Raw genomic sequence first — 142,240 nt, 5'->3', positions numbered from 1 at the left:
TGATTGCCCCCCCTTTTTTTTTTTTTTTTTTGTAGCATTCTCATAATGAATATAAAAAGATTACAAGATTTGTGAATGTAGTCAGTCCTCTGGAAGCTCTGGCAGCTGGCTCAGCTTTGACTTCATTTTTTTCCCTTAGTAATTAAAAACACTTCCCCAAACTCAGAACACAACTATCGTTAAGGGCACTTCCAGAGCAAGATGTAAGATTCAGAACTCCATCACCTCACTTAGCCTCTTCTAGCCAGAGATGCTGAAGAAAAGTATCCTGCTGAGAATTTGTTTGAAAAATGCATTTCTTGCACAGGTCATTAGAATTGAACAGATTGGCTTGTCTACAAACATATGGATTAAAAATATTGCTACAGCTGAGGTGCAGGACACTTAAATTAATCCCTCCTTTTGGATAAACCCTGCTTTCGTTAGGCTTAACAAAGAGCACACTGCAATGGCTTATAATAAATCTCACTCCCAAATCATTTCGAGAATGATGTACAGGATGGCAGAGAATAGATGCTGGTAATTACATAAAGCTTTGGTTTAAAATATGCAGAATATATTTGAATATTCACAAACTTACTAGCAGAAGATGAGAGGAAGACCCTGTGGCTTTCCAGACAATGGAAGGGTCTTGCACCAGCAGTGCATTTGCGTCATGACAGAGAGGAACTGGGAATAGAGGGAGCGAGGAGAGAGAGAGGAGTAGAAAATCCAAAAGGATTGTCTTGAACTGGATCCCAGAAACAATGGGGTGTAGATAAGATATCGCAGGCAAGACTTGTCTTCAATCAAAGATTTCCTGGTGAAATCAGGGGGCTGTGGGTCCTGCCCTGGATCCCACTAGTGCTGCATTAGTTGCCATCCTATGACGTGTGGGATCTCATATTCCTGATGCAGTTGAAGCTACAAGGCTACGTCTCTGCTCTGATGGGGATGGATCGAGCCCTCGTCTTGCCCTTCTGCATGGGGTGAGAAGGTGGGAAATTACACGCTGCACCTGGTGGAGTCGGTGTCTTGGGCAACTGGGGAGGGTCCATGAGAGAATGGGAGTTTGCAGTTCTCCACGGCCAGCAGTAATTGTGGCCCGAAGGAATGGGGATGCAGTCCAGCCCTTGGCATTTAAAAAAGGAGGTGGTGACAGGAAGATTTGCAGGCAACAGATGTGGAAGGAGAAGGAGAGTTCAGGGACAAGGAGGATGATCCAGTTGATTCAGGTGCAAAAAGAAGGTGACTGGAGATAGGGTGGCCAGCGCTGTGCCATATTTGAAAGTGTGCTTCTCTAATGGCTGTGGCATTTTTTTCCCCATTGTTAACACATGTGGCAGGTTGGCACAGTTCAGAGCTATGTTTCCAGATGAGGGCTCTTAATTTAGGGAAGATTCTCTTCTTGAGCATGTTTCTGCACGGCTTGTGTAAGGAAGCGGAAAAATACGGTTCTTGGGCTAAAGCCAAGGAGTGGAGCAAAGATAGCTGGGGTTTTATTTTTGATCCCACCACAGGTGTAAGGTTTGCAGGAGTCATTTAACCTTCCATTTCCCTTAAGGTAAAACAGAATCATAGCCTTTTCTTATGTAAAAGGATATTTTAAGGCTTAATTCCTTAGTAAAGCACTTTTGAGGTAAAAGCTGCTGGTGAGAGGTAGAAAATGTTGAAAGAAATGTTTACGCATCCCGGAGTTCTGTCTTTTGACTTTTCACTCTACTCCAAAGGACATCCACCTTTTGGCATCTGTACTTCTGTTTTACAATGTTTGTGCAAGTGTTGTGTTTGCTATTTTCCTGGTCAAACTCATGTGACAAGGTCAGATGGCTTCTTCTCTGATGCAGAAATGTCAGACTGAGTTTGACAGCAAACTGCGGTGGGGTCCAACCATAGACATCAGGTGCCCTGTTAGAGGGTGTCCCTGCTTTGTAGCAGAGTGCTCACAGATGACACAGAGAGGTCTGGATTTGGGGCATTTCAGCTGACTGGTAACTGAAAACATTGAGGAAAAGGAAAACAAGAGACACACCTTTACAGCAATTAGGGCAACAATTTACCCATTTTCCCTGTGAATCTCTTATGTCAGAAAAATTCCCTGAGCATATGCTGTGTGATTTTCAGGGACGCTGCGCACTTGTGTTTCCTTTTGTTTCCAACTGCATCAGCCATTAATTTGTTTACTGGTAGACTGACTTCTAGGGAGAAACTACGAGGAAGAGAAATGCAGTGGCACCATGACTTTCAGAGATTGACATGATGCAAGGAAATACGCCTTTTGAAGACTTCTTTTTCTGTTAAAATCAGCATTTTTCATGTTCATTATCGGGGTCCTCTTCATTTTGCAGCATTGAGGGGAGGAAAAAATAAGGTCAACCCAGTTTACGTTATGCACTTTGTTTTGTGTACCTCACAATGTTATGTTCACCACTTACGGGACTCTTACAGACGGCTATTCTCTCCTCTATATGATAATAGCTTCAAGTACCAGCTGGGCGCTGTTGTGCGCTCAGATGTGGTCAGTGTCCTCCTGGGCTGGCAACTTCAATAGGTAAGAGAAGCAAACTGAGCCAGAAGGAAGCACTTTTATTCCTGTTATATAAATGGGAGAGAGAGGCCCCAAAATGATGTGACTTGCTTGGGATTGTGCTGGATGTATGAGGCAGAGCTGCACTATAACCCAGACCACTGGGACCTGGCATTTTAACTCAGCCACCGAACCGTACTTGGTACTTGTTCTCTGAGGCCTCACCAGTGACTGATAGTTTTAAATTATGGCTCAAACAGGTTGATTAAATTCTAGCTATAAGGATCTATTTTGCTATTAGTAGAGCTGGTGAGTGTTTCTCTGGGATTCCTCGCCTCTCTCTGCCCCCTGGGGTTTGCTGTGTGCAGTTATGTATCCCTTAAGTTTTCCTTGAAAACTCAGACTCATTCAGTTCTATGAATGCACGATTCACAGTGGAGCTGACACATTTCATTACGCTCAGCACATTGCGTAGAGGCTTGGCAAAGGGTCCCTGGGCTTTATTCAACCCAGACACACCGTGTGACCAGCTGTCACGAATTGTGTTGTAAAATTAGAGTAAAACCATAAAACACAGTTGAGGGAAGGGGAAAAAGTTTTCCCTCTCTGGGGACAGCACTTTGAGCTGTGACAAAAGATTCACATGGTGCATCAGACACAGACACACACAAAGACTTTGTGCAAAACTCAGCTGGTTTCATTTTTCATGCTTGAACATTATTCCATGAGTAGGTGGCACTGTATAAAGGGTTCACCTTGTTCTAGCTTCAGCATGGCATTCTGCTTTTAACTTAGCTGTCCAGAGCACACACAGTTTTTGGTGGACCGGTCTATCCTTTTAACCAGGCTGCAGGATTAAAAACAACCTGTGAAAACATTGCGTCTTGCTGTTCCACATTAGAGAACAGCATAAGAATGGAGAGTGATGCAGCCATTTTCCATAAAGGACCTAAAATCATTAGATCTGCCTGGGTCTGTGTGAGGTGGACATGCATATTGGTTGTCTCTGTTTTGCAGAGCTCTCCCCTGCCCCGACATTGCATAAGGCAGCATGTTGTGGGATTCTTCACTGTACAGATGCATCTGGGTATGGTTTTTTGGGGCTTCTCTGGCCTTTAGGGCTGTTAAGTGGACTAACCCCAAGCAATGCAAAGCTAGGACCTCTCCTCTTGACTCCACATAAGAAACGTACCTGGGTGGCTATCACAGTGCATTTAACACGTGGGATGCTGGATATATCTGCTTGCTATATCTGATTAAATGGCTAAAGAATCGTTAGAGAGTTTAATTCTAGGACTCTCTACTGCATTTGAGGGCTCACTTGGAGGCACTGAGGAATTGACTTGTTGAGTATCTGTATTTTCTCTTGATGTCAGATGGAGATCTTGATTGTCTGAAACAGGGCTCCCCAGATTAGTGAATATGAGGAAACTGTGGCCTAAATGAATTGGCCACAAACAGCAAGTGAGTAACAGAGCTGGGACAAAGCTCCTGTTTCCCAACTTTCACCATTGCAGTTTAACTACCAGGTGTCATTTTTTTTTTTTGTCACTGTTCGGTAATTCGATGATGTGTAAGTAGGTCATAACTTTGGTATAGGAAATAATTGGAGACCTCAAGGCACTGATAGATGACTACTGTAGATGCTAAGAAAATTAGTTAATCAACAGTCATGAAATTATATCATCATCCAGTAAATGAAGCGTGCAACACCACAACTGGAATCTGTTCAATGCCTGCTGTTTACCTTGATTTGTGCCAGTTTATAGAATGGGTTAAGCTATTTCTGTTCCAGCATTATGTTCTCCACGTGGGAGAAAGCCTGCCTAATTAAATGCTTCCAAGTGAAAAATTCTGATCTGAAGCTCATTAATCTCTTTCTTCTGTGGTAAGGAAGTGCAGTTCTATGCCCACACTGGATCCTGACCCCTCTGGAGCAGACATGGTAGCAAAAACGTATACAATGTGGAAATTAACTATGTGTTAAGTTCTCGTTTGCTTATGTTTAAGAGCCGTACATAACCTCGGATAGAAGAACAGCTCCTTGAGGGTGTTAACAGGCATCTGCAATGACTTTTCCACGTAATGCTATCAGTTGCATTCATCTCTTAAAATTGGATCAGCATGCGGAAAAAGCAGAAAGATGAGGCTGCTGAGATGCATGAGCCCAGTTAACAAAGGTCAGTTCTCTGTTGGACTCAAAGAGTCACATCAGGCCCCTGTTCTGGACACTGACACAACCCTAGTACTGTAGATGGAAAGGCCCCACATGCTTCATTCGTAGCACTGGTTCTGCTCTGGGATGGATGGATGGATGGATTTGGGCCTGGAAAAGGCCAGACAGCTTGGTTTCTGCAGGTATCCTGCATTTCACTCTTCCTAAGCATAGTACAGATGCTTTGAGTCTGATTTACAGCAGAGCTTATTAGGCTAATCCTGCATGATTCACTGCATGGGTACAGATGTGGCTTTTTGCAGTGTATAGACAGAGATCCCACTTGCAGCATTGTTTTGTTCATAAATGGGTAAAAACCCCTCACCTCCAATATTGGGAAGCGGTAGGCTGGTACCTTGATCCAAAGAGAGCATCTTGCATGCAAGTGTGGGGCTTATAAAATGAGGAAAACTAAATTATGACCTTGAGGTCTTAACTGCCTTACTCCTAAGGAGGTGGCAATGTTCAGCATCTTATAGGATTTAACCCAGGAAGGGATATCTGGCATTTCCCCTTAATCCTCCCCAATTCTTCTTTTATAACAGCATGTTTTGGTGGCTTTTATAAGAATAAATATTAGGTGAGGCACAACGACGCACACACACGCACACACTTTTCCCTGAGGAGTTACAGGATTTCACAGCCCTTCCCCCCCGCCCCTCCATCTCGCCTTATCCAACTGGGGATCTGAGGAACAAGGCTGTTTGTCAGGCAGCATTTTTGTCTGAAGTGGAATGTGACTGGCCTTCCCAATGAAAGGCTTTCAAACGGGCTGCCGGGGGGATCTTACAGCAAACTCATCCTCACAGCAATAGTAAAAGTGTGGCTCTGATATAGCTGGCCGGGCAGGGCAGATATGCAGGAGCGAAGGCCTCTCAAGGGAGCGAAGCCAGCTGGAGTGTCCTCTTGACTGAGCAGATCATGAAGAGAGTCCTTATTCTGTTGGGAAGAAGTTGTGGGATTGGCTTTACTCCCAGCCTCTGGCAAGAGGGAGGTGTCTGTGGCAGGGAGAGGGTTTTGTCCCTAAACACCATGTGATATGGCTGTACTCTGTCCTCAGGACAGGGCTTTCTTGGCCCTGCAAGGGGACTAGGGGAGACAGAGTTGAAGTGAGAACACTCCTAAAATTGCTTCAGTGACAACAGGAGCTCAACCTCGACCAGGCCCCAAATCTGAGAAGGATGGATGTGCTACTTTACACTGCTTGTATATGTAGTACATATACATACGTGTAGTATTTTGTACTACTTTTCCTTCTGTTCTTTGCTTGTTCTTTGTTCTCCCAGCATTTGCAGAAAAGCCCTCAGGCTTTGCATATTACTGTCTATCTGCTGCTCTTTATTTTTCCAGGCAGGTGTTTGTATTGATTTTGATAGAATCAAGTGGTTATTGTAATCCTCAGACCTGCTATTATGCATTTTTAAGTGCATAGAAGTGCCTGCCTGATGCGTGCATTATTGCATCGTATGTAGATTCACGCATTTTGTTTGCAGCTTCTGAAGCATCCTCCCCAAGTAGCTAATAGATGTGTTTTTCCCTTTAAACAACTAATACCTTAAAGAAAAAAGGAAATTCCTAATGCTGCCGTTCCCTTCTGGTTTTATATCCTGAAGGGCCCCTCACCAAATAAACTACTATCAGGCTGGTCGGGAGGGTTGTATCTTCAGAAATGCCATGGCTTAGGCCTTTTTAATGCAAATCTGTGTTTCTGGGAGCTCATTTAACAGAAAGAGCTCATGTGAAAGCAAGATCTTTAAGTGCATGCAATTTTTAGAATCTGTTAACTTGAAGGGTAGTTTAGCTTTGGCAATTGGCTGTTGGTATGACAATTATCACATTTTCCATGGTAATGGCTATTTTCTACAGACTGAAAAAAAATAAATCATACTTCTGTTAAGCAGGAATACCACAGACTCATCTAGTATACGTGAACTTATTGATTTCTAGCCAACTTTAGAAATGGACTGCTTTCTGAAGTGAGAATTATCACTAGCATTAAAAAATACTTAAGATGAAATTCTGCTCTCGGTAAGTTCAAGGTTTGAATATAGAGAATGACAGCGTTTGATTTACCAATTGCTGTCTAGGTAATAATCCCACTGGGCAAAAATCATAGGCACAAAAGCATTTGCACAGGCCTGCTGTGGGAGTAAGGTATCCCTAGGAGTGCAAATACCCCTGTAGCCTCCTAAGGCAAGAATACAGAACAAGGCAGGGGCAAATACATGGGAAGCCATGAGCTACATCCATCATTTAGCTTACTGTTTCTGTGCCTCAGTCTTCCCATCTGCAATCTGGGAACAAGTAGCTCTTCACTTCTCAAAACTGTTGTAAAACTTCATGGATGAGAATTTATAGAATCATTTGAGGTCCTCTGGCAGTGGGGCAGCATATTATTAGAGTCAGAACGGGGCCAGTTATTGAGTTCATGCATGGACCCTGGGGACCATAGCTTGACTCAGATGCTGTAGGTAAATTTAAATCCATGCCACAGTCGCTATGTCTGTAGAGAATGGCTGTTTTCCTTTTAATCTGCTGTTCTTCAATGGGTTTCCAGCCTTTGCTAGCCTGTCTTTGTGAAATGAATTTTCCCCATTCAAAAGCAGCAGTGTTTTATTTTTGTTTTAGCTGTGCTTGGGAATGCAGAGCAATTCAATCAAGAGGAAAATAGACCATGAAAAGCTCTGAAAGCCCCGAGGTCAAGGATCTGAAGTTACCCACAATATTAATGACAAACCAGTGGCTGCACCATGGCAACGGACAGAAGAATATGTGGCGTGGAAACCATAAGTAGTGTGAGGCTTTGAAAGAGCACAACCGGGAGAAAAATGGAAATTACATGATGTTCTCTCTGTTCTGTGCTAGGACAGCCATGTACGGTCTAATCCCTAATGCTGGCGAGTCCAAGACTTTCAAGAGGGCCCTGTAAGAAATGGAGAAAGGAGTTGGAGCTGGAATCAGACTGCTGAAAAGTTTTATTTAAAGGAGATAGGGTTTGAGTGGGAGCAAGCTAGATGAAGTTACTTTAAAAAAAAGGATGCTGATGCTATGGGATCTCCATGGCTGGATTTTCAAGTGAGCCACTGAAAGAACCAGACGTTGTTGGTGGACTTGATCAGAAATATGAACCTTCGCTCCTTTGCCAGAGCTGGGAATTAGTGGCTATAGGCTGTGCTGTTGACTTCAGAGGGTGTTGAGTTTCCTAATTAAGAAGTGAAGGGATTGTTTCCAAAAACGCCACCAGGTAGAAGAGCATGTTATTATTTACTTTTACTACAAGGTTATGTTTCTGTGACCATCTCTGCTGGCTTGTGGTACATGAGACAATAAACAGATGAAGATATGGATGGCTGAACTGTCCAGCTCTTGGATCACATGGCAGTGCTGGGGAGCAGGGGATGAGGCAGGGAGAGATGCAGCTTTCTCTTGCTGTGGGTCCCAGTGAAAACTGCAGTTCCTGTGCTTCTTAATGTGGGAAATTGCATCTTGGAAAAAAAAAAAAAAAAGCCAAATAAGCACTCTAATTGTGGTCCTGCAGTAGTCCTGGTCCTACTGTCACCTTCATCCTTACTAGCGGATGATGCCCTGATGGAAGAGTTCTCTTTCCAATATGGGCTGCTGTTTTACCTTGCAGAAGCCTGCTTTTGTTGACTGGGCAGTGTGCACCCTGGTTAGTCCACACCAATTTGTACTGGTTTAGTTCAGGATTCACCGAAAACTTTTCATTTGTCAGCAGTGACTGCAGCAAGTGGTTGGCAGTGGCGGAACTGAGCTCAACAAACCAGTGATGATCCCCATTACCATGGCTTGGCTACCCCAATCTAGAGTATGTTTTTGTCATCATACTACAATGTGTGCTGAACCTCTGCCTAATCCTCAGGTGGCACACGTTAGCATGATGTCTTGAAATCAATGCTGGCAGTTGCAACTCTGCATATTATTTTGCACAAATGTCTTTTTTGCTCTATTCTTTAGCTGTATGAGCACTTCAGCCATGTAATTATGCACAGAGCTTTGTATACATGTGGTCTTTTTCTTTTTTTAAATCAAGCCCCTACTTTTTACAACACCAGTGATACACATAGCGACTCAACTGGGTCATGGTAAACTGGATCACTGAACAACCTGCAGTTCTGTGTTGCTGTAACATCTGTTGCTGTAGCATTTGTTGTGTACACTTGCAATCAGATGACCTAATTCTCTTTGTGTGAACAGGGAGCGCACTTGGGCAGGGAGAGGGCTGAGATATGAGGAGAGCCCCGTGTGGGAATCTCTCCACTGAGTCTCGTTGGCTGGAGGAACTCGATTGCAACACCTGACTAAGAAGAGACAAAAGAAGCATATAAGGCTGGAGGGTAACTTCACTTGGAAAAGGAAACGAGCAACAGAGGAGGGTAGCAGGAGACTTTGTGGGACATTAAACATCAATGAGGGAGTGGGCAGGAGAAGGAAAACCACCTGGCATCAGAGAAGAAGGCTTTTAAAATAAAATCCAAAGTTCCCTGGATGAAGGCGGGAACTGGAGAAGCAGTCAACTTATTGCAGTGAGTGCTGCAAAGGATTGCTTAGCACCTAAAATATGCCCGTAAGACACTTTCAGTGGTATGAAAGGCAGTAGCTCAGGAGGTGTTGAATTTGGAACAGGAGGGCTGTGCAGCTTCTGGGCACTCTGGTGAGCAGTCTCCTTTGAAGCACTCTGATCACTTGGGAAAAGCTGGGATTAAATGACAGAAGGGAACAGAAAGTTCAGCTGGGACATGTGGCTAAGAAATGTGACTGTGTTTTCTTCAGTCGGCTGGCATTTCTTGGATACCTTTTAATTTCTTGTTCAGCATATTGTTCAGTGGCTATTCAGCTGACCTTGAGTGTTTTACTTCTGAACATGTGAGAGTGGAATCTTTCCACACCTTCTAATGCTTGTGGCGCTGTAGCTCCAACTACACAGCAAAAAGAAATGAGATGAAACTGGCTAGTCGTTAATACTATTATTTCCTGAGGGCATTATGCTTTCCAAAATAATCTTAATTGTACCAATTTATTTAATTCTTCACTGTTTCTTTTGCATGTATCCTTTTCTCATGAGTAGTTTAAATGTCAAACGTGGTTGTGAATAGATAGAAAAGAGTGAGTGGAAGAGTGATGGTGAAATGTGCGTGCGTGCAGTGAGGGTGATCCAGACTTCAGTTTCTGGGGAATTGTTTTGTTGACTACTGTCTCCAGGGCAGGGATGTGCTCTGGGTTCCTTCTCCATTTCTATATCTGGCCAAGACTATCTGGCAGCAGAGGGTAGTGCCATGGAAGATCTGCAGGAATTTGGCATCTGCCTTAGAGTGAATGAGCAGGACAAGACTGATGGACAGGTTTGGGGCAGAAAAGAAGTGTTGTCTCTACTGTTTACTGATGGAGGAACCTCTGTGGGTTTGGGGCTTATGTTGCTTCCAAAAACTTTTAACAAAGGGATCTTCTAGGAGAATTTGTTCCTATGCAGGGGAGCTGATGGCAGAGGTAGGTTGGAGAGGAGGACCTGGGTCCGTCCATGCAAGACTGGTCTCTGTACCATTGAACATGGTTAGTGTGATGGATGTCCCTGTCCTTTGGACACCCTTACGATAGTCTTAAACTCTTTGAGAGGTATTTGGACATTCCTGCAAAGCTGGGAGTTTTGCAAGTAGCTGGCTACATTGAGGGCTAAATGCAATGCTGATATGATGGAGGGGGGAAGGTAGCAATAGCGGGTGCCCCATCTTGTGTGACTCTCTGGACAGCTGTAGCAGACGAAGTGTGGAGGAGGTTTGTGTAGCATCCTTGTCCTCTTGTGCTAGTGCTTTCTCCAAGGGCCATTCTGCTTGTAAAACCAGATATTGAAAACCCCAAGCTACTCTCCCCTCAAAAACGTCCCAGATGTTGCACTTGGACTAAGGAACTAGAAATCTGCCTCTCTGGCTTTCTTGGCTGCCCTCAGTAATGCCTTGGTATTTCTCAAGGTGGTTGTGTGGCTCTGGAGCCAGAGCTGCCTCATAAATAGAAGTCTTCACACACTGACGATGTCACATAATCAGCAGCTGAGGGCCTGTGGGACTCTGGAGACTTCTCTGTGACTTCACATTTATCTGGAAGTAAACCAGGAGGGGCCTAAGCCTGCTCTCGCTGCAAGCACAGCCTGGTGCCAACACACACTAGAGCAGTAAGACCCCAGTGGAGCTGCTGTCCTTGCCTGTGTGACGTATTGCCAGGCTTGCAGAATGATATGGTGTGTCTTGTGGGATTTGGCTGCGCAAAACTTTCGGTATGCAAAGGAAGGTTGGCCACTGCTCCTCCAGCTGTTCATAAAGTGATACTTGTCAGTGGTAACCCTGTGTGTAATATCAGAAACAGCAGCTACAGATGGAAAATCAGCAAAGTGCAAGTCGTACTGACATGCTCAACGCCTGACATCAGATTCCTCAGAAAAGATCCCGAGGAATCTGGGAACCATGGCACATGATGGATTATTTCTGGTTTGGCCTGTCTCCTCCGTGCAGCTTATTTCTGTCAGTCTCTGCTGCTCTTGACAGCTGGAGAGTTGTGGAAATGCAGCTCATCTCTCATTGCCTTTACTATTCTTGCTCTGCTAACAGGCTGGTGTAAGTCTTGTGTGACACACGCGAATGTTGATCATATGTCCTAAGGTGACGAAGTCCTGGAGTACAGTCTGCTCTGTTCTCTCCAGCAAGGATGCAAAAAATAATTGCGCATGTTTGCTAGAAGCAAAAGACATGCTAATACTCCAGCTGCTATGTTCCTTCAGAGCTTGTAAGCAATTATGCACCAAGAAAAAATAGCTTACCAGGGGTTATAGGGAAGAGGCTATCTTCTGATCCCTGCCAATAAAACCAGCAAAGACTGCTTCCAGCTCTTGCTAGCTCACTGAGGGGCACATTCCAAGTTCTTCCATCACAATTTTTCCACTGCCCCTGTTGTTGCAGAATCAGATGTTAACAATCTGCCCAGAAGCATTGGGAGCACTTGCAACTCGTGGAGCACGGTGTCCCCTGGACACCAAGCCCTCTGCAAGGCTCTCTGCGCTGTGCAAGTGGGGGTGAGACACACGGAGAGATGTTGTTCTGTGTAATCATGAGCTTAGGGCCCAGCCTGTCAAATGCACAGTGCTCCTACCTCCTCAGGGCGACAGTGGGATTCAGGGTATTCAGGACCCACTGCACAGAGTGGCTTGCGCAGATCTGAGGAGAGGCTTTTACTCCAGGCTTGGGTGATCCTACTTTACTGTGAGAGGGAAGGCATAAGCATCTTCTCGTTCAGCCTGTTTCCAAAAGGTCCAGGGACAATACTGCCAACTCCATGAAGTTCTCGATATTTCGGCCTTCTCCCTTTAAGGATGTCTAACAGTGGAAATAACCTGGCCAAGCCTCAACCTGAAGCACAGATTCAAAAAAAAAAGCAGAGCCCAAGCAAAGGTGCTGGATGATTCCACATCTGTAATGGGTCAAAAACTAAGGCTGAAGCCAAGTTTGTAGTGGCATTTCCACTCTGGATCCAAGTTTTCTTTTAGACTCTCATGTTTATATAACCTGAGTATGCTGAGGGATGGACTCACACAGGCCATGCAGCAATATCTTACTGAGTAGCTATTTTGTATAGTTAATGCTGGTGTCAGTATTAACTGGTCAGTCCTCTTAATAACACTGAACTCTCATTTTTCTCTGCCTAGTAATTTATTTCAGGTTCTAGGGCTTGTTGAAGGAGTCAAGCCCTCTTTGGACCCATTCTGTACAGGATGGGTTTTTTCTAGTAGAGATTCCAGGGAAATAATGGCACTTGTGGGAAGGGTGATCTCACTGTGAGGATTGTTTGAATCTCACTCTTACAGGTAGAAGGAGCAAAGAAAAAGCTTTGGTGGCCTCCCGCTTTGGAAAAGGAGGAGAACTCACTGCAGAGACCGCCATTTTCTGGGCACCAGAGCCAAATTTGTTGTTAGTGAATCTGCTCTCATAACATGAGACCTTCTAGGTATGCAAAGGGGGCAAGATGAGCCATTAATGCTCTTGCAACAGTTCCAAAAAAAGAGTGCAAGTCCTGTACTTCTTGTTCACGGCCTGGTGTTTGCAACAGGGGAAGTGTAATGCCATTCCCCTGCCATATTGTTTCCCATGAATGTCTGCCAAAGAATGCCTGATGCAAAAAATAAACCGTGGCAAGTGCCGTCTGTTTCCATTACTGTATGGGGAATGACTGGCTTATGTAATGTGCAGCGTGAAACCACTGCAGAGATCAAATATAAATATTGCTCTATTGTGGAATGTACTGGAAGCATAGTTGACATTTTTGTGGCTGATGAAAAATCAAAACTCATTATCACTCCCGAGGTTTACCCTCTCTGTGCATGTTTGTGTGTGGGTCTTTCTATTTCTGTATATTAAAAGTTCTGGGTCGAATCCTGATATTCTGAGTCTATTTTTACTCGGTTGCTACTCAGGCAAAACTTTCATTGACACTAATTGGAAAACTGCCTAAGTAAAGGGTGCTAAGGGAATTGAGAAGCTGGCTGTAATTCAGCTTGATTTTTTTTTTTCTTAAATACCCTTTTTTGAGATTTTTCTTTATATTATATATACTTACTACTGAAAGTTTAAAGCTCGTGCAAATTTACATTGCCCTGTGAAGATGAACATTGATTTTACGTGGCTGGGATTTTTTTTTTCTCTTCATTTTGGATAGGTGTTCTGTGGGTCTGTACTTTGTAGGACTTTCCCCATGGAAGGGACAGGGCTCTGTGGGTGACACCAGCCAAATGGCAACGGTGCGGTGCTGACTTGCACTGGCTGTAGATTTGGCATGCAGAATGTTAATCTTTTTTTATTTTCCCCCCTCATCACTGGAAGCATTTGGAGTTTCTTGGCATGGATTCAAATGAGTTCCCTCTAATCTCGAAGCTCTCCCTGCTTTTTTCTTTCTAACCTGCTGCTTCCAAGCTTGTTCGCTCTGAACTTCTGCCGCTATCTTGCACAAAGGCGGCAGGTTGTCATTTGGCATGGAAGGACCTGCATGAAAGACACCTGGGGAAGAAGTGGTTTGTGGGGTGAAACACGTATCCAATAGATGAAACAATCCTCTGGCAGTGTGTTGAAAATGTCTGCCAGGTGGGAACTCAGAACTGGGGGCAGTCAAAAAGGAAGATACATTTCCTTTTATCAGTAGCTTGTTTTTTTATTTTAGACTCGCTAAAATCATGCGCTTGCTTCTCAGGAAGGATTTGGTTTGAGGGAAAACACAAAGTCCATCCTGGACAGATGGTGCCGCAAAAAGAGGTGGCAGAGAGGAGTCATGAAAGGAGATGGAGGGGTGGGTGTGAAGCGAGGGCAGAGAGAGGGAGTAGGTCTGATACAGGCTCAAGCAAGTCTGGGAGGAATGATGTAAAACAGCCCCTGAAGTGAGCAGGGGAGCTTGCGGTACGTGAAAATCGTGTCAACAAGAAGAAACTTGCGTGAGTGCACAGGGACTTTCTGTTTCCTTCATTGGCACTAATGAGAGTTGTCAAGCTGCAGCTACTTGCGCAGTCAAAGGCTTTGTTCTCGTCTTTCCTCTTCCTGAGCTCTGCTTTCCTGGTGCTACCACTCAAACTAGTTTGGACTTTGGGAACTTGGGACCAACCCACCCAAGTCCCTTCCTACTTCCTTCCCTATGATCCAGCATGTGTTTTAACTAATTTGGCCATTTTCTAGCTATTCCTGGAGAGTGTGGGTGAGACCATTTTCTGGGCCACAGTGCTGGTCCTGGAAAATAAACTGTGTTCTGATTAATACTGTGTTTTGCTATTAAGAAAGCAGTGGTGGGAGAGTTGCCAAGGGCTTATTGGTCTCTCTCTGCAGAGAAGGGATTCCCAGATTGCACTGTGACACTCAGTGGAACCCACAGTCCCATTTGCTGCCTCTGAATCTCTCCAGAAAGGGGATGTATCCACATTATGCTCCCAGACCCGTTCATCATGGGTACAGAGAGGTGACATCCTGCCAGTACAACCTTTGAGAGGAGATGGTGAATAGGTTAGGAGGCAAACAGGTTGGTGGTTCTTAGTGGTATATGGAGCTCTACAGGGATAGCAGAAGAAGGACTGCTATACTGAGAGATGCTCCTGATGAACATTAATCAGCACGAACTTAATATTCTGCAAACTTAATACGTTTTCACTGAGTTTTTTATAGTGCTCATTATCTAGCCAGACAGTTTACCCCAAGAAATATATCGTGTCAACTGCTGTTTATTTTGATTCTAACCAAGTTTAATATAAGCTTAAAATACACACCCTGTTTAAACCCTGGCTTGCATTGATGATGTAAATAGAACAAGAGATTTCCTCTTTGTCAGTGAGATTTAAGGTCGGACTTCAGGTTTCTTACCCTCTGATATGATAAGTTACGCCAACTCTTGGCCCAGACAGCTAACGCAGCTGCAAAAGATGACCTGTGCTTCAAATGCACCCCTGAACTTCTGGGCAACACATGCTGCCTTTCTTGAGATATCTGCAGAATCAGTAAAATGCAGAAATCCCTTGTATTACAAGCCTTTTTTATGAGCTTGCTGGTTGATTATTTAGCAAACCAAGAGGACTGAGTAATTTGGTTAATTTTGGATACGAAACCTCTCATGTTTCTTGGCTTCATTCATTACTGTACTTAATATGTAATTACGTTTAGGTAAAATACCATTGGCCATTAATTCCCTGTTACTGATGAAGGTGGAATTGAGTTACCACTATAAGTGCCTTATTTCATGCTTCTTAGTGCCTGAGCCTCCAGAGGAGCATCTCTGAAGTATTTCTGTAGAGCGGCGAAGCATGATTTTCCTAGAGCTGGGCTGTAGTCGTGACCCAATCTCAACAATCGCTATTTAGGATTTTTCATATTTCGCAACATTTGAAAATGTTTAGTAGGCCTCCAGAAGGCTCCCAGGATTTAATGAACTCCCCAGCCAGGTGGTTTTCCTGATATGGGGATGGTCAGCATGACTTTATATGTCGCTGAGAAGCTCTAGGGGCTTTCAGTGGTACATATTTCTGCTCCCTAGTTCAGGAAGGGGAAGATGGGCACTCCATATGGCAGACAGCTAAAGCATTTCACATGGGATGATGAGCACAGCACAGGGTCTCAGTTGTAATCCTTGGCCTCCTCCCTTATCTTTCCAGGGCCTATCTGTGCAGATGGGAACAGAGAGAGCTAAGCTCTGCTTCCTGATCTCCCAGCTGGCCAGACGCAAGCTGGTCCTGGTCCAGGTGCCATGTAGGTACAGCAGCAGAGTGCAGTGCCAGGACTAATACTCCCTGCCCTGTGGCACAAGGACGGGCAAAGAGAGAATGCACTTATCTCTGTCCACAGACTTATCTCTGTCCATTCTAGATCATTATGACCTACCTTACAGTAGTATCATGAAGCTTCATTCCTTAATATTTGTTGGTTGGGGCAAGATCCCAAAAGGAGGGTGTTAGACAGGAACGCCTGTGTGTGACTCCAGCTTCAAATCCAGATTTTCATGTCCCTGAGGAAACATAAGAGAAGACGTGCTTTGCATTGTGGGGCGATGACCAGATTAATCACCTCCAAGGAATGACTTTGGTTTTTTAAATTACCCTGTTAAAAGGGTTTCGTGATAGACTGCCAGGGAGAATCTTACTGACTGGGGCTATGGTAAGAGACTCAATATATATGCATACATCCGTGATGTACTTCACGTGTGCAGGTATAAGAAGCCCCATAGAGCTTCAGTATCCAGCAAGTCTGAGTGCCTCTGAGCTCCCGTTCCTTGTGATTTGTCAACAGAACTCATGACTGTGTCCACAGAGAGTTAATTATGATACATTTGACATGCCTTTTTATAAAACACAGCTGCAGGCCTCGATGTATACAGCAGGCTTCCTCCAAGTCTATCATTTAGGCAGATCAACCCAACGCTGCTGCAGGGTCACCGCTATTCAGGAAGCTATATTAACTACAAACTGGCACTTGAGCTGAATAAATTCACTTCATCCAGCACTGGAAAAAAAATCACCAGTTGTCTTTGGATAATGAGTTGTACTTGATAACAGGCTTGTGACTGCCTGTTTCATGGTCGTCTTGTCTTGATTTTCTGTTCCTTCCATTCTGCAAGAGATGGGCCCCTTGCGTTGTTTTGAAAAGAGCTAGTGACATAATGGAGACCAGATCACAAGACTAAATAAAATCTAGTTAAGGCCAGAAGGGACCGTTACGATCAAGTCCTCTGACCTGCATAATATAGGCCAGAGAATCACATCCAAAAATTCCTGGAGCAAGTCCTGTATTTGTATAGGCGCTATGAGGATATCTTTTAGAAGAAAGGTCTTAATTTAAATTGCCATGAGTGATGGGAAGTCTCTCTGATTATAGTAATTGCCATGAAGCCGTGACGTCCCTCTGCCCCCAGGCCAAAAAGTGCTCAGGGTTCAACTATAACATGATCATTTTACACTGCACACCCTTTCAGGAGGAGGAGTTTAAAGCAGAAAATAACAGCAGTTTCAGAGAGGAGATGGCTATGAATTGACTGTAGCTCAAGAAATCAACGCAAACTGCCTGTTGAAAGGAAGGAAAGGAGATGGATTAAGCTAGATTTTATTGAGATTCAGGAGGCTATTTCAAGTCTCCTAAACCAGGCTGTGGCGTAAGTAGAATAGCCTCCTGTTGGTCTTAAGCTGCAGACAGTGCAAGGGGCGCTTTGAGATTGCTCCAGTCCAGCCCACAGTCTAGTAGGTGATCCACAGGCGTGCACTGAAGAGTAAATGCAAAGCATAGCAGAAAAAGGCCTGAGGGTGTTTTGCCCTGGAGAGAGCTCGGTCCTTTTTCAGACAGATGCGTGACATGTTTAAAAGCAAAGGGTGGACAGGACATCAAATGCTTCAGAGGCCGACCCTGCCAGGGGATCTGTTCCTGCAAAATACTGAATGTCCTCAAGTCACTGATGTGTAGGAAAGCCAAAGCTCTTCAGCACATAGCAAGATCAGCTCCTTAATAAGAGTAGTGGTGTGTGTCAGGCAAACTTCCCCTTCCTGAGCCAAGAAGGAGAGCAGGCATCTTCTCTAGGCATTTCTTGTACTCTGAGACGTTCATTCTGTATTTCTCTGTGCAGCTGGTTTGATCCTCTGGACAAGAAGCGTCAGACTTAAAAGAACTAGAGCATAAGCTCCCACAGTGCCTCTTTCACAGCCCGGTTGGTTTGCAAAGAGCTCATTCCTCTCTCGGGCTGCTCAGAAGCGTGGCTTTTCTGATAGCTCATTTACTGGGAGTGTGCCTGACCTTTAATGGGTTCATGTTCAATTACCCCTCTGTGCCACTTTCTGGTCACCAAGCAAATATCTCAAACAGCTAAGAAGGCAGCGCAGCTGATGAGGATGTCTCCAGCCAAATCCCTTAGCAGGAGAGGAAAAGAGAGACACAGGAGTTGCTCAGAAAACCACGTGCAAAGAAAGCAGTGATCTCTTTAGGAGTATCCATTCACACCTCCCCTCCAGCTTGCCTTTAGGTCATAACAACACCCCTTTTAAAAAACTTTTTATTACCACCACTATTGTGGTTTGGGGATCTAGCAATAATGGAGTCTTTAGGGCAAAATAAATATAAATATACCTGTCAACCCTGTTGACTATCTTCATGTGTAGCTTGCAAAGATATTGCATGAATAATTGATGGCATGGTTGATATTGTGCCATTGATTAGCTAGCCGCTGACTGAACCATCTACCCAGCCCTTTGAAGATGAAGTGCTGAATATTTATTGTCATCATCACAATTCTGGCTTTCAGTTCCATGGAGGAGGGCCAGCACTGAAACTTCAGCTCCAGCCACCCCAAACATGGGTGGTGTTTGGAAGCTGATCCATGATCGGGTTCCAAGTTTAGCAAATCTTTATCATGGAATGAATAAAACCCCAGGTGTGACCATCTTGGGGTCAATCTCTGCCCTCACTGGAATCAGTGGGACTTTTTCCAGTGCCTAGAGTTGGAGCCAGGAGTGCAGACTTGTGAGGTTCAACATAGGATTGTATTTACAACTTGAGCTTACCTCCTTACTTAAGCTTGGAGGGAAGGAGAAAGTGTTCCTCGGTTTGTACCCTTTCCTAAGGACCTAAGTAGAAGCAGATAATTAAAAATGTTGTCTTCAGAATGTCTTAGCCTGTGTCTTGTTCTCAGGCAATGGGGAAAACTTCATGATCTCCCGCCCCATCTTCTACCCCTGTGGTGTACACATCCCCTTTATTGGATGTTCTCACTGCAAGTGGTTTAGCGTGTTAGCTCAGCATTTCCTGAAACTTGTAATGAATTTTATTCTCTGAAGGACATTTGTCCCTGTATCCAAAAAATGTCCCTCGGACAGCAGAGTTTCACTCTTTTCAGAAATGCGTGAGATCAGATGAGCGTGGGAGTCCTTCATGGGGCTGTCTGAGGACCTCAGCCAGAACCAGTCTCTTCTTGTGCTGGCTGTCGTCAGCTGCATCTAACAGCATTCTCCTGCCTAAGGACAAGTGAGGTTTCTCTGCCTGAAGAAGAGTCTTGTATTAAGGTGATGCTTTTGTTCTTCATGTCGATACACAGAGGTTGGAGGTGGAAAGAGAAAGGGCTGCTTCTTGCAACCACCCCCTATTTCTTTTGCACCTGCACGGTGGCCAGACTTCGTGTGCCTGTGTAGCCATGCACACTGCCAAAACACACTCAGCAGCTGTGTACTTGGGAACGCAGGGGGCTGAGCGCCAGCCCTGCCCCAGCTGCAGAGCAGCTGCTGCCCAGAGGCACTTTGCGCTCTGGCTGCCGAGGACCACATCCCATTGTGGTGTGGCGACGCTCGCTGTGACCGCAGCTCTGGGTTCTGACATCCAGCTTGCTCTCCGCAGCACTGAACCACATTAATCTGCTCCGTTCCAACTTTTTACAGCATTTCCAATGTTTTTTAACTTCTGATTAATTTTGAGCTTGAGAATTGGTTTCTCTGGGCGTAGGTAAAGAAGAAGTAATACACTGAAAAACGAGTGTCTTAAGAAAGTGTCTGTACTACTTCTGGAGAGAATGGACTGCTAGTATGCAGAGGTAGACAGAGAACTTCTGCCTGGGACAGGGCAGGATGTTGGGCAGATACTGGCAAGCAAAACAGCTAGGGGACAAGGAAGAGTAAGTGATCTATATTTTACTTCGGCAAACTCTACCAAGCTGTATTGTTATATCTCATTGTGTGCTTTACTTTTTCCTTGCTTTAATAGGATCTTTGAATTTAACATTGTGAAACGAATGCTTAACACTCAGATTTCGATGTCTCCTTGCACGGAATCCATTGGCATGTGTGATAGACACAGTGAGCCGAGGCACTTAGCGTGTGAACTTCCGGGATTAAGGTTTTAATGTGGGCAAATGCTGGACGGATTTCCCTTGAGCGGCTCTCCCAGTGTTGCTGTGAAATGCAAACTTCCCTGCATAGCTGCAGTGCTGAGATAAGTAGTTATGCCAAAGTAGTTAACCAGATGAGAAGAAACCCAGCTCGGTCCACAAACATAAGCCCTGCTGAATCCAGAAGCCACTTGGCTGGTGTGGTCAGTGTAGTCTGCGGTAAAAGCCTTCCTCATGTACGAGCAGAGAGGTATGCAGTGATGCGAGCCTTTGTTTAGTGCTGAAGATTTTTTCTGAGATTCATATTGTCTGCTTACTGCCCTTTACAATGCAGCGTTTGAGGCAGATTCCTTCTGTGGTCAGCAGAGAAAGTTAAGCACTTTAACCGGGTCCCACCTGAAGAGAAGTGTTTAAGATGGATTGGATTAATTGCCCCCTGACTCTCTTACCTGCCTAATGTTTAGTGGGTTTGATTCAGCCTGTTGCAGTTTTGACATACACAGTCAGGGGCTTTAGACATTAGTCAAGTTACGCTGGGTTAGCAGCACTCACAGCCCACGTTTTCCCTCTTATCTGTGAAAGGCAGAGATTTATGTAGTTCGGCTGACATGCAGTAGCTCAGTAAATCAGAGCAACTCACTTGTGTGACTGAGAATGAGAAATGCATTTAACGGTGGTTTATAAAATATCCAAAGATGTATTTCCAAGTGTTGATAGTTTGTTATTTTCAGGAGGTAACTAGTCGATACTAATCATAGCTAGTTAGCAAATTGTGGAGTGGGAAGGGAACTCTGAAAACCATCTCATCCATCCGCTGCTTAAAGATCCCCATTATTGGAGGCATGCTGGCCTAATGCTTCATTATGCCTGTAGTTGGGAATGTTTTCCTACGCTGAAGTGCAATTTTCCATGTCTTTCTGGATGCTGGTTAGCTTTTCGGCATAATTAAACTAGTGTATTAATCGACAACAAAATAAAAGAAAAATTCCCAAAAGATGTTTAAGTGGGCAAGAAAGGAGAAGACAGGCTTATAGTTGTTGTAGCGTTGGCTGGGATGGAGTTGACTTTCTTACTGTAATACTATTGATACAGCATATCATCTGCAGCCATAGCTAGATTTTGGCAGTGATGTGATAGGGATTGTCTGCAGTATTAAAAAAAATGTTTTAGGAGGTGTTCTGCTTGTGGAAGTAAGGTTGAAACATTTACTTTTTTTTTTAAGCTAGTTTGCTTGAAAAAAACTGCAAAGGACTTTTGAGGGGCCCTCCCAGCTCAAGTTAATGAAAAATATTTGATTATATAGTGATTTGAAAACTAAACTTCATCAAGATCTTTTTTGTACCTGTACAAGACTCTCTCTGGTACTTTATTTTAGCTTTGTGACCTGTTATTTGTTCAGTTAGAGAGATAGTCTAGTGTTATAGATGGGAAGGAAGTTGTTTTAATGCTCATTCACAGCCAGAGTTTTCTGGAAGGGTGCAAATTCTCCAAAAGCTCATTAGGTTATTACCTTCCTCCCCGACTGCATGCTGCAAAACATTCCCTCGTGGTCTTAATGTCACCGTCTGTTACAGAGCAGATCACAAGATGTAATGCACTACTAACATTGCTGCCGCAGGCTCCAAACAGACTGGCGCAAATATGGAAAGCTCAGGGCCCGCATACCTATTATGGTTCTCATTACTCTGAGCTGCTTTGCTGCCAGCTCAGTTTCCAGGCAGTGCAGGGCAGGGTCCATTCACCAGTGTCTCTCTCTTGTGGCACAGGGGAGTATTAAACACACGATGCTCAGATGATTGGTTCTCATTATTAGCCAGGATCTCCAAACAGAGAAACCTCTTTGTCTGTCGTTTCAAGGACTCTTGTTGGTTTTTTGCTTAGCACACAGACACATAAATAGATCTTGCCTTAAGATACCAAAGCTGGTTTGGGTCCTATTTGTGGCAGAAGCTAGCTACTAATGGAATAAAAATCCATAAATGCGATTGCATGTGTCTGCAGCTTTTTTTACCCAAGTGTTTAAGAAAGCTTTACCACAGAACATGCTCAGTTGTTAATTGTAATTATCCTGGTAGCATAAATGAGAAGACTGAGACACAGGAGACTAAAATGCAGCTCAAACTAGCAGCACATGTAAATGTTAGCTTTGCTTTGCCTCCTCCAAGCTTTCTTTTTCAACAGCTGGACCATGCTGCCTCTGGAGTGTGCAGCAGGGCCAATATCCTTCAGGGTCAATCAAAGCTTTTGGTAAACAGTTTAAATAGCTCTTTAGCATGTATCATGTGCTATGCTTCTCATTGTTTCTGAATCAGAAAGGCTTTGAATCTAATACAAACTGTTCAGTGCTAATAGAGGGAAGCAACGGTTCTGATTATGGCCAGAGGCACAGAGAGGTTTGGGTAATACTGAGGGTACGGATTCCTGAAAAGCCAGGGCACGTGGTGGCTGCTCTCAGTACGTTGGTATGAGACTTAGAGGCAGCGCGTGGGCTGCATACCCATGGGCAGGCTCTTGACCCACACTCGCAAAACTGGCACATGCTCTTCTTGCGTTCGGGAACCGAGCATTTCCATGCACAAAATGAGTGGTGGCATGCAAGCAAGAACATACTGTCTTTTCCCCTTTTCCAGGCTGCAAATGAAGAAACAGGATTTCCTAGAATGATACTTGTCTCTGGGGTTGTAATGCTACGTATATACTTGCATGTAGTCAGATTTCTGAGCTAGTTTGATGGCGTATCTGGGCTTGTTATGTCAGGATGAGATCTCCTTGCGTGGCGGTGTATATGAACCTTCCAAGTTAGAGTCTGAGCCTGGAAAGATGTTCCTCATTATTAGGGAGAAGGGACTGGACAAGAAGAGATCAGGGAATAATGGAAGGTGATACAATCTAGGGGTTACAGAATTTAAACAAGGTAAATGTTTTTTCTGCTAGTAGGCTTCTGCTGATATGTCTGTAGCTTTGCTTAAGTTAGACAGAACTCCTTGTGTCCCAGTTTCCTTAAATGTACCCCAAGGGGAATGCAACCCAAGTTGTACAGGGAGATCTGTATATATTTTTTAGTCAAGTAGCCCCAAAGTCTTTCACAAATAGAAAGTCAAGTTCAAAACAAGCTCAGCTGGTCTGGGTAGAAGGAAATACACAGAAATAGCGTCCCTGGCTCCTGGAATGTACCCGTGTCTGGGACTGAATGTTACAGCAGCGCTTTTTGACAGCCTGGCACAGCACTTCACAACAGGGCAGAGAGATCAGGCACTGCATACCTTTGAAGAAGCAATGGAAATCCAAATATGATGAATGTAACTTACCCAGGCTGGAGCTGGGACATCATCTGCATAACGAGCTTTGTTCCTTCAGTCTACACCCGTGTTTGACAGCCCTCCTCTCACACGGTTTTGTGCCTTTGTGCTATGGTGGTGGAAGACTGATTCCAGAGACGCTGCATTGCATTGGCAAGGCAGCTCCAGAAGCAGCTGTGAGTGAAGTGTCTGCCTGCATCCAGCTGTTTTCTGCACATGGGGCATTGCAGCTTCTGTATCGCCTGGCTGGATGCATCTAGTGACTCTCCAGCCATGGGAAATACTTGGGCGAACATATTTTGAAGTGTGCATCCCTCAAAAGATCTGATGCCGTGTTTCTAAGCCTGCTGTTTAGATGGGAACATGCCCTTGAATTTGGCCTCAAAAGGCAGAACTGGTCTTGCTATAGTATCATAGGACAGGGGTTCGTGTGGTACCTATGGCTGCAGCATACAGCATCAGGGGTGCGTTCAAACACTAATTTTCAAAAATTAAAGTAATGCTTATCAAAACCTTGGAAGTTCTTCTGTCCTTTCCTCCAGACTGTACAATTCTAAGTCTGGATCTTCTGAGGGGTTGAGAATAAATTAGCCTCTCTCTAAAAAGTAAATAGTTACGCTATCAGACCCTAGATCTGTGGAGGATTAGACCTAGAAATATGATAAATGTAGTAGCTAATACTCAAAAAAGAATCCAGCGAGTCCCCAGGCTCACTACTGCCAGGGTTAATCTGCTGGGTGCACTTTCTATTAAATATAGAAACCAGTTTTCCATCTCACAAGCCGGTTATAAATAAATACCTTTTTTTTTTTTTTTTTTTTTTCAGGCGGGCCTGGCATGGCCCCAAGTGAACCTGATCAGCCTCAGTTGCAGAGCTGTAACAGGCAGCTGCAAACCTACTTAACACGTCAAAAGACCAACAAAGCTGCACCTCAGCTGCAGAGCAGGGACACAAGTTTTTCCCCTCCTTTCTCTCTTCCTGTAGGTGAGGTGCTCCGAGCAGGGCTGCAGAGGCTAAGGGTGAGCTCTGGCCAGGACTTCAGTGTTTGTCCCCACCTCCTGCCTGTGGGGGAGAATACGCTGGTGGAGAAAAGAAACTAGAGGGAACTTGGTGCTTTGCTTGGTGTCTGGGAGAAAAAGGAGAAAAGTCATGGCTGAAATAGAACTAAAAGTGCTGGAAAAAGTTGTTGCTGGTGGTTTTCAGTGAGGAGAGTTTGTCAGATTTGGGCTTGCACAAATGATACTGTGAGCAAGAGTTTGCAGGTGTGCAGGCCTGCAGCTGGCTGTGCAACCCAAGGAAGGAGCATGTGAGAGATGGTAATTGATGGGGAGAAATAAAAACTCGGTATTTGAACTGTCCTGCATTTTGAAGGAGACTTGAGTCGGGATTCATAACCTGCCTTTTTGGGCCTAATAACAGCAGAATTAGGACATTTATGTAACATTTATCTTCTTTTCATAATGCTACTTAACAAATAATCTGCTTGAGGAAGCCTGTAAATTGCTCGAGGATTCTTGGATAGAAGGCATTACTGAGGGAGAAAATATGTCTCTATTATTCTTATGCTACTAATACGTCTTCTCTGCTACACAACTCTCAAACAGATTTGGCTCTTAAAAGGTAATCTATAACAATTCTGTTGTCTGTTCTGCAGCAATGGGAATATGGTTCTCCCCCAGGTGACCGAGGGTTGGCTGAGTGAAGTAGGTAATATTTGAGGGTGTTGTCAGAGATGTGCTGGTGTGTGCCTTGATCTGGTTCAGACATGGGAGTGGAGAGGAGAAAGGCCACAGGCACAAGAGTAGAAACGGGACAGTGGCTTGTGGCACCAGTTGTGTGGACGTAGGCAAATGGCAAAATCCTCCTCGCTCCGTTTCCCTCGTTGCGGCATTCTTGCAATACACTAGCAAGGAGAGCGTGCCTCCTGGCATAGAGGCGTACTGGGGACAAGTGGCCCTCATGCGAGCCACAGCAGGAGGCATCCTCTGGTTAGGGAGGCGATAACTACTTTCTTGAAGAAGGCTTCTGCTTGAGGTTTTTCTTTGATCACCTCTATCTCAGAAGTACAAATCATGCTATTAAGTTAACTTAAAAATCCATGGACTTGGGTTGGGCTTGGTGCCTCACAAGGTTTCCAAGAAGTCTAAATGCTATCTTACGGGAGTTTTGCGTTGGGATGTTTGGGGATTAACATGCATTTGCAGAATAACTATGTGCAGTTCGCATACAAAATTGGCAAGTCTTGAGACAGGGTACACAAACTACACCTGTCTTCTTAGACAGTGACTTTGAAGAGGTGCCCCTGAAAGTCTATGGCTGTAACCAACCTTTTTAAAAGCCTCTTTTTGCTCATGAGTGTGTCCGTGCTCAGTCTTCATAGACCTCTTTAAGCCCTGCGTTTTCTGCTAAGACTTGCAGGCTTGGGCCAAGCTTGAGGCCATTTCTTATGGTGATGTCTGGGACACCTGTCAAGCCGGAGCTGGGCTGAGACCAACAACTCATTCCAGATGCCAGCAGGCAATCCTTAGCTTCTAAAGACTCCTAGCCATTACTGTTCTGGATACAACTATAATCGGTAACTTGGGAGTGAAGGGATTTCTTCTTCCCTTAGATGAATTCCCTCTGCTATTTAGATCTGCCCAAATCACTTTGCGTACCTTGTTTTGCTAAACAATATTGCTTGGACTTCCCAAATCCTTTCTCCAGAAAGATTCAGCTTTTCTGGAAAGAGTTCAGACAGGAATGTTTGCTGCTATTTGCAGCAGCCAGCAGCTAAGGAATCAAATGCAAAAATTCCTAATACAGATGGGCAAAAGGCAAGAATGAAATGGTTGCCTGAGGAAATATTGTAACAAACCAGAAAGATATTTCAAAATTATCATTTATGAGTCACTTAATAAAATCACTTCAGCACAGCTGTGCCCTAAGGAATAACCATCTAAATTTAATTCCCCTTAAGTAAGAGGCATTTATCTGTGGGGACAGGATGCTGGATGATAGCTTTGTTCCTCTTCCTTGGGGGCGATGATGCGGCTTCAGATATATTCAGTGGTGCCCAAAATTCTGCGAAACTGAGTGTTTTTCAAAGATTTTAACAGCTACAAAAAACAGGCAGTAAAAGGTTCGCTGCCTTACTTTAAGATATCATTCCCAGGCAGAACTGAATGGCAGAAATGATGCTCCTGTTCCCTACTTTTGGAGCTGCTTCATCCCGGCAGAAATATTTCCTACTGCCATCTCCATCATACTCAAAGCACCTAAAAAAACAGAGAGGAGAGTTACCAGTCATAAGGCTGTGTCCTGTATCAAGACACTTCAGGTGTAAGATATTCACGAATGGCTCTGCAAGTTAGCTTGAAGTGGTCGCTACAAACTGGGAACCATGGAAAGACTGAGTGCTGCCAGCTTTTACCTCATGTTCTGATGTGCACTACAAGGAACTAATTTCAATACTTAGCATAAATACAGCCATCTTGTTTCTTGGCATAGGTGCAGTTATGCTAAATAAAACATGCTGAGATGACTAAGAATCACGACATCTTACTGAATTTTCAGGGGTCAAGAAGATGACTCCCTTTTTAATACTAAAAATTACATTATCTGAATAGAGCATATCTGGTGTTGCCATTAGTAAATTTGGGAGATGAAGCAGACTGGGTAGCTACTTCTTGGTAGCTAGGAAAACTCTGATTTTTTTATTTTATTTTTTTTTCCTATTCCTCTTACTCAGCAGCCTTAGTGTCGGTGATGGTAAGAAACGGACCCTGCAGGGGCAGCAAAGAACAGGGGTGTTCAAGCAGAAGGGAGAAAGGCCACACTACATGTCTCCATTTAAGAGAGCTGCTAAAGTGTTATTAGTCAAAATAAAGGAAGAGCTTAGAGGTGACTCATGAATGAAAATACCTGGGTAATTAGCAGCGGTGAACATTTATTTAAGAAAAAGAGGTCCCTTCAAATTAACTTAGTATCTAGCTGGGCTAACAGCTTACAGGCTTGACTGATGGACAGTGACACTGTAATACACTGACGATCTCCTGTTGTACATGCAGTCACCTAGCATTTTAGTTAGAAAACCCTTTAGAGGTCTAGAAGGGCTAAAAATGGTCACTGGATTGACAAACAAAGCCTTCTGCTGGTGTAGATAGGTTCAGTTCTCTTCGGATTCTGCACTACTGCCCAATATTGGGCCCCATTCAGTAGCACACTGTTTGGAAAGATGTTAGTTAATTGGGGTGACTTTTGAGGAGAGCCACATGGGTAAGTGGAAGCTTATCTGCTTGCCTAAAGGTGACGGACTTGAGGAGAACCACAAGTAAGGAAAGGGCAGTTTGGAAATGAGCTTATATAGTCATAAAGATGTTAACTGCATTCAGGGGCTGGAAGCTGAAACAGGTCAAATTCATTCTCATAAAAGAAGTGCAGACTGGATGCGTTCTTAACCCTTGTGGCTGATTCTGCTCCATCACTGACTGCTTTTTTGCAGGTCAGGTACTTTTCTAACAGAAATACTGCAGTTTAACCAGGAGTTAATTGAAAGGCATACTGTGTCCTCTGAGTCACACGGGACGATGGTCCTTTCTGGCCTTGCAAGGTATCAACCACAGATGGGCTAAAACCACAGGGTTCCAGTCTGGGATCTGAGCCTTGTACTCAGGCGGGTGAGGTTTGGAGTTTGGGTTAAATATAATACAAAATGATTGCATTATCATGTGTTTATTCCTCTCTTTTTGCCTCAGGACACTAACTGTGGGAAAACCACAAAGTGTTTGGCTTCTTCCTGGGCTCAGGCAGTAGCCCACGTCTCAGAGACGAGACAGCACATGAAAAATTTCCTGCTTTCAAGCATTCGCTGTTGGGTTACCAGATACGTCTTTCCTGTGGTGTCATGTAGAGCTACACCACTAGTTCAGTGCAGGTAGCAGTCTAGCAGCACAGGGCTTGGTGAGGAAGGACAGATTCCTTAATGCGTGTCTGAGTTTCCCTTACTATATTGCTCATGATACCTGAGAAAACCCAGCGATATAAACCTGCCCAGAGGTGGAAAGCATGCTTTTGGTCTCATCTGCCATCCTGCTCTGCTGGTGTTGTGAAGCGCTCCCATTCTGTGTTATCAGTTTCCAGGGAAAGGGGGCTGTTTGTGAGAATAATAACCACGTATGCAGAGCGCCTGGGTACGCGTCCTTGGAATGAAGCAGCTGGATCCCATCCCTGGCTCACACTGGCATTTTCTGTTGTGTAGAGGCATTGGCACCGTGAAATGTCAGGTCTCAAAATGGAAATGGCCCGGCATTGTTTAGGACCGATTCCAGGAAATGCCTCTTGGATAGAAGCACTCTCTCTCGCTGCCCCTTCTCCATGACCTCGTGAGGAGAAGTAGCTAAAATAGGTCATTGTTATGCATGGAGAGAACCCTGTTCCCTAAGCTCCCTTGGTTTCCAAGTAAACGAGCTTTGGAGGTAAGTTAGCAAAAGAGGCTGATTCATTAGCAGCAAGGGAAATCTGTGCGTTGGAGGGGTGCCCAGCTGCCCAAAGGGATTTACGTAGTGACATGCTCCTCAGATCTTAGCAGATCAAGCTGAGTGATACACACACAGGCTTGAACTATATCACAGTCACATGCTCGCTAGGCTCATTTCTTATCTCATGGGTTTCTCTGGAGAGTTTCAGTTGCTCCAGTCCCTCATAGGGCTTTAAATTTGTAAGGGAAGGAGTCACAGTGAGGTATCTTCTAATGTGAGAAAATTTAGCATCTATTTTCTTTTCCAAATTAGGTCACCTTGTAAGGCAGTTCTGGATGGAGTTCGTCCCTGCAATTATAAGAGGCTGTAAATAACATATGTGTTACAACATGTTTGACAGGATTTCATTGCGCCATCACTAGTCTAACTGAATATCATATCCCAAATTAATTTTATCTGCTGAAAGACCCCAACTGTCACCCTCCTGTCCGGAATGAGATCATTTTGGGCAGTTTTTTGCTTACAGGAGGAACGGAGCCAACACATTCTTCTGGCTTCATGACTGAGGGCAGGCTTGTGCACAGAGATGAGTGCTCCCCTTTGTCAAATCATCTGGAGTGCAGGGAGGAGAAATCAGTCTTTTTGGAGCATCTTCCGCCTCTTTGTTGGTGTGTCAAGCAGGGGTCCCAATTAGTGCCAGTGATGAGGTGGAACTCGTCCACAAGATCAGAAACGGAAACCTGCAAACTGCTTTCGCACAGGACACCACGCAGTTGTCGGATTATAAGGATCTCTGGCCCCTCCTGACCTGCGCCAGATTTGAACCATTGACCTAGAAGTGAAAAGCTTGAAATCCCTGCACAAGCCACAGGATAAGTAGGATTTACAGAGCTGCATGCCCTCATTCGATGTTTAGTTGCTGCCATCTAATGGCAGATGGGGAGTGGAAAGGCCTCATGCAATTAAATAACCTTGTCTTTGGGAGTCTAGTGTGTGAGATAACCTGTGCAAATGGCATAAGAGTGCCGGGGATACATGGTGATTTAGGCTGGCTTTATTCCTCAACAGAGCAGCTTGACAAAGGCCTGTTGTGCTGCAAGTCAAATAAGATGTGTCCCAGTACAAAAATCTGCCTTTGCTGTTCTGTGCTGGGTTATTTCCATATATGAAACCTGAGTGAAAGTCTACGATTGTAACCTGGCTTAACAACTGTCCCAAGGGAAACAGTAGCTTGAGTGGTGAGTGCCTGTGGCAAGAGGAGGTGACGAGAGAAAGCAGGCAGGAGATGGCACTTTTAATTTCTGGGAGTACCACTGGTGCACACAAACATCTGTACTTCAAAGAACTTTGGTACAGAAAGAGAAGGAGGTGCAGACTAGCACAAAATTAACTATATGGAAATTATTGGGTCCGAAGGCTAACAGGCAGTAAAACTAAATTTCCTTCAAATAATACATAAAGGAAAAAAGCAAAGGAGAAGGAGAGATGTCATCTTCTCCCCCTTGCCCAGCTCTAGGAAGTTCCTGCTGTATTTTCTGTCTCTAAAACCCCAGATTTATAAGGCAGTAAGTATTCATCATGTGTCAGTCTTGCACTGCCTGTTTCCGTCTACACAGAGACCTCCAAATAATACTTCTAAGCCACGCTAGCTAACGCTGTCTCACAGAGGAGAAAAGTTAGAGATGGCATATTTCTTTATGCACCCCTGCGTTGCAGCCGTTGAGTGTCGAGAGACGTGTCCTGTGGTGGGATTGCAGCCCAGTGAGCCAGGGAGCAGCCCCCAGCAGCCTTAATACAGCCCCAGTGGTGACATGGGAGCTCGCATGGCCCAGCAGTCAAAATAAGTCTCTCACTTGATTATGAACTCATAAATCGAGCTTTATATTTGAGAAATATCTTCAGTACTCCCTATTCATCAAAGAAATGCCATTTAACAGGAAACTGTGGGAAGAAAAAAAAGTTGTATCTCTGGACAGAATACTGGAAAAAGCTGTAACATTCCTCTCTGCTTGGCTGAAGGAATAGTTGTTGGAGAGAAAGTCCAGGAGCAAAGTAACATGGAGGAGAGGAAGGAAATAACAGACTTATTCTTATTTTCCTACTGGAGGAAACAATCTTTAAAAGCACTGTGGAGAGAAGCAGGAACGAGTGCAGCGAGCCCTCAAATGCCCTTGTAACTGCAGGTACTACCTGCACGTCTGTGGGAGAGCAGAGAAAAGCAGCACACGTGCATTCTGGCTCGGTGCGGGAATAAAACATTTTAGCATGAAGTTGCTCAGCTTCGTGCCGACAAGCACTTCCCAGGCTGCAGCGAGCAGCTGAGCTGTCCTATCTAAAGAGTCGCAGGAGCTCTGTTTGCAATCAAGGTCCAGCCACCCTTCCTTTACGTCAAAGCCAGAATCTATCGAAACACTGCTCCTGCACTTCCGAGAAAGTGCAGCTTTGTGTGCTGCTGAAAGTCAGCCTTCTCAAATATGTACCCACTGGTGACACACCAGGGGTTTTAGACTGGGACATGAGATCACGGTACACAAACCAGACAGTTATGTCTCCTCCTGCACGCAGAATGAGATCTGGCAGGGTGCTGGAGCTCCTGTTGTAGCTGATGGTTGGACCCAGTGGGAGATCCCTTGTAGAACAGTTCCTGGGCTGGAACCATTATCAGAATGCCCTTGTCAGTCAAGTTCCCCAGGAGACTTTCCGCTTGCTCTGTAGATGTTTTTCTTTGAAGCTCAGTGGTAAAGTGATACTAGAATACATTTAACAGGTCTAAAAATGTCTTGGCAGGGTTGCTATTTTTTTAATCCACATCCCTTCCCCTCTTATTTCTCACAGGAAAACCTGTCTTCTGACCGCTCTGAGGGAAGCATCAGTTGCAAAGCGAAGACGTAAAATTACGCCAAGTGAGCTGAAATTTAAGCCTTGCCGTTACAGCAGTGACATTCAACAGTTAACACGCACCCTTGACACGCAGCAGCTGCAGGGTTTCGTTACTGTCACTTACAAAAACCTTCAACTCCCTTTGGTGTGCCCTGCTTTGAGCCAGAGCCCGCAGGCCCAGAGACACCATTTTATCAGTAAGAGCCCTTTAGCGTAGCATGACATCTGAGAGACTTCAGCAGGATATAAGAGTGCTCTGGTACTGAGGTATGATTTAATATCCTCAATTGTTCTGGAAATTTGAGCTGCATGATTCAGGAGACTTGCATGACTACGGTTACTTCGATGCTTAGTGGGGTTTATGTGCTTAGATGTGGTGGATGCTGTAATCGCATTTCTAACGTGGTGATTCAATATGGGAGGGGGAAAAAAACCAGATCAAGAGTTTTGCAGTGATTGTGGTGGAGGCAGGCTTTTGCACAGGAAGCTTGCAACAAGAGCTCTTGCAAATGCCAAAGTAAGAAAAAAAACAAACCACCCAACCCCGACGTGGAGGAAACGTCTTTCCTCAGCTCTTAATTGCAGCCTCCTGTTCTCTCTGCCTGCGCTGAAAGTTGTCACCGTTTCCGACAGCATCCCCCACGGGCTCTCGGGGTGGCAGGAGCCACAGAGGATTGGGCACGTCCTGGGGGGCAACAGGATGGCGCTCCTGGCACCCGGCTACCCCGAGCGCATCCTTCCAGGGGGGCTGCTGCCCGAGCAGGAGCCGTCCTTAGTGACAGCCCTCCCCCCCACCTTCCGAGAGATCCCCTCTGGCTGCTCTGGGTTAGGAAGGGACATAATAATAGTAATGATGATGATAGCGGGGTTGCAGCAGCTGCCGGGCTGCAGAGAGCGGCCGGGCCGTGCTCCCCGCTGCCTGCACGGCGCCGGGGCCGGCCCGGCGGCTGCCACTCACGGCGCCGCGCCGCCTCCGCCGCCGCGCTGCGGCCGGGGGCCGGGCTCGAACCCGCGGCCGCCGCGCAGGGCGGGCTCCCAGCCGCGCCGCCGCGCCCCAGATGTGGCGGGCGCCTTCCCGCCTTCGCATCGTCCCGGCCGCGCCCGAGGCCCTGCGGGCAGAGCCCCGCGCAGGGCAGAGCCACGGGCAGGGCAAGGAGCCGGTAAGCGCTGGGGAGGATCGGGGGCTGGGTTTCCTTTCCCCGCAGAGGGGGACTTTGTTTTGTCTATCCCTCCTCCCTCCCCCCTCCAAGCTGCGACTGGGGCCTCCTAGCTGTTTCCTCTGCTCCCCAGATGTTGGTCAAGAAGAGGATTGATGCTGCCTGGGGTAGTGCAGGGGTTTAGGGCGTTAGGGGCCCATCCTGAAAATGAGAGCATCAGAGAACATCCGCCAGCGGTTACGCCGGATGAGTGCAGGCAGGAGGTGATGGGTAAAGATCTGGGGCACTGCCTGGGCCAGCAGTGGGGCAGGCAGGATGAATGACAGTTATATCGAGAAATGAGACGTGATGGCAGGAAAACGGTGACTAGTAACAATTTTGCATGTTTGTTTTTTCTTATAAGATGCTGTGGGGTCATGGCAGCTTCTCTGTAGACGGATGAGTCATATAGTGCATGCGTGTCAACTAAGGCGTAAAGGGAAGAAAAAGTATTGAGATTAGAAAGAAGATTAAAGAGTTATCTTGTTAATGAGGAGCGGCGGACAGTTAGCTGTACCGTGCCAGGTATTATACATAGTACATACCTGTGCTATGCCAGTCCTTTGCTGGACTGTAGGATGCTAGGATGTGAACTGCTCCCATTTAACAGCTAAGGGTTAGACCATAGAAAGGGTTGGATTCTGCTGGGCTCCTCAGTTCTCATGACTCCCAGAATGAGAGCTGGAGGGTCCAGAATTCAGGCTGTGTGCAGCATCTTCTGCATCCTTCTAGATGTTCTCAGGGTGAGAGCCAGGATACATAGCAAGCACTCCAGCACGAACACAGACCTAGAAAGAGATGGAATTACAGAAAGGGAGATTGATTTTAGACTATACAAAGTTGAAAGTAAACTAAATGCTAGTATTTGGGTTAGCAGAGCATCTAGGGTTTTGGGAGTAGGTGCCAGTTTGCCTTCAGGTTAGTGGAGTGGACAAAATACCAAAGGGTTTGCTGTCTCTGACCCATCTGATGCCTTTTTTTCTTATCTCATTGTTTCTGACTTTGTTTTTCAGAAAAACTCTGCGATTCAAGAAAGCCACCATGAAAGGTGAGGAAGTTCGTCAGAGGAGAAAAGAGGGCAGGACTAGGAATGGAGAGCGATCCAGGCACAAAGCAAAGAGCAAGGGTAAACACAGAGAGAGCCGACTTGGCAGCCAGGAGGCAGAGGATGTCTCTCTGCATGCACAGCAGAAGCTGTTGGCTGAGGAGAAAGTGGCCATGGCAAAGTCGCAGGAAGAGTCAGCCATCGCAATTTGCCTGCAAGTGCTCTTGCCGTACCTCCTAGCTGGGCTTGGCATGGTCTTGGCAGGCATGGTTTTGGATTATGTTCAGGTAAGGGAAAGAAACTGATACGATGTACCTGGCATGGGATAGGTGGGGAACTTTTCTTCAGGGGCAGGGGATTTGCTCTGCAGATGGCAAAGTAAAGGAGGATTTGCAGCAGTTTCACATGCCAACATGTCCTTCAAAGTCGGCTATTACGTATAGCTCTCAGGAGACAGTATGTGGTGTTTTTCTGCCCCTTTTTCTCCTTTGGAGGTAAAAGACAAGAGGGTACTAGAGAGCATGTGAAGAATCTGAGGCATCTCTGTAGGAAGATTCAGTCCTGCGCAAAGATCTCAGCTTGGTCCTGGAAAGAGGGTGGCTGAGCTGTGGTGGGCTGGCACTTTCCTGCACTAGGTACAGCTGTATCACTCCTGGATGTAGCTCTGGGTAGTCCTGCATCCCCCACTTCACTGTGCAAGGAGCCAGCCAGCCCAGCACTGTTAATGCTTCATACAGCAGCCCAGCCCAGCCCGTGCGCCTCGTCCTTTTCTAAGGCCTTGTAGCAGATGACTCAAACCCTTGAGTCTTCTTCCAGTCCGATTTCTGATTCTGAGACAAACCAGACCTTTCCTCCTATGGTGTAGCAATACAGAGCTTTAAGGTAGGGGTGAGCTCCTAATTTTAGTCAGTTTAAAGCTGCAGTGAATTTCCAGATTATAGATTGCTATGCCTTTGCATTCTAGGTGACTCTCACTGCTGCGTGCCTTTTTGTTAACCCTTGTTATTTAACTAGCTAGCTGTTGTGTCAGACTGCCCTGACCTATCTGATACAGTGACACTGAAACTACTGTGTCTGCATTGACAGCTTTCACAAATCTGGAGCTGTGTTCTTTTGCTATTAGTCCTGGGCTGATCTCCCTAAGCTTTAAGAGCTATAAAGGCGTAAGAGTGACACAGTATCCTTAATTGACCTTAGCAGGTACTCAATACCCAGCAGAATATCTAGTCAGATTAGAAAATACCAAGGCAAGTCCGGAACCCAGTGGCAAGCTACTTTTTGTCTCCTAAGACATCATTCTGAGAGTCTTGAGCCTTGAGCAGCCACTTTCATTTTTATTTTTCAGACTGTTCAGATCTGCCCCTTCCTCTGGATCTCTGATATTAAACGCACATTACCTCCTGTTGTGAGGTATTAAAGCATGAAATAGGTTGCAGATGGCTTTATGATGGTGAAGAAGTGTTTTTCTTTCAATGTTCTTCCCTTAGAGTACTCTTTTTTTTTTTTGTTTTTTTTTTTTTTCCTTTTAGGAACAGAATGTGAAGTCTCATAGTCCTCTGAAACCGCAAAAGTCTGGTTTCTGTTTTATGCAGAAAAAGCTTTCAGAAAGAGCTTTCATGTTAGTGCTTAGAGCCTGGGAAATCAACCCATGCAACATCTCATAGGACAAGCAGGCCTTTGGCAGTTAGCGCAGTGGCTTTTTGTGCATGATCACAGACTACTTGTGGACTCTCATCATGGACTCACTGCTGCTAGGAACTGCCTGCCCTTTCTAAGGCAGTCCTGGCCTCTGCTGCTGCTGTTTCTGTGGGGCAGCAGGAGATGCTGTGAGGCTCTGGGTCCCAGGCACTCTCCATCTGCTTGCTCTCAGTCTCTCCACATAAGCTCTCTTCTCTGCCCTTTCCTAAAGCGGGGAAGAGAGGAGCAAGGTAAGAAACAAAAATACACAGCCTGATCTGACACAAAGTGTGGCAGAGGCAGGAGTGATAGTACTCCAACAACTGGGATGTATGGTCCCTGGAAAGCATTGTCCCCCTGTGAGTCTGAGGTGTCAGAATAGCACTGTCTGTTGCTAACACTGCCATGTTGTACGCGCACTCACTGGTATCCCTGTCCCTTCTTTGCAGGGATGATAAGGTACGTCTGAAACTGTGCTCTTTGGCACTTGTCATTTTTCTGTTCTTTTTTTGTACCGTGGCAGTGGATGGAGGCCCTAGATGAGAGTCCACCAAAGAGGCTGTTTCTGCTTTGGCTCCTCCAGGGCAATGCTACCTGTTGGCTAGTTTGCAAGTGTAGGGATACAGCGTATTTGTGTAGCAGTGTCCCTCCCTGACTTTTGCCATGATGAGTGATGGCAGCCATGAGATGTTCGGTTTTTTTCCTCAACTAGTTATAATCTCTTTCCTCTTGTTCAGGAGCTCGCTCTCTCTTCTCAAACCTGATGCATCTCTTTGTAGACAAATATGGTATATCTCTCTGCCAGGAAAATACGATACATCTCTTTGCTGACAAATCTCTGGTGCGCATCTTTATCAGAGGCTCCTTAAGTGCTTAATAAAATGACCCAGTGTACACATGCAGGTCACCTGAACCAATTACCTTCTCTACATACTGATTCATCGGTTGAAGGCTTTTTATGGTGCTTGCTTAGAAACAGAGCGAGCCGAAGCGTGATAAACTCAGAAACCCTGCCAGGCTGACGCTTTAGTACAGGATGTGTTGCTGCTGTGTTTTTTAATGGCATTTGAGTCATTCGGGCTCATTAATATTTCCTTTACATTAATGTTTCTGCCTGTCAGCAATCCAGTTGGCAGATACAGTGGCTTATGGGACTAGGTATGCACATTATCAGACCTTTGAAAACCTGTGGTAGTTGTCCAGAAATTGTCCTTTATTTCCTCTAAGCTGCTGTGAGTTTCTAACCAGAACTGGGCCTTCATGCTGTCGCTTCTCGGTTCCTGGCTGGTATAAAGAGATTGGGTCGTGTATGGTTATTACAGGATTTTTATTAACCTCCTTCTTCCAGCTATTGTGGGCCTTTTTTCCAGTTAGATTAGCTGAAACGTACTCCCTTGTTAGCTTTCAGCTAACCAGGCCATCGTTAGGTGGAAGAGACACACGTACACACTGAGCCAGCTGGGAGTGGAGAAGGCTTCGGAGGCTATACCAAAATACCAACCTAGAAAGCAGCGAAGGCCAGAATCTCCCATCTGTAGCTAGGGCTTGTTTCCTACCCTGCCATGCTTGCGGAGAGATCTGCCGTGCCATCTCAGCCCAGCCCATTAGGCTCTGTGCTTTGGTTTGTGTGAGTTCAGACCAAAAGAAACACACCGTCCAAATGGCTGAGAGCTTCCTCTCTTCCCTATTTATCTGCAAGGCAAAAGCATGTCTTGTTCTGTCCAACCCTGCCAATGCATGTAGCTCCAAGCTGGGGACCCTGTCACAAGGACAGAGTCCACAAGCCATTAATCTTTACGTCTCTCTGCAGAGTGTCAGAGAAAGGGCTGATTAGTACAAAAAGTAAGGCAATGCAATTTAAACATTTAATTTGAACTGCACTCAGAAACTTCTGTCTTTCGTGCCTACTTGAATACTTGCTTTCACTTGTTTGCCTTCACAGGGGCATGGCTGGATTTGAACCTGTGGTTGAATATTGAAAAAGCTCCCTTGCCCATGTACTAAATCAATCCTATAGCCTTCCATCCTAAATCGTGCTTTTAAAGCTTTTGGACCCTCTGATCCAATTGGCTTGCCTAAATTAATTATTAGAAAGAAGCCCCATCAAAATAACCCTGACTCCCTTTTCCGCATGCATGACTTTGAGCTGAAGTCTTTACTGAGCAGGATAGAAATTCTTTGGCCGTTTGTGGCCATAATGCAGCTCTGGTTCTTGACCTTGTGTCAGCTGTTTGACCATGGAGACTCTGGGGGTAGGATCCCCCTCTCTCAAAGACAGTATCTTCCTGGGAGCGTGCGGCAGCAGTGTGTTTCACTTTAGGACAGGAAGGGAGACGAGCTCACAGCATGCCATGGAAACGTTTCAGCCTTTCTCTCCCTTGCCTGCGGTGTAGTGAGATTACGGAGCTACCTTAAATAAGCCCTGGCTATGCCTCTTATCTTGGCCTTTGCAAACTAGCAGAAAGTTGAAGTGATGACAGCAGATAAGGTTGTTCGCTTTTGAAGCTTATTGGCTGGTTCTCTGTATTTTTTTTTTTTCCCCTGAAAGCCAGTCATTCAGAGGTATAGCTGGCATAGACCGATCGTTACATCCCGCGGAGACCATGGAGGGGACAAGAGGGGCTGGGGTCTAGAAGGGCAGATCTTCTCTCACCAGCCGGCTTAGCTGTGTGGCTTGCCCGGGGATGAGACCTGCGTAATATCATCAGCTGTGACAAATGCGGACTCATGTTTTCCTTGACCTTTCTTCAGCTTGAAGAAGAGCAAAACGGATCCCGGTTGTTAACTCCCCACCTCCTCAGCTTTGGGACAGTGAGAAAAGTTCAACGTTGCTTATGGTGGGAGTGAGGGAAGTGGGGCCGGTTCACAGCAGGCTTACATATTAAACCATCGTATCAAAGGCGAGCTGCAGTCTGACAAGAAATGTAACCTGAGGAGAAAGGACACTAGTGCGTTTGAGCACGCTAAGGGATTCTTGCATGACCTGTCACTCTTTCAGTGCTGTAGCCTGAGCAGGTCTTACTGGTTTTTACCGAGGTGGTGGGAGCTGAATGGGGTGTGGGCTCATTTCTATTCGTCCACAGACATCTCCGCAATCTTCTTTTCTCTTTTTTAATTCCCCTCTGGATATAAATTGGAGAAATAGTGTCTGTCAAGTTGGCTGCCACCTGGGCTCAACCCGGCTGAATCGATTTTGGAGGATTCCCTTGCTGCAACCCTCTGGACGTGCTCCTACGAGGAGAAGAAGAAGCTAAAGCAATTTGGCATCGTTGCTGTTGTTTGAGGAAAAACATTTCTTTCGACTTCAGAAAGAGCTACCAAGAGGATCTCTGTGATGTCCTGATCTCCCCCCATTTGCCTTGCTGAGCATGGGGTAACGGTGTTTGACCATGGTGGTCACCCAGTTACAACTGGAACTGTGCTTCCATGGCAAGAAGCTGAGAGGTTTCACCTGCAAGTTGACCAGGTCAGCCAGTGGATTTCTCCCAGAGACTTCATTCTCCATTGCCTCCCAGATTTTCGTGCCGTTCCTTCTGGCTGGCTTGGGCATGGTAGCTGCCGGACTCTTGATGGATGTTGTTCAAGTAGGTACATGTGGTCAGGCAACTGTGTAGTGAGAGGGTGGGCTAATTCGCTGACCTTGAGTATTTGTGCGTTTTTGTATTTAATGTGTGTAGTCCTGGCAGCTAGTCAGCAGGATGGCTGTAGGCTTTTCCTGTGCTAGAGAGACGCTATCCATCTTCTTTAGATCAGTACATGGGCTCCTTGCAAAGTCGGGTAGAGGCTTGCAGACAGGCTGCCTGACGCTGCCCTCGGTGCGTTAGACTGGGTGCTCCCTTTACTGGATCTAGCTAAACACTTCAGTGATGACTGCTATGAAGCAACTGGGATAAAACTGCGGCATATTTCCCTATTGCATGGTATTATTTCTTTCCTTCAAAAATTGCTGATAAGGAGATCTAGGTCGGGGTTGTTACTAGCTACCTGTCTCACTCACTTAGAGGCAAGTTTATGCTTTCAGTTCTTTGCAAACAACCTAATGTAATCTTTGGTCTAGAAGGCATTTAGATACTGTGATGAGAGGCATGCCAGCACAAAAAGATTAGCATCGCCTACAAATGGAGCGCTTCTTGGCCAGATTCTGAGGTGGGTGTAAATTTAGGGTAACTTACATTGACTTCCAAGGAGTGCTGCTGGATTTACACTGTTGTGCCCATAACCAGAATTTATCCCATCTGTCTTTCCTTTGTACCAGTGGCACAAATAGAAATGCAAAATTTGATCTAGTTTGGGCATCGCATGCCAGTGGATTTACAAATCAAAAGGCTGGCAGAGTTTCCCAAGGATATATCCTACACTCTGAGCACACTGGAGTACATTGGATTCTCTGGCATTAGTACCACAGCAGGAGCTAAATATGGATACTTGAGTGTTTGGGAAGACAATACGTTGCTGTTTTTTCTTGCGTTGGAAGAAACAAAGAAGTCAGAGAAGTTGAACTAAAGGGAATGTGAGGAATATCAAAGAAGGGTTAACTGGAGTGGCACACACTGTTGCTATGCTGTGTTTGTCGTCTCCACCTTGTGCTGTGCTTAGGCACAGACCTGTCTTGCAGCATTACAGAAGTTCTCAAACTACCCAAGATGTTATGTTAACAGTTAGCAGTTATCTCATAGAAGGATAAAGACATAGTACATACCCACTTCATACCCTTGGCAGGTGAATAGGTCTTTGTCTAAAAGAAATCGAACACACTTGCTAAGAATTGGGTTCTGTTCAAAAATGTAACTGTATCCAAATTAATAGAAAATATAAGCCATGTATACCTACATTGCGCTTGTCCTTTAAACACCAGAGTGCAGTCTACTTTGTGTATTTGTTCACTAGACTCTTAGAAGTGGGGTCATGCATGAAGCACAATAATAGGAAGCGTATTTTTTTGGTGAAGGTGTTTCCAACTATGTTGAAATGGAAGCCTTCAGTCAGTGGGTTTGGCTCCCAGAGGAGGGAGCTAGTGCATTGAGAGTCACAACTGGCATAGGAGAGATGTCAGTGAGGTAAGCTGCCATGGTATCAACAACCCCATATTTAAAAACAAAACCAGTAGCTGGGAAAATCCAGAGATCTTAGCCTTTAAAGGTTTGGATTATTCTTCGGTGCCTTTTTTGTCTTTGAGCTGCTTATTTTCAGCTTTTCTTCCTGCAAGTGTGAGAGAGAGAAACTCGCTGTGCTGTCCAGCTAAAACCTGAGACTAAGTTTGTTTGCTTGAGGCCAGGTACCATAAGACTCAAATTGGTAATCATGAGGGCTCACACTACTGAAAGTACAGGTTTTGCTCGTCCAGGAGTCTGTGATTTGACCATTTTTCAGGGGATGGTCTGGCTGAGGAATGCTTTGCCCTATTTGCAAAACATTCTTGGGAAACTCCATGTCTGCCTTTGACAGGCAGATATATGGGCAAGCTCATGGATGGTATCTAGAGCATACGTATGAGTTTAATGGCGCTGCCCCTGGTTTTTTACATAAGAAGTTTCTTGAAATAATGTGGTTCTGTGCTGCAAGTCCAGCTGGCTCTCTTGTTTGTAGGGCTGATGTTTTTGTAAAGAGGAGAACAAAGTGGAAATTGCTTGTTTGTCTCATACCAAACTTTTCAGGATTTTAGCAGTTTCTGATCTGTCCTGGGATGAAACCAAGAACTGTTCACGTTACTGGTAAAAAAAAAAAAATCAACAAGAGAAATTTGTTAAGCCCAGTTGACTCCAAGGCTCAAACCTGGCACTCTCATACTGTAATACAAAGATGCCCAAAGAAATAGCCATTTGCCATCTCTCTTCTTGGTTGTGCAGATGATGCAGTCTCTGTGCAGGGTCAGTAGCATGGTATGGGTCTTTTCTTGCTGGACGCTTCCGCCTCTGCTCCAGTGATCCTGGGCCAGCTGGTCGATCCAGATGCCAGGCTGGCTGGCATTGCTGGAGACCTTGCAGGGCCCTGCCAGTGTTTGGCCCACTCTTTTACAGGAAGGTGAAGAATCAGATTGAAGCTGGACAATCACATTTCAAACTAGAGAATTCAGTAGGAAAACTTCCCTTTCATTCTCCCTTTCCACACCACCACAGTGGGACACAGTCCAAATGAAAGTCACAGACATAAGATATCCCTGTCCTTTGTTGATAAAAGCCCATGAGATGATTAGCATTGAAAAGGATTTTGAATTGGCTGGCATTTTATAGTGTGGGAGCTTTTGATCTTTCTGTTGACTTGCTCAGGGCAGTAGAAGACCTCTGAGGTTTCTTAGCTGCTGCCATGGGAGGATGCGTGCCCTGGAGAGGTAACAGGACGTGGTTGGGACTGTGAAGACAGTATAAGGAGGGACAGGAGGGCTAGACTGCAGCTGGGGAGACTGTCTCAGTACATCATAGCCTCTCTTCCTCTATGGGACCCCATGAGCAGGTCCCGCTGGCGTGGGGACCGGCTGCAGTGGATCATGGGGTAACCAAGTTTCTTCAGAGCTGAGCTTTAGGGCTGTAACTCAGTTATGGGGATGTGGAGTGGGAAAGAGTCTCTTTCTGGCTCAGTGTCCCTGTGTGGGTCCTGGCTCAGTGTCCCTGCAGTGCTGCAGGGAATGTTTCTGTTCCTTCTAGGCCAGTTTTCATCTTGGACAGAGATGCTTCCTAGACTTAATCCATCTGTCTTCATTCAGGCAGCTCCTTTGCCTGCACAGCCCTAACCTGCCACATTCACCTGCTCCTCCAGCTGACAGTCCTGCAAGGCGATGCACAGGGATCATCTGTTTATTCTCTATTTCTGCAGTCTCTAACACAATGGAGTCCTGGCTACTGTAGTATAAATCATTATGTCCTCAGGCTCTTGGTGAGTCACTAATGAGACTCAAATGGAGGCAATTAAGTCGTTTTTTTATTAGTACAGTTGTGTGATTCTTTATTAATTGCTCAAAGCCTTTCAGTGTAATTATGTGTAAGGCAGAGTCCCAAAAAATCATACTTTGCATCCTGAAACTTCTGTTATGATGGCTTGAGACCTGAAAAATTCATCATAAATACAAAGATTGGAGCTTACGTTGATGTGACCAAGTCATCTTTCCCAAAGGTGACTGAACAGAAAAATACACATAGTTAAGTTTTTCTGTTGCTTTTTATTTATATGTCTTTTTATGTGCAAAATATGCAAGGTCTTAAATATGAATGTCTGCACGCCTGTGTGTTTTAAATGACTGGGGTTTTTTACATTGTGACTATGAAGTCTGTTTTTTCTCCTCTTTCTTTTGAAGGTGTCAAAGATGTGTTTGGATCTTTATTCTTAATTAAAGAGAGAGGAGGATTTGAATCTTTAAGAGAGATGTCCGCCCCTAGCTTTTCTCAGGTTTTTAAGTTCCGTGTTAACAAATTCAAACAAAATTATAGTGTGTCAAATAAGGTGACTATTCTCGTGTCGTCTATTATTTACTTAAGAGTAACTTACTTCTAACATTTTGAAACGTGCCCGTTTCCAGGTCACCACTGCCAGGAAATGTGCCTTTTTATTTTGATAATAATGTTTTGCCTGTTATCTGCTCCTCTAAGGAGTGTCTTGTACCATGTGCTCAGGGCTGGCTCAGCCCCACTTTCATTCATCCTGACTCAGGAGGAAGCTGTGGGCTCTCCCCAGCAGACAGCCACACCACTGACTTCCCACAGCTTCCCATGGCACAACCAGAGCAAAACACCAAGCTGTTACACCCTGTACATATTTCCCAACAGGCTGACAGCTGAACATGTTGACGTTTACCGAGTCTGTCCAACCTCCTGGATTTACAGGTTTATAGAGTCCCAATGGATGTGAAGAAGGTGGGCGAAGATCTGTTACTCGTTTTGTCCTCTAGTGGCAGAATTGGGGACAATTATATGATACTAGCCAGTGACAAATTAGAATTAATGAACAGATTGATCCTTTACATGATGTGTAGCTAAACTATGGAAAATTTTGCCACAGGATGGTACGTGGGTTGGAGGGGGGAGATTGGATGAGTACCTGAAAGAGAAATCCTTTGAACACTGGTAAGTGTGCAGAAACACCTCCCTACCCCAGTTCACTACCCTGTAGCAGGTACTCGTAGGCTGGAAAATACACCGGAGAATTACTCTGTCTACTTGTCATATTTGTAGGTTCTTGTTTTATAGATCTGAATTTGACTGCTGGTGGAGATAAGGACAGGTTAGATGGACCTTTGGTCTGACTCATTGAAGCTGCTGGTTTTTTCATGTATTCTGCTCTTAGATGTCAGACTAGTTGGTTTTACTTCAGGGGGAGCCGCTCCGTTCTGTGATTTCATCCCGATGGGAGCCTCCCTGGCTACTGTGGGACTTTGCCAACATCCTTGAATGCACAGGGGGTGAATGAATTATGTTCCAAGGCACTGTATGGTAGATAAATTAGAGAAGACATGTTGATCGACAACATTTCTTAAGGTTTCGGATCATTTCTAGTGTTGCAGCTGATTCAGTAGCTTTGTACAGCTCAGCTTCAGAGGAGCAACAATAATCAAGATATTGGCCCAGCAGTTCGGGCTTATTAGATATCTTAATTCAAAATCCTTTTTCCAGCTCTGCTGGGACTGTGCTTGGTAACAGGAAGATTTAGGAACCGCCTGTGGAGAAGAGAGACAAAAATCTCCTTCCCGCCCACCACCAGTCTTAGATGCCTAGTTAGAAGTTCGGTAAAAAAAGACAGACAAAACTTTTTGTTGTTAGATCGTTTCCAGATCTTTGTGTTTGTTCTTATGAGTCTGGATAGCAATAGGCATTCCTGTATCTAGTGTCAGTACAAAGGATGGAGAGCACACTGTATTTCATTTGGCTTGTGAACCCTAATTATTTTTCATGTTGTTCTTGGCTAATGCTACAGGCACATTTTAATTTGTGGCTTTCCAAAATCTTCTGCTGCCCTCAGGAAGAAAGTTCCTTCCCTGTGCTTTGCTGTCCATGAGATCAGAAAGAATATTGCAAGCTAAAAATTCCTTTCTTTGCTCCCAAAAGGCAACCAGCCCAGGGCACCATCTGCCTCCATGTGCATAGCAGATACCTGTAGAGCAGGTGGCGAGATGGGAACCCACTCCCCTTTGAAGCAACAGCGTTGGACTAGTCAGCATCACAAACTAAGGTTGTTGCCTTTGTTTTCTTCCAGCACTGGGATGTGTTTCGGACAATCACGGAAGTTTTTATCCTGGTTCCTGCCTTGGTTGGCCTGAAGGGTAATCTTGAGATGACGCTGGCGTCCAGGCTCTCTACTGCTGTGAGTGTTAACAAGGTGGTGGTGGTGGTGTGTGTGTGGGGATGGGGGGATGGAAATAGCAGGAGACAGCAGGAGATTCTGCTTTTATATAACCGCGTTGTGTGTGTATGAGATGTGCCCTTTTCTGCTAAGTAGAAACTAGTGGTGTGTGAGTGTTAAAATAGCGTGTTTGCCCTCATTTTGTAACTGGAACAGAGAATTTCCATCTGTACTTTGAAGGTGAATTAATCCCTGGGTGGCCAGTTGCTGATATTTGGGGCCCTATGATACATGAAGGAGACAAAGCCAGGGCTCCACAGCTGTCAGCTTCAGTATTGGATTGCATTTCTATGGGTATTGACCCTTGAGAGACCCAGGGCTTCCCAGAAATCCTGCCTTGTGGGGAGCAGGCTGAGGCCTTTTGGGACCTGCAGTAGCTTTTCCTACTCTGGATTTGCTCTCTCCTATCTCACTAAGCAGTTCTGTATACTTTGGTCTGTTTGTATTGTATGTCTTGAGAGAAATTGGTGCTTAACAGAGCAGTTTAGGGGGAACCAAAGAGGAAAAATGGTCTAGTTTGTTCAGCTTTTGATGTGTGTGGAATGTGGTGGATGTGCCCACTCCACCTTTAGCTGGGTGTTCTGTAATGCCTCTGTATCTCCGTGTGAGCTTCTCATACCCCTGGGACACTGGGCTGGAGCATGATGGAGATGTGTCAAGAAGTGCAGGGAAGGCTAGGAGATGCCGACCTGCGCGTGCCTCTCTCTGGCTTTAGCAGCCCCTTTCCAACAGGAACCAGGTGAAACTGCCTTCAGCAGCCACCTGTGCCACAGAAACAGGTTTTCAGGATGTCTCTCTTGGCTCCTAGGCTAACACTGGACAGATGGATGATGCCCAGAAGCAATGGAAAATGGCCACCTGCAATTTAGCCCTTATCCAGGTGAGTCACTTCAGCTGGGAGAGGAAAAAGGCCCTTTTCTCTTGGTGTGCTGCAGCCCAGCAGCATCTGTTCCCAGCAGTGCTGGGTCTGGTGCTGTTGATTTGGGGCAGGTATTCTCAACAGAGCTAAGCAGCGCCCAGGACTTGACCTCCAGTAAAGCTCTGTGTGGCCCCAGAGCTTGTAGTTTAGCTGCAAAACACATCCAGACATTCATTGCCTTTGTGGACAAACGGAAATAATGAAAAAAAACCCCTCCTTTTGCAGGGGGAGCTGCGGCACAATCCCTGTTTCACAACAGGCCCTAGATAAAGCCTGTCATTTACTGGCAGTGTTTGGGAATCAGCCTTGGGCAGTAGGGGAGGGATGGGAGAAATGTGACTCTTGTAGCTCTTTCTGCTTGCTAAAATCCAGCAACCAGCCTAGAGGTTGCACATGGCAAGGCCACAGGGCTTGCAACATGTGTCTGTGTGCTTTCCCTTATCTCCTTCCACAGCTTTTCAGCTTGCTAGGAGAGCTGTGTTGATGGGGAGCCCATTTTTGTGTTGACCAAGGCTATTCCTTTGCTGATGGACTCATTGCCCTTTGCTGAAATGTTATCTGCCCTTTGCAGGCATCCAGAGTTTTTCTCCAAACTTTGTCAGGATTTTTTTTTTAATGTAGTGGAGCCTTACGGGGATGCTGCGTAAATACATAAGCAATCAGCATCTCTGCAAGGCTTAGCTGCATGGAAATGCTGTGGTCGTGTGGAGCCAGGACTGCCCGGGAGCAGATGCGGATGATTTGTCACCAGCTGTCTTTTGGCCTCCAGGTCCAGGCCACCGTGGTGGGACTTCTGGCTGCTGTTGCTGCTGTGATCCTGGGAGCCATCTCCAAGGGCTCTGTGGAGCTGAGCCAGGCTGCCGTGCTGTGTGCCAGCAGCGTGACCACGGCCTTCATAGCTGCACTTTCTCTCGGTGAGTCTTTTTGGTTCCTTGGATCAAATATGCAGCACTCAGGTGTGGGGGAAAAAACTGTCCCTTCTGCCAGGGAGGCCCAGCTGACATCCCTTTGGTCTGGCACAGGGGGGAGGATGCAGGGAGCATTAGTCCTATGTCTGCTGCTTTCACCCCCTCTGCATCCTGCCTTTGCTTCTCTTCTCCCACGATCTGTTGTTTGCTCGGCTCTTGGCACCCAGAGCAGCAGTAAAAACGTCCCACTTCACCTGACACACAAAAAATGCCACATGCTATGTGTGGGTGGACACACAGGTGCACACACTTTCTCCATATGTCTGGGGTGACGTGTTAGCCATCTACACTGGCCCTTTCCTAGGGGAGAAGGAACTTATGCTTTGCACAAAGCAGGGTACTGAGAGTCTGTTAGCAGTCAACTCCAGACGACACTCGAGATGGACTTGAGTCACCCAATACCGTGCAGGGGATTGTGGCCAGCCCTGTGGCTTTTCCGCTTTGAGCTCCAAGCCAGACAGTCCACTCTCCTGGCTATTCCCCTTGCAAGGGAAACGTGACGGGGTGGACAGGCAGGAGCTGCTCTGTGTCGCCTGAAGATGATCAGTTTGTAGGTCTGCCATACGAGGGCAGCATGATACCCTGAATAGCAGGAGCTGGCAGAGTTGGATACAGCAAGTTTTCTAAATGAAAGGGACAAGTTAGAGCAAGTGCATATCCTGAAGCTGGAGTCAAAGGGTGATTGTAGATGCCTTTGATGAAAAACTTGGGATGAGGCAGTTGTTAAAAGAGAAAAACAGCAGCCCAGCTTTCATTAAACTCTTCCCCTCAATCTCCCTGCTTGGTGTGATACAGAGAGGCTTTGCTGCTGTACCATCGCAGGCTTTCAGCTAGCATTAGTTTCTTCCCTGGACATGGTCACAGGCGGCCTGCGCGTGGCTGCGCACAACGGGAAGCTGCTATTTTTATGACCAGGGAGGCAAGCAGCATGAACTGTGCTGTGGGGAGGGGAGTGTGGGTGTCTGGGAGGGCTTTTGTGGAGAATGCCATGTTGTGTGAGGATGTTTTTTCTGTATAAGGCATGTTGTATCAGAGAAGGTGGACATGTGGCATTTCCTAAGGGAGAGCCGATGCTCCTGTATACATTCAGCTTTGGTGGGCTTGTGCAAACACGCACAGAGAGGCTGTGAGCTGGAGGGAACCACCATTTCTCAGGCTTCCTTTGGCGCGTCCTGTCAGCCACAGAAGGACTTTGCAGAGATGAAATGTGTCTTGTCTCAAGGCTGCTCTTGCTAGTCATACAGCAGTGGAGGCTGGCCAGGCAGGGTTTATTCCAGGTGGCTTTCCCACAGGCCTGTGAGAGATCTGATGGCTGAGGGATTCCCACAAGTTCATCAGGGTTTGTGGTTTGTGCTCATTAATTTACCCGGGGAAGCAAAACTTCCGTCCTCTCCAACAATGCTGAAAAGCAGCTGAATTTTCCAGGTGCAGCTGAGAGGACAGGGGAAGAGAAGTGATGTGGGCCTCTTGACTTGGGAGCTGCTCACAGCATCAGCATCCACCCAGTTCAAATTAAAGGAGCCCCAAAGATTCTGGGACACAAGGGGTCAATCTGATGACTGGGCTGAAAGGCTCATTCAGGCTACTGTAAGGAAGCTCTTCGCTCCTTGGTGGTTCAAACTCAGAGAAATTTTGGTCTAATATGGAAAATATCTTTGTGCTGTGGAATCCAGAGCAGGGGACGGCACCAGGAGGCTGCCGCATGCCTGCTGTGTGCTTATCTATCAGTGTGCTTCGTGCATGGTCCTGCTTCAAGGCAGCAAAGATTAAGCTGCTCAGGAGGGAAGCTTCTGCATTTGGGCTGCCTGCTGGTATCTCCTTTGATCCCTGGAATTCGCTTGTGTGCCTGTGGGCCTTTGGGCAGAGTCATGCCCTTTGGGTTGGTGAAAGCAAGAGGACAAATTCCTGGGGATGTCCAATCTCCAGCTGTGCGGTACCGCTACAGGCAATCTGCTTCTTGCTTTTCCTAGACCCCGCGTCCCTCTGGGAACCAGAACAGCAGCTCTGGGGTGAAACGCAGCAGGATACGTTCTCTGATGCCTGTTCTGTGTCTTCTCTAGGTCTGGTGATGATTGGTGTGATCATCGGAGCAAGGAAAGTTGGGATCAATCCAGACAATGTCGCCACACCCATAGCAGCAAGCCTTGGAGACTTGATAACCCTTTCCCTGCTGGCGGGAATCAGCAGTACACTCTTCAAATATATAGGTACAGTGTTTAGCAGGGATTTGCAGCTCAGCAAGGGAGGGATAAATCCTTGCGAAATTATTGCAGGGCGCTTACCCATTTCTGGGATTTCAGAATGGAGGCTGTCGTGCCACTGTGGTAGAAAAATGACCAAAGAGGTGTTTTCCAGCTTCTCTTTTAGTAGCAAACTGGAAGGCAGAGCCTAAGAAACAACTGGGATTTGTCAAAGAAATGACCAACGTATATTGCATAGTCTTGGAACAGAAGGTTAACATATGTGACACTGACTCCGTTCCTGCATCTGTCGTTAGCCAAGCAAAACTACTTTCTGTGCGTGGGTAACAGCAGGTTCTTCCTCACAAAGCTATTTCAGGGTTTTGGCATTTGTAAAATATTCTTGTGTCTTCTCATGTGGAGAGTCGTGGATGAACAAGATATTATCATCTGGGAGGGAGGGAGGCAGCGCAGCATTGTTTCATGCTCATGGGACTCTGAGTAGGAGTTGTGGCTGTGGGGTTAGCTGTGCTGCTGGTTGGCAAAGACGGGCACCTGTTGACACTGAAAAGCTCAAAACATGTTGTGACTTGGTGATATATGCCTGACTGTTGCTAGTAAAATGCTAGCCTATTTACCGTGACCCTAACCTAGAACAGAAACAGGAAAATAAAAAGATCCAGTAAACTCAATACCATTTGAAACCCAAACTGTTGCTTCAGACGGCGAGCAAAAGCAGCAAGGCAGCTGTTCTCAGTTTGCATAACTCGTTCCATATGCCAGCAAGTGAGGAGCGAAGGAACACACGTTGCAGGGAGAGGCCCATGAATTGCTTCCATCCAGTCCTCCTTGAGCTTCAGAGGTGCATTTTTTTTGAATAGGCTTTTTCCGTGACGCCATCACACCTGCTGCTGTAAAGCTAGTTTGTCTTTCAGTTGCCACACCTCTGATAATATCTCCCAGGGAGCAGATGGCAGAACAAAATGATAACCCCTATGACCAGAGCGCATTTGTGATGTTTTCAGAGTTGTTTAAATAGCCTCTTGAGATGGAAAATACTCAGCACGCAGACACCTAGTTATTGGGAGCATGAAGTGAAGCAGGGAGGAGGAAGGCACTGTTGATGGTGGTTGAATAAATTCATTTCCCTCCCCAGTGTGTAGTAAGGGACAGGTCGTGCTGTGATGACAACTGCGTCCTACCAAAATGTATCCTTCAAAAATACCAGTGAGTCTGTAAAGTTTGGAGTACTATGTGCCATTTGATGCAGCACCATCCCCTTCTGCAGAACACTGTTTTGACAATTAAGATTTTCAATTTTTTAGAAATCAACCCTGGTCTTTCCCAGTCCTTCGTTATGGAGGTACTTTATGCCAAAGGATTGCAGCTTGCTTATGGTCTGTATGTGAGAGAATGTTGCAGAACCGGAACGTGGAGGCTGAAGTCCATTCATCCTACCAGGATTCTTTCTGTGGGCTTTGATAAAGTTTGATAGACTCCAGTGCTCTATGTCTGCATTATTTAAGAAGGAACTAATTGCCTGAAACCATGAGGACTTGGAGGAAGGAGATCCAGGAGAGCAGCTAAGTCTGCCGTACAACCCATCTGTCCTAAGTGACTCCAGGTGGTAAAGTGGACTGACAAAACTGCAGCTCTTTACACCCCAGAAGCGATTGCATTTCAGTGCCGACTAAAGCCCCACATAAAGGGTGCACCTCTTTGTGCAAGAGCCCTTGATTCATGGAAGATATCATCACATCAGTGCTATCTCATCCAGGTAGCCCAAGGCCCTGGCAATGTCATTTTGAAAAATGCACACTTTGAGCCTGCTTTGTCTCCCAGATTACCTGCAAAATCTGCATTATAACCCGCTGGCTTTGGCCCCAACACAGAGACCAGATGGAGGGCTTTGTTGAAGAAGCATTTTTATATCAAAAGGATTGGCATCGTCCCCATTGCTTGAAGGTGTTTCTCATGCTTCTGAGTCATGTTTATTTTCTCTTAGTGCTGCACATCTACTTATTTTTTAATTCCTTTGCTTCTAAAGGTCACTTCAAGGTTATACCCCTACCGAATGGAAAAAGCACCTAATGGAAACACATGTAAGCTTGCAAAAAAGAAACCCTGGGTCTTAACTGGCTTATACATGCAGGAGAGCATTTCTTCCTGTAGAGCAGACCAGCTGCTCAGCAGTTCTGCTGGCTTGTCACTAAAGTACCTATTACCTCTTGTTTTAGGTGAAGGTGTGAAGTGTCTGTCATACAGCTTGCACACAGGAGTTTCCCCCTTGCCCTGCTGTTTGATTTGTACCCTGAAGCCAGAAATTTTGTAACTTTTTGTCTTGCTTAGTTGGAGATGGAATTGGAGACTTGCTCATCTTCAAATATAACTTGCTTTGAATCCTGCTGATTTTCAAATAACATCCTCTAGCAGTGAGTTTCAGGGGTTAATTAAGGATTTCTATGGTAGAGTGAGGTGGTTGTGTGGGGAATATCATGGTTCATGTGATTTTTCGGCTAACATAACTGAGTCTGACCGAGAGGCCTGCTGCCTTTCTTCCAGACTTTGTGCAATATCATTTTGGAAACCTGTGAAGCCAGGGGCATTTAATTCAAGATTTCTTTTCCTTGCCAGATATGAAGTACCTTTCTCCTCTGATTTGTGCTGTCTTCATTGTTATGATTCCTCTTTGGGTTGCTATTGCCAAGCAAAGTCCTTCCCTTGCCGAAGTCCTGAAGTCTGGATGGCAGCCGGTCATTGTTGCAATGAGCATCAGCAGGTAAACTGAGGAACTGCTCCAAGCCCACACACACACACATATGCACGCTGCAGAGAGACCCCATGCTCATTTAGAAAGCCATCAGAAGTGAAACTGGAAGGGACAGGAGAAAGGTATTTTTCCAGGGCTTCACCATCGGTGGCCCTCCAACAGGCTGTGAGATAGCAGGTAAGGAGCCCCCAAATTACTCGAAAAAGCAAGTCATCATTTGAAGTCTCACTCGTGCATCCATGCACCAGGTGGGTGCAAGCCAGGAAACCGAAAAGTGAGATGATGACCATCACAAATAGTCAGACTTCACCTGGGACAGAACTTAAAAAAACTGGTAAGACAAGTATAGAAGTGTAGCAAAACTTCTGGAAAGCAAAAGCTTTCCTGGCTACTATGAGTTTTGCTCTACAGGGGGTAGGGAGGTCTTCCTGATCTCATTATGCTGTTAACAAAAACCGTCAGGCTGTCTGTTCATGAAAACTGAGCTGTAAAGGGAGTAAATAGGGAATAGTCCAGCCCTGGCAATGGGGAAGAAGCAGTAACTCATCTCAGTGTGCTATTTTCACAGCATAGGAATTGCCCTGGGAAGAGAGATTGTTCCACCCTCACTGCCTGTCCTTTTTTAACAGCATTGGTGGGCTCATCTTGGACAAAACTGTAACTGACCCAAACTTTGAAGGCATGGCAGTTTTCACACCTGTGATTAATGGTAGGTTGGTCAGGGGGGGTTATATGCATGCTTTTCTTTATACCTCCCCCTCCTCCCCAAGGATTATGATATCCACTGTTTACACAGAGGTCTGTGTTCAAGTCCCTGCCCCTCTCATGAGTGGAAGTGAAACTACTGGTCCCCGTTACATCCCTGCTTACTCATATCTTGAAGCACCTCTGGAGCAAAATAGCAGGCAGGGCTGAAAAATACTGGCAGAGCTGTGGGAAAGGTTAACAGCATGTGATAGTTGTCTACGAGAGCTACGTTGACACCTTTACTTTGATAACATCCTACTGAGGATGTCACAATAAATCCATTTTCCCTGTCTTTCTCCACTCAGCAATTTGAGCTGTGCAATCATCCTCTATACAGATTGTTGCTAAAGATTAATATGTTAAGATTACATATGTGTGCGTATATGTATAAAAAGATTATATATATGGATTATATGTAGGGATTTTTATATATCTCCCCAGACATCTTTTGTGCATATAGTTATATTTGTTCGAAGCCTCACAGTACTTTCATACACACACAGACCAGTACAAACTTCTGGGGATCCTGGCATCGCTGAAGATCTGCTGGGTTATTTTTCTGCTATTGTGATGTTCTTGCAGACCAGACCCATTCCAGGGGAAACCCACGTTCCTAGGGCAGGCTTGGCCTCATGCCACCCTCAAAGATGGTTTCCTCTTGCAGTGTCAGAGGGTGTCACCCAGCTGTCATCTTAATGGATCTGCGTAAAGGCAGCCACCTTGCTGACAAACTCTTTCCAGCATGGTTAGCCGAAGAGCCTGATTAGGAAAGTACGTCAACAGCAATTTAGTTGAACAATGATTGACCCAGACGTTGCTCCGTGGGGGCGGGCAACCTGTTTGGCAGAGCTGGTGGCAGAGTTACACAGTGCTCCCTGTCTTTATGCAGGTAGCTCTTTATGGCGTGTGCGGGGGAGTCCTGTAAAGTGTAGCAGCGCACGATTCAGAAAGCTCCCATCTTGAGCTGTGTTGAGCTAGTCTTAGTATTTTCACTTTGATTTTGCTCTGGCAAATCTCATATTTAATGATGGAGCGTTTCCTTCTTCAAGGAAGGGAAAACATGAGAAGCCTATAGGATCTGGCTCACCGTTATCTTTTCTGTGGCATTTCTACCCTGCAGATACTCAGGGTGGTGGAGGTTTGCTCCATAGATCATCATCCCTCTGTTTTCTGCTGGCTGCTTTCTCATGTTTGCTAGAATTAATCAGTCTGGAAGGAATTAATTGCCTTTTAATTACCTAACATATTTGGGCTCTGATTCATTCTCGTAAGATTCTTTCTCATTTAACAAGTGTGTTAGATGCCTTCAGACAGACATATAATCACTCTCTGTGATGTTTGTTGTTTTTTAAACGATAATGGCTCTGTGGATGAGTAAATCCAAGAAGTGTCCGTGAGCAGCATCTGCCGTTGCCTGCGCTGCTTTCCCCAGCAAACCTGCGTCAAACCAGGTGCAATTACATCATCTTCAGAGGCCACATGGCATTTACAGCCGGTGCTGGGAAGCAAGGGAAAATGTTTCCCATAAAGCAGTCAGAAGGAGATGATCACTGGAACCTTCCTGATTTTTAAGAGCCGTTCCTGCCAAGTGAAAAACAGCATCAACATGACATGTGGGATCAGGTTTTCTTTTGCTCTCAGTGGGCTTGTAAGTGAATGTGGATCTACTCACCTTGGGCCGGGTTTTAGACTGATGTTTCCTGCTGCAGTGAGGGTGGTTTACAGGTTTATTGTGTTTTGTCCTTGTAGGTGTCGGAGGGAATCTGGTTGCCATCCAGGCCAGCCGTATTTCCACATTCCTGCACTTCTGGAGCATGCCTGGAGTTTTGCCATACAAGATGAGGCAGAATTGGCCCAACCCATGTACCACATTCTTCTCATCAGGTAGACCTTGAACCCTAGGTGTCCATGTCTCAAGGCCTGTGATCACAGATAGCTTGTTTATCAAGCCTGGTTGGCGAAGGACTAGGTGGGTTTCAAAGGCAGAAGCCCCTTTCTCCCTTACAGGGAAGATACTCAGATTGCAAAGGAAGCATCTTTGCGGTGGGCAGCTTGAAAAAAAGCTTGTATACTTGCTCACTGGCATGCAAAGAAACTGGCCTTCAGGGAGCACTAAAGAAAGTAATTGAAAAAGAATCTCAGATTTGATCTAATGGAAAGTCATTTTAACCATAGCCAGCCTAGAGCCATCACCTGTGGACAGAGGGGTGAATAGAGCATAACCTTGCTGAAAATCAGCAATTCCTCCATCTTCAGCAATGGATAAACCTAAGCATCAGCAAAACTCGATTTGGGTCTGTTGCCTTTTTAGATTGCAGGTTCTTCTTAATTTTCCCTACTAGGTTGGGAGTTACTGCTAAAGCAAACTAAAAACTGGGAAAGTGGATGCAGCAAGGCAGAGCAGAAGCAGTGGGAGGCAGAGAGCAGCTGAGAGGAGTGTTCAGAAGAAGTGGAGTGGATCAGCATGGAGCACATCTTTGGCACGCAGTTTCAGTGCCAGACAAAGCTGCCGGGCTGATACTGCAGATGCTCCGGATTGCTGTGTGATCTAGAAAAGGCATTAGCAATGTGGTTGGTGGGAGGAGACAGCCCCAAGTCTATGTACCAGTATTTAAATACGCCGCTGCGTCCTGTCCTTCCCCCACTGTCTGCAGCACCGTCATCACTGTTTTTGTCTCTGTCCTCTGCAGAGGTGAATTCCAAGTCAGCCCGAGTCCTGTTCCTCCTGGTTATCCCGGGGCACCTTGTGTTCCTGTACACAATCCATCTGCTGCAGGGAGGCCACACGTCTCTGTCCTTCACCTTTGTGATGTTCTATCTGACTGCTGCTTTGCTGCAGGTAAACCCCAACCTCTCATCCAAAAGGAACCTCTCAGATACTGTGAAAACAAAACAGTCTCCAGGCTAAACAGGAGTCACAGTAAAACTTGCGGCAGCAGCCCACATTTCCAATCATTTCAGGTGTGCTCCCTACTGAGCGTCATGTATCTTATGTGGATCCAGTAATACTTCACCCAAATTGCCAGGTCTGGTTTCCCACATGAGCACAACTGCCCTTAAGGCTGAGTGAGGGGTCAGACATGAGATGAGGAACAAGTTATCATCATCTGCTGAGCTGCAGTAAGTGTGCAGAGACATGCTTAGCAAGGAGGTGCCTCTTGCTGTAGGTGGTACCTTATTTTATCACGTTCACTCCTTGAGTCTCTAAGCCCCGAGTATTTCTAGACTGCCACTGGTCAGCCCAGTAAGGGGCAAGTGAGAGGCTGTGAACCCCAGCCAGCAGGTTTCCCCACTCCTTTTGGAAACTAGTTTCACATATCCTGGTGAAGACCTAGGGATCCTTCTGAGCAGGGCCATATGGATCAAAAGCAAAGGGAAAACCCAGGCCTGAGAAGTTAGTCTTTAAAAGTAAAAATTCTGGGTAGGCGATGGGCAGTTCATCCAATGTGTTCTGCCTGTTCACTTTCGCTGTTTTGCCTGCGCTGTAAACTTTGTCATCTCACTCAGAAATGCACGCGGCTGTTGCTTAAACTCACAGAGGCTCTGACTTCACTTGCCCTTTTAAATCAGTGATTCATTAATTTGCAGGGTGAGGTAGCTGACTTCTTGCTTTGCCTTACAAGCAGCCTCGTGTCTGTGGGTTAATTCCTTGCGTGTGTAAACAATCAGTTTTTCTTGACCTTTGCACAACCCTAAGCCCAGCCACACACCCATAGTTGTAAAGCAAAATATTTATTCTTCTCTTTATGCATCGAGGTAGCTCCTCAACCAGAGCCAAGCGTGAAAATGAGCAGAATAAATGACAGCGTAAGGACCAGAATCCCAGCAACGCCACTGACCCTGAAAGATTCCCATGGAGGCCAGTGGAGGAGAATACGCTCAGCCTGGTTCTCTCTTCCCCTCCATTATACTTTATAAAGAAAGTCAGAAAGAAAGAGAGGGGGAAGTTTGGGTCAGCTGGAGGAAGCCCAAAGAGAAAGATCAGAGGCCTAGAAAATATGACCTCAGAGGAACGACTGAATGGACTGGGGTTAGCTAGTCCAAAGAAGAGAGGCTTGAGAAAAATCTGCTAACAGCCTTTAAACTACCAAGTTTCTGTAGGGAGGGACAGAAGAACATTTTCTCGGTGGTCACTAGGAATGAAACATGAAATCATGGGTGTCAGATGGAAAAAGGCAGATTTATGTTAGACCTTGGGAAAAACAAGAACAGAAAAAAAAAAAAAAAGCCATGGGACTGATTGCTTAGTGTGTGGCATCTCCATCTTTGAGGGTCGTTTAGCATAGGTTAAACAAACGACCGTCAGGAAAAATGTGGGCATTTTTGATCTTATATTGAGGCAGAGGAATGGTCTATGTAAAACTCTTGAGTTTCCATGGTCCTGTTATTTAATTTGCTTCCCCCATCTCTCCTCCTCCCTCTCCCCCCACCCAGCTTGCAGTTTTCACCTTTAGAAAGGCCGCCTCTGGCTTTGGTTCCTGTTGTGCGGCGGTCTCCCATGGAGGGACCACAGATGTGGGGTGCAAACTCTCTCTCCCTTCTTAATTCAATTAACTAGGCAGTCTTTAATCTTTAACCGAAGTATTTTTTTCCTCCATCTGCTTATCAGAATCAGGAATGAAATAGGAATTAAAAGCAATCACAACAAAGATTTTAAAACTGTTGAGATGAAAAAAAGAAATTATTTTCTTTTTTTAACATGTCAGTGCTGCTTGGGATAACTTTGATGTAAAAACTGCCTCAAACTCCAGTTGTCCACTGAGACTTTTAGGAAAAACAAAGTAGAACGCGATCTGAATTTCTAATGGGAAAAAGAAGGATGAAGAGAAAAAATCTGACTACGACTGTATCCTTTGGGGCTGCCTGCATATTTGCAGCAGTGCTGTTTCTGGTGGAGTGGATGGGAGCACTCCCATTCATGGCATGGGAAGTGGGAACTGTCCCTTTAGGAGACGCTTTTGGTGTGGCCAGACTCCCTTTTGGGGCACGCGATGCTGGTGAGCCGTTCAGGCGTGGTCCCCACACTTGTGGCTGGCAGCATGGGGCTGTGGCACCAGGGCGATGCCAAGCAATGCAGTGCCCAAGGATATGAGCCAAGTACACCCATCCCAGCACAGCTCCATCCCGGAGAGAAGTGGCAGTTCTCTGGGGAAGGCGTTAACTCTCCGCCGTCCCTGTTAGCTCTGGTACTGAGGGAGGCTGTGCATTACCTTTTTTCTGCCTCACAGCGGGGCCTGTCTTGCCTCTCCCCAGGTGGGAATCCTGCTCTATGTGGCTGACCTAATTGTGCGCCTGATGTGGAGGAAGGCGCTGGATCCGGATAATTTCTCCATCCCCTACCTCACTGCCCTGGGGGATCTCCTGGGCACTGGATTCCTGGCCATCTGTTTCCGCCTGGTTTGGCTTGTCCACGGCACAGACATGAACTTGGGGAACTGAGAGATCATGAGCTGCTCTGCATCACTCGTGCGACACGGTGCTTTCCTCTGGGACAACAGGGTACTTGGCGATGAGCGCCGGGTCACCCGGCTGGATTGGACCTCCCCTGCCACCCCCGACGCCCCATCTGTCCTCCCCATCGTGCCTTACAGCTGGGCTCGCCCGCCCCGAGGAATCAGCACCCACAGACTTGTGCCCTCACCAGTGAGCAAGCTGGTTTCAAGCAGCACCCGCTGCTCATGCCTGCACATGGCAAACAAGGTGTTAAGGAGCATTTGGGCCATGAATGAGCATTTTGATCGGTTTCTGGCCCTAGCACAACGTAGCCCATGAGGCCGCTCCAAAGCCTGCCGAGGTCACCACATCCAATCCTGTAAGTGGATGTCACAACCTCTCTGTCGGACTATAACTTTCCATCAAGGGAAATTCTTTATTTGCCCCACTTTTCTCTCCTGTTGCATTGCTGGAGGAGGAGAGCAACCAGGTCTTTAAACTTGTCTCCTCCCCATCGCTCAGATGCTCAGGATCTGACGCAGTCAGGTCCTTGCTGGCTCGCGCCCAGCGGGAGGTTATCTAGGGATACCACCTACCTGCCCTGGCAGTGTCACTGTTGTCTGACCAACAAGATGGATTGATTGCATTTTGGGGGGAGGAAGGTTTGTTTTTACGGTTTAGGAAATGTCCAGTAGTTAAAATGTTTATAGAAAAACACACACAAATAAAGTGGTTAAAAAAAGGTAATGCTGTGGATTTGGGGGTTGTTGTTTCTTGCCATGGCTCTGCCTGTTTCTAGTTCAAACTTGTCGAGTAGAACTTCTTGCTCGCTTCTTTCTCATCCATTCAGGGTTGGACAACACAAGTTTAATAGGGCTTCAGGAAAACCAACGTTTCCTAACCAAGAGCAGCCTTTTGCAACCCACATGCTTCAGGTTACAATTAAAGCCCATTCCCTTTCCTGTAGTCGCCTCCACTCATTAACAATTGCAGTGTGCTGAGTCTGGAATCCGCGTGTGGGTATAAGGACGGTGTTGGGCTGGGTGAGGATTTGACACGAGAATTTGGCAAATGACACCTTAGGTCCTCGTTCCAGGGTGGCTATCTTGGTGCTACCAGGAACACGTCAGGGAGGCTTGTGGGGCTGAAAGCAGCCAGTTCTCACTGAAACCAAAGTAGGGTCCTCCAGATAATAAGATGCCCAAGAGTCTGGAGTTGAGCACATGGACCAAACCTTTGAAAAATGCCACTAGGCCTCAACTTCAGTAATTGTCTGCTTGTACGTGTTGGAGCAGTGAAAGGGGGAAGTCAAGTTCCCCAGCCTGCTGGCAGACAGATGCCTTGTTCAAGGACCTGACATCTCTTAAAACTTAAATCTGAGCTGTGTTGGGTGCCTACTGGCCTTGGGTGTTTCTTTGCTCCCAGCGCTGCTCTGATCTCCCAGAACTTCTGCAAAGCTGAGGGCCCTGCACAGGATCAACATGTGCCTGAAGGTCCCTAACAGCAAAAACTGTTCGGCTCCGGGCTGCCACGTGTGGGGAAAAACACTCCCTGAAAAGAAAGAAGCTGTCACCTCCCCCCTTTCCAAGCCTCCTCTTCCTTTTTTTGTTATGAAGGACGAATTACCCCACGCTGGCTGAGCTGGAGAGTATGCGCACACCAGCTTCATGGTGGGGGAGATTTCAGCATTCGCAGCACATGCTCCCCCCATCTCGGGCCTCGCTGCTTTATCTCTCGCCGCAGCCCGTGCTGTCAGCTCTGCTCGGCTGCGCTGCCGTTGGCCCCGAGCACGCACGAGTGATAATTGCAGCAGCAGCAGCTGAGGGGGCTTGCGGGGAAAGCAAAGCAAGTGTCTGATTGCCGGTCCCAGTTTGAGGGGGCTGCATTAGAGCTTACATACATACATATTTTACTAACTTGAGATTAGCATTTTATTTTGTAAACCCTCATTAGCTCCCATTTAGCACTGGCTTCTGGCAAATAACTTCTGCCTCAACACCAGCTTCTCTTCTTCCCACCTTACTGCAAGTCCCTGCTGCCTTGTAGAGGTCCTCTCCTGGCCTTGATACTTTTGCTGCTGGGCATGAATCAGGCAAGGCTGGTCCTAAGGCCAAGCTGCTGAGGACACCCCAGCTCTCTGTAGGGTCCCAGACACATGAAACTTTCTCTCTTCTAATAGCACACCTTTGCTCTTGTTCCCTCCAATCTCCCAAAAGCCCCAGGCTGGAGCTGATGGCTGGTGTTGACTGCAAGGGACCCCAGTCACTCCCCTCCAGCGTCGGTTCCCAGTGCCCAACATGCGGCTGCTCCTCTGCCACACAGTTGCAGCAAAGCCCTTGCACTGGTGTGTCCCTTCATCGGGGGATTTCTGGGCAGAGCTCGGCTCGTTCTGGTTGTCACTGTTGACAGAGGACACAGATGGGAACATGTAATGGATGCCATCTGTGTCCTACTTGTGGGACCCAGCTGGGCTGGGGTGACCCGTGCTGCACCTTGCCCATGCTGGGCTTTGGGGTTCCCCCCTTGCAGGAGGGGCTGGGGCCATGAGCGGATGTGGTGCGACTAAAAGGGCACAGCGAGACGTGCTGTTCTCTGGGGTACCCCTTGGTGAGCAGCCGAGCGTCAGCCTCGTGCCCGTGCACTTAGCGCAGGGAACGCACTTAATGCTGAAAATTGCTTCCAGCCTCAAGAGAAATGATATAACCAAAGGAAATGGTTTCAATAAAAGGGGATTATTTTTTTTTTCCCTTTTCTTTTTCTAAGGGCAGCAAAAGGCTAGTTATTTGCCTGTTCAACCTGTTTACTCTTTCTCTTTCCTCCTTTTCTTTCTTTCCCTGTCCAAATGAGAAAGGGCCTTTGCTACCAAAGGTTATATGTAACCCCGGAGCACGGCTTGGATCAGCGTTCATGTACCTCCGTCTGAACCTGCTCCTCCAAGAAAGCACCTCCAGCCCTTCCAGCGAGGGGCAGCACTACTCCCTCCCCCGGGCACCGCTGCCTGGGTGGCACTGAGCGCAGCCCCCGTCCCAGCAGGGCGAGAAGCCACTGAATCGTACAGGCATCGTCCCCCTTCCCTTCCCTTAAAAGCAGGGAGTCGGTGCTGAAATGCCTTAAGGATCCTCGGCTTTCAAGAGCTTTCGGTACATCGCAGCAGGCCCTGCCTGCCTTTATGCTCCCCATGGTGGTGTATTGGAGGGATTTTGTTGGGGAGGAGATACGGGGAGGGGGTTTGCTTTCCTCCCTTTTCCTTCCCAAAATTCACACGGCTTCAGAGCCAACCTGTGTGGGTAGCAGAGCCCAGACGGGGTGTGGGCATTTCATAGTGATTTCTGTCTTTAAACCAGCAGGAAAGTCCCTGCCAGCAGTGGGCCTGGCTTCTCTGCCGCTGTGTCTGTGTCATTACTGGGCCCAGCTTTTCACTGGGTTGTAGCCACCCCGCCACTGTCACCAGCACCTCTGTTTGAGCTGACAGTGACTTTTCGTAGTATTTATTCCTCACAGCTCCCAAATAAGCAGCTGCCTTAAAAAAGAGGAGGTGAGAGGAGAGAGCTCCTTTCTTTCTGCTCTTCAGTCCCTGGCTGCTGACCTGCCCGTTGGGGCTCGGTGCTTGACCTGGGCTAAGAAACCCATTGCATGCTGCGAGATCCCAGTCGAAGGCTTGCCTTGATTTAATCTCTAGGGGGAAATAAGGCAAACGCAGCGTGTCAGCAGAATGAGACTGGCTGGTTTTGAATAAAGCAGAAATTTAAAAACAACCCAAAAGACTGCTTTGGGCTGGATCCTCCAAGCCCAGTGCAGCCATCAGCCAGCTGATCTGGGTTGTAGTAGGCAGTGAAAAAATTTAAAATTTCTTTTTTTTAATTTCCCTTGTTTTTCCTTCAGGGTGTATTAGCAACGAGGTTTAGATTCAGTCCTGAGATCAGCCACTAGTGGTCCCCGAATAAACTAAATCTCAGGTTCGTGTCAGTGCTGTGGGATGGGGGCGTGGAAGGGCCCGGGAGTTTGGGAGGGGGTGGGTGCCTGCCCTGCACCACCGCCAGGCCGGTGTGTTGGGGTGCTGGGGTGGCAGCTGGGACCTCAGGGACATCCCAGCCACGTGGAGGAGGAAGGTCGGTCAGGGGCTCCCTCATTCCCAATTGCAGAAGGGTTTCTCTTCACAAGCAAAGAAGGGGCTGTCACCAGCCATAGAGAGAGATGGGAGCAGGGGGTTGTTTTCAGGGATAGTCAAAGCATTTATTTTCCTCCCAGCTTCCCCTCACTGCCTCCATCCTAATACAGTAATTTTCCAGAAACTCTACTTTGTGCGAGATGCACCATCCTTACCGGGGACAAGTGAAGTGCCAGCCAGCAAACACAAGCAAGTCTGAAAAGCCTCCTTCAAGCGCGCCACTGCTTCCAAGGCATACTTGAAAACATTTTATTTTTTTTTCCCTTCAATGGAAGTCTATTTAATCCTCCAGCTGGTAAAAGACCCAGTCTGTGGTGCACAGCAGGCTCTGGAAAGAAACACCCCTATCGCTGAAGCTCTGTCTTGTTCCACTCCAAGGAGAAACTCACATGGGCCACCAGGGATGGGGCCAGTGGCCAGCGGCTGGAGCACGCAGAGCTGTCAGCGGCGCTCGGAGGAAGGGGCCGGCTCGCCATTAGCTGCTGAGCCACGTGTGGCTGTGGCAACGCTCAACATTGCAGGGAGGGGGGTGTGTGTGTGTGTATAATAAATAAGATGTTGTCCACACACGCATATGTAGACATACATAAACCAAATGGCTATTAATTATTACAATCATACACAAACATGATCACTCAACACATATATAATAACATATAATATGTAAGTATAATCATAAATGCTGTTTAATTATTCTTGTGATACATACTTTATACACATTTACCTATTACATATAATGCATGTATTATTGATTCCAATTATTTGCAATAATTCTATTATAATATAATAATTATTTACATTGTATATGGACATATCAAAGTGAGGTTGATCTTACTTGCTTTTTGCATCCCTGGTGCTCTGACAGCTCCCCAGCAGCTCCCAAGCCTCGCGCCGAACCCCAGGGCCAGCCTGGTGGGGTGGGCACTTGCCCCCCGAGCCCCTCGCCGAGTGCGCCTGTGGGGCACTCACCCCACATTGGCTGCGTGACACAGGTGCTCTGCGACTCAGAACGCCGCTTCATATGGCAGCAGCCATGTTTTATTTCTTTAAATATTTATTTTTAATAAGCACTTGATGGGGGCGGGAGCGGAGAAAGGAGAGTTTAAATAGAGTTTGCAAGGTTATTCCTTGCCTGAGGCTGAACCGTGCACAATCGTCACGTCTAACTTGGATTTTTCCGTTTGTCTTTGGGCTCCTGTTGCTGAGACGGGGTGACCTTGGCAGCATTAGCTGCGGTGGCTCTCCCTGGGCTACCTTGGTTCTCCAGCCCCAGCCCATCACTGCCAAAATGCCAGTGAGGACTCCAGCCCGGTCAGAAAACAGTGCTGCCCGGCCAGCAGGTCCCATGTGCCCCCCACACCCCAGCAGACCAGCTGCTTGGTTCTGAGGTAGGTGTCTAATTGCAGCCTCGCTAATTGCAGCCCTGCCTCTGCTCCTTTTGGCAGGGTCGGTGCACTTACTGCAGTGGGGACGCCTCCGTGCTGCTTTGGCAGCCACCTTGCCCCCAGCCACCTTGTCCCCCAGCCCAGCTGCTCCCCACACTCCCTGGGTATGGGGCCAGCGGGTAATGGCCACACTTACCCCTGGGCAGGGAAGGTTCATTTCCCTGCAGAAATACCAACTTGGGGTTTTTTTTTTTGGCAGTGTGAGGCTTGTATTTAGGGCCCCAGAAAGTCCACAGGAGGAAAAGCCTCTGCTGCCCGGGGGGTTATCTCTTTGCTCTTTCTCCAGGTGACAGCAGCTGAGCTCATTCCTGGTGGGATGGTTGGTCCTGTCTTCACCTCGTTAGTCACGGGGCTGCTTGAGAAGAGTCTTCACCTCTGCTCGTCACCAAACCTTAGCCAAAATGCAGCGCAGTACACGGCATGTGGCCCCACAGCGCAGCTGCCCCAAAGCCCCATTGCCACTAAGAAGCAGGGTTGTGTTTTGGTCCCATTCCGGATCCTGGCAGTGCATTCCTGCCCTTCATCACCAGACCACCATCTTCCTCCTGGAAACGCTCCCAGCTCCCAGCAGGGTGCTCGGGCAGGGCCGAGGGAATGACACTCTGCTCCGTCCTCCTGGGGGGCAGTCACCGGGCATCTCCTTGTGGCACATCAGGTGTCACCACATTCCCAGTCCTAAAGAGAGGAGAAAACCAAATCCAATTACACTTTAGAGGTGGCCTAGGTAACCTTGATATTTTTCTCATCTGGCAAGAAAAAGGGATGCAGGGAAACAGTGGAAAAAAAAAAAACCCACAAACCCAAGCAACTAGGAGCCCCTCAGAGACGTGGTTCCCAGCACCCGAAGGACATTAAAATGCTTGCAGTTGGGATCACCCGTCACACGGTGTCCTCCTAACTCCGTTTCGCTGCAGCCCTGCAGTGGGTTTCTGCGATCCGGGGAGGGGTCGGGCCGTCTCCGCCTGGGGGGGGCCGGGGCTGCCCAGGGCCGGGGCTCCGCCGCCCGCCGGCACCGACCGGCACCGGCTGCTGCCCGGTTTTGGCACGGGCGAAAGGTTTCCAGGCCCGGAAAGCTCCAGCCCCGGGCTGAAGGCGGTTGTTTCAGAAATAAAAAGTGGCCATTTTCTGTTTGCATGGGCAGGTTTTGCTTTGGAAAGCGGTGTTTAGGCAGGGGGAACGCCAGGGTATGACCTAAATGGGTTGGATTGTGGCTGTTGGTTGGTGGGGGGTTTTTGGTTTTTTTTTGGTTTTGTTTTTTTTTTTTAAAAAAAAAAAAGCCCAAAGGTGGGTATTTCCAAAGGTCCTACGTGTCCTAAAAGACGCCCTGTTGTAGGCCAAATCTCAGCAGGGTATTGCCCTTAGCAGGCCATGGCTGAGGCTGCATTCACCCCATACTGGTGTGGCTTTGCTGTTGTCTGGGGCACTGGGTCAGCTCCGATGGGGATGCCGGGGGGACAGGCTGCCGCTCAAATAGCCATGACAACCGGGACCGTCTCCAAATCGCCACCACTGTGGGAAAGGTTAGAAACCAGCTGGCTAAAAGACAAAGCCCAGAGCGTGTCGGTCCCTCCTTTCACTCCAGAGAGGGCCCAAAGGGGCTCCCAGCCAGCCAGATACTGCCTAAACACCCACAGACAGCACAACGGGGAGAAAGACTGTGTATCTGTCCTTGCCACTCACTTTTAAGTGCCATCAGCTTTTAAGACCTACCTGCAGGGAACAGTATTTAGGAAAAAAAAAAAAAAAAAAATCCATCCAAAAATCCATCCAAAAATCCATCCCTTTGTGACTCTGACCCCAAATTATAATTCATGACCAAAAGCGATGAAAAGAGCTTGTGGTGACTTGAACAATGATTTTTCCAAGCAGAGGCAGTGCTAAGTGGGGAAGGCGAGACTCCTGAGAAAGCGGGAGGAATGCACTCCAAGGCTGGACGCTGCAGACGAAATTTGTTGCATCATATAATCTGATTCTGTGCTCCGAGTTTCAGCTAGACGGGGACATACTAAGATAGCACGAGAAAGGCCATTTCCGCGAGATCTCCCATCCAGATTGGGAGAATCTGTCAGGCTGCCAGAATCACCAGCAATTTTATTTACTTTTCATTGCTTTGCTAAACCCAATCTCCAAACAGAGCAACCAAGGAGGGGAGTGTCAGTGTAGAGGCGCTGCTCAGAGGCAGGGAGGAAAAAGGTTAAGATATAACAGCCAAAAGTTGTTAGATGAAAACATTATTTTTTTAAAAGAGCCTGAGAGCGCTGGGGTTTTATAAAACCTCCCATTGTATTGCACTAATAAGTCAAGTGTTCGCAGCCAAGCCAGCAGACACACTCTACAGCATCTATTACTGGCGTGTTTATTTACAAAGGCAGCCACTGAGCCAAAGCCGAACAGAAAAGAGGAAAGACTGAAATATGGTTTTAAAGAAATACAGCTCCTTGGACTGGTTTTAATTTAAAATCGTAGGACTGCGTTTGTCATTTTCTTTTGTGTTTCGCCCCCTCCTTCCCATTTCTTCTTCAAGGAATGGAATGTCCAAAGCCAGCCAGGCAAAGGGGAATTTTCCTCTAGGTGTCTCTGTCCCCATTTTTATTCTCAATTTTTTCTCATACACACACGCCCCCACACCCACACCCACACCCCCCGTGCACACGCAGACGACATACACACACTCCCTCTTCTTCCTTGGCCTTCCCAGTCCAGCATCACCTTTTCATTACCACAGCAATCATCTCCCATGTCCCAGCACAGTGCTCCCCAAGCATTTTCTAATTCAAACCTGCCCTGGCACCCTTCTCCGTCCCCAGGTGTGATGTGTTGACCCCATGCAGGAGGCACCGGCTGCGCATGGGAGCAGCGCATGGTGGCAGGGGACGAGAAGCCGGTGCTGCCAGCTGGGTCCCATCAGCCCAGCGGGGCCGTGGGCAGGACACCGTGGAGGACATGATTTCATCTGAGCAGACACCTGCACCCATGCTGTACGTACAGCTTTGCAAAACAGTTATCACCTGCTCTTAAAAAACGGACAGCGTGGGACCTGGATTTACTAGATCTGACCAGAAATCCAGAGACACGCACACACAGAGGCACCGACTGATCTGCTGTTGTAGTTCAGGAGAAAGACTGTGTCTCTATCAGCCCATACCTGCTGTAAACCTGCTCCTCTCTCTCTTTGGAGTATTTTGCATCCCGACCAAGAGCGTGTGGAAGGAGGGGAACAAAAAAACCCTCCAGGCTTTGTCAGGGAGAAATGCGTGGTCACAGTAACACATCACCGCCTTCCCCGGCAGTGGGGACGGTGCGGGGAAGCTGGAGGAGGAGGGAGGAGAACAAGGCAAAAAGAAAAGGTGGGAGCACCTTTAAATGAAAGGAAAAACTTACATTAAATTATTGCTTTATTTCTGGTTCTATGCAAGTCTCTGACATGCTCCACCCCACCCCCCAAGACACCATGTCCATCCCTAAACAGCCCAGTAAGGAGGAGAAAGACCTGAAGGGATCCTGCCCGAAAAAGGAGCCTTTCCAAGACTTGGATCTACAGAGGAGTCTCTTAGTTAAAAGGAAGCCCCCAGCCAAGGCAAGCCCTCCTACCCAGCAGTGTCCAGCCCCACCACCATCCCTTGAGGATGTTGAAGGGTGAGAAGGAAAAGCTCCGGCCCTGGTGTTTTGAGAGGTGTCCTCCCTCCAGACCATGCATGAACAAGGCATCAGTATGTGGAGCAGACCATAACGGAGAGGGCACGGGGGTGAAGTCAACTAAGAGATGAGCACAGGGTGGGAGGAGAGGATTTTGGCAAGATGAGAGTTACCCAGCTCTCCTTCGCCTCTCCCCCCAGCCCCTGCCTCATCGGATGCGGAGGTACGAGGGGATGGAGTAATTGAAGAGCAAGTAGTCCATTTTGTATAAATTAAAGAGTCTCCTTTGGTAGAAGGGGCTAATGTCCTGGAAGAACTGGGCCGTCATGTCGTCCGTCGTCCTGGTGGTCTTGGATGAAGATGGGAACTTGACGCTTGTGTCAGCCCCAACAAGCTGGAGGATGTAGTTGGCGTCTTCAGCCAAGGTCTCATACTTGCCCACCACATCGTAGTGGACGATGCAGGGGTGGCAGAGCGAGTGCACCCGCTCCCAGTGCTCATTGAAGGGCTCCTCCCGCTGCGTCCGTGGATCCAGCAGGTAGTAGACGAACTCCTCGAAGCGCACATCATCCCCGCGCTCCAGGGCCTTGTCACTGGGCTCCTGCCGGTGTCGCCGAATGATCTTGGTCCCGTAGCGCTTGTGGAAGGCTGTGTTGTAGCTGCGGGTGAACTTGTTGCGGTACGCCGAGACCAAGCGCTCAAAGGGCTCCCGCACGAAGATGAACTTGAGGTAGCTGCGCAGGCGGTGGTTGATCTCGGGGATGCTGTACTCGGAGAGGGTGCGCAGGTTGGATGAGACGTGGGCCTCATTGGCGGGGATTTCCAGTGGGTCCCGGTACTTGCCTTGCCCCGTCAGGACCATCATTACCCGCTTCCAGTTAGTGCAGGCCACTTTGGGCACGTAGCAGTAGAGCAGCCCATGCGTGTCATCCACCACCAAGTGCCGCAAGTCATCCGGCCGCAGGAGACGCCGCTTGCGGGTGTAACGGTTGCAGATGTTGCTCAACAGCTCACGTCTCTGCTGGTGAACCGCCTGCAGTGATGACTGCTCAAACTGAGGAGAGAAAAAAACAGAGATGGTCACTAGCTTGCCCAAGCTGATCATGACCTACACACAACACTTGCCCCAGAGCTGTCCCCATCCCCTCCCCCTTCCAGGGTTTGGCAGTCACCCATGTGAGATTTCTGGGGACAGCATTGATTTTGAACACAACTTGCCTTGGTGCATTTAATCCTTGGACCTGCTGGGGGCAAAAGACAGAATAAAATGTGATGAGGAGCCAGATGAGAAGACAAGCCAAAGGGGGTGAGGCAAGAACAGGCGGTGCAGAGAGGACCAACATCAGAACATTTGTTACAGCACCCCCCCACACACACACAGTGGGCTAAAGCTCTCCTTTACATCAGTCCAGGGGGGCATACATGGCCCCTGGTGCCACAGGCCTCCCGGCTGCCATGGGGCATTGCCACGTTGTGCCAACGCCTACACCTGCAGGCTGGCTGCAAGCACCGCAGCCAAGAGGCAGAAACACGGCACACAAGTGTGGGCATGCCTGATGAAACCAGCGCGGGCGTGCTGCCAAGGAAAGGCAAAGGGGTGGAGGAAAATGGTCTTTAAACAGAGACGATCGAACCCTGGGGAGCAGTCGGGGAGCTGGAGGCGAGGGGGGGTGGCAGGGCGTGATGGAGAGGAGCGAGGTGCTGCTGGAGGTGGTGGTGGGGCTTTTCCCGAGGGCTTTGTGTTTCTTCTGCTGAGGGACTTCTTCCGCACAGGCCAGTCCAATGCCTCAGCTCTGGTCATATTCTCCTTTGTCCACAGGGATGAGAAATCCATATATGGTCCTTTTTGTTATCCCTTTTGATCTTTGCATTAAGGCCTGGCAGCTGCTGCATTGGCTTCCCTGGAGCCCAGAGCCGCCCAACTCCAGCCCCAGCTGAAACTCCCCTCCAGATTTGGGGACATGACCTTTCCTGTCATGGTTTTCATCAGAAATCCCAAAATGTCGCTAAAACATCTGGGGAAGGAAATTATTTCCAGGAACTCAGAAGGGGAAGGTCCCCTCCTCCTCCTGCCCACTCCCTCCCCGTTTTGCTCACGAGGGTTGGGAGATTTCGTGTTCAGCCCCAAGGTCATCGCTAGGAACCTCCAACAGCCTCGTCCAGGCCACGACCGCTAACGGCTTCACCGCCCCTTTGCTAACCCGGGGCAGCCCTGTCCCCGCAGAGCTCTTCCTGTAATTCAATGCAATGACCCCCATGTCACAAGACGATGGTGGCTTCCACTTTGGGGTTGTGAAGACAGTCCTGCTGGCATCATAGGGTGCCATGGCAAATGTGTCTGCAGCCTGGAGACGTGATGACCTCAAGATGATGGGCAAGGGCAGGCCACCTCCTTGGATCCCTACATCCTTGCTGCTGACTGCTGTCATCGCTTAGGCATGCAAAAGGACACCCTTTGCCAAGCTTCAGGTGCACCCTTGCCTCTCCCTGTGGACCATACGGGGTTTGGGGAGGCACCAGAGCCTGGGAGAGGCAGTGTTGTGGAGATGGGGCTTTGTAAAGCTCCTGCCAGGAGTTGGGATCCTGAGACAAACTGCCCATCCTGTGGATGATCCAGCAGACCCATCACCTTCAGAGGGGCACTAGCATCTGGGCAAAAAGCTCCTCCTGCAAGGGACGAACAACAGACAGACCCTTTTGGATCTCATTTACACTAAGAAAATAATCTTATCCGGGTCACCTTAATGACCACCTTCTCTAGGAACCTGCATGGCCAGAAACCTGACAGGGGCAGGAGAAAGAATCCCATCCCTGCACCTTCCAAGAGGGAGACGATAAGGGAAAATGCTCAGATGGAGGAAACGCAGGTCAACAGACTCTAACTGCCACCAGGAGATGACTTTGACATTGTCGGCTACTTGGATTTGAAGAAGAGATAGAACCTAGGGAGGTGACAACCATAGCTGAAGCGTTATTCTTATGGTACACCTCCCTGTGACACAGTCAAACCCTTCAGCAGAAATGTGTTTTGTTTGGAGGCTCCCTGTTGCCCTTTAAAACTGGAAACCCTTTTTGCAAGTGCTTAAAAAAAAAAAAAGAAGACATTTTAATAATGTGATTTTTTTTCAGGTGGTTTTCCCTGTACTTGCATAATTCAAAACTATTGGACCAGAGAGACAGACAGACACACTGTCTGCAGGCATGGCAACAAATAAATGTGACTAGTTTTCAACAGCCGCCCACTGGAATAAGTGCATGTCTTGCAGTTATTTCGGAGCAAAATTGCTCCCTTCATTTCCTTTAAAAGCCAGAGAAATTAAGTATCACTTTTAAGGAAATAACACCATGACATTCCAGTAGCGTTAGGGTTTGCCGGCATCGGGGCCAAGGAACTTCACATCTGCCATTTTTCCCAGAGCAAAGGCAATTCCACTGCTTATAGACATTACAGCATCCACCTAGATGGTAGCACGAAGCGTCGTCTATGGAAAGGAGACCTGGCTCCAGCTGCAGCGGGCACCGCCGGTGGGTGGCGGGGAGGCAGCGGGGATGGCAGCCAGCTGCAGGGACCACCAGCGTTGCCCTCTGCTTCTTAGGGGCTCCAGAAGATGACTGCCCCGTGGACGTGGGGAGATGCAGGGCACAAGCGGTGGCTGGGGCACGTGGCCACGGCCCGGCCCGTTGCACCAGTGGGTGGAGGGTGATTTCCTGCAGGGAAGTTGTGGGCGAGGATCCCTCTGCAAAGACAAGTCTGGCCGCATGGGGGGAAAACTGCCTGACATAGGGGTAAACGCAGTAGAAGGAGGAAATAAATACACTTTTTGGAGCTTCAACCACAAACCCCCAAGCTCCCACTGAGCTGCTAAAGGGCAAGCGGGTCACCTTCCCCGATGCCGTGTCACTGATGCCAGTTGGGGTGCACGCACCGGGGCCTGGCAAGGGCAGGTGCTCCCTGCCTCAAGCATTGACCATGGCTGGTCCTGCAGCAGATCCTCGCGTGGGGATGGACCCGCTGATCCCACCTGGAGTGTTTGCCTGCCCAGACTGTGCCTGGCTGCCCCTTTCTCCACAGGTGCAGCTGGCACAGCTCCGCGTGATGGTGAGGACCGAGATGTCCCAGGATTACAAACCACTCATCACTGAGTCCAGCTTTGTATATGCGTGTATATAGAATCATAGAATCATAGGGTTGGAAGGGACCTCTGGAGATCATCCCGTCCAACCCCCTGCCAGAGCAGGGTCACCCAGAGCAGGTGGCACAGGAACGCGTCCAGGCAGGTTTGGAATGTCTCCAGAGACGGAGACTCCCCCACCTCTCTGGGCAGCCTGTGCCAGGGCTCTGCCACCCTCAGGGTAAAGAAGTTCCTCCTCATGTTTAGGTGGAACTTCCGATGCTCAAGTTTGTGCCCGTTACCCCTTGTCCTGTCCCCGGGCACCACTGAAAAGAGCCTGGCCCCATCCTCCTGACACCCACCCTTTACGTATTCATAAGTGTTGATAAGATCTCCCCTCAGCCATCTTTTTTCCAGACTGAAGAGACGCAAATCCCTCAGCCTTTCTTCATAAGAGACATGTTCCAGTCCCCTAATCACCTTTGTAGCCCTTTGCTGCACCCTCCCCAGCAGTTCCCTGTCCTTCTTGAACCGGGGAGCCCAGAACTGGACACAGTACTCCAGGTGCGGCCTCACCAAGGCAGAGTAGAGGGGGAGGATGATCTCCCTCCACGTGCTGGCCACACTCTTCTTGATGCACCCCAGGATGCCATTGGCCTTCTTGGCCACGAGGGCACATTGTATATATGCATATACATATGTGTGTGTGTATATATAGCACCCAACATAGAAGCATCTATCAATTATTAGCTCGGAAAGAGCAGCAATGATGCTCTTGCCCTGCTGTGATGGCCCAGAGTTGGCTTCGAAATCTTCAGATGGCAAAATCTCCCGGGTTTGCCCAGCTATGGCTCAGCCCACCGGTAATGAAACCATTTGCCCAAGTCCCAGCAGGGGCTATGAGCTTTTTTTTTATCATCGATTACTCCCCAAAGTGGTGTGGTCTTTTCTTTTGGACATGGACAGAGGTTCAGGCACGGGGACCTTGAGGGTGGCTGGAGACAGCACAGTGCCCTGCACACCAGAGGGGTGGAAGAAGGGGTCAGCCCCCAGCGCCCCACTCCCTCTTCACCCCTCCACCTCCCTCCCCCTGTCCCCTTACCTGGTCACTCTCGTACAGGGCCTGGAGTGGGCTGCGACCGGCTTTCCCCTGCCAGGTGGATCTCATAACCCCATCTTCTGCGGCTGGAAAAGGAGCGAGAAAAATCAGAGGGGTTGAGGGTGCTGCTTCCCTCACCCTCTCTGGAGATGCCCCAGTTGGGATGAGGCAATGTCCCCCAAGAAGAGACAAATCCGTTTGGCTCTGGGAGAAGATCCCCCTTATTTTTTAACAAAGCCTGCTGTTAGGGTTGAAAAGGTCCAGCCCTAACCTTTAAACAAATAAAAGACAATGGCTTTTTACAATTTCAAGAGCAACTGGGAACAGTCTGACCCATTGCATTTGGGGAATGCCACTGCGTGCAGGCTGCATTGGCGAGGGAATGACCCAGGAGGTGACAGGACCCTGACCAGCATCGCTGTGGCCCCACGAAGGGCGAGATGGAGTCTGTGCTCGGCAGAGATGCGGGGCAGATCCAACACTGGCAGCTCTGTGCTGAGCCCCCACCGGCTCGGAGTTTGCATTTCCAGGCTCAGAGACACAAACATTAATAGACAAATTGGTCAGATGCTTCATCTGATTGAAAAGTCTTTTTAAGTTCTTTTTTGCCTTTATTTTTTTTTTCTTCCCTTCTAAACCAGCAACATCTCCTTGAGCTTTTGAAGCTGAAGACAGCACCCAAGCAGTCCTCACCCCTTCCCCGACATGCAGATCAGCTGGTTTGGTTTCCGAGGTCTATTTGCCACAGCACCAAACCTGAGGCTGGATCTGGCCAGCAACGAACACAGTGCTGGACACCCAGTCGGTGACAGATGCTCAAGTTCTCAAGCTCATAAATTACGTAGGGATGCAACCACCTTCCAGGCTATGAAGCATCTGCTTCAGCTCCATCCCTCAGCCCCAGGGACCTGTTTCCAGCACAGGTAGAACCACATGGCCTGGATATCTCAAACCTAACGTGTGGAGCCAGCCGCGATAGGGCACAGGTTCTTGCTTGCGGTAACACCTCCAAGCAGCTGCCCCACCTCTCACCCAGCCTCTCCTTCTTCTATCTGCCCCTCTCCATCGGCAGAGGATGCCACAACAGTTCTCATATGAGAATAAGGTTTCTAACCATGGGGGTTGTTCAACCCTGGAGTTGGCTTCCTCAGAAGAAATCACACTGTGAATTTTAAGATGGAAGATGATGTTTTTTTCTGAAGGGGATGATAGGACACATCGTTCAGGAGGTCATGGCCTGGGAGGTTCTTCCAGTCCTCCAAGTTCCTACTTATACAGGGACCTTCTAAAATCTCAGAGGGACGTACGTTGTGGAGGGAAAAGCATCACTCACAAACCATTTCTGCCAACGTGAAGGTTTCTAACACAGAGGCTTTTTGCACCACAATTTGGGGCTCTGGATGTTTTTGTTCATACAAGCCCCAGGTGGCATCTTTTTAACCAAAATAACCCGAAGGAAAAATCCAAATCCCATCTTCTTTTCCACGTGCTTGTATTTTGTTTAAATGAAAACGGCTCCAACGCACAAAGTCACCGGGGTCTAGGCTAACCATTATTCATTCCTGGAGCTGTAATCGGGGGGAAGTGACTGCCTGACCTCACGAAATTTCATCAGCAGTGCATGTGCACTTGCGCGTTCTTGGGAAACGACACTTCCTGCAGCCCTGGATTGACTGAGATGCGACTCAACAAGAAGGTACTACGGTTTCTTCCCCAGTCCCCTGTATCCGTTACCCCACAGGAGAGTGAAACGGCATCTGTGCTAACGAGAGATAAGCGGACGATCCAACGCACACAGGGCTTGTCCCAGAGGAGCCCCGTTTCACATTTCCAGACTCGCTCCTCTGCAAATGACAGGGAATTAGATCGACCTTGAAAACTCGACTCAGCGCAGCTCGAATCTGCAAGCAGAGAGCATTAAACTCGAGTCCCTTTCCCGTCCGGGGATGACAAACTTCTGTTCAATTTAAGAGCACGACCTCGCCGTGGGCTGTCTGCGAGCGCCCTGCACCGCAGCAGACACTTGTCCTGTACTTAGTAAAAGCAGTGTGGAGGCGTTTGTTTTCGAGATTAACACGTGCATCAACCGGAACCTTTCTTAGGCGGGACATAAGCAAAACTCCAGGTGGTTCAGGCTGACACGAAACTGCTAGAAATGCAAATTGCTCACGCCGGGGCTGCACAGGGGCGCGTGGAAACGCGTTCCCAAGGAAAGGCTTCAGCGCCCGGTGCAGGGTGAGGTCCTGGCCGGGAGGAGCAGGCTGACTCAGCAGAAGGCTCTTTAGGGTGAACAAAAACCAAATCTGCAGTAAAGCGGGGAGCGAGCAGAGGTCGGGCAGGTCAGATCCGTGCTCTGACTGCTCCGGGCTGCTGAGGCCGAGGGACAAGCCTGGCCAGGGACTGCAGCACCTCGCCCGACTTTCGCCCACAGCCCCAGCAGAAACATTGCAAAATGGATTTCTTCCAGCCTTTCCCCAGCGCAAGATCTGGCAGAGAACAAGCCATCTTCTCCGGATAGCAGCGAACCCCCCGCTAGGATCCCTGCTCTGCTTATGCTGTACAGGTACAGAAAAAAAGGGGGAAGAGAAAGGGGGGGGGGAAGAAAAAAAAAAAAAAAAAAAAAAGGAAGAAAGCTGCCAGGCTGCTCCCGTGCAGCCGGTGGAGCCCGGGAGCGCTGAGCTGGCGGGGGGAAGATGCCAGCGCTCCACACTCGCTGCAGCTTGACAGCTTCTTCTCTCCGCAGCGATGACACCATCCCCTGCCCGGGGCACTCGCCAAACCCTTCAGAGCAACCGTCTGGCCCAACGGCGGGGTTTTACAAGGCTCCAACTGCAGGAAGTCTCTCCTTTCAGAAACCCTCTGCTTGCGATACACGTCCCAAGGAGAAAAACAAACAGGCTCCCGGCTGGGCCATCAGGATGACTTTTGAAGACCGCGTTAAACCCTGCAGCGGAGGGGGAGATGCAGCAGCTGGAAGCGTGTAGAGCTCAGCACAGCACCTCGCCGGCACCGGTGCACGGTGAGGGCAGCAGCTGATGGGACCAAAGCATCCGTCCTTTGCAGGGCTGGGGTCGGAGCAGCTGCAAATGCCTGCAGCATGCGCTTGAAGTCCTGGCCACCTGTGCCCAAAGCATCCCCAAAGCATCTGGGATTGCCTGGCAAGAGCAACATCAGCCATCACAGCTGCTGCGTCCTGCCCGAGCCAGCCGGAGGCTGCAGACCGTGATTTAATGGAGTCCAGCCCGCCTCAGACCAGGCTTTGCCACCTGACACAGCTCTGCCCCATGACCCCACACTGTGGCCGTCCCCTGTTCCACCATCCATCAGCCCCAGCACCTGCAATGTCTCTGCTGCTGCGCTCCCCGCCCAGTCCTCCCCCCGTCACCAGGCGCCGGGTCCTCACCGCGCAGCTCTACGAACACAGCTCAGCCCCGTTCAAACACAGAGCCCCTCTCCTCCGGCCGCTCCACCCCAACCACCTGATCGTGCAATCCCACAGCGTGCTCCCGTCCTGGGCTCTCTCACCATCCTGTCCCCTAATCGCTGTCCCCGTCCTGTCCCCCACTGCCTACCCCAAACAGGCAACGGCCCACCTTAAGAAGGCTGGAGCTCAAGGGACTCCACAGCTGGCTGAACTGCACAGCTGGAGAGGAAACCAAACATGGAGAGGGAGCTGGGGAAAGGTTCGATTCTTGACCTGTGCCTGTTTCTTCCATCAGATCTGGGATACAGCCTGGACTGCGAGGAGGAGGAGGGAGGAAGGGGGCAGGTGGGCAATGGCATTTACACATCCCTCTTCTTCCACCCGTTCATGCTGAGAACAAGTCAATCACCCCATCCCCTCTACCGTTGGCTTACCCATGCCTGTGGTGCTCCTGAGACTCCAAGAAGTTTGTGAAGGCCAAGGAATACCGTAATATATGACAGTGCTGAGGAGGGAGTATCATCAGAGTAAATTAATGGTTCGTGCTGCATTTTGGCACCACGGCCCTGAGTACAGCAGGATCTTCCATTATGGGGGAGCTGCCAAGATCTTCGCATCCTGGCTGTCCTCCTCACTTTATAGCTTGTTACTGAGGTTCCCAGATTCCACCACATGCAATGGTAATCCTTGGAAATTTAGCATCGCCACAATTGCATCCGAAAGCAGGGATGTCACTTAGCCAAGGTCTATTGAGTTTCTAATGGGGAGAAAACATCAATCTTTGGCAACCGCTGGATCACCATTTGGATAATAAGTATCAAGACAGTGTACGTCTGTGATCCAAATCCAAAATGTTTTTCACTGAGACGGGCAGAAGGCAGTATCACATTTATCCTTTGCGTCTTCAAAGGATGAGGCAAGGGAATAGGAGTGATGCAGAGCAAGGGACCAAAACCCCCATGCTAAGGCAGTAACATCGACCAGAAATCGCTGAACGAGGTGAGCCTGAAAGGGAGCTCAGGCATATTTCGGAGTCTCCTGTGCTACAAGTGCTTTCAGTCTTTCCTTCGGAGCTTAAAAAGGCAACACACTCCCTCCCTCCTTTCCCCCTACAGCCCACATTTTCGTGCTGTCCCATCAAAACTGAAGCTCTTCTCTTGCGGCAGCGTGACATCAATACTGCAGCAGGATCTGGGGTTTCCATGACCTCTTTGGAAAAGGGAATAGATTTTAAAGCTGTGAATATTTAGGTGTACTTGTTGATTGTGAAGACAGCCAGACATGTGTGAGGTGAGGGAAAGACTGGATCATGCCCATCCCAGACTTCTGGAAGCAGCGGTGAAAGAATTTGCTGTTTTGGCTGCAGAAACTCTTAATTACGGAAGGAGGTTCTCTGCAACCACAACAGCAAATCCAGTGCCTGAACTGAAGAGTTTGGCTAGGAGACAGGATTCAGGCAGTGACAAGCCTGCTCGGCTGACATCAGCATTACCCAGGCTTTAGAAAACAGTCTGAAGGAAAGAAAACAAAAGATGTGGGTGCAACTGGATAGGTGAATGAAATCACCACGGCATTTACTAAGCACAGCTTACACCCGTGCAAGCTGATCTGTCTATAAAATAAGTCGTTTCTGTAGATCAAGCATATGTGGTAGATCTTCACCCAGATATACGTAACACATGAGATATGACATACCACAGGAAATATGTACTTCAAACGGAGCAGGTGAAGTTTAAAAGGTGAACTGTAAGGGACACAAGCAACTGGAAAGCAGGCGGCGTTCAAATGGGAAACACTGGGCAGAAGGCAGATTTCGAGTAAAATACCTCTAAGATTGGCTTTGGGATCAATATTTCAGGAATAATAAGTTGACATAAAAATAGAAAGATACTGATGATGGACAAAGCATTGAGAAAGGCTGCCATGGCAGAGAGAGACTGAATCACCAACCGGGGAAGGTGAAGCTTTGTCCTGGACCAGAGGAGAGGAAATTCCGCAGAATTTAATTACGCAAGTTGGAATTCAGCAGTTTCTGCTCCTTTGCTGCTGGAAGTGGCAGGAGGTCCCAGATGCATTAGTTCTGGGCTATCAGCTGCTGCTGTGACAGTCATAAAAAAGGCAAATGAAGTCCTGAAATATATCAGGTGAGGTATTTGCCATAGCAGCAAAAAAAAGCATGAACGCTATCATCCGCAGCATTGGCGACCTTCACCTGCAGCGCCGACGGCTCTGCTCTCCTGGGAGCGGGGCAGATCCAGGCTGCTGAGAAGGGCTGTGAGGTGACCGGGTGATGCTGCTGCCCCACGGGAGGGTGCGAGGGCTGGGTGGTGCGCACAAGCTGAGCTGGGATGTGACTGTCCCCTGGGAACACCAGCAGAGAGGGACAGGAGGTGCTTCGCATGCAGGACATCTTCGTGCACCGCTTGCTCAGGGGCCAAATAGGAAGAGGTTTGGAAACCCCAGATCAGTGGGAGTCTGGCTGAGATGCAGCGGGAGGAATCCCAACTCCTTTTGGGATGGAGGATGGAGCTTTCAGGCATTTTCCAGGCTGGACCCTGGGGCCACAAGGAGCCAAAAGCTCTACTCGTGATCTCCAATATGAAATGCTGGAGAGGGTTAAAACCTGGAGATTCAGTTGTTTCCAGCCAAGGGAACTGAAGAGAGAGCACGTGTGCCTGCTCACGAGTACGCACCCCAGAGGCCCCGAGGAGCTAATCCTGACCCCACCACTGTCTCACAGCCCCGGCTTCGCTTCCTGTTGTGTCTGCGCAAAACCTAAAAAAAGAGGAAAAAATAATTGTGGTGCCTGGCCACCCAAAATGATCAGGCTGAGTGCTAATTACAGCCTGCGGCTCCCGAGCGGGTGAGTGGGATAGGTCCTGGCTCGTACTCTAGGAAGACCCAGCTCTCAGGGCAGCCCCTCTTGGAAGGGGGATGCTCTCTCTCAGACCGGAAAAAAAAAGCTCGGACCCTGGGGGAGCTGGGGTGTGAGTCCATCACATTTGTGATGGATTCACATTTGTGATGGATTCTGGATCTGAACAGAGGAAAAGGTATCGGTGACACGAATTGACTGCCTGGCACACATGGCACGTGTGCAGCTGAACTGCGTTCACAGGAGAAAGAAGAGTTTTCAGTGAGAAACGAATAAGAACAATATCTCCCCTTTTTATCAAAAGGGGAAGCAGCACCTGGGGGTCTTTAGCGTAAAGGGATCAGTACTTGCTTGAAGTCAGTCAGTGGCAGAAATTAGGACCTGGATCTCTTTGTGGGCACAGCAATGAGCTTTTCCAGACTTTGCTGGTTTTGCCTCTTCTCCGGCACCTGTCGTGGGTGAGGAACGGGTGCGTCAGTCCTGCCAGCGATGGCTCAGTCGGCCCTGACTGCAGAAACGCAGCCCCGCTTCGCGAAGATACGCTCCTCGCTATTAAAATAACAGCACCCAAGAGACACGGAGAAGGATCCTGCCATCTAATTTAAGAGAAGATATTGAGACTGATTCAAAGCCAAAATCATAGCTGCAGCCACTGGCTGCTGAATCTGTCCAATTTTCGATTTTAACATCCAAGAGGGGGGAAAAAAAAAAAAAAGAGGGAGGGAGAGAGAAAAAAAAAAAAGAAAATAGAGTTTGACGGCAGCAGTGATAGATCCAGACAGTTCCTGCAGCCTGAGCTCAGTTTCTCCTCCCAGTTCGATAGCAAGGCCTGGGACACTGCCTGGTTGGCAGCCGGACACTTCGACATTGTGAGATTCTTTTCAAAATGAGGGTGATGTGGGAACCCAAACACCAACATCACACAGCAAACTCCAGACCCACTGACCTAACATTGCTGAAAGTAGTGACCGCTGTTTGATGGAGAAGATGACCAAGTAAGCGACTGTTTGCTTTCTTACGTGCTGCACTGGGCTGTGAAAAAGTGTGGCAATTCTGGTGTTCGCATCCTTACGCATTTCAGAGATTTAGATTAGATATTAGGAAGAAATTCTTTACTAAGAGGGTGCTGGAAGAGGTTGCCCAGAGAAGCTGTGGCTGCCCCATCCCTGGAGGCGTTCAAGGCCACGTGGGACGGGGCTTGGAGCAACCTGGTCCAGTGGGAGGTGTCCCTGACCAGGGCAGGGGGTGGCACTGGATGATCTTTAAGGTCCTTTCTAACCTGAACCATTCTGTGATTCCATGACCCCGTCACACCGCCATGTTACAGGACTCGAGGCCGTAGTGCGGGCAATCTGATGGATGGCAAACGCCGGAGACCTGGCGGAGGCTGCACGGGAGAGTGGCAGTGCCAACGCGGGAGCTGTACCTCCCGCTCGGGGAGAGCCAGGAGCATCAGTCCCAGCTAAGAACATTGATCCCTGAATCTGCAGGACATGACAGGCCTCGTTCTGCCCCCAAAAGTGAAACGACAACACAACCACTGTGTACAAAGACCTCAAGCAAGTGCTTGTTCTGCAGTGCAGCCCCGACCACTGCTTTTCTGGGCACGCAGGGAGTTGGCCAGAGAATCAGGGGATGCCCGAGGCATCTCAGACTTGCCTGGCAGCCTCCGGACCTGTGCCGAGGGCCTGCAGGAGCCGCCGGGGCCGGGAGGATTTGGGAGAAGCTCTCTCAGGTAGCAGACCAAGTTTTTTCCTGCATCTCCAGAGCTGAGGTTTGTCCCCCACACAGCTGATGGGCATCTCTGCACTTGGTTTACGCCCCAGCAGCAGGAGATTGTGCCCCCTGGGCACATTCGGAGGTAGCGGGCAGCATCCGTGCCCCATTCCGGCAGGTACAATGGCAGCACAGCACATACGAGACTACGTATTTTGGGGAGACGGAGCATTTCAAGGCGAACAGCAATATTCAGACAGGCACAGGCAATGGCAAAAAGTAACCAGTCCTATGGAGAATAACCAAAAGAGACCTTTTCTGATCTTTTCCCCAGGCCTCTGTCATGCACGGCACTGCTCCTCAAGCAGCTGCATTACAGAGAAGGGGAGAGCTCAAGTATTGACCTGCAATAGCCCCCACCTTGCACAGCTTCCACGTGGCAGCTAACAGATCCCTTTGGAGCGAGCGCTGCATTTGACCTCTTTTGTTCATCCTGGGGCTGTGCCGGCGAGCGCTGAGCAGGAGGAGTGAGGAGGGGAGCTGGCATCAGCTCTCATATTTACAATACAAACACACGTTTCTTGTTCCAGACCAACATCCTCCGTCGCTTGGGAAATGCCCCCTTTGCTCTTCCCATCTTTGCTTCTCTTTGCACGGTGTTCTTCTCCCCAGTTATGGCTTGTTCAGCCTGTTCTGCCTCATGACAATGTCCTCTTGCAGAGGCTCAGAACGGACACAGGTGACCGTTCGTTCCCTTCAGCAGGTGAGCAGCGAGTAACTCCTGTGGAGGAGGTTATGTGGACACGGGCAACAGGCCATCAGCTAAGGCCACCCCGTGCAGCATGGTCACAGGCAGACCCACCGCCGTCCGCCTCTGATATTCCCCCTGCTGACGAGCAAGCCAGTAACCGATAACCCAGGCTATTCCTGACAGCCGGCCCTCTGCTCTGCGGGCCAAGCCTCGGTAAAGGCTGGCTGGCTCCGCATTTCTCTCTGCTGAGGTAGAGGCGGCGTAGAATCTGCTGGAGACGTCTGTCTCGGCTCACTTTTTAGGGGAAGGGAATAATCCTCCATTCTCTGTCAGACCTACCCCTGCCAGCTCCTCTCCCATTGCCTGCAGCAGAGCAACAACCCAGAGCATCCCGGGGAGCAGCAGGTCCTTCCCCTTGTTTGCTCCAGAGCATTTTCAGACACGGCAGAGCCAAGGGGCAGGATGAGCTGACTAGCTAGGGACGGCTGAAAGAACTGCACAGGGTGCCCATGGGTCTGCACCAGGACCCAACCAATGCCCCGATCCCGCACACCTCTGCCTGGAGGGACAGGCAACGGGAGCATTAGGAACAGGACCTCCAAGGGAGCCCAAGGGCTGTAGCTGGTTGTACCCCTGCAAGGGCCCTGGAGCAAGTCCTTCCCAGACAGCCCAGCCAGGCTCACGTAGCCCATCCGAAGGGCAGGATTAGAGTCACCGTTGTGATCCTGCTTCCTTGAGCAGGTCAGCAGGAAGGCACATCCCTGTCCCCTGCAAAACCACTGCGTGATTTAATGGCATCCCTCCATGTCACCAGCTGAGCCACAACCCTGAGGCACTGGCCTGGGACCTGGAAGCTCAACCACTGGATAAGTATCTTCTCTCACCAGCACTGCACCCTAACTCTCAGGCTCAGAAATCGCCTCCAGGTACCTTGGGCTTGGGCCATAGGACCCTATTTTCAAGCACAGCCACCACCTGGATGTTGCCAGCCTCGTTATTCCCCACGGCAAAGCCCCATCTCCAGCCAGGCGCCATCTCTCACAAGGAGCATCGCAGCAGCTTGGAGGCTGTCACTGGTGTCGCGTCCCCCCAGGAGGACGGACAACCAAAATATGTCTGGTCTCGCAGGGATGGGGAGTAAAACACACACATGAGCCTGAAGCTCATCTGCTTGTCCATCAGCGGGCTTAATGAAGCATTTAATTTCTCTTACCATTACGAGACTGCTGCTACAAGTTTGTACAAGGTTCGAGAGCACCCACACGACACGGTGGGCTGGAAAACACTTTGGGGCCGAGCAACAAAGAGACCATTGGAAGTTTTGGCTCAGGTGGTGCAACACCTCGCCTTGTCTGGAGGTCCTGCTGAATCAGCCAAGCACAGGATCGTGCCCAGAGACACCCTGGTACCAGCAGCCCAGCCTGCCGGGACTGCTCCCCGTGGGAAGGGAGAATGCTCCAGTCGGCAGCTCATGTGGTCCTGACTTAAAGCTGTTTCGTTCAGCAGAAGTTAAACCAACCGAGTGACTTGAACTTGGCTGGACCAGAGAGAACCGAGTCCCAGCAGCACGGGGATGCTTGAAAGCTTAGCTCAAGCTTTTTTTCCCACCGCTACACACTTTGTACCATCCCCCCCTAGCCCTTTTAAACAGCCAAACCAAATAATTAACACCCCCCACACACACACACACACACACTCCCCTCACCTGCCAGCACTTAGAAACTGCGAGGGCTAAAACAGAGATGCGTTGTGAGGAGGTTACCCACAAAGCTAAGCTAAAAACCACAAATAAAAGCAGCTCGGAGGCAAATCTGAGCAGGGCAAGACAGGACGTGCACATGAAGAGGTTTACACCGAGAATAGCCCACGTACAACAGCCACCACGACCTGCAGCAGCGAAAGACAAATCTCTCCCATCAGCTTGGATGGAGGAACCCACACACGTTTCCATATGGGAGAAGGTGGTTTTGTGGCACCAGGGTCACCCAGAAGTGATGTTTTAGCTGCCATGATAAAGTACCATTTCAGGGCAAGATGAGGAAGGGATGCAAAGGAGGGATGAAGGCTGCACAATGGTTCAGCCTCTTCCTCTTCTCCGTACCTGGCTAAAACATGTCCCACCCCCATGGAGCCGATGAAAGGGTCCTACCAGCCCCTATCACACAGACCCTCCTCCCCTGGAAATCTCCCCCTTTTCCCCAAATGACTCTTTTGGCTTTCTGGGAAGCTACTTAAGGCTGACTCCGTGCAGCCACAGATGGCTCTTGAGGGGTGATGGGGCACCCCATCCCCAGCACCCGTTTTCAGACCACGTTTCTGCTGATGAGGCATTCCCCAGTGCCCCTTTCCCAGCCACGTTCCTCAGAAGAGGTACCACAGGCAGTGACCTCTAAGGTGACACTTCCCATTCTGAGGAGACCCAGCTGTACAAACCTCCTAGACAAGAGGGAAAGGAGCATTTTCCAACCTCCTTCCACCAAATGCACACACTTCACACCTACAGTCCCCTGGGACAAACGCTTCTGCAGCACGTCTATCCTCAAACCACATAGTTCCTACACACACGGAGATCTGAAGGTATTGGGGATCCCCTGACCGCGCTGTTACAAGGTGTGAACGGGCTACCCCCAGTGCCCAAGATGACTTCCTCTGGGAAGGAGATGAAAAGAGGTGTCACCCCCTAAAAATAATACCCTTGTTTGCAGCAACTGCCACCTTGCAGCTCCTCCAGAGTCCCAGGGCCGTGTGGCACAACTGGATGGTGACGGCAGCCAGGCTCCCTGGCACTAATGACAGTCTCCCTCTAGCCAAGAAACACAGTCTAAGAGGGGACGATGAGTCACTATTTTACATGGGATAATTCGACGGACCGCACTGCCTTTAACAGGAAAAATCGCTCACTCTTCTCGGTATGTGCTCTGCTGGCTGGAAGGCAGCGCTCCATGGGCAAGAGAGGGACAAGGGGTGTGATGCCTTCAGGAAATGTTAATTCAGGGCGTGGATGAAGGTCCTAAGCTGTTCTCTGTAGAAAGTGATGGATGGGAAGAGCCACGCAGAGGGGTGAGTACACGTCCTGCGCTCCTTCCAGCCAGACGGGGAACGGACGCGCCTGCCAGAAGCAGCAGTGGTTGTGCTGAACGTCTAGGGGTGGAAACGCACGGCTTCAGGGAACTGAAGTGGGACCAAAAGTCCAAGCACACCTGCCTCCACCTCTGCGTGAGATCCCTGACGTCTGTATGCAGCTGTCGGCTGTCTGGGACCCCGTGCCTGGGGCGCACGGGACAGGAGTAGCATGTGGCATCGGGGGACGGAGCGGCAGCAGAGCTGCATCACTCGTCTGTCTGATACTGGGGCACTCACACCAGCCACAAAGTGCAAATTACTCCCAGCACGGGGCCCTGACTCACAGAAATACGAGGGGAGACAGGCAAAAGGACAGCCCAGGAGCCCTAAGTGTGTTACATGCACTCACGCGGTTCCCAGCCTGCTGGCGAAAGGCAGATGGATGCTCCCTGCTTCCTCGGTGCGGGGTTGCAGCGCCCCTTCTTCATGACTGTCACCTACCCATAAACATTTCCATGCTTGATGACTTACGCTGGATGCAATAAAACTGCAGACAGCAGATACGGGGCATTCACTCAGCCTCCAGCGCAAAGTGCCACCAGTGCAAAGTGCCACCGGACCCCAGGTTTCTCCGTCCGGATCCAGCTCAACACAGACACATTGACTTTCATAGGAAAATGCCTGAGCCCAGCCTCCCAAATGCTGTGGCAACCTTTGTAGGGACAGCAACGCCACTGTGCCAAGGAACAACGGCAGACGCCTCCTGAAGGGCTGGCGAGACAGAGGCAGCAGCCTTGCAGCTGACCCGACCCCCTTCCCAACCGCAGTCTCCTCCTGACTGTCCCCCTTGCCACCGACTTCTCAGTATCTTCTCTTCTAGCTCAAACATGTCCCCACCAAGAGCCTTACCAAGAATCACACCTGAACAGAGTTTTCTGACAGGTGACACACAGGGCTGGCACAGAAATGTGACAGTAAGACCTATTTCGCATCACCACCCCCCGTCCTCCACTGAAAGGATCCAGCAAATACCTCTCCAAGGGGCAGTTCCCGCTCCTCAGGGTCTGCCGTCCCTTTGGCACAGACCATGGCTGGAGACGATGCTGGGCGAGCTCAACCGCCGCCGCACCGCAGCCTGCACGCCCCGCTCAGCGCCACACAGGGCATGGGATGGGAGGGGGACAGCGGGCCAACGTTCAGAGCTATTTCGGATTTTTCTCCAAACCACTTAAAGAAAGAGGGGTCTCCGCTGAAAAGCTCTCCAAAGAGACCTGGCAAGCACTGCTGACAATGTAATCCCCACTGTCCGTTTCTGTTAATCCTCTTAGCGCTTTAGCAGGAACTGGTGGTGACTTCTCACCGTCCCCAGCGTGCAAGTGCTCCCAGGGTCTTGCTGGACCCCTTGCACCCCCCCCCCACCAATGCCCTTCGGAGGGGCACGTCCCAGCGGGCTGCCGGAGCGCTGGCGTGTCGGAAAGAGACAACGGCCCCGTGTGCGCGTTTCCCTTTCTCGTGCCTGGACGACAAAGCCAGCCCACAGAGCTCCCCGCTTGCCGTGCAAACTCAGCACTCCGCAGCTCACGCCGGAGCTGAGAGATGATTGAGCGTTCCTGCCTCTGCAGCCAACTCCGTCTCGCACGTGCTGTGCACAACGGCTCAGACAGCAGCCACGGAGGGGGCTGGGAGATTTGAGGGGGCGTCCTCAGATGTATGGATTTTTTTTAAGCTGCTACAAAAAAGAACGTTAAACTCCTGCCGTGAGATTGGGTCTGAACATCCTGCACTGCTGCACATTTCTACTGCCTGTCACAGGCGCTGGGCAGGAAAATAATTATCTTTCTAACTTTATTTTTTGCCGTGTTTCCCCCCCCCACACACGCACCTAACAGGAGACTGCTCAGCCTTTAACAACTGCCTGGAAGAGACTCCTGAAACCTGAAATCCCTGGACAGTCCAGGCTTCAGCCAGACGACTCCTGCTGGAGGAGCGCTGGCTGTACCCACGCCAGCGCAGGGACCGGCACTCACTGGTTCCAGAAGTGACTGTGATTCAGAAATCTCTCTGCTGGACATAATTTAAAACCACTTGAGCATTACTCTTGATGCTCAAGATCCTGGGAGGTTTACTTAGGAAGAAGTTATTGCCGTTGCCATTAGGAAGAAGATACTAAAATTACATATGGAAGCTCCTTGTTTTCTACAAAGCCTCATGAAAGCTCTTTCCTCTCTTGACTCCCGCTTCCTTGCACAACTTACTTTGCCTTTATGTTTCTGAAGGTAATTTTTCTTCATTTTTCACCGATGGCACCTCTTGGGCCATCACAGTGTCAGCAGCCACAGCCAGGCAGAGGGGTTGTCACAGCTGCCCCTTGGCTGTGTGGCTCCCTCCTCCCCAGAGACCTGGAGGGCTCAGGCTTTGTTTTTAAAGGAAGGCTTTGTTATTCCAGTTTAGTCAACTTGAGTCAAGGATCAGCCAGAGAAACTGTAATCAAGTGATGGAAAAGGGTGACAGCTATAGGATTAGCTCACAATAAATCATGCAGAGAGGGAAAGAAAGAATCCAGCTGCTTCAAGCAACCTGCCAAATGCCACAGCATCGTCTCTGGGGATCAGAGCAAGACCAGAGCCAATGGCAGCTGGACACTCTGTCCCATTCCTCCTAAACCCACACGTGCCCTCAGTGGCAGGAGGCTCTGGTCACCGGTGTCAGCCTGAGGCAGGTGTCAGAAAGGTTTAATAGAAGGATCACAGGCATTTGAGGTGGTGGGATGTATTTCACTGGGGCAATGTGCTTAGCTGTCTGCTGTCACAAGGAATGCGATTGAGATCTTTATAGGAAACGGAAAATTAACAGTTTCCAGCAGGAAGACAGCCTCTGTGAGCAAATAAAATATCTGTGCACAAGCACCGCGCAACCTTCTGATTTCAAATGGTTAATTTCTCCTGCAAGCCAAGCTAGAAGCTTTCCAAGAGCGATTTCTCTTCCCCATTATGCCTGTTGGTCTCCTGGCCCCGGCTGGCTGCTTGCATATATAATACAAGCCTGAACTGCCAGCATTTCCATTCCTTGTCAATAAACTCCTCCTTTCCAGTCTGCTGCTCGACAGGAATTGCAGCAGAAGGGCTTGCGCTGGCAGTGCCAAGGCAGAGATCCCTACCGGGATGCACAGGAGCTGATTTTTGGCTGGCAAGGCTGCACCAGAGACCCTGCTCCCCCCTGCACACCCCCACCCCGCGGTGGTGTCCATACCCCTGTAGGCTCCCATGGCCGGCGCAGGCTCAGGCGACCCGCAGCTGCAGAAAGCTCTTGGGCTCAGGTGGCCGCGTGGACCTGCCGAGCCAAGAGCCCATCTGCACCAGCCCGCTGCCTTCTGCTCCGCTGCCGAGGCCACGGCGGGCCGAGATCTGGGAGATCAGACTGGACTTGCTCAAAACCCGCCTGCAGTCAGGTCTGGCTCAGGCAGATGCCGTTCGTGCCCTCTGCACACAGGCTCCTGCACACAGACAAGAGCAAACGAAGTCTCTCCCACGTCGTATGGCTCAACGACTTGCCTGCTGAGTACGTTTCAAGCCATCTCGTCAGCTCCACGCATCTGGAATTGATGAAAGCCCCGGCAAGCAGATCTTGGGGAAAAAAACGCACACTCAGCAAACCCTTCCCAAGGCACCACCTTGCACACAGCCGCTCCCTCCCTGGCTTTGTTTCTCGGCTCCTGCCCCTCTGCTCTCGGCAGGGACAGCTGAGGGTCTGTGTCCTGCCTTTCTACGTGACAGCAGGTCCTTCACCTGTGAGACTCACTGCCACACGGTACAGAGCAAGAGGCTTTACGGCGTGTTGAAGAGATGTACAAGGTTGCAGAGGGGGACAGGAGCTAATTACAGCTGCTGGAGGCTAGGGAGAACCATCTCCAGCGCGTAACTTCTCACCGCATAGCTCCTTGTGCCTACTTCTGCTGTATCTAGTAGTGGGTGTTGCCTGAGGCCACCAAAGAGCCCCGTCTCCCCAGCCAGCATGTTTAAGAGGGGACACAAACATCTCCAGTGTCACTGCAGCACTGAGACGCGACAGATCCAGCATCACGAGTGTGAACTTGTCTGAGTGTTGGATCTATGTCCCTGTTGCTGGTTAATCCCTGGGAACGGCTGTCAGCATCAGGTGCTCTGAAGACCTCTCTTACAGGACACAAGCAAGGTCTAATGGAGACCTCAGGAAGAAGGGAACCAGGTGTCTTGCACCTACACCCACCCCGCAGCGGCTGTTCACGGGCAACTGAAGCAAAACTCCACCAGCGTCACCCGTCTTGTTTCAGTCTCACAGTGCCTGTGTCTGCTGGTCCCATTAAGCTACAGGGAAATCAATCTCTCCGATACTGCCAGGAGTAAACTTGGAAAAGACCCAGCTGTGAATATGCTACTCCCGCGCCCTTGCCAAAAGGAAAGGCCCGGCTCTGCAGATGTCTGCAGGACTGAACTTGCCGCCTCCCTGTGCCACGGAGAAACATGACCGAGCAGAGCCACGTGCTTGCAAGGCACCAGGAAGAGAATGGAGATGGGGAATTGCTGAGGAGCTTCTGACCTCCAATTAGTTTCTGCTAATTTCCCAGCTCCCTGCCTTAAGAAAGCCCTCTGGAAGAGGTGGGCCAACCCCAGAGACACCCACACCGGGCAGCCCCAAACAAACATCACCTTTGAACCTCACGTCAACATTACCCATCTTCCTGCAAGGTCAGTAATTCACAGCACAGAGCAGTGAAGCAACATCTGGCCAGAGAGCGGGCTTGGGTCAGGTTTCAGGTTAGCGGTGAGGTTGCAAATCCACAGGGAGAGCAGCGCTCCCGGAGTGATCGTTCCAGGGAACGGCTCAAATCTGTTGCCGCTGCCCCCTTCCCGGAAGGGCTGGGAGAGCAGCCAGGAGATGGAGGGCTATAAATCAAGTGGCGCTTACAAAGAGAAGAATAAGCTGTTAGCACCACTGTGACAAGAGCCCAGGGCTCGTGGCCTCAGTGTCCCTCCATACCACAGGTGACAAGATGATGGGAAGGGACCCACGGGCCACGACATGCCCTGTGCACTGCTGTGATGGTCCAAAACATTCAACAGCAAATCTCCACACACACATACCACGGGCAGAGTTGCCAGCACCTGCCCATCTGCCACGTGCAGCTAGAGGCTTGCTGATCTGCACTCGAGCCACTGCAGAGACAGTGCCACCTTCAGAAGAGACTTCTGGGGGAGAGAGCAGCTTCAAGTCCAGCTGGATAATGCTCTGAGGGAGTCTGAAAATTAAGTCCCATCACGAAAAAGCTGGGTCTCACCAGCATCGGGTGCCTCTTCAGGACAGCGGGTCTCGGCACCGGTGCTCAGCCACGGTTCGTTCACATGGCCACGGAACAGACTCACCCGAGCGCGACACTGGAGTCAGGTCCGGGGCAGTGTGGTTTGCAGCATCTCCCAGCTGCGGAAACAGCTTCACGATGTGACACACTGTCACGAGGGCGCGCTGACGGCGATGGGGCAGAGCAGCACCGCTGGGAACGCTGCATGCGTTTGTCTTTCATTGCCTCGGTGCATCCGAGGTGATCGCGATCAATGACGGGGGGGAAAAGCAGGGCACGTGAACGGAGAGGCAGGCAAACAGGGCTCGAAGGAGCCAGGTTGGGCTGCCCACGGGCCTGGGAACGGCTGGCGCTTGGAGAGCCCGGCTGTCGGAGGAGGAAGCTCTTGCTGCTGCACAGGGAAAGACCAGACACGGTGCGGGGCGGCTGGGGCAACCCGGACAGCAAAAGTAGCCAGACACTGAATCCACATGCACTCGCACCCTCAAAACCAGCCCCTCGACCATTTTTAACACCAAATGATGATTTTCATCTCAGCACAGAGCTGCCAAAGGATGTGGCTTATGCGGCCAGGCTTTCCTGCATGGGTAGATGGTGACGAGCCACTTCGGCTGCGGATGTAGGTGCCGAACCCGGGGGTGACAGAGCTGCTGCAGTGCTAACCAGCGGGGACAAAAACTGCTTTCTTCTCCCTGGAAAGACCAGCTCCTTCCCAGCCAAATTCCCATCAATCTGCCTGCCCATAACTTTACAACTGTTTTATCTAATGAAAGCTCATCCAAATATTAAGAGTCCAGGGCACAATGGGGAAAACAGCAGCAGCCAGGCCAGCCAGCCCATTCCTCTGCCAGGCTGCAGGAATTCCCCACTGGCTGGCTCAAGGCTGGACACCTCCATACCCTAAAGCTAAACCTGCTCAGCACCATCCCAGCAAGCTAAAGGGAACGGATTTGCACAAACTGAGCAGATTTTGAATTCCTTCTCCAAAGCAAGGAAGATCTGGTCTATCTTGAAACAAAATTTAGGCTTCTGCAGATCTTTGCCTCTGAGCCTGCAAAAGGCGGGAGTTGGAAGGGTTACAAGGCAGAGATCTTCAGAAGCTTATTCACCCCAGCTACCCCAGTAAGGGCGGCTGCAAAGGGCCTGGGAAAAATGAAACCTGCTCAGTAGCATTCAAAAGAAATGTTGGGGGAGAGCTCAGCTTCCCTCAGACTAACCTGCCCCCCAGCAAGCCACCATAAAGATCACAGAATCACAGAATGGTTCGGGTTGGAAGGGACCTTAAAGATCATCTCGTTCCACCCCCTGCCCTGGGCAGGGACACCTCCCACCAGCCCAGGCTGCTCCAAGCCCCGTCCAGCCTGGCCTTGAACCCCTCCAGGGATGGGGCATCCACAGCTTCTCTGGGCAACCTGGGCCAGGGGCTCACCACCCTCAGAGTGAAAAATTTCTTCCTGATATCTAATCTAAATCTCCCCTCTTCCAGTTTAAAACCGTTACCCCTTGTCCTATCATTACACTCCCTGATAAAGAGTCCCTCCCCATCCTTCCTGTAGCCCCCTTTAGGTACTGGAAGGGGCTATAAGGTCTCCCCGGAGTCTTCTCCAGGCTGAACAACCCCAACTCTCTCAGCCTGTCCCCACATCCATGGGTCTTGCCAGGCTGGGTGGGTCAGCAGGACAGCACCAGGTTCAAGATGAATCTCCGATGGCTCCAGATCCCACGCAGTGCTCTCGCACAGCCACTCACCAACTCCTCATACCGAAAGGCCATTTTTCAGGCAGCTGCCCAGGGCAAGTCACAGCGATGCCCGGGGCTGACACTGAGACGCATTTGCCAACTGCGTGTGTGCACGGGGCAGCGTGGTGTGTTTGCTTTTTGCAATCGCTCTCCTGTCTGCGGGGCTCAGACTGAAGGCACTCTTCAGGGCACTCCTGTACTCTGCCCGATTCAGGGGCTGCCGACTCAGCCCAGCAAGGGGGGAGCAGAAATGTGGGGGCTGTTAAATGTTGGGGTGACAGCTGAGGATACCAGGCGCTGCGGGTTCATCTGGCTACTAGGTTTCCTTGGCTTGCTCAGCTCCATGCAGAGAGGAACAGGCACTGGTAGGTCACTGAAACCACGCTGCCTCCCGCAAAGTCTGTAGACATCCCAGTGCCTGGTGCTGCTGCAGCCCCCATTTGCTGAGCCCGTCTCCTGACGGCAGGAGGCTTGCAGTGCGGTTGGCACCGGGGAACGTTGGGCATCACTTCTGCGTGGGACGCGAGCCACACAAAGCCACTTCTCACACCGTGTCCTTTGGCTCCCCTTCCCTTCCCTGTTCTCGTGCACGCTGCGTTCATCACGCTGCGAGCACCACGCTCTCCTTCCAACGCAACAAACGTAGAAGCAGCTTTGCTCCCCTGCTCATTAAAATCATCAGACAAACAAAACCAAACTACGTGTCCCAGTGCTACCTCCTACACTGGGTGATCTCCTGTGAAGAACCTGCAGAAAGAGGAGTTCATCTACCCGAGCAGTGGCCACCCAGCTCCTGGGGACACAGAGTTGCTCTTTCTTCCCACCTTTGCCTTAGACTGAGACTTTGGCTTCCCTGTGGAAGCCACAGGCAATTGGGAAAGGGAGAACAGAGCGAGCTCAGGCTGCAGAGGAGATGTCAACTGATTTTGTTGCGTAATTTACTGGAATTACTGCAAACCTGCAGCAGAGTGAAAATCGGGTTGGACAGAATAAACCTGGACAGCCAGCAATGAAGCAACGATCCCGGCATCTGAAGATGAGCATCAGGAAAGGAGGACATCTGCACAGGGCAGCAGCGTGTGCAGGGTGCATTCACCAATTAACTCCCACCCTGCTGGAAGGATTTTACTGCCAAGGAGGCAGCTGGCTTTGAAGAAGAGAAAAAAGATCCATGTGAAACGGTGGTGAAATCGCAGAGTTGAACATAGACCTGTCCCAAAGCTGCAGATCGAGACGGGAGACAGAGGCAGGGTGACCCCGTTTACAGCAGTGCAAGCTCCACGGGAGCAGGTACGTGTACGGGAGAGAGGAGACTGGTCTGAACTGGGCAGCAGAGGCTGGGAATATTGGGTTCAACTCTCCACTGACACCAGTCACTCCCCTCCACCCATGAATGTATTTACTGAGGGGGAAAAAATACCCCCAGCTCTTAGGGAAGCTCCATTTGTCCCTGTTGTCAGCATCGGCGCAAGCCGTGCAGTGAAGGCAGGACCTAGGCATGGCGACGTTCACCCCAGGCCACCGGAGCTACTCTGCGAGATGCTCCCTCCCTCTCAGATCACTAATAGTCTTTAACGGCCTCTTAACAAGGAAAGTTTTGGGCGTTTGCCCAGCTGTGTCTCAAAGGCTTAATGTGAAACATTCCCCCCTTGGCCCCGCAGCGGTATTTGGGGAGTTAAGCTCTTCTTTGGGTACTCGGCTCCGAGGGGGAGTAACGGGAGTTCAGCACCTAATGCCTTTGTAGTTTCCTGGCTTCTGATAGAGGGTCCCGGGAAAGACAGCTGTGTTTGCGCTGGGATTAAGATGGAGGGTTTGTCACGCTCTCCATTCAGATGCTTGCGGGCAGCAAGGACCAAGGAAGAAAACCCAGCACATCATAAACCCCAGCACCCCCAGGAGTGCCCTGGCCACCGCGTGAGCACTCGCCTCCAGCCTCAGACCTGACTGATGATCGCCACAAAGTCCTTCCCGCACCAACACAGGCAAAGGTCCTGCTGCTCCCAGGAGACGTTTTTGTGGAGTCCTTTTTGCAGGATAAATAGGAGTGATGGGGTTTTGGGAGCGGGGACAGGGCAGAAAGTGCAGGTGCAACGTGCTGCCGGTGAGAAACAGCCGGGCTGGGATGGCAGCGGGATGCGGGGCCGCCGAACCGAGACGCAAATCTCTCCCGCAGGCACAGAGTTAACTCCTGGCGTGCTAAGCCCCCTTCTTCCCCCTCCCAAACCCCTCGCACGTATCAGAGATTCTCAGGAAACTGTAGAAAGCCAAGACGGACTAGAGAAAGCATTCCTCATGAAAAGCCTGGCTCTCGGGAGCAGATGGGCTTCATTACTGTCCTGCTCTCAGCAACGGACCGGGCAGATTTTGCTACGACGACAGGTCATGGCTACAGCATTTCACATCTTCCTCAAACATGGCAGATCTGAGGGCTTTCCGGCCCGCGTTGCCCAACGCCTCAGCTGACAAACGTTGCTGTACTTCGAGCACTGCCTTTGTGCGCTGGCTCCTCCAAGGGCAGCGGCTGCATCCTGGGCTTCACGACCCCTGAGACCGGGAATCCGAGACAGTCGAAACTGCCCCACGACAAAAGCAAGCAAAACAAAACCGAAAAACCAACACGGTCTCGGAGGGCGTCTTAAATTTCGCATTCATCCCTGCCCACGCTTGCAGCGTTAGCCAGGGTGAAGGCAGCGTAGCCCTCGTTATCTGGAAGGCTGAGGACACGCGTCAGCCAGCTGCCAACACGACCCAGTCTCTTAAAGCCTTCGGTGGCCGAACCGCACTCCTGTCCCAAGGCAGTGCCTGAATTTCAGCCTGAAAATACCTTTAAACAATAGGGAGGAACTGAGGTCTAAAATAGGCTCTTTCCTGTTCTGAAAAAAAGATAATCCCTGGTTTGTAAAGGTCTGCTAATATCTGTGTGTGTGCGTAGCCCTGTTCAGGCTAGGTCTAGGTGCATTTGTAGGTCTAGGGACTAGTGCTCTGTGGGACCTCAGTCAAATCACGTATGAACTCTATAATCTCTATCACTCTATAATAATTTTCCCCCCCCGAAAGAACAAATCTTTAAGCACAAGGTCAGAGATGCCTGACAGTTCACAAGGGTAACCGCTGAGTTTGGGTTCATAGCTCAGAAAACCTGAAAAGCCAGATTTGCAAAGATCAGTAGCAAGAGCTTCTCCGGGACCTGCTGGTGCTGAGAGATGCTGGGCTGGGAACCAGAAACCACCCCAAAGCTGGCAGAGAGTGGTGGCAATGGGTATCTTCCGTATCCACCCTGGCACATCAGAGGGCTGCTGAACGACGAAGTTCAGTTTCCTGCCTGTGATACGTGCTACATACCGGTGGTGCGGCCTCTGGCATTGCTGCCCATCTCCATGGAACACCCCCGTCTTCCTCTCTCAGGTTGGTGAGGTGGTACCTCCACTTCGGGAGTAGCTGGAGGAGGCTTTGCTCTGTCAGTGACCAGACAAGAACCGACTGGTTGATGCAGGAGCAGACGAGGATGGAGAGAGGGACCTTTGGTGCTTCCCTGCTGGCAAACCTTTCTGGAGCGGTATCGCAACCTTGGCACTACTACAATCCTGGTTCTTGTATCTCTCGTCATGAAAGAGTCAGATCGAAAGCTGAGTACGTCTGACCCACAAAGCCCCGTGGAAGTCCAACAGCTCATGCCCATTGCAGCTTGTGAAAGATCACGGGGAGTGCAGAAGCCAGCGCTAAAGCAAGCGCTGCTACAAAGATGTAAGAAGCAACGGCCGGATGCTGCAGTCAGACAGAAGCGGGGCAGAAACAAAGCAGCATTTTGAGATCGAGGGTTTTTCCTTCTTTCTTACTGGAGAAGGTGATTCAGCGCTGGAACGAACTAGAAAGAAGAGGAAGCGGAGCACTCCCCGTCCCGCAGGCTGTCTCTGTGCAAGGTCTGCTTTTGTCCCCCCCCGTCACCTCCAGTACGCACAAGTCACTGGACTGGACACAGGAAGGATGGGGCAAGAACGGAATAGCCCCGCTCTTACGCAAGGGTCTCTTGGGATCAGACTGAATTGCCGCAGGCTCCCAAAGGTGCCTCTTCCTCCAAACGCTTCTGGGACTGTCCCCTGGACGGCAAGGGGACTTTTTCCTCAAATAACACTGGTCAGAAACGGAAGCCTCAAGAAGGGGAAGGTTACGTAAAATGCTTCATATAGCACCCAGTTGCCTCTCATTAGGAAATACGTTCTTTTGGGATGGAGGAGCTGGTTATTCACTGCTTAGGAGACTGCAGGTTTGTGCACACATCCCTCTGGCCCCGCACTCGTGGCCTGAAAACTGCCAGCTCTCTGGATGTCAGTACAATTTGCCTACTCACGGCTTCACCAAAAGACCTACCATTGGGGTGGCCCCACAGCACTTTTAATTAAGGTCTGCAGAAACCGCAGACGCAGATGAACGCAGGGCCTTACCACCTGCCACTCACCTCCCTCTGACTCCTTCAGATGTTCTCCCTTCTCTCTGCCCCACATCGGTACCAGCACGGTCACCCACAGCTCCCCCACCGGTGCTAAAATCAGTGTGGTTCCCCCGAGAACAGCAGTGACCAAGGCTCTGATGTAGACAAGGATCAGCAGCCTCCAGCATTTACTGCTGTGCCAGGCTAGACACAATACGACCGGAGTTAGATGAAACAACAGGCCAAGAGCCGCACTGCTCATTCCCACCTTCTCTGTACATAAAATGTACAGCGTGCAGAAACCAGCATAGCCACCAGTAACGACGCGCCACCCCTGGAGGAGGCGGCAGAGGAAGATCAACTCAGAAGACGGATGACAATCACGCTAAGGCCAGCTGGGATCTCCTGGATGGACACCAGTACAACCAAGTCCCCCTGAGGGACCGCATCACTTCACGCACCAAGCTGAGATGGCGTGAGGTTTGCCCAGGAGATGAGCATCTGCCCTGCCCACATCACCAGTCCGGATGCAGAAGGGCCTGGAGATGCTGAAAGGTGACTGCTCCAGCCAAACACCACAACTACCCGCTGTGGCAGTCAGTAAACTCCAGCTGCCAGCGTGCTCAGCACCACTTTAATACCTTCCTGCCATGCAGACATTCTGCCACTGGCCACGTGTCTGCGAGCCTGGAGTGAGACAGCTGAAGGCCAACAGGACAGACAGGTCATTACCATCCCAAAGAGAGCAGGGGACACTCCGCGTGCTGCAGCTGCACCCCACGGCCAGGGACAAGGACTACAGCCCCCGCGGCCACCCACCGGTACAGCCAGCAGCGAGGAAAGCCAAAGGGAAGCAATCGGGGATACGAAGTCAATGCACGCTCAAACCCACACGCGGATGCTCTCCCTGGGGAGCACTGAGACTTCTCTCACCTCTCCTGAGCACCCGTGAGGTTGGCAAACACACCCGAGCCCATTTCTGCCTGCGAGGAGGTACAACGGGGCATTCTGCCACTGACTTCAGCACAAACCAACTCAGCCCAGCACCAAAATAACCAACTCAGCGGCATTTAGGAGCAGAGTTATTTCAGCACACGCTGGCGTGTGGGTGTTCCTAGGGCAGAACAAGAAAGCCTTATTTCAGCACAGCCACGGAGTTCAGCGCAAACCACCCCAACGCACGACTGCCCGGATGGAGTTAAAAGTGGGAAATGCAAACGGAGGAGTCAATTCCTGCTCCCCGAGAGGAGTGAGCCCTTAGCACTCTCAAACGTAAAGGTTTCTGCTTATATCACCTTTCCTCCCACGTTGTACGCCTTGTCGGGGTCACAGGATGGTTCGGTCTCTAGGCGGTTAGCAAGGATTAATTGAGCATGTTACACGTAACGGAGTGTGGGTGGCCCAGGAAAGGCGACCTGCTGAATCCTGCTCAAGACGGAGAAAAGGATCTGACTGCTCCTGGGGGAAGCTCACAGCCCTGCTGCTTTTCCCAGCATTTTTCTTCATTATTATATAGAAACCAAACGACACCAGGCAACTAGAACTCCAAATAACCTCAAGGCCACCATCACTTTAAACACGGCATTTTTGCCTGCAAATTGTTTACCTATTATTGTAACTTGTACCTTCTAAAATTCAAGTAATGGGCCTCAGTTTGCTTTTCTTTGGGATAAAAAAAAGAAGCGGTTTTTAGCTTCCTTCTTTTCTGTATTTGGTAACGACCTTTCCTCTGCTAGTGTGAGTTTTTCACAGAACTAGAGAGGAAAGGAAAAACTGTAAACTGAAGAATAATAAGGGAAAGAAATGGCACAAAAATGAAGGCTGGAGCCCAGCGAGACAACTATGAGGCTAGAAAATAACCAGATGTCAGAGAACACGAATAGCACTTTAATTCACCTCTCTTGTGAGCCTTAAGGGGCAAATCCGCAGAGGGTATTCACCACCCTCGCAAATGGGCTTCCACCGAGCGACAAACACCACAGGCTTCCACCAGGTTGGGATCCCTACCCCAGACCTATCACCATCTACAGGACCTTGCAAAAATCACACTTGCCCAGTATGAAGGAAACAGATTTGCAGCCTGTTAAGGGCGTCGCATTTCCCAAAGCCTCAGCTGGCCAGTGCCTCTCAAGGGAGCGTTCCAGACCTGAAGTCCTCCAAACCCCTCGTGAGATGCCATCGCCATTACCGTCACCTGGTTTGCTCTGACCTGACGGGAACTCTGCGTGAAACTGTGTTGAGATCCTGCAAGGGATTAAAGTCAAGTAAGCACAGAAAGTTCTGCTGACTCAGACACGCAGAAGTCTCCTTTTGAAAACCAGAGTCCTGAAAAGAGCCACGTTTTCCAGTCAAATACTAGAAAGCGAATCCAGTGTAAAACGCGATCACCTCTCTGTCAGGAGCCCTGGAGATTACAGCCCCATTCAGGGCTGCGCTTTTTACTGAACAGTCCCAGTACTAAAATAAGATACATATATTGTTTCTTTAAAAAAAAATTACTAAGGAACACAATACTGATTGTGGTCTTCTGGGATTTCTGAATTCATTTGACAAACTTCATGTGCTCTTCTAGAAAGAACAAATGCTTGCCGAAACTTAACTCCTTTTCAATCTTACTCAGCCAACAAGTTGAGACTTTTTTATTTTTAGGAAAAAAACACATTAAAGTGATGGAGCAGCTCCTATAAAAGGAAAATCACATTTAATTTAGTCTACACTGATAAAATTCCACTAACGTTTCAGTCAAATCAGGCTTCTGGATTTTAAGACGTAACTTTAAAGGCCCCCTTGATGGATTGCTGCTGTAATCAGAAAACATTAGTACATTGTTAAAACTACAGGAATTACCCAATAACGTCTCTTAGGAAAGCGGAGCTAATTTCCCCAAAAGAGCAGAAAGCAGGCACGGAAATAAATAACCCCTCCAGTACAAAACTGTTTATATTTTAGTTCTCTTATTACTGAATTGTTTCCCAGCATGGCAGATATTTCTAAGAGCACACACTAAAGAAGTCCCTTGAGCAATTCAACCAGATTCCCCAGGACTTTTAGTGACCGTGAAACAGGCGCTTGTGGAAGGGGGCAGCTCCTCTCCCTGTCCCAGCCCCAGCGCAGCCCCGGCGGGACTGCGCGAAGCCGCACGCAATTTCATGCCCCGCTTTCACTGAACGGGACGGACACCCAGAGAAAAGAGAAAAAAAAAAAAAAAAAAAAAAAGCAGCTTGCCTTTAAAAATGAAAGACGAATTCGGCTGCCAAACAGCAGCGCTGCGATGGCAAGCCGGTCACGCGTGGCAAGCAAACACACACAGCGGCGAAGTTCAGCCGTCCCAGCCCAGAAACGTGCAACCTCCGGGAACCCCGGCAATGTTCACCGCCGGACCCGAACTTACGCTCCCCCGCGGATCGGCCCCTCTGGACCAGACCGGCCCCCTCCGGACCGGAGCGGGGCTCGCCGGCACCCAAGCGGTTCCGGGAACCGGCGAGGGGCTGCCCGCGGGTCCCGCCTCCCGCCCGTCCGGGGGTCCCGGTGCGGCGTGTGCCGGCGGACCCACCTGGGTTGAGGCTGCTCTGGAAGTAGAAGACGATCAGCAGGAACGAGCCCAGGCAGGCGGCCAGCGCCAGCCGCGGCGCCCGGCTCCGCCGCATCCTCCGCCGCGGCTCGGCGGCGCAGCCCAGCCCAGCGCCCCGGGCCCGCCGAGCGCCCGCCGGCCCCGCACCGCCCCGGGCGCCGCTCCGCGCCCCGCCCCGCCCCGCCGCCCCGTCCCCCCGCCGCCAGGAAGTGACACCGGAGCGGCTCAGCCGCGGGAAGGGGAACTTGGCCCCCCGGGTGTCCCGCAGCGCAGGGGATGGCGCTGGGCGGCCGGTGGCCGCGGCGCGGTTCGCCCCATCCAGCCCCGCCGGAGCGGCGGTGGCAGCGGGGGAGGGGGGGGACACGCGGTGTTGGAGGCGGGGGGGAGGGTTTCCTCGCCCTGCCAGCGCTGGGGAGTACGCGCTTCCCCACCAAACTCCCGTGACGGCTTTAAAACTCCTCGCAGGGGAAGAGAGAGTTACTGGTGTGCTGGCAGGGGGCGGGAGGTGCCTGGTGGCTTTTCTCGTAAGCATCACAAAGTTGTGCAGCCTTAAAAATATACCTCTTCTGGTTTATTATGTTTTGGCTAACCCCCTGGCCCTGCAGACTTTAGCCGAAAGCAATAATGCTTCTGACTAATTTTGACTCAAGTCTTAAAGTTATGCAGGAGGAGGACACAATTTTCTACCAAGCTCTGCATGTTTTTGCAAAGCCAGAGCGCAAAGCTCTCTTACCACGTCCTCTAACCCCCAGGCTCTGTAATTGCAGGCAAAACAAGCTCTGAGCTTCTGTTGCCCCAGTTTTGAAATAGCAGTAATGCTGTTGACCCAACTCTGTAAAACACTCAAGATCTACTCAAAGGCCACTTGCCAAATTAGAAAGTCCGGCTGAGCGCTGGATTTCCACTGACAACAGTCAATCACTGCTTCTCTCTTCATCCCGAAAATACTTCGCTTTAAGAAAAAGAGGACAGCTCAAGGAGGAGCCACTCAGAATGACAAAGAAAGCCTGGGTGTGTGCACATGCTGGGCTTCATTCTGCCCTCATTTAGGGCACAGTAAACCAGGAGAATGAATTCATTGCAGTGAAGGAAGCTGGAATGAAATAAGAAGCCGAGCAGTGCCGTGTAGGCCAAGCTGAGCTATCACCGTGCAATTACACAGCTCTATAAAGTCCCCGTTGGATGGTCTAGAGGGGGGCAACAGAAATGAGACCACCGCTGAGATCCTAATGTACTTACACCTCCTTGCAAGGTCACAGCAGTGTCTGCGGTAACCCATTGGAAGGATAACCTCAGCTCCTGAGCCCTGTGCCCGTCTGATGTGCAGGGAGGGACTGTAACCCCTGCCACCGGGGAGTGAGACAGGCAGTGCTGGGAGAGAGTTGATGGCTGCTGGCCGGGAATGGCTCTGCAGACGCAGGTTGTATTTCATTGCAAGTACTTCAAGCAATTTTCCCCCCCTCGACGAGTGCGCAAAGAGCTGGGATCTGCCTTACGTGCAAAGACGGGCTGAGAGACCCCAGGGACAAAGGGACTGGCTGAGTCCAGGTGGAGAGGAGGGACTGGTGTGGGTGAATACATTTTGATATCTGCTTACAGGCATTACCCTTGTGGTGGGGATGCACTACAAAGTGAAACCTCCCCTGATTTCTGTTTCTGATAGAGGCTTCCAACAACCTCAGAGGGGAATAAACACCTAAGGGTTTTGTCAGTATTAGACGAGACCAGAGCGGTTTTCTGGGTGTTCACTACAGCAAAAGGGACGTCTGGTGCTGCTGTCCTTGAACCTCTCAAGGGACAGAGTGAGGTTCAGGGGCTGAAGATGCATCCAGCCTGTGCAGTGGGAGCCCCCTTCCAGTAGCTTTTCAGGAGCTGGAAGGGGCAACTCAGACAGTCGGTGAGTTTTTCACTATTTGTATCTCCCAGTACTGAAACACCAGAAAATTTGGACCACGGCTATTACAGGAGCTAAGGAAAATAATCACCTCTTTAACCCAACTTCCCTGGGCTCAACAGAAGAACTAAAAACACTGCCAAGTGACAAATCCTCACCCATAGTTGGGCATTCCGTTTAAAAGAAAATACAATAAAACACCCCAGTTGAAACTCAGACACTGACCTGTTGAGTCCTGCTGACTGCTGTCTGTATTTCACACCCGAGGGCAGGGCCGGGGCCATCTGTGATCACATCAGCTATGCAAGGCTGGTCTTCCAGCAGTCCGAGGTGAACGTGCTGTTCACATCTGCGGGGCTAGATGAGGTAAGGGGAAACACACCACGAAGATTTTATAGGAATCCTGCTTGGACTCAGCTGCAAATATGATCGGCTCCAATGCTAAAACACCCTTTTTAGAAGGACAAACACATTTTCAAGGGGGAAGGGGGACATTATGGCATGAGCTGTTGGGTGGTAATGACACCAGCTGCTGGGAAGTCAGGGCTTTGCTGTTGCCTGTTTCCGTGTGTCTGAGAAACTCCCCCGGTCCCACGTGCTGATGGCTCGTACCATCCCCCTTCCCCTGCATCCCCATCATACAGAAAGGAAAGAGCAACCCCAGCCCGTAAGGCAGACGATGGTGGCTGTTGCTTACCTGGGAAGAGAGGTCACCCCAGGAGCGTAGAATGGCAGAGGATTAAGCTCAAGCTCTCAGACTCCCAAATTATTATCCCAAGACTATTTCTAAGGGAATCATCAGATTCCGTCTGCATTGGAGAAGCCCTCTCTCCCTCCCCAAGCCCCACTGGCGACTGGAGAACAACTGAGGCACGACGCACGCGTGAAAATGCGACTGCTCAGCGGCACGTGTGAAATGAGTGTGGCAGTTTTCTGTGGGCGAGCGCTGAGCCTGGCTCCCTCCGTCTGCTGCTTTGCTAGGTTAATTGGAAGAACTGAGAAATGAGTATTTCCTAGAGAACGGCAATGGCCCCTTCCCCGCCAGGCGGTGAACTGCCCGTGGAAGGGCCACCCTGCTCCCTGTCTGCACGGTGCCTCGCATCGTGGGGTTCAGACCGTGGCTAGAGCTATTTATGGCTATAAAGGCAATATGGATAACCAAGAATAATGGTCAAAAGGTACTAATAACACGGCATGGAGGAAACTTGTTACTACCAAGGCCTGGAACTGCATCTGGCTTGTAGGTGAAGAGAGAGCGCTTTTTGCCTGCAGAAAGATGCTGTGCCTTTGATGCAGTGCACGCTTGATTCCCTCCCTGCTCATTAGCAGTGCTCGTTACTGTCTTCTCAGCAGGTTTCTCCCAAATGCCTTGCTGTTTCCCAGGACCTTGGTGCCACTGAGTGAGATTAACCCCAAGCTTTGGTCGGATGACCATGTTGAATGGAAATTAAACATCAGCTAGTTTCAGCTGGAAACTGAGGAATCCATTGGACTCCTCCCCAAGTCCTAGTTTTCCAGCTACCTGGAAAAGGAGCCTGTCCAGGGGATATTTTGATTTTGCACCCAGTTATTTAGGTCTGAAGCCTGAGTGCCACGGAAATAGTTTATCCTGGCCTGATGCTGGTGAGACCTCCATCTGCTGGTGGCTTCGCCCCAGTGCACACTGTGTTTGCAACCAGAGCCCCCAAGTTTTACCAAGCCAGCAAGGGCTTGGGCAGATATGTAGGGAATTACACCGATGCGGTACAGGCTTTCTTCAGAGAGCAGCACCTGGGGAGATACTCACAGAGACGACCGTGGGTAATGTCCTCTCTGTTTTCTAAGATGGGCATTAGGCATCACCCTGCCGCCAGCATTTCTATGGGCCCCAGTGTATCCTGATACTCAATGCTTTGTTTTTAAATTTTATAGCATCACTGTAATGTGCCAGCTGAGAGGGACCTTGCAATGCCCCAGCTCATCCCCTACGTGAGCAGATGTATGCGCAGCTTGTTCTGAAAGTTTCCCCAAGAAGGACACCTTATGGTCTCGCCCAGCGATCCCTTCCAGCTCTGCAAACCCTCAAAAATTTTCCTACCACCTTATCCAAACCGTCCTTGTCATAACTGGGACCCACAACATTTTGCCCTGAAAGACGAGCAGGGTGCCCCGTTCTGTCACATTCTTTTGTATTAACCGGGAAAGATCAATTCTGCCAACATCACCAAGCTGCAATGCTTGCTTTCTCAAGTAGTGCATTATTTTTCCACCATCTCCTGTAGTCCTTTTCACCTGCAGAATGTGAGTTTTCAAATATTACTTCATCAAAATGCTAGTGTTTATGCCCACTTTACACTGGTATACAACAGCCGCAGTTCAAAGCAGCAACGAATCACGCTGGGGTGGACTTTTCACCATTAGGTGCTGGACTAAATATTTGCAGGCCCAGTATATAAGAGAAACAGGTTGGATAAAAGGTAGAATTTACATTAAATACCTCTAGAGAGGTAACCAAAGAGTTAAAAGTATATATAATAAAACAAGACGCTTGGTGAATCTTTTAAATCCATGGCCAGCTTTTGCCACTTGTTCATACGGAGTAGCACTAATGCCTTGAGCAAATCTCCTTGGTCTCAGGGGGACAGGGCAGGGAATAAGCATCCGATCCCAAAGACACTCCACACCCTGGGGAATCCCACCGATTTGGTGGGTACGAGAGCATACGTTGCCTGAAGTTACGCAGGTTCATACGCCTTGTCAGAAAAAAAGTACTAAGCGTTAGGATAGTGCAAATAGCATCTGGTCCTGAGTAGTTAATATTGTTACCTGGCTAATTCCATAGCTTGCTGACCTTTCTGTTCCCAAACAAAACGCTAATGACTTCCCAGAGATCCTTTTGCAATTATCTCCTGATCTCCTGGGAAATCTCCCTAAGAGAACAAGAAACGAAAAACTGGGCTCTCGCTTCTCGTCGTGGAATGCAGGCCTCTGTCAAAATAGATTTTAAGAAATCATTCATTTAACTTTCTTGCTGCCACAGTTTAAAAAAAAAAAAAAAAAGGAGAAAAAAAGGCAGCAGCTGTTTTCTTTTAAAAGCACTAGTGGTGATGGGAGCAAACCAAATTACAGGCTCTGAGGACTAGTCTCTGCCTGCAATGCTTGCATCTACTGGAAAGGTTGTTGGTGTGATGGAAACTCCCATTCAAACATTTTATTCAGTGGTGGCAACTGGGGACCGTGTTTGCCTTTTGTACCAGGCATTTATATTTCATTAGTTTATATACGGTTACCAGCTGGGAGCTCGTTCTCTGCTGATGCCTGATTTAGAGGCCCGCGTGAGGAGGGGATGTGATTTACAGACGCACGCTGGAAAGCCAATTGCCCTTGATCTTCGTGCAGCGCTGGGAGCGGCGGTGACTTCCGACAGCAGGAGCAGCAGACCTGTCAGGCCTCCCGCTAGGAGCGCGAGACTCCCGCGGTCGGCGCTGGCTTCGTGCTCTGCTGTTCCTTGCACGTTCGCAGCAGAAAGCCGCGGCCTCCCTCCCTGCTGCCCAAAGCACCCCTCAGCTCCGTCTGCCCCTGCGGTAGCAGCTGCATGCAGGGTTACACAAAGAGAGGGGGATGCTGGAACGTCACTGCACGGCTAACGACCTTTCTGCTCCAGGGAACCCTGTAAAGCCCTGGAGCAAGCTGCTACGGCTGCCATCCTGCCCGTCATGTGTCAGCGCACAGCGGACAACTCAATACCTAGCTTCTCCTGCATCGCAGGGGAACACAATTCAGAGGGGGGAGATGGAGAGAAGCAGTTTTTCTAGTGCGTCACAGAGATCTCCTGCGAGCAAGACTCCGCGCAGAGCAGGGACTCGTATACCCAATGCTCTTTTTTTACAGTCTGGTTATGGCGGCTGGGAAAGAGGACTCTGAGTATTTTAAGCACAAATAGGTCTTGCAAGGAAAACACATTTCGAGTTTCCCTCTGGAGGTGGGAATTTCTCCCTCTCATTCCTTAAGATGTTGCCTCCTCCAAGGAAGGACTGCTTCTGCAACATGATGAGGGCTCTGAAGGGAAGGGTAAAAGCTCCTGAGGCAGGGCCCATAGGGTTTCACCTGGCGCACAAATGCCTAACTCACAGCAGGTACATTGCCAGACTTTTCATAGGGCCCAAACTACCTTCTCTTGCAGGTTCCTTAGGATTAGTGAGCACTGAATATTCACTACTTAGTAAAAATATCCTCTGTCTCATTCTTATCTTGTGGTGCGAATTCCAACAAATAACACCAAATGCTGTTGTGGGGAAGGAGAAATACAAATACTGCTATAGCTATGTACCCAAATCCCTCAGGGCAGGATGGGCTCTCAAAGGCCCAAGCTGGTCGTTTTTTTGAGCAGATGGAAAAGCCTGACTGCAGCCTGGGCCTTGCTGCGTCACCTCACAGTGCGGCACAACAATATTGACGTCCCTGGGGGATTACGAGCGCTGCCCTGCTGCCTGGGTTTGGGATTAAAAACAAGTCATGGCCGAAGAGAAGAGGCCCTTCTCCTGATGGCCAGATCCACGCCGGGACTGGGACATCTCTCGCTGGGGATGTGGTGCTTCCCCTGATAGAAACGACTGGGCTCAGGCTGGTCAATAGAGATGCCACATGAGTGCCAGCATGTTTCGACTGGGCAGCCTGGTGGCACTAGCGCTGGAGAGCATCCACGGAAACAGCATCCAGGCAGTCTGCCTCTGGGAGCTGCCGTTAGCTTCTAGGAAAGCAGAGCACGCACACAAATCTCTTTGTTTCGCCTATCGTAGCATCACAAACAAGATACCGATGGTCCTGACGCCAAGTAACAGGCAGTGGAGGAGCTGCCAGCTTTTGTTACACTGATAAACATCTTCTAAAGCCAGTAAAAGCCACCGAGCTCCCTTTCACCAGTGCAACGTGGCGATGCCTTCCAGCTGTGCACCAGGAGAAGAGACTCACAGCTGTCCAAAGTTTGTTTTGAAACCCCTCCATGAAACAAACACTCACTGTGCGCACTCTTTACTCCGTGGGGTGATAAGAAGAGCTGTTTTCATGCACATGGATGCAGGGGACACCTATTTTGCAGGCATGCTATCAGGAGCACCGTTCGGAGTGGAGGATGGTGGAGGCTGGTGACAGCCCTCCTCTCCTGTGGGGATTTCCTGTCTTGGTCCCCAGGAAAGCCTTTTCCCAGACAGAAATCCCTTGGTTTTCCCTTGGGCGAAGGCTGAGGGATGGAAGAGGTTTATTTGGTGTAGTGGCCAACTCTCAAATACTTTGCAAAGCATCAAGACCCAGTGAGTTGAGTTCTATTACCTGCTCCCCTGAAGCTCTTCTAGAACAAGAGAAACTAGCCTGCATCTTGGTTTCCTGCCATCTACAACTGGGGCGAACGCAGTGGGGAGTCTCATTACTGGGTAACACCAAACCTTGCAGTAATTTGTCGTGACCGTCCTTGCAGTCTTTGATCTGTTCAGCCTCTGTCTGCGTTCAGGTCCTACTGGACCTCCCCAGCAGTGGCAGGTGAGATGGACACAAGACCTGCCCCATGTGCTGACCTTGCTACCATGGTCCCAGCACGTCAGAACAAAAAATTCTCTCCTGGGAGCCTGGGCAGAGTTTGCATTTAAAAGATTCCCAAAATGGGGAAAAACAGGGGTTTGGAGATGCCATCAGGAGATCTCTCCACGTTTCAGGGCAATTTGAGCACTGTGCTCTTTAAACCGTTTGGCCAAAGCTGGTGATAACTAAGGGGGAGGGAGTGTTTGCCCACACAGGCACGGCGCCTCTGCTGATGTATTTGCAAGCCCAGAATTGTTAGTTTGAAGCCTGTAATGAAAAGGCCAGATCTTTGGCTGCTGTAAGCATTTGCTCAGAGACTGTATTCATTTTTATCCCAGCCGAGGGACCACGTCCAGGAAGTCTATACATGCATTTGATAGAAAGAAATTTGTTAACAGCATGCTTTTATACCTTCACAAAAGGTATAAACCAGATTATTCTAAGCTGGGCTTTATTTGCTTGGAAGCGTGGGACTCAATAGCACAGCCAAGCCAGGTATCTTAGGAGCAGTGCAGGCAGCAAAGAAATTTCTTTGAAAAGTCCTGTTTCCTGGACTTCGATCTATTTACGTTGACGTGTTCATGACCAGAACCCCAGGACCAAATGGTCTGAGGTCTTGTGATCTTATATACCCACGCAGCCAGCAGCCAAGATATAACAAGGCAGAGAGACCCTAGTTTAAGTGCCTCGGCTGGAAAGTCCCCTTCCTTAGCACAGCAGCAGCGAGGACAAGGTTGCGATCTGGGGTGTTTCATTCTCCAGCTCCCTCGGTCCGAGCAAAGGCAAATTTATCCCTGAGAGCGGAGGCGGGGGGTGTACTGCGGCGAGAAGTGCTCCTGGCCAAACGAAACAGCTTCTCAGCCTGGTGGGGCACGGCGTGCTGGAGAGTGCTCTCTTCCCTGCAGCGCTCACTTTGCTGCTATTATGCACACATCCATCTGAATTGGCTCCAAATACAAAGGAAAGAGGGGGAAAAAAAAAAAAAAAAGAACCAAGCCTGTAAATAACGACATAAATTGCCATCAGTGGTCAGAGCAGTGCTATAAAAGACTCCTCGACCACGGAATGACCATGCTGAGAAGGTTCCCTTTCTCCTTAAAACCTTGTGTTATAGGCAGGGACAGAGGGCCTCTGTGTTCTTGTCCCTCTTGCATCAGGGAAGCTTGGGCACGTCTGTCCCTTGTCCCCCCAGCACTCCATATCCTGACAGCATAACCAGACCTTCCAGAAACACTGACATTGCTGAGACCCCCTACAGCAAAGCAGCCTGGCCCTGGAGGAAGAGGAGAAGACAACAAATGGAGCAATGTTTTCAAAGAAACTAATACGACTTAGGTACTGCCCTCACTGGCCACATTTAGATGAGGCTTTAGGTTCCTAAATCCCTTTACCACTGCCGAAACATTCCCTCGTGACTAAAAACAGAGTTTCTTGTTTACTGAAGGGGGTACGATTAAAATAGTCATCGTCACTTAACTTACCATTTGTGAGGCTGTACCCTGTGCATACTGCCACAAAGTCAACCCCAGGTTTGTTACTGCAATGTTAAGCACAGACAACTAATTGCACATGCCTAGACGTGACAGGGCTGGCCAAATCCAATCTAAACAGCTTCTATTTCATGGAAACCCTGGCTAAAAAATCATATAAATATTCTTTGTCAGAAATCGTCCATGACACTCTGTTTTCACTATTCCGGGAAGCCTGAGATACTATTTTTATTTAGACTAAAAATAATAAAGGCTTTTCTCCAATCCTCTGGGTGCCCTAATTGAATTACGTCTGCATTAGTAAACCCCAGCACTGCTAAAATCAGACAACCACCTACCCAGAATATCTAGGAGGCATGGTGTCTGTCTCCTCCAGAAACTCTATCCAGAGGTGTCTTCTGCAAGAAGTTTAGTCCTGGAAAGCTACCAAATCAGCTTAGTATGGAGCAGAGAAAGCACATTCCAAGTCTCCAAGCCACTGCAGGGAAAGCCCAGCCGACTGGCTCCTCTCTTTTACAAAGAAATCTTTCAAACAAGGATTTTGGTCCAGTGTTTGCACAGTCCATCCTAGCTGGAAGGGGACAGGGCATTGGATTTCCAGCTGGAGCTCTTATTACTACCACCATTAATTCAGGAGAAACCGTCCGGGTAGCCCTGCAGGCTGCAGCCCCAACAGCTCAGATCAAAGGTTTGCAGGTAATGCCTCAGCCTCTTCTTGCAGGTATTAACCATGGAATGATGATTCATGAGTTTCTGCATCGTGTGCTCCCAGAAACTTAAGCCTGTGAGTCCCAGTCTTAGTTTCCTAATGCTTTTTGTCGCAGCCTAGAGAGAATATGCCTGTCCACCCTACCGCGGGTGACCCTGGAGGAGGTACCAGCACGACCCACAGAGTAACCTCCCGTTCAAGCCCGGAGAGTCTCCCTGGCTGAGTTACTGATGCTCTGCACTGCCCAGGGCATGGCCAGGCTTATCTCAGAGCTCTTGGCTTGTAATGTTAGCACTGCTGAAAATGTTAAAGAACAGCCTGACTGCTACCAAATCCATACATCGACGGCAGATAGCTCCTGTCCTTTTTCAGCGGTTGCTGTATTTCCAGCTGGTTGCAATGAGACGGGTTCTACCCTTTTCAGCGTAGCTAAAATAATCCACAGAAAGACCCAGGAGCCTGAACTTCTCTGAAGTTTGCTTTCAGTGAGGGCGGGGGGAAGAAAAAGCTAATTCTTTTCTACAGATGTTCTCACAAATACTGTGATTTCAGGAAAGCCAGAGAGAATTCAAATGCCCCTCTCAGCTGAGGAAGAAAGCACATTCATATGCCTTCCCCAAGCCTTCTTTCCAACTAACAGTGCAGCCAGTGTCATTGAAAAAAAAAATAGGAAAAAAATGAAGCAAATAGTAGGGTGGTTTTTTTTTTTTTTTTTTTGGCTGTTATTTCTGTGGTTAAAGCTACAGCTAAAAGCAGCGGTAGCAGGTTACGTCAGAAACTGAATATGCTACTGTGCGGAGGTTCAATTCAGTGAACTGGGCAGCCTTATAAAGAAATTGGTTTTCAAACTTCAGAAATGAATTTAAACAAAGCATGATTATCTCTTCCAACGGAGGCACGTTTCAGAAAACGCCAGCCGTACACAGTACAAGATCGCTCAGGCATATGTTGCAATGTTTAAAAACCTGAAGCAATGAGAACTGCACTGAAGCTTGCTCTGTTTTACTCTCAGTTGGCATCCTGGAGCTAATGGAGTGGAGGAGCTCGAACAAAGTGCTTCAGTCAGGCTCTCTGCGGCTCATGCCCTGAAATGCCCCTGCCCAACAGTTCGGTACTGCAGTCCTCCAGCCCTTCGGGGGGTCCTCCCAAACAGGACATGGGGGAGCAAAGCCACCCCCCAACCTCCTGGTTTTACCAAAGCAAGGCTAGGAATACCTAATAACTGATGAGGAAAGAAAAACCCGCTGCTCGAATTTTGCAGGGGTGGCAGAGAAGGACATGCTCCTAATGAAACATCAATCAGTAGAGTCCTGCAACGTGGCCCTCATCCAAGCTCGCATGGTGCGTGCGGGCTGGGGCTCCTCGGTCAGAGCTCCCCTTTGCACCACGAAGCTGGTGAGATCCAGTGGCTGCTGCTGAGCATCAGCCCTGTGCTGAAGGGGGGTCAAATCCCGCTGGGCTGAAAGCACCAGGCTTGTGGCGCTTTTTAGTGGTGTCCACAGGCCACGTGGAAAAGCTTCGTGCTGCCCAGCAGACCAGCTGTAACTGAGCAGTAAGATAATCAGCGAGAGGGAACCGTGATTATACATTATCTAGAAATATGGCTGGCCCAGCATATAAACTCTGGCTCCATGCAAGGAAAAGATTAGGAATTGGGGAAAAAATGTAATAAAGCTGTGTTATTCTGACAGTTAATTCTCATCCGCGCTGCGGTGCAGTATCTATGGCTTTACTGTCCTCTCCTATTCTGCTCTCTTAGCTTTATTTCCTCTGGTAGTTGGTTTGTAGCCAACCAAACTATTCCTGCAGAGCCCAACAGAGGTTCGTGGTGCTAAAGCAGCCAGCCATGCAGCCAAGGCTGACGCTGGCTTTGCAGGACCTCCTCTCGAGATTTCCAAAGCGGGCAAGTCTCCATGGATCTCGTGAGCCACTGTTTGACTGCACAGGAATTTATAGTTATGTGACCATTACAGCTTTAGCCGAAGAAGGGATATATTTTACCGGTTAACATTTTCCAATGAAATCTTAATTGAACTGTGCAGAAGCCAAGAAAAGAAAACCATTCTCAGCTGAAGTCTCTGAAATGCGTTCTGCAATCGGTCAGGTCAAGTGCACACTGGCCTAATCCTAAATCCCACTGTTTTACGACCAGGGCTAGGAATGGCAATGAATGACACGAAGCAATATCTCCTGGGTTTGAATGCAGCGTCTCAAATACCTGTCCTGAGCTCAAAGAAGTCTGATCTGCAACTGCGCGTTGGCACTGGTGAACGTGACAGCGAAACTGAAAAAATTACCATGAGAAGATTATCAAGGAAAAGGTATCAATCAATGGCGACATGAAACCACTTCATGTGCTTCCTTAATGTGTTAAATAATGGCTGAATAAAGTAAGAATACGTAACAGCTGAGTGAGATATTAGACTGTACAGAAACACATGGCAGTGCTAAAAGCATCAGCTTTTCCTGCCCAGAGAAGCGGTACAGGCTTAGCCAACAAAACTTTCCATCCACTCCAGCTTTTGAAACAATTAATCTCATGGAAACCAGAGCGGGAAATCCTGCTGGGGAACCAAATGCTTTAAAAACAGCACTTTGGTGAAAGATCCAACAGCAGGGAAGGCAAATGCACCTGACTTTCTGGGCTGCACTCAGAGAAAGCCCCCTCTAGCTGCAGTGACAGATGTGAATACCTCTGTTCTGCTGTATCAAGCCTTTCTTGCCAACATTAAATCACATTAAGTGCAAAATAGGGGGGAAACCTTTCCTAGCCTAGCCTCAGAGATCTGTTTTTCTCAAAAAAAGCCCTTGCACCCACCTGCCCTCAAGAGCATTGGCTGCAAAATTAATCTTCAACCTGGAGAAACCTGAAGAAACCCACTTAGTGTGAGCGTTTCCCAGGAGATTGGTGTCCAAACCCTCTCCAGATGCAGAAGGTGCCATTCCTGGCAGTACAGGACTCGGTACCGAATCAGCATCTGAATTACCCCCAGTTCCCAGGACCCCTTCACACAGCTGGGTAGAGGCAGGTGGCAGAGCAGCACTCGGAGACAAGAATGAACCTGGGAGCCGGGGAAGATACTGAGAAAGTGGGAAAGGCGATGTCATCTCCCAGTTTGGGTGGCTGACTCCGCAGGGGTTGTAACAACCGGGAAATGTTCAAAATGTGATTGTCCAGGCTCATACGATCAACTAAAATCAGCCCATTTGCCAACTTCAGGGAGGGCAAAAAGGTATGTCTGAGCGCACGAGATGCTCTCGTATCATTATCCTCCAGTTCAGGAGCCAAGGACAGATTTGCAAAGGTTCAGCCCTGCCACACGAAGGGGACGGGGGAACGAGACCCCACGTGGATTTGGTTAAGAGGGGGAGAGGGGGGACAGCAGTGAGCTACTTGGCTCGGATGGTGGCAGAGAGGACCAGGGAAAGCAAGTTATCCAGGAGACGAACTGTAAAAGAAGACAACAAAACGTGCCGTGATTTTACCATTTGTTTCATCCTGGCTCTCAGGACAGCCCTGCCTGACACCAGAAAGCACATCCAAGACGTGACAAGTTTCAAGTCCAACGCATGTGGGTGGTAGAATTTCTTTTACAAAAAGGAGAAAAAACCTCCACCGTAACCCACTAAGCAGTAAGGACAACATTCAATAACGCTTCTCCTTAATCTTGCTCACAGAACAGCTGAAATGTTTTTGCTGAAATTTAAAGCAAATTAATCAGCATGAAGCAGACACTCTCTGGTTGGGAAGTTTCAACCCAAATAGTTGCAATTCGGCAAAACTATAAGCAGCTGAAATGAATTATCGTAGCTGGAAGTGCTAGTCTATTTTAACAATAGGTGGTGTACCTGCATCACTTACCATGTGCACAAAATCCAGTATTGCGACGCCAAAGACAGAAATGAAGGCTGATACTGTGAAGCACTAACACCTAAAGCATTGTAAGGAAGTCAGGGAAAGCAGGTTTTTTCCTTGGAGCGGAGAGGTGGTAATTTCACCCTCTCTTGCAGAGACGTTGCCGAATTTAAATTTTCACAGGTTAAAAAAAAAAAAAAAAAAGCCCTCCAGGTGGCTTCTAATCCATGCAGTTAACTGAGCCTATGTATTCTGGGACCCCCTCAGATAGACGGCATCTCATTTTCCAACCCTTTTTGAAAAGCCTAATAGAGATGAAATGAGCAGCATTTTTATTACCCGTTCCAACACGGAGGCCGGGAGTGGAAACATCAGGGGACACCGCTGGGTCGGTAGGCAGGTGCTGTGGCTTCTCTGCATTAGAAGCTGGAGGACGAAGGCGTGGGTATAGTTTGCATGAAGATGTGGGCAGAGCTGTGCAGGGGACCGAGGTTAGAGGAGGAGATGATGGAAAGCAGCGGTGCGCAGGAGGAGCACGCAGCGGGTGCGCCAGCCTACAAGCTGGATTGACAGTTGCGTAAAAAGAGATTAGTGTAATGACAGCATCCCGGGTTTTGAATTTTAATTCTTCAGCCAGATTCTAGGGGAATATTACAGCTATTACCTAAGCAAGGCGGAGGTGAGTTGTCAAAGTAACTTCAGACACGAAGAACCCTGAAGACTCGCTGGGATGGACGTTTGCAGGGCGATACCCTTCGGGATCAGACTTGTATTCAAGCACAGCAAAAAGAGGTGCAAAAGAGAGTCCTCCCAGGCATCCACAGCCAGCACAGGCAGGAGGAGAGCCCACTGGCCCAGGGGTGTCAGCAGCTTCCCCCCCCACGCTTCTGCTTTGGAAAGGGGGTACTCAGTGCTTCATGGCAAGCTCCAAAAGGGTTTTAGCGATGCCACTATACAAATACTTGATTCAGAAGAGGGCTTGTTGCCAGACAAGTTAATGCCATAGGGAATACGACACACTTATGGCTCTTTATGGCAAAAAGTATGCAGCCAAGCATACAATGAATCTTGAAAGCTTTGTAGGAGCCCCATAAATGCTCCTGTGTGCTGATGAGGTGAGAACGTGGAGCTCTGTGCCCTAACAGTGGCCACAGGTTCCTTTCCATTTAACTCACTCTTTAACAAATTACACATTCACTACCATTTTAAACCCTCTGTTGCACGTTTGGCTCTTGTAACATGGACTTCTAATCCACTCTGTCCTCTTCCAAACATGAAATCCATAACTCCACAACAACAGGAGACAGACAAAGTAGAAAGCAAACAGAGACATTACTAGAAAGGCACGAGACCAACTTTTCTCCGGGAGGCATGTTCGCACTAATCCTTGGATCAAGGTGAAGCGACTTGCCCGTGATGGGAGAATGAGTCAGTGGCAGAGCAAAACAGAGGATTGAGGTAACTTGATTCCCAGCAGTTTACTCCAAAAAGTTATTCTGTGCTCCCTCCTAATCCCCACGTAGAGAACCTTCTCTGTGGGATTATTATTACCAGGTTTATTATCAAACCAGTCTCCCGCCCCCACCTCCCTGGAAGGTCAGTGGTGCAGCAGGGCCGTGTGCTCAGTGCTGGAGGTCAGTCTCCGAGGATGGGCAGATACCACCTTTTGGAGGGTGTCGGTAGGCGATCCCTGCCTGTCCTGCACCCTGTCAGGGCAGCAGCGGTCACACGCTGCAGGAAGACAAATGCTTTCAAACACGTGCTCCAAAAAGCGCCCCATGTCGTGACAGAGGATCCCTCCCAAATGAAACCCACGGGGAGCTTGCACGCTGCCATCAAAAGCAGCCTGCTCTTGGCTTGTACTGAGCACCCATCCCGTGTGAGTGTCATAGACCTGGGGGGCGGTTTCTGGCTGTTTACTGACCTGCGGAATTGCCTGGAAAGGGTGAGGCGTCCTCCTGCAGCGCAGAGTGTGGATGGGAAGGGATGCGGGACTGCCGGGAGCAGCCAGGCAAGCTGCAGTCGCTGCCTCCAGGACGCTTTCAGAAGACAACAGGCTTCGCTCTGAAGGAAAAGGAGGGAAAGAGAGTCGCAGAGAAGTCAGGCATCTGGCTGAACCCACGCAGGTACCCACACAGGCATGCGAGCGTAACAATGATCTCCGTGTCTCTGAGGTGAACGGAAAACATTCACCCTTCTACTAAATTCTCTTTATTTGCAGGTTTATTTTATTTATTGAGGGTCTCTCGCAGTTCAGGAGCGCACAGAAGAGTTAATTTAATTTACTGTGAAGTGCCACAGTGTGGTATGGAGTGTTTCATAGGCAGGCAGTATTAAAAGGTTTCACTGAATTGAAAAGCTGAGTTACTTTTGATTACTTTCAAAGGGGACAGAAAACAGAAGAATGGGAGGAAAATAATTTTCCGTAGGTGGAAGGAGATGGAAGTTAATGATCTCTCACAGTTAACTTACTGCCTCTTATGCTTTCTGGTTGTTAATGTTAAACCAGTGAGACTCCTGCCAACTTATCTCCTGCAAGATACCTTTAACTACTAATACAATATTTTTTTTTTGTTCTGTTCAAGTTCTTTTACTTACGCATTTCAGAGTGTAAGGTCACTTTAAGTTCACTTCCAGGGTAAAGGGTAAACTTGTCACTTTGCTTCAACTTGCCCCAGGAAATATTATATTATGAGCGGAGCAAAACGTGAGCATGGGTACGTCGCCTGGGTTTTCATCATTTTTGCAAGTTCTCCCTTGTGCACACGTGCAATTCAATCCAAACAAGCTCTCCCAGTGGGTTTGTTCTCTATCGCAGCACACAGGCCAGCCTGCTTGGATGTGCATTGGGACACTCGAAATGAAGCGTTGCTGAGACGCTGGCTGAATCTCGGGAAAATGAGGCATTCTCCCTGGGGAGCACACCTTCACCACGAGAGCGGGAGCATTTTGCAGAGATGCACCCAGCTTTATCCCCGCGCTGGGAACGCTCTAACCCCAAAAAGCCGCACTTTCCCGAGGATGCCCACTGCAGCGGGAGACCAGGTCCGGTGCGGATCAAGCCCAGGCTATCATATCAGGGTACTCACGTCCAAACCTGCTCAGGACATTGCTGACTGACAGAGGGAATGATGCCATTTCTAATACAAAGACAACCTCTATCTGCGGAGAGGTTATGCTGCTCTTTAAAGAGCAGCCAAGAGCAGGGTGTGCTCTCCGATCCCCCCGGCCGCCCACGGACAGCGGGAGCCTCTCCCGCCGAGCGCCTGTGTGCATCCGGAGGGACCGAGCCCCCGGCAGCTGTACCGATGCCGCGCTCAGCTGCCAAGTCTGCTCAGACCCACAGAGGCGCCCCGTGCTCCCGAAAGCGTCCCCTGCGCCTGCCCGTAGTTTTGTCTAAATTCACCCTTGAACCTTGCGACTTCCCCCCCTCGCCGCCCCTCCAAAACGCAGCGCGGATAAACGCCCTCTTCATTTCATTTAAGGGAAGGAATACGTGTAAAAGCCCTAATACAGAAGAGCACACTGCCCTCTTTGTGCATGGGGAGCATCAACTGGAAAGAAGCCAAGCACTTACTTAGTCCTGGAAGGAAAAAACAGCAAACTGGTTACCCTGAAGAATTACCAAGGCTGAACGAGATTAAAAAAACCCAACCCAACATCCAAAGAGGCATAAGACAGTTACAGCAAAGCAGCCACGCTTGGGAGCAGGAGGGTTTATCCCCCAGCAGGTGCCACTCTGCCGGCAGCCTCTCCCAGCCGCCCGCTCGTCAGCGCCGTGGCTATAACGAGTTCCCCTAAATGTCCTGTGTAACGCAGGCTGGCCGGTTAATCGCACCAAGCCGAGAGGAACTGCATCAGAAGATGTATGGCTGAAATCAGTCAGAAGTAAATTGTCAGTGGGGGGGACGTTTCTCTGGAGGTCATTAATTTGTTGATTACAAAGCCTGCTGACTGCCAGCCACATCGGGCGGGCTGGCCTGGCTCTTGCAAAGCACTTTCTGTTGGCTTTTGACCCGACTGAACATTTACACAATCTAAATATTTCTAGTATTTATTTCACAATGCTCTTTTGACTCGTAGGAAGCGTGTGCCATCCTTGTTTTGGTTGTCTCCTCCCCGCTGACGTTGCAGAGAAGGCGATGGCTCCCTGGTGGAGACCAATTTGGCGTGCGCATCATAGGATCATAGATCCTCCGTCTCAGCTCCAGCAATCCTTACAAGCAGGCCCTGGTTTTCTCAAGTATATCCGTTACTCAAGCTGACCTTACACTTTCTGCTGGCATGTTGGGTTTTGGCTGTTTTCCCCCCTCTCTGGGCTTGTTACAAGGAGCTCAGTGACAGAGCAGGCTATCGCACAGCCTTCGGGCTGCGATTGACCATGTAAGATCACAAGACCTTTTTGTTATAACCCCTATAAAGCGGGGGAAAGGCATGGCTTTGAAGTAAAGAAGGTTGTTGACTTTTTTTTTTTTTTTTCTTGAGAACATCAAATCTTCTGGATCGGACGGGCCTTGCCCAGGGCATTGTTCCTAGAAAAAGGATTGTTTTAGCTGTAACCTCAAACTGCACCCTGAGCAGGAACGGGCCGTGGGGGCAGAGGCATATAAATTCCTCCGGCTGAGTCTTTTGCTGGCCAGATGCAAGCCGGCTCCAGGCCAGAAGCCGTCGGGTGTGAGCGTGGCTGCGGGTCGGAGCACAGACGCAGGGGCGGGAGTCGACTCCCCCCTCGCCATCCCAGGCTCTCTCGGCATGGGAGGGTGCCAACATCTGGACGGGGCACATCTGCTCAGCCCAACCCGCGTGCTCACGCAGACCAACCCCTCTCTAGCCCGCTCTGAGACTGGCACAAGGGTGATGCCTGCCTCCGGACTCAACATTATGCATTTTCATACCTTTTTTTTCGTTTTCCTTCAATTGAAATGAGCAATCTGTTCTAGTTGAAGATGTCCCTGCTGACTGCAGGGGGGGTTGGAGTAGATGACCTTTAAAGGTCCCTTCCAACCCAACACAAGATTCCATGAAATGCACATCTCTTGCAATTTTACTCAGAAACATTTGGCTACCAAGCGCCTTGTGGTTTCTAGTGAATTATTTGCAACACCATCCATTCAGGGGAAATGCCGAAAAATAAACCAGCAGAAATTGCAGGGTCACGTGCAGCGTCCGCCACGTGATGCCAGCGGCGGAGGCGGCGGCTCACTCCTTTGTCGCCGTGCCTCCATGCCAGGGATCTAACAAGGCAGCTGAGAAACTCCAAATGCTGCGTGAAGCAGGGTTTCATTAAAATAAAATATACCGAGCGCATTGCGTGTATTGATTTGTAATTCTCGCCAGCGGTTGTTTTCATAAAGTAATTGCAGATGCTCGCTCTTGTTGCTTGCAAAGAGAGCGTCAAATCTGAGTCTCCCTTGCTGAACAGCCCCTGCATCAAAGACCTCGTGAGAGGTTTGGACACTTTAGAAGGATCAGCAATTAGCCGTGGTGCTGGCTTTGCATTTACTTTCCTTGCATATTCATGCCAGCAATATTTTAGCATGCCTCTAACAGGAGGAAGCAAAGACTGACAGTGGGGGAGACAGCTGAAGTGAAGCAGATGTCTTTTAAATTCAGAACACATACAGCACAGAAACACTGAGTGATCGAACACAAACTAGAAACGAAACCAGGAAAAAAAAAAAAGAAAAAAGGATTTTATACTTAAAACGGAGCGCTGCAGAAAGAATAAAGAGACTAAGTGGTGCAAAACAAACTTATTTTAAAAAAACCTCTTCACTCTGAACACCCTAGTGCATTGCCAAGTAGCACAGGTAGAGGAATTTCAATAAATTTAGTTTTAAGTCAACCGTGTCCCTTTAATTATTACTTTTTTGGCACAGCACGTAGGACACCTCCAGGCCAAAACACAAGCGATGTTGAAAGTACAACTGTTCCTTCCCTTTGGGAATGAAAGTTTTCTGACTGTTATATAAACATATTTGGATATATTTTTTAGAGAGTCATCCCTTTAGCAATTATACTATTAACAGTGAGTCAGAGAACATTTTGCTGACGTTTTTAAACATCTAACTTGAGGTCGGAACCTACTAAACTTCACCAACAAGCAGACCTGATGTGAAACAGCCTTGTTCTCTCCGGTGGGATCGCTCTAACGAGCGAGGGTTTGCAGCATGTGATCTTAGATCGTGAACTATATAGAGCCGCTTCGTTTTAATTGCAAGGCACTGGGCACATCCAGGCAAGAGCCAAACAGAAGGATGAAAGAGCAACTCTAGAGAAACAGCAGATAATTATAAAACGAAAAAGAACCAAGGGTGGAGGGTTTCTCTTTTTCCTGGGTAATCTGGGAAACTTATTCAACCAGTGGTCATCAGAAAAGTGCCGTGACACGCAGGCAGTAAAAAAAAAAAAAAAAAAGCTCAAACCCAGGCTTTCACAATAATCACAGACCTGAAGACAGACGTGCAGCTTCTCCTGGAACAGCTCTCTTCTAAAAGCAGACCTGAAACGTAACCCACGCGCCGGAGGCTATCTTTGGTACAGGAGCCCTTCTGGATAAACCGAACGCGACGAGTTTCTTGGCAGTGGAGCGGAGTTACTCGTAACTCTGATTTGGCTTTTGCACAAGGCAGATGAGGCCGCGGAAGGAGGCAGGCAGGCAGGCTGGTGAAACTCAGCTGCTTCCTCTTGCTGCAACGCAGCATTTTATGAAATTTTGATCCATATGGATTACAACTGCCTCCTCTCCCACGCTTTAATTTCACTTGGGTTTCGGAGAAAGCTAAAAAAAAATGGAAATAAACCTCAGATTAAAACACAGCTTCTGTTTTGTGCGTGTGCCCATTGGCTGAAATCACAGAAAATGGTCGGGTTTACCCGGGTTCGATAGCATCCCAAAATATCGGCTTGATTTTTTTCTCCAAATGCTTGTGAATTCCCTGGCCGCTTGCACGGCCGTGGCCTTGGCTGCTGGCTGCGTGGCAGAACCACACAGGTTTTACACTGTTTTCCTTTGTGCCTGGGTACGTTTCTACTAAAGCTGTTTCCCTGCCAAAACCACAAAGGATGAGGCAAAGAGGAAAAAAGCTCCCAAGGCTGTCAGTGAAACCGTTCTTGAGTAAGGTGACATAAGCCTCGCCTACAGGAGATTAAGCTTAATCTCTGAAAAGGACAGCAGAAAGGCTGGTAGACTTCAAAATGAGCTACAACAGCTGTGTTTGGGTTGGCCGACAACCGCGCTCCGCTTTGGCTGCGGCTGGCTCGCCTCATGTGAACAAGGCAGATGGTTAAAATACAGCGTTCGGCGATCCCATGCTTGGAGCACTTGACAGAGCAGCCTTCTCCTTTGTGTTTCGCTGCGTTGGCTGGGTGTAATAACAAAGCAAAGCGGGGCAGTAATGCGATGTGCCCGTGACAACAGAGTCAACGGTAATTGTGCAGTGCTGTCCCCAGTTCAAAGCTAAAGACACCCATTTACTGGCTTAAAGCGCGTCTTTTTGTTTCAAAAATACCTTTTGGGTAGGGAAATGCATGCCCTCCTGTCTGTCTCGCTTAACTGCTGGGCTTAATTGGCCTTATTTTAGAGCATAATAGATAAATCAGCAATACACGGCAGAAGTCAGAATAAATCAAGCTAAAAAGCCTTTCCTAACTTACTAGTCACCACAGAAGCAGAGAAACTGCCAATTTTCCACAGTAATAAGCTATGCTACCAACCTGAAGAGTAGCTTAAAATAATTAACAGTACCAAAAAAGAAAGGGTGTGTTTACGAGTGTGTCTGCGGAGCCGCTCCACCCAGTACAAAGGGAAAAAATTAACTGGGTGGACCTGCATTCCCGTGGCAGCTCCGAACGACTGCGCTCTCTATTTCTGTGCCTGGAGATATGAATTTCTTGCACATGATCACAGCTGATGAGGAAAAAGAAGAGCCCGAAAAGCAAAGCAAGCCAAACCAAAGCACTCAAGAAAAATAATGGAAATAATTTGTACGACAAGATAAAGGGCAACTCACTGTGTGTTTTCGGGAGTGCTGGTTTTCATCTTTGCGGTAATTATATCGCTTATTAGGCGCTGTTTCCTGAATGATATTTAGAGCTACTGTGGGAGGATGTCATAACATCCATGTTTATTAGATAACTTTGGGGACCTTGCTGTGGGAGACTCTAAGAGGAAAGAAGGAGAGAGAGAAATGGTCTAAGAAGGACCAAGTGCTTTGTTTGAATACAAAGGACACAACACACTTAACGGAGACAGGGGAAATAAGCAGGCAGTGCCCTTTTCCCCTGCAGACGTAGGATGTCTGGTATTCAGATCTAACCTGGTATCTAGGACATAAAATCATCCTGACAAGAATCAGGAAAAAAGGGATGCAAGCTCCCCAGTTCCTGCTGGGAAGGAAGGAGTTCAAAGGAGAGATGCAGGTGCTGAAAGGCTGGGAGATCTGGAACCGGAGAAGACTGGGAGGAACGCTGGGGGGACCGAAAGGCTTGTGCCACACACGAGAAAAGCACACGGTGCTGTTAAGCTGTACTTCTTACGGAGGAATTGCTCAAAATGAGTTTTCTTCCTGTTGAAGGGTTTCAGGATGGTTCCGCTCTGGGGCCCGGACATTTGAGGCTGATCAATAACCCTGCTGTTGACAGCAGCTCGGGAACCACAGAGCTCTGTGCCACCAGTTTGGTGCAGGGACCTGAGGTTAAGGTCAGATAAAAAAATGGGCTGGGCTCTGGCGCAGGTTCAGACAATGATTTGTACCTTATTAGAGCTTTGTTTGTCCAGGTCTGGTCACCATCGCTTCTTTGTTGATAAGTTTGTTTCCTCGGGAGAGTCTGAGGAGGACAGTCAGCACCATTCCACCATTCACTCCACCTTCGTGACCAAGGTACTGAATTAATACTTAAAAAAAAAGAAAAGAAAAGAAAATTGAACTGTAGTTTTTGTTTGGAAAAATAAAAAAACCCCAACATTATATCAGTTGTACAAAGAGAAACATTCAAAGTATTCAATTTTGATTTCTGGAGTCAAATCAACTTGATTTCCTCTCCCTGTGTAGGATGTTCCTTTGGTATTTGATATCTTTTCTCTATTTTGAAATGCCAGTTTTGTTATTCTTGTTAGTGAAAAAGATGTTAAGAATCCTCCCAGAGTGTGCTCATGAATAAATGTTAAATTCATTCATTTCCTAAAATCCGTCGTCTTGGCTGCACAATGTTACTTGAGGCAACACTACTGCTAGTTTGTTGTGGGGCCCGCTCCAGGTCTCCGTTCAACCTGCATCTCTGCGCAGAGCTAAAGGCATCACCGCTGTCGGCTTTGCCAGCGGATCTCAAACAGGCAACGCCAGCCACGGATCACTTGGCAGAAGCAGGATCTCCTTGGCGGGCCTCGAGGAGGAGGAGTAGGAATTAAATCCAAACGCTCAACAGTGCATAAAGAACGGAGGTGCCAATTTGAGAGTGGGCTCATCTGATCCCAAGAGCTTGGGTGTTTCCATCTCTTGCTCCACTGTGCTCTGCGTTTCTTGCCAATGTTGCGTGCACAAGCCTACTGCTGTCTCATTCAAGCAGAGCAAACTTGGCGAGAAGAGTACAGGCTTCACGTGTTCTTGTCCCTTGGAAGTTGGCTCCGTAGGTCAGCAAGCGGGAATGGGGGGCACCACACATCAGAGCACTTGGGATGCTCGCGAGGATAAACGCTGCACACAACTATGTCTTTAATGTGCAATTGTTCTTCATAGCCGTGCCTGGTTTATGGAGCTGGGAAGCTTTTTCCTTATTTAAAAAGTAAGCTTTATGGATCAGCAACAAAATGGTAAGGTGTGTAATGCTTTTATTTACAGCAATGATGGAGCAGAGAAAGGAAAACTTGGTTTTTAGCTCTTCAGAGTTTGGAGTGACTGCAGTTAGAAATATCACCTTCTGACTTGTAGAAAGAGCACATTTGATCTGGGAATCGCTCAGGTGAGAAAAATCAATATGGACTGCTATAATTTGTTATTTACACAGAGTCGTTCTACTCTTGACTGCTAAAGCCTTTACACCTTTTAGTAATAGACATTTTTCAAATAGATTGCACCGAAGACTCTAAATTCCACCCGGTTCCTCTCCTCCTCTTGGTTGCTGGTTAAAGTTTTAGGTTCAAGTAGGCAGTAAAGCAGCCAAGCGACAGAGGCAGAACTCCGCCAGGAAGATGTCAAACGGTGGCACGGGTGACATGAACTCCTAGTTGGGAAAAGGTTTATGCTCCACATGAGAGGTCTGTGAATAGCTGTCAAGCTCTTCTGTCGAGGTGGGCTTTTTCATGGCAGCACCATGTCCTGTCCCAAAGAGCCACGCTGGGCAGAGCAAGAGAAAATTGCATCAAGCTCTGCTCCTCAGCAGCATTTTAAAGCTGAAGACAACCGGGCAACCAACCAGCTTTGCTCATCTGGAGAGAAGAAACTGCTCTTTGCTTTTTGAATGCCGGGTTTGTTCTGCACTGCTGCTGAGCTCGTGGATTTTTGTTTGTTTTTTTGTTGCCTTTTTGGTTGTTTTGTTTTTGTTTTTGTTTTTTAAACTTTGTCATCTGGGGAAATCCCTGTCTAGAGTAAAACAAATTCATTTTATAAGATGAATGCAAATGAAAGCAGTCATCTAAGCTGTCTGTCTTAATGCGGAATTTGATTATTTCCTTTTCTTCCACCTCCATCTGCCGTCTGCTTACAGCCACTCAGGTTTACTATTTTCAATGTCGCTGATTAACATTTTCTGCTGGAGTAATGCCTTCTGTCTTATCGCCACATTGTCTTCCCCACCTGATCTGTAGAACAAGGGTGGCATCCCAGCAGTGCAGCTGTGTGGTCTCTAGCCCTGTCGCTGCAGCACAGAGTTGTGCCTTTCTGAAACTGCAAGTGTCATTTGATCTGAGATCTTTCAGTTTCGAGACGGAGAACTACACATGCAGATCTGAAGTCTCTTGGAGCAATACTTCCGTAATAAAAATGAGACTGGTGGTGACAGTTTCCATTATGGTAAAGCAGATGAGTTCTTATAACTCCTTTCGTCAAAATTAAACTCTTCTGCTTGGCCCAGAAAGATACTTCCTCTGTTGGAAATGTAGATCTGATATTTTGTTACTCAATTAAATTTCTCTGCCTTCTTAGACAGGCTGCGATCGTTACTCGGTTTCCTAAATGTGGCACTATGAGGGACGGAGGGACTTGTTCACTGCTCTTCTCCCTGAGGCCGAATTCGGGATCTGCAAAAATCAACCTCGAAGAGTGTCTCATGGTGCAGCTCCCTCGTATTTTCTGTGCCACCTCCCCTGCAAATACAGTTCCTTCATTAAAATAAGCCTATTAACCTCCATCAGTTCACTGTCACTTCCAGGACCTTGGGAGGTCAGTGTCCTCTTCGGTAACAGCATTCCGGTTTGTTTTCAGCTGGTTTCTCCCATGCTCCCAAGAGTGACCCCAACCAGCAGAACATGGGAACATACACATGCCCATTACTCAAAAAAGTCCACAATGTTTCATTTTAGGACAATCAGCCTTGACAGCATCCTTTTAAGAAGAGTGAGACCTTACCATGGTGGATGGGTAGAAGTCTCTGGACTCTGACTTAAAGATCTTTCTGATCCAGTTCCTTCACGACCTGCTCCAGAGTACATTTCCTTAGGGAGATCTCCCACAGCCAGGAGGTGATTCGATACGTAGCAACGTTACGGAGCACCATCTGACCTCACCATGCCCAACACTTAAGCGGCGTAGAACAATTAAGTGTGTCAGGGATGCCAAAGCTTGAAGTAGTGCAGAGTTACAGGGGAGACATCTGAGACTGGAGGTACAGCAGGGACAAGGGATTAGTTACAAAATCAAGATGGAAAGGAGTGATTTGGAAACTTTACCCCTTCCCGTAACTACTGATTCAGTGAAGCGTATTTTTTTTTTTTCTGCACTGCAGTCATAGCCAGCAGCAGATACAGAATAAGGATTGAAATATTTTGAAGTGCTGTCACAGTGCGAATGATTTTCTTTAGAGCATAAAATCAGACTGCAAAGTTATTTTCTGTCTGCAGCGACACAAGAAGAATATGAATGTGATCATATCTGGCCCTGGGCATACAGGAGAGCAGAACTGGCCTTAACCAGATTCTCTCTTTTTTTGTATTCAGGGTCCTTCTAAGAAACATAAAATCCAAAAGAAATTTTGAATCTGGCTAGATGTCTCATAAGAGGAACAGGATTTCTGCATAGCTGAAACAGCATGACTTTGATTATTTGAAAACGCATGATTTAATCATTTCATTATGCATACCTTTTCTCAGCAGGCGCCACAGCCTAAAACAGAGAGAGACAAGCATTAGATAAAACAACATGCTTTCCAGCTAAAGAGATTGGAATCAAAGGGTTCAATCTTGCAAGGCACTGATATCCTCGGCGCCTTTAGACTCGGCCGCAAACAGCAGGTGTGCGGCACGCTGCCGAATCCAGTTCTTAGCAGAGCCCTCCGCTCAGAAGTGACGTCCTGCGGGATGACTTTGCCTTCTCCCTTCCACAGTGCACATCTGCCCGCGTCCCGCCTCCCTCCCCCTCTTCTTCCTCACACCCATGAGGGTCCTGACATCCACTGCCAGTTCAGGTTGCTTTGGCTGCCCCCACCTCCCTGCCACGCACCCACCCAACCTCTGTCCAGGCTGTGAAATCGTCACAGAAGAGACCTGCATCTCAGGTCTGTCTATGAAGCGCCTAAGCAGCTTTTTGCACCGCGAAGTCAATAAATACCCTCAGCCGCGGTGTCCTTGCTGTGAGTCACAGAGAGCTACTCAGTGACAAGGCACAACGCGGGACGTTGGTTAGCAGCAGGCAGTCCATCGTGTGTGTTTCGCATGCAGATACACTATTTTTCCTGCGCAGAATACCTGGTGTGTCCCTCTCTGCAATGCCAGATCCTTTTTCCTCCGCTAGAGAGCGGAAACAACCAGGGCCGATGCTCTGCCCTATCCCACGAACGGAGTCTGCGCTGCACTTCTCCCTCGGTACAGCGAACAGCAGTTCGGCTTTGCTGCCTTTGCAGCAAGATGTGTGCTGCACAGCAGCCCAACGCAGACACGCTTCTAACGCTGTACTATTTAGGAGAAGGGGAACAGTGTCTGGAAGAGCCCGCTCTGACTGCAGCACAGCGCCTGTGTTTGCAGCCCAGCTCTCCCGCTCTCCGCATGTTTTGGCAGACAGTTAAACCAAATGGCCTCCATTTCTAATGAAAAGAAAGGAACACGCACCGCTGGGGAGAAGCCCACAGACACGAGCTCGTTGACTAGGCTAGTTTTGCAGTGCTGGGAATGCAGGGCATTGCTGTTAGCTGTTGGGGTGGACCGACAGCCACGCGCCAGCCGTGCCCGTGGTCCAAGCTGGATGGGAGGCAGGTCCTCTGCATTAGCGAGGCACGGAACGCCAAGCTGAGGGCTCACCCCTTAGCCTGGGCTCAGCACTGAGCTCAGGAGGCTCTTAGGCTCTCGGCTGGAGCCAGCACTGGCCCAGCAGGCACCAGGGCCAGCAGAGGCTGTGTCAGTGACCGGTCCGTGCCTCTTTACCCATGCAGCTGGGCCTTCCACGACAGGACCAGCACAAGGTTGATTGGCAAAAGGCTGCTAGATAATTTCCCTCTCCTGCCACAGCAGAAGGTGGGTGAGGAGCAGCTGCCAAGGCCAGCTTTGTCCATTCACCCCGAATCCCAGCTTCATGCCAGGCTAGCACCCATCACTCCTAAGCTATTCTCTGCTCCCCGGGGAATCGGGTGTTTGAAGAGCTTGGTACAAGCCTTGTAAGATCGAGACTGGCCAGACCGGCCTGAAATCTTCTGTGCAGAGTACACCTGGGGTATTCCCACCAACCAGCCCCTCCTAATGCGCTTCAATCAACCCGCAGAAACTCCCGTAAGAAAGAGCAGGGACTGCAAACTCACATCTTCGCCACGGCTCTCTGCAGGTAAGAGAACCGGAGCAAGGGGAATAACGATGCAGCCCTCTCTCCACTAGAAAGGAGGCTGAGAACACCGACCAGTTTCCTGCAGACCTAAACTGGATGCACTCAGCGACCTGAGGAGGCAAAGCTCAGTCCCAGATCCTAAAAAGTGGTCGCACGGCCAATTAAATGTTGTTCAAAGGGCAGCAGAGCATCAGAGAGCACTTTGATCTCAGAGATGCCGGACAGATGTGTAATATCTACTCAGGTGTTTGCGCAGGTATCAGTAACAGTCCGTGCACATCAGACAGACAGGTTTCTTCCTGGGTTTGCTGACAGAAGCAGCGGTTGCTCACAAATCACAGAGAACAGAAATAATCCCTACCTTTTTAAACATCAAAAACTGTGAAGCTTCACAGCTGCACGGTTCTGAAATTGAATTGAATGACTCGACTTGCCAAAACCAGAGATCAGAGTTCTAGGTCTTTCATGCCACAGCTGAAAGCATCAATAGCACTCAAAGAAGAGCACAGAGCTGCCTTTCAAATACCGGTTGCGGCTTTAGAAGCATTATCGGGTCTTACCCTTCAAACACAGTAGCCTCAATTCAAAATGGATGTGGGAGCAAAGAAAACTGATTTTTCAACATGAGCATTTTATTATTTAAAGGACTGATTTTTCCCTCAGAAATTATACCTAAAGCTAGTTAAGGAGTCTGGATTTCAATTACTTTTTGTATTTAAAATAAAAAGCACTTTTAATCTTCAGGTAGAAGGGCAGCAGCGTGAGTATTTTCTCTGCAAGCAATGCAACAACAATTCAAAAGCAATATCTGTGTAAGCACAGACTTGATCACACAGGGATCCGGGGAAAAAGGCTTTTGGGATGGAGCATTCAGTTCCCAGGAGCTGCTTTCCCCACTGAGCCAAAGGAATCCCAGGTCTGTTGACTTCCCCTGATGCTGTAGGACCTCATCATTCAACCAGAATGTCTCTCTGCTCAGATGAAAATCTCTTTGCTTCATATATTATCCCGGTACCTGAAATACCTGAGCAGCTCAATGTAAATTGTGCTTTTACCCTCCAAATGCCCCTTTGAGTTCTGGCACTGTTACCACCTGCCTTCAGCAGGGAAAACCAAGGTATAGGGAACTTAAATAACTTGTCCAAACCAGCTCTTTTTACTCATCGGTCATTGCATTCTTCACTTCGGTTATTATAGAGAAGCAAAATGTTATTAACGACTGAATAACTGATTCCAGCATTAAGATCAGAGGCATTTTTCTTGCAAACGCAAAGAAGGGGATCAGTCAGCTTTTTCCTCACCGCGGCGTCTCCTTTGCCAGGCCGAGCTGTGGAGCTCGGCAGCACTCGGGGAGGGACGTCCGGACCCTCATCGTCTGGGGAAACGACCCGTGGCGATTCTGACAGCACGGACTAGGTTTATACATGTGTGTGTACATATATATATAAAAATATAAAGCATACCTATATTTGTAATTTATTTATATATATAAGAACATCCACACGTATATAAACATATATTTAGGTAGATATATCGGTAGAAAGATGTAAGAATGTAAAATCCATAACAAAAAAAACCCCATAAAATTAACTATTTTCAGAGCATAACATTCTCATCCTGAAAACCCTGGAAACCTATTCCCAATGACAAATACGTTCTCTTCCTGCCTGTCTGTCACATACCTCAGCTGCAAAACCGCTTTGTGTCATGGCAGAGAGAAAAAGAAAAAGGAAAACAAACCCAAGCCAAGACAACGACGATTTTTAAATCTTCCTCTGCTAATGTTGCCAGCACTTTCTCAGCGAACACTGGTGTGTCTGTGTCCCACCTAACGCTCACCTAAAAAGCAGTGCTGATAATGCAAAAAACTCAGGGCCCGCTTAAAATGCTGCGCGGGGAATCCGCAGAAGGGCACGAGGTGGTTATGTTGGCGCCAAACCAGAAGCATCCCAAAGCCCTCAGCTGTGAGCTTCTTGAACCAAAGCCTGCGATCAATTTTGCTGACGTCTGGTCCTTGTATTATTCATAATGCCCGAGGTAAGAAGCTGCATCCGAGCTTCCCTGCGCCTTTGCAATTTTTGAAAAGCACGGTCCAAATTCTGCCTCTTAAGACCACATAGACAGTGAATGATTAAAAAAAGAACAACAACAACAAAAAAAAAAACCCAAACCCAAACCTGCTGCCTATTTTATATTCTCAGGCTTCTTTGAATCTGTAAAAATGCTAGGAATCAGCCAGACAACAGATGCATCAGGAAATTAGTTCGTCTCTTCCAAGAACACACATTAAAATGAAGGAAGAGATGAAGATCAGGGGACCTGCTGCCCTTCAGGGACTACTGCTGGAAGCTTTGCCTCCGGGTGATAAAGGGAGAGGTGGTTAATCCAGGGCAGATGGAGGTAGATAACATTTCTGTACTTGTACAATTCTGTACAACATTAGTCCAGACAGGAGTCTATTAACTGTGTCTGATGGAAGCAATTGTATTATTTATTAAACTGACAAGATCAATTGGCTGCTTTGTGCCCGTATAAAGAGAACTATTGTACTTTCATGTCCTTTTAAACACAGTGAATAAAGCGCTCCCCGGGGTGCTTTCATGGGCTGCCTTCGATTAAGAGTTCTGAGAACATTTGATATTGTCAGAGATCGGCTCGCCAGATCCCCAACTGGATTTGCAGCCCTCACAAAGAAAGAAGATGCTAGCAATTATAATTAAAAGTGAGCTGAGAAGGAAGGACCTTACCTGACTTAGAGGAGTGCTTTTACTTACTCTTCCCAAAGACTAGGCTCTCAAACCTGAGGGAGACTGACCTGCTTTTATAGCACCAGCAGCAGTGTCGGGATTAGCGTCATGGCACCGATAACCGAAAATGGGATGTTAATTCTCTTCTTCACCTGAAAAATGGAAGGGGGGGGGGAAAGAAGAAGCTGACAATTTCTAGGGCCTGAGTAATTTTTAATGGGGTCTAATTCTGACAGTCAAAAGCGTTGTGTAAATTATCAGCAGTTTTTAAGAGGAGTTCTGCAGTATATCTATGTACTCTTGGGTGTGGGGGGTGAGGGCAGAGGGGGAGGCTTTTCAGGATGCCTCTGATTGACAAAGCTCTGGGTATCGTAGTGATCTCGTTATTAACTTTCCTCCCCGTAGCCGAGAACAGCCCGGGTGCAGCATGTAACAGATGCTGGATGCAAGTATTTAGGAGCTGGTGCCATGGTGTAGTTAGTGAAAGGCCTTTGACTCTACATTTACTTCCTCTGAGGAAGAAGGAAGAAGTCCATTGTTATTCAGGACACGATGCTTACCATGTGTGTTAACACAGACCTTCATCTGCAGGGTATTTTGGGGAGTACATCCAGAGGATGCAATTTTATAAACTACAAAACAAGCAATTCCATTTCATTTGCAGTGGATAAATATGCTGACCTAGTGGCACAGTTGATAAATTAATAGCCGCACTGTCTCAGAGCAGATATTTCTGGGCAGTTATGGAATTTTCCAAACACCTGAATGCCCCTTTTACTATGAGCTCCTAAACAGAGATGTGCACTGACTGCACCAAAGCACCGGCTTAGGGAAGGAAAAAAGTCTTCGTGGGTACCAAAGCAGTGTTGTTCTAAGTTTTATTAGGTCATGATTATGTGTTTATCGATCAACCTAAAACTAAAACCTCCTCCAAGCTGCCAAGCACCACTGTGACTCCTGTATGCACTGAAGCTCGGACTGAGTCCTTCACAGCTTGCCCAGAGACTGGAGATGACTCTGCTCACAATTACAGAACAAACTCATGGTAACTCTCTTAGAGGACTCCTATGGTTTTGTTCTTAATTTACTTGATTTTTAATGAGTGCATTTCACCTTATATTAAAACCCGGCTTTTCTATTGGATTTTGCCCGGTCTTTGCTGTTAGCATAGAAAAAAATGTATATATCTCAAGCTGAAACCTGTGCAGCAGCTCATTACTGCCCCAAACAGTTTCAGAAACAGTGGGACATACAGCTGCATGACGTTCGTGTCAGCTCAGTTCTCTGCTCTTTTTATTTTTCCCCTATTTCTTACCTCTGCCGCTTGGGCGTGCGAGCCTTTGCCAGCGGTGCCGGGAGACCTCCCAGCCCGCTAGCTTCGGTCGCGAGCCCGATCTTAAAAACAAAACAAAACAAAAAACCCCTCTAATTTTCTAGTGTTTTACTTTCAAAACTTCAGTCTGCAGGCGGCTGGTGCTGCTTTCTGCCCGCGGAAAACCAACGACCCTCCGGGCCGGGGTTCAGCGCCGGCCGCTGCCGCCCCTCCGCGGACGCCAGCGAAGCCCGTGCGCCCCCGTCCGGCAGCTGCGCGGCACTGCAGGGAAACGCGCCGCTGCCCCGGCAGGACCGGCAGCCTTGGCTACCTCCTGCCGGCTGCTACCGCTTTCCAAAACACTCCTTTCTCTCGGCTGGCGAAGTAAAAAGCGGCTAAAGACATTTTAACAGCAGCGCCCACCGCGGAGATCCGTATCGCTTGGCGATGTTTGCTTGTTGTTTTTTTTTTTTGTTTTGTTTTGTGTTTTTTTTTCACTAAGTTTAACAAACCCGTGCCCCTTGTTTAATTTTACTTTTTTTTTTTTTATAAGCTGGTTTCCAAGGTACCGTACGTAACGTGACGCTGTGGTCAGTCAGTGTCACAAGTGTTAGTGGAGAGGAAGCTCAAAGTCTCCCGCTGTGGGGGGTCCTCTCAGGATCAGGCTCCATCGGGAAAGAGCTCTATCCCTGCAGCGCTGCTGTTGGACTGTTCATTACGGGCAAGAGGACAACAGGGAAGCTGTCGGCTAGCCAAAGGAGAGGGCAAGGAATTACCCATAGAAATCAAAGGAAGGAAGAGCGAGGTGAATACCTGGGGTGCGAGGAGGGAAGAGGACAAGGAACCAGTACACAGGCAAACGTTCAGCCTTTGCCATCACACAGCTCCAGTCGGTGCCCACGTTCCCAGGTCTACAGCCTTCCAGGTTTGAGGACAGTCAGTGTGGACAGACACTGTGGTGCAGTTAATTACAAAATTTTTCTCGTTCACCTTTGAAATATCTCTCAAGAGATGATTCATTAGTTTTCTCACAAATTGCACCGAGGAAATGAATCCCTAAGCCGACTATTTTGTGTGTAAATTTAACAGAACTAGCTGACCTTGCCTGCAGGAACAGCCAAATGCGCTCACAAGACAGTCTTGATGCCTTTAAGCGGCCTGTGATCCTAGCCTGCGTGCACAGAAAAATAAACATATTTCAAGGAAACAGTTGTGTGAGAGGACAGCATAATTTATCCTGCTACGGGCCATTAGAGTCTCAGCACAGCGACAAATGTGCCATTCCCTGTAAGTTATACCAAGTAGATAACAATTGTAGAAAATACCTATCCAAGGATGGAATAGTCCAGCTGGATCACAGGAACCTTCTGGTTATCCTGAGCATTTCTCAGGAGTCCCCTCTTTTCCGTACTCTGTCGGTATGGACAATTTCGGGAAATCTGTAGGACTTGCTTCTGAGATATCAAAAAAATTCATATACAAACATCATTCTTTTAAACAGTTACATCATCAAAACTTTCAAGGCCCTTTCTGATGTGGCTTCATTCCAAGAGACACATCTAAGTAAACTAGTAGTTTAAGGTGAGTTTCTCTATTTTATCATCATTTGTGAGCTTTCTTTAGCAATATCATTCTTTCATTGTCCAACTGTAGTCTAAAGCCACCAGGGGCTTTTTCACCTCTCACACAAGAGCAACGGTGGCAAACTGAGAACTTTTCCATGGAAAACCACCTACATTTACAACAGTAAGTACCTGCGTCACTGAGGAAACTCTTACTTGTTTTGGCATTTGTGTCTTTCTGGGACCAGTACTTCCTGGTTCAGTAAACTTCCTGGATATAATCTAAGCTATAATTAAAAGACAAGTTTAAGCATACATTGTATAATGAACCGACATTGTGAGCATAGCAACATCCTGCTTAACAGCTAGGAATATAGCACTAAAGTATGTTTTTATAGAATCATATCTTAATTACTTATATAAGTGAGACCAAACAGAATCTAAGAGGTCTTTACATCTCACGTGGCCTCAAAAATCCAGACCTGCGTTGAGTTTTTATGTCTGCTTGTCGCAAAGCCAAACATACAAACACAAGAAAATATACCAAAACCAAATTTTTTATTGCAATCTTACTTTGTCTTCCAGGACTCTGGTTCTTGTATGATCCCATTTTTCCCCCCCACAGGATCATTTCTTGCTCCTGGCACTAAATCTGCCGTAGAGTATTCGGAGGTCTGTCGTAGCTCCAGTTCTCAGCAGGCCATCAGTGTGCTTGGCTATTTCAAATTTGCCTCTGAATACAGAGAGCTTAAATTTCTTATCTCCCCTTCTGCCGTGCTTAGCAGTACTCTATCTCAGCTACCATCTTTAGGACTCTTGTAGGAACTTATTAAAAGCACAAACCACCGGGGATGTCCTGCCAACTCAACTCCTTATAACGATGGAGAACACCTTTCCCCCCCCCGCCACTGAAGAGCTTTCTATCTTAGAAGCCTTTTATGTTCTTTTTCCAGAGCTTCAGAACAGGATCGATAAGAACTTACCACAGGACTGGTCTCTGGTGCTTAATTGCGTGCATATTGATGCGTGTGTTCAGAAGAACTGAGCAAGCCTGAGTTCAGCTCCTGAGCAGAGGGGGTATCGCGGTCAGGAAGTGTTTCGAATATGGCTCTGATTTTCCTCCTCTGTCAGTGAGTATCTCCAGTGAGTTCAGGTCCTACAGGAACAAGACATAGAGTATTTAGACAATGTTAGAGAAGGTCTCTCTATCAGGGGATAAATTTTCAGTGTCAGGAACCTAAACAAAAAGGAAGAAAAAATCATATAAGATGGGCCATTAGCAGAAAGAAAAGCATGCCTTACCTTTGTTTCCCAAATCAACAGCCTGTGACATGCCAAAGCCAGAAAACATTGATTATAAACAGAAAGTACCACCTCAGATTCCCATAGTGAGCCTGGCTTTTGGTAACCTCTGACAGTGTGACACTTCCTACCAAAGAGCCTTTGTGTAAGGAAAGCAGAACAAGCAAACTAAACAAACCCACAGAAAAGCCTTCAAGGCAACGACAGCGTAATCCCACTCACTCATAGCTCGGCTGAAGTGCTGCCTATAAAACCCACTGCGGTGATTTATTCTGCTCTCATTTCAATACTGTCAAGAACCCTGCTACAAAATCTACCTCCCTTTGCTCACAGAATAACCCAAACAAATATAGGAACGTTTACAGTAATAAATTCTACGTTGCATTTAGGTACATATATTAAACTTGATGTATATACCTAAGCTGCTTTCTGCAAATGCACAAACTGAGATTGTTCTACCAGTAGATGTCAGCAGGAGCAGGGAAAAGGATGATGAAGCTCTGGGAGATCCCAGGCGTCCCACCTGTGCGCCAAAAGGCACCCAGCTCCGACAAGAGGTTTGAGGAGGAACCCAAGTAGGAGGCTGCCAAAGCAAAGATGATTCATCAGCACCTCTGCTTTCAGTGGGTGCAGGGCTGGAGGAAGACACGCATGACACACTGCTGCACTTTGTACAGCGATGCAAAATGGTTTCATACAAACCTGTTCCTCAGGCCGCGTCTCCAAACGGACGTTGACCAAGGAAGAACGCAGGGAGATTCCAAACTTAGGAGTTTCCAAATCCCCGCCACCTGCAAGCTTTGGCCCCAGTGATTACTCAGACTGTCACAATCATTCCTTCGGATAAAGAAGAGGGAAATCCCTGAGTTGATTTTACTCTTCGCTGCTGTGAGACGAGTCTAGGAACAGGACAATCGAGGGTTTCCAACGGAGCGCCAATCCAGCTGTGCAGTGGCTATACGGGACTTCGGGATGTTTAAAAGTCAACATGCCTATAAGAAGGATGTTCATAAAAAAAACCAAATGCCTTTGAAACCCGCCCTCACCTGCAGTCAGGAGCATGAGATTCCAGCTCACGCATCCTCGCCTGTACGGTGCACGTGCTAAAAAAATGGTTCACAGCAGTGAAACTCTCACTGGAAAAAACATTTTTCCATCCGTGAGTGAAATTCAAATATGATGTTTAGGTGAAACATAAACGGTACACAGGAGACACCAGCAGCTGTACTAAACAGGCTAAGGAATATGTTGTGTGATGCCTTTTTATATCAGAATGGCAAAAAAAAAAATATTTCACACTAAAAATGCAAAAGTAAAACACAAGGCTTACAAGCCACCTACTTTCCAGGAGACATGCATATTTCATCTTGCGTACTGCTTTCATCCACAGCATCCTTCTGAAAAAGTATTCTGAATCTTTTATTTTGTTAAATCTCAGTTATTAGTATCTGGTACTATAAAAATACATGTAAGAATATTCTCCCATAATCCTTAGAAAAAAGACTAGAGGATGAATAAAGGATTTGTGGTGAGTATGTGAACCCTCGTAACTGTAATCGATCAAAAGGCATTTTCTTCCATGAAAATTTCTCTTCATTGTCTTCATCAAAATTTAAGTTTCACTGAAAAACTTCAAATATGGATTCTTTTTAAAAAAAACAAGACCCACGGCAAACGCAGAAACAAGCAGAGAACTTTCACAGAGAAAGCATCATTTACTTTTCCAATTTAGTTTTGTGTGTTTAGTGAGTGGAATGTAGCAGGCGCAGAGAAGCAGCGATCTAGCTGGAAGGAGAACAGGGAAGAAATAAGACAGTGCTACTGGGTCTAGTATTTGTAAGAAAATTCTCTTCAGAAGCCCAACTTACATCACAGAAGGAAAACTCCTGTGCAAAAGCCAGCTTGTTTGCACAGTCTAATTTGATAGATGCGTTTTATGCGTGTGCGTAATGTGAAAAGTTTACTTCTCTTCCATGGGCAGAAATGTCTGCTTTGGAAGCGACTCTTTAGCAAAGCAAGGTGTGAAATCTTCCAGTCTTTGGCCAGAATAAGAGCTGTTCTTGCAAAACTTGTGCCTTGGCTCCGGATTTCACACAAGGTTCCTTTCTCCTTTCTTTCCACTGCCTACTATGCAACCCCAGACGTCTGCAGCAAAGGATTGTTCTTAAGTCTATTTAGCACCTGGTGGCAGGCTTAGCTGCTGGGATCAATTCTGCTTTGCTCTGAACTGATTCTTATGTTTCTGAATGCAGCAGCTCATTCAGAATTCAATTCCTTGTATTTCACAGCAGCGCAAGTTCGACTAAATTTTTTAACAGGTTCAAAAAGCAATTAGGCAAACCCGAGACAGAAAAATCCACGTGAGGTCACAGTCAAAGCTCAAGTAGCAGCAATACGACAGTGCACTGGGTGCTACAAAGATGTGCTGGAGGACGGTCACGGTATGCTTTCCCTGTTCTTTTAATTTCCTCTATATGGGACCCTATAAGAGACTATGTGGACCTCTGGTCTGCCTTACCAGGGCTGTTCATGTTACATTCTCATCCAGAGAAGCCTTCCAGGTAGGAGTCCACGTCCGTCACTCATCAGCTTTTTCTCCCTTGTGGTATTTTAAGATGGGTTTTTCGAAGATGCATGAGTGCAGTAAAGATATAAGAAGAGTAATATTTTATGATCATAGTAAAAGGGACATTATTAAGGTTAAAACCTCACTTACGGAATCATGGAATCTTCAGAGTTGGAAGGGACCTCTAGAGATCATCTAGTCCAACTCCCCTGCTAGAGCAGGATTGCCTAAAGCACATCCCTCAGGACTGCATCCAGGCGAGTCTTGAAAATATGAATGTGCTTGCAGAGTTCCAAATCAAGATTCCACACTATGAACCCCTCCCCATTCCTGCTTTATTTTTCCTCCAAGTGATGCTATTTTCTTTTTTATTCAGCAGCTCGTTCAGTCCAGAAGCGAAGAGAGCGTGATTTTTTTCCTGGGTTCTCCACACTAAGTAGCCCAGTGCTGTTGTGTACGGTCAGCAACCACTTCAGAGGATGGTGGAAAGTAAAAACAAAGACGTTTTTGAAATAAAAGAAACCCAAGAAAACATTTAAATAGATACTAGAATTAGAAGAATTTTTTTTCCACCTCAGATTTGGATCTAAATGATGAGCCTTGCTTCTTTGCCTTTCACACAGAATTAACCTTGCGTATTTATTTATTTGGGCATTTATGTCAAGACACAGGTAGCCTATAACGCTGTGAAAAGGTCAGCATTAAGTGATTCAACAGGCTAGACCTGAATATTTTTGAAATTCAGGTTATCCCCGTTTTCTACAATGGATACATTTTGCTTCAGCGTTGCTCACTGAGAGCACGGTGCAGTATATTTTGCAGATGATGGAAACAGACAAAAAAAAGCTGAAGAAAAAGGAAGATCCACTAGCTTACAACGGGAAGGGTTTGGTTTTTTTTTTACACATTCCTATTTTCTAGCTGTTGCCAACATCCAAGAAACATCTGTATGTGCCAGTGAGAAACTTAGAGCTTTAACTGCACAGCAAGAGGTAAAGATTGTTTTTAAAAGCTTCTAAGATACCTTCAAAAGCAGTCAGGAAACAAGCGCAAGACTCTTATCAAGTAGGCTCTCAGCCAGCAAATTCTCCTAAATAGCCCAGAGCTTTATTGAAAAGCTTGCCCTGGAAGATCAAGGAATCAAGACGATCTATGAAACAATCTTAATACTGATTTAACAATTGCCTGTGAACACAACTCATCCCAGGCTAGATGAAGCTCAGGAGACCTAAGACCCGTCAGCTCCCCGAACAGGTCACGAATGGAGCTTTAAGTGGAGCCGACATTGCATGTGGATTCCTCTCCGGCGAATGTTTTTTTGCCACATTGCCACAGGAAGAATCCATCACCTGGTAATTTTATTCCATTTGCAAGGCAGTGAACCACTTCAGCAAGCAACAACTAAATTAACCTTACAGAGGCAAAGCCAGTCTCAGTTGAAGATGAGGCAGCATTTTACCACGGGGACTTAAACGCCACGGCCCTCCATACAGAGACAGCTGAGCCTACCCTCAAACACGAAACGTGGCATCTTGAGCCAGCACAGAGTCGACAGCCTGCCTAAAACTCAAGTTTCACAGGTTGAGCTCTGGCCCTTTGGAAATGCTAAACTCTTACCATTTCCATCGTAAGGTGTGGTTCTTACAAGGCTTTGAGTTGCGTGTAGGAATGTCTCCCAGACCTGCGGCATTCACATGAAATCAGGTCCAAAAGCCAGAAGTATCTGAAGGGACTATCCTACCATCTCACTCACTAACCGTGTCCCACAAGTGCCCTAGTCTCCCCGTTTGCTTCCAGGGTTTTTTTCAGAGCTCTGCTGCTTCTTTTGGTCTGCTCCTCTCTGGCTTTCTATCTATTGCCAAGTGTTTTCTCTTCATCTATATGTTCAAAGCATAAAGCTAAAAATGCAGAAATTAATCACTTCTGAAAATTCTCTTTCCGGATGAGTGCACCTCGTCTCTCATGAGGACCAGCAGACCGCGGTTCATTTCAGCAACGCGGGCAGACAAATCTGCTGAGCGTGACCAGAGAAACTGGGAGGCTGCCCTCCGCAAACAACCCTCAGCACTTGCTGGAGGCACAACGTGCTGTTGTGCTAGTGGTGTTATCTCCAGCTCCAACGCAATCTCATACACACAAGCAAGGGGCAGGAAGAAAGAATGTGCTCCATGTAAATTTAGCCAGCATGTTCTCAGATCTAATTGCTTTAAGTGGTTGGCAAAGCTGACAGGATATAATTGATGTGGAGACTTACTCCCTGCCTCCTGACAGAGCCATTTTTAGAACTGTACTTGCCGACTAGGGACAAAAAAATGTTAGGAGCCCAAAATCACCTGCCATTTGCATGGGCTGAACACCTTCTGGTGAGGCCGTGAAGCAATAGGCTTGAAGACCAGAGGACAACTTGACGCTTACACCGGCACACCCATGTGGGCACAGCTAGGCTTAAATTGCCTAACACCGTACCCCAAAGTATTAAATATGCAGCAATTTAAATCAGAAAAGAGAACTTTCCTCAGTTCTGTGAATGGAACTTCCGATGTATTTTTATCAAATATAAAATGTATTTTTCTAAAAGTAGGCTTTAAGACCTCTAAGTCAAGAGCCACACCTTCTTATCTACCTGACTGCATGGCTATGAAGCTGCCAACACACCGCTGCCGGGCCAGGGGAAGAAGGGACACACATCGACTCTATAGAACAGGCAGGACCTTGTTTTCAGGGTATTCCCAAACGCTTCAAACTCTTTGACATAGCATTATTTATCTAAAAACCCTTTTAGATACCTAAAAATATCTAAAAACATACACGAGATTGGATCAAGATTAAAGAAATCAGCCTGTTGGGACATATTTTGGAGGTAGGAGAGGAAGGAAAATAAGCAATGTTTAAGGAGTTGCCTTCCATCCCCTTTCCAGATAAAGTTGGAACGCTGACTGGCCAGCCCACGTAATTGTCTCTAAACCATGACACACTCACTCCCTTCACACATTTCTCAGGAAAACCAAACAGAAACCCAAACCTCCCAAAAGAGTAAGGGAAACTCAGGATTTTGCTAAACAGTAAGCGCCAGATCATTATTATGACTTTAACTCAGCTATTCATAAAACTGAGTAAACCAGTTTAGATGCAAAAGAACCAACCAAAAAGTAAATATCAAATATTTGCTGATGAACCTTGTACGTAACGTAGCTCTGACCATGGAAAATCAAATCTAATCATTTATATTGGTTAAACTACACGTGGGTGGAATTTAAGTGCGCTGTAAGCAACTACCGTGCAGAAATCAGATTAAGCCTGGGAGAAACTGCAGTGTGTGATTATCATGTGATAATTACTCAACATTTTGACAGAGCCCAAGGCTCGGCTCAGCCCAGCCCTTGACAATGAGAAGGCAGCATAAACATGCGAGTATGAAACTGTATCACTTCTGTTAGTCCACCAGCATTTCCTTCGTGGGAAGTCCATGAGCTTCTGACGAAATTCTGCTAATTCGTGAGAACCCCTGGGGACCAGAAACAAGGTCCAGACCCCTGGAGAAGGCAAAGTTAAGTCAGCTGCAGTGGAAATCTGTGTTGATAACCTTTTGGAATTGGGTCACCACCAATCGTTCATGTATGTGGAGTTCTTAGAGAAACCCGTCTGGTCCTGGCGTCCATTTGATCTGCCTTTCATGCTGTTACCACAGCAACTGATACTTAAATGAAAATGTCTTTGCAAGTTGGATCTACAGATGGCCCCACCACATCACAAGTGGATGCTTGAGGCAGGTCTGGAAGGCATTTATCTGCGTATTTACTAAAAGGGTTTACAGCCTTGTTTTCCATTTCTTCTTTTCCTTTTGACAGAATAAGCCAATTTTTATTTACCAAGAAGTACTCTGTAGGTCAGTCACAGCAATGATGTCTTTCTGTTTGGCCTGCTGTGCAGCCTAAATAGCTCTTAAAAAAATTTGATTTCTGCATTAAGTTTCCATATCACACACAAATTGAATATTTTTTGCTGTAAACACTATTGCTGAGAAATGTAATAGTGGCCATGTGCCTTTTCAGAAATAAAGGATGCTTTACAGAAGTATGAAAATCTAACTAGATCTTCCCAATGACATTTAGATTTGTCCTGTTGAATTTGACCCAAATTTCTTTAATACTTTAGGAAATACAAGCCTAATATTCCAGTTCTTCGTAGGATATTTTCATCTTTGGCAATACAGATTCTCAGACTTATTTTATTTTGAGGGAGGGAGCAAAAGTCTGTGTGTGTAGTAGAGGGTATTACATGAGCGGATGTAACCTGTGGTATTGTCCCAGTTGACTAGCTGAACTAGCTCTGAAATGTGCTTTATTTCTATCTTTGGCATAACAGAAGCACAAGAACTAAATTTGAGCTCTCAGTTGTCGTCCTGAGGAGCAGAACAAATGAGGGATGGTTTTGCCCCAGTACATGAGCCAGATGTAGGCTCCTAAAGCAACGCCTACGGAGACTACGGCTGCTGCATCGCACATAACGCAGCGGGTAGAGCAAGCTCGTGCGTGAGGACGGGTGAGGTGATGCTGGGGTCGGCACCACTATACACAGTCCACATCTCCAGTCTTTTAAATCAATACTGGATGTTGACAGTGGAAGTTAAGTGGAGGAGGGTTACACAACTATGTCTTTGACTATTTGGTTTTTTTCCCTTATTACCCAAAATCTAGAAGTAAGACTACTGTATGCTTGAAGCGCTCCATGTCACAGGCGTTATGTCTTTCAAAGACCAAGGGGAGGGAGAGAAAGAGACAAAGAAAGAAACCGAAGGATACTACCGAGAAGTGAGAAGTATATAAGATAACTAAGCCTGAAACGGAGAAGCACGTTTCAGTCAAGCTTCACAGTTACGCAATTTGCTCACTAATTTCCTGCAATCAAAAGAACTGAAAACCGTTTTTACACACAAAAGCCTTCCCAAATATTATTTTACCAGAGCAGCATTTTTTTAAAGCCTATTAACTACTCATGAATCCCATTTCTTCCAATTGGCTGTTTAAAATTAGACAACAAAAGTCACGCTAGGTACATTTCTGTTTGGGGAAAAGTCAGAGGGACTTTTGTTTTAACGTTTCCAATTGCAGACGTTGGGCTGGTGACCTTCCTCTCACCTAGTTCTTTTCTGCTCCATCACTGGTTAACAAAATTTGAAGAGAGGAAGAAAGTTCAAGCAACCACCGTGATTTACTCAACCAGGAGCGGAACAGCAACCCATTAAAATTTCTGGCACAAACCTTCCTGTGAACACATTTGCATGTTTATTAGTTAAACTTTGTCTTCTGCAAGCACTCTTGTGAAAAAACCCCAACAAATCATTACTACAAAATAGAGTAGAAAACACATTTTATAAAGGCCAAAAAAAGCTAAAGCCAACTGGGAATCTTTATTACAAGAAATGTTTGAGAATTGGGTGGTCCTTCTGCAAGCCCCGAGGCCAGATGGCCAAGATATGAATTCCGTTAGAAGACAAGTCTGAGCCCTTGTCTTCAGAATTTGGACTAAAATTTGAAAATCATGATTTGCAAATTCTAATGTGGATCTTCTCTGTCAAATAGAAACACTCTTAAGTAGGAGAAGCAATCCAGTGGGAAGATATGATGCACACACTATGCAAAATAAGTCCAGATTCTGAAAGTGAGAGACATTTAATGATTTTGGAGGAAGCAACCCTATAAATACAACTGAACATTTTGCTGACCTCAGTCAGGTAAAAGCTACTGAAGTAACTAAGTAATTAAGGAAGAAAACTCCAAACCTTAATTTGACCCTTTCCTTTTAGTGATTCATTTAATAATATTTTTATAATAATATTGAAAATCTGATTTGGAAAAGCAACATGCCATGTCATACCATGACTGTCTCTCTTCCTCAGCGGTCGATCACTACCCACCACT

At 48.3% G+C, this 142,240-nt stretch overlaps 2 protein-coding genes across 14 annotated transcripts; one reads left to right on the top strand and one right to left on the bottom strand.

Annotated features, from left to right (window-relative positions):
• The first annotated feature begins 33,960 nt into the window (after window positions 1-33,960).
• Window positions 33,961-58,747, top strand: SLC41A3 (solute carrier family 41 member 3). 7 transcript variants are annotated; one of them, XM_054216093.1, is made up of 10 exons: window positions 33,961-33,982; window positions 44,837-44,944; window positions 45,792-45,863; window positions 46,672-46,816; window positions 48,931-49,077; window positions 51,685-51,829; window positions 52,450-52,529; window positions 54,317-54,451; window positions 55,258-55,406; window positions 57,821-58,747. In XM_054216093.1, exons 2-10 carry the CDS (start codon window positions 44,915-44,917, stop codon window positions 58,004-58,006), a joined length of 1,089 nt encoding a protein of 362 aa, XP_054072068.1. In that variant the 5' UTR covers window positions 33,961-33,982; window positions 44,837-44,914; the 3' UTR covers window positions 58,007-58,747. The 7 variants fall into 7 exon arrangements, with proteins under 7 accessions (XP_054072068.1, XP_054072063.1, XP_054072065.1 ...); XM_054216088.1 differs by having other exon boundaries at window positions 33,961-34,266; XM_054216090.1 differs by lacking the exon at window positions 33,961-33,982 and adding an exon at window positions 38,210-39,240 and having other exon boundaries at window positions 57,274-57,956.
• An 8,264-nt stretch (window positions 58,748-67,011) lies between these two features.
• CHST13 (carbohydrate sulfotransferase 13) lies at window positions 67,012-136,256 on the bottom strand. 7 transcript variants are annotated; one of them, XR_008468688.1, is made up of 6 exons: window positions 134,456-136,256; window positions 133,435-133,607; window positions 132,644-132,738; window positions 132,215-132,343; window positions 131,464-132,060; window positions 127,442-129,729 (listed from the first exon to the last, which is right to left on the bottom strand). XR_008468688.1 is itself a non-coding variant. In XM_054216158.1 (4 exons), exons 3-4 carry the CDS (start codon window positions 72,527-72,529, stop codon window positions 67,458-67,460), a joined length of 912 nt encoding a protein of 303 aa, XP_054072133.1. In that variant the 5' UTR covers window positions 72,530-72,546; window positions 133,435-133,607; window positions 134,456-136,256; the 3' UTR covers window positions 67,012-67,457. The 7 variants fall into 7 exon arrangements, 6 of the variants coding, with proteins under 6 accessions (XP_054072133.1, XP_054072131.1, XP_054072134.1 ...); XM_054216158.1 differs by lacking the exons at window positions 127,442-129,729; window positions 131,464-132,060; window positions 132,215-132,343; window positions 132,644-132,738 and adding exons at window positions 67,012-68,303; window positions 72,464-72,546; XM_054216156.1 differs by lacking the exons at window positions 127,442-129,729; window positions 131,464-132,060; window positions 132,215-132,343; ... (1 more) ...; window positions 133,435-133,607; window positions 134,456-136,256 and adding exons at window positions 67,012-68,303; window positions 72,464-72,546; window positions 101,484-101,607; window positions 114,791-114,901.
• Window positions 136,257-142,240: the final 5,984 nt, after the last annotated feature.

This window comes from Rissa tridactyla, chromosome 10, assembly GCF_028500815.1.
Source record: "Rissa tridactyla isolate bRisTri1 chromosome 10, bRisTri1.patW.cur.20221130, whole genome shotgun sequence".
NCBI classification, from domain to species: domain Eukaryota; kingdom Metazoa; phylum Chordata; class Aves; order Charadriiformes; family Laridae; genus Rissa; species Rissa tridactyla.
The sequence above is the reverse complement of the archived record's forward strand: the minus strand, read 5'-3'. Positions and strand labels throughout refer to the sequence as shown.

What these genes read in the sequence shown, in the direction of transcription:
- SLC41A3 (XM_054216088.1), top strand. Translation starts at nt 33,976, where the DNA reads ATGAAAGGTGAGGAAGTTCGTCAGAGGAGAAAAGAGGGCAGGACTAGG. An exon ending in CGTCCAGGCTCTCTACTGCT is followed by an intron (nt 44,945 to 45,791) that starts GTGAGTGTTAAC and finishes CTTGGCTCCTAG; the next exon opens with GCTAACACTGGACAGATGGA. An exon ending in GCAATTTAGCCCTTATCCAG is followed by an intron (nt 45,864 to 46,671) that starts GTGAGTCACTTC and finishes TTTGGCCTCCAG; the next exon opens with GTCCAGGCCACCGTGGTGGG.
- CHST13 (XM_054216155.1), bottom strand. Translation starts at nt 99,440, where the DNA reads ATGCGGCGGAGCCGGGCGCCGCGGCTGGCGCTGGCCGCCTGCCTGGGC. An exon ending in CCAGAGCAGCCTCAACCCAG is followed by an intron (nt 72,547 to 99,346) that starts GTGGGTCCGCCG and finishes CTCCTTTTCCAG; the next exon opens with CCGCAGAAGATGGGGTTATG. An exon ending in CCCTGTACGAGAGTGACCAG is followed by an intron (nt 68,304 to 72,463) that starts GTAAGGGGACAG and finishes TTCTCTCCTCAG; the next exon opens with TTTGAGCAGTCATCACTGCA.